This window comes from Monodelphis domestica, chromosome 2 (assembly GCF_027887165.1).
Source record: "Monodelphis domestica isolate mMonDom1 chromosome 2, mMonDom1.pri, whole genome shotgun sequence".
NCBI classification, from domain to species: domain Eukaryota; kingdom Metazoa; phylum Chordata; class Mammalia; order Didelphimorphia; family Didelphidae; genus Monodelphis; species Monodelphis domestica.
Genome location: NC_077228.1, coordinates 46,822,161 through 46,966,339, shown reverse-complemented (window position 1 = coordinate 46,966,339; position 144,179 = coordinate 46,822,161). Strand labels below are relative to the sequence as shown.

The following is a 144,179-nucleotide window of genomic DNA, read 5'->3' as shown; positions in this document are numbered from 1 at the left end:
GTGCTGTGCTCTCTCCCAAATTCTTTTTTTCTCTTAAATTAGCTACATTGGTTTTCTACATTGTCTCTGACTAATCAGGCAGTGGAGCTTGCCTGTCCTTTATTAGATAACCTAGACAAGACTAAAAAATGAGAATAGGGTATAATGGAAAAAGTACTTAAAGCTGTACATAAATTTTAGAATTAACACAAGTGAAAAATAAATTTGTTCTTTCAACAAGCATTTATTAAGGACCCACTAGCAAATGACAGCTTGGCACCTCTCTGAGCCTCAAAATTGCAGTAGAGAAATCAAATTTAATTGGCAAAGGAAAATTTTTCACTGGGAGTATCCTACAACAATGAAATAAAAGGTTTGGTCTCCCCCAAAATCACAGTAATGAGTAGATAGATGCCTACGTCACATGCAGGTCCATATTATTATGACATATTATATGTGACATATAGTATAGTTAAATAAAATAGACCTTATATACATTATGTTATTTGTATGTCATCTTCAGAAAGCATTATGTGATTTTCAACTAGCAATTACCACCTCTTTGGAAGTATGCTGTCAATCAGTCAACAAATATTAAGGGCTTGCTATTTGCCGGGCACCTTGCTAAGCAATGGAGATTCAAATACAAACAGAAAGAAAGGTAGTCTCTGTCTTCAGGCTGCTTATATTTTGCTAGAGGAAGAAAATGCTTAAAAGGAAGCTGAAAAAGGGAGAGGGGGAAGGCATCCATAGAGGGACAAAATCTAGGACAAAGCTAGGAGAGGAATGAAGGATGGCTTATCCAAGAACCATTCATCAAAATGGAGGATCAAGAACTTCACTGACAAGTTGGAGTGCCCAGGGGGCATATGCAAATTGTCTGTGATCCCCAGATTACCAGAGAGAGTTGAGGGAGAAAGTGCTTACCACTGGACAGAGGGGTGGGGGATGAAAAAAAATGTCCTAAGGTGCTGGGAAGAGGGGAAATTGAGCAAGTGCTGGCTCTGCATAGGTGCCACATCTTTGCCAGTCCTATTCTAGGAGGAACTCACTAGTAGAAGAAAGAGTTTTGGAGAGAAGAGGCTGGAAAAGGCTCTAGAATGAGATTCCATTGGGAATAGAGAAAGCTTATGGAGAGTGGCAAAGTCTAGACTCTAGAGAGTCAAAAGCAGAGTTGGGAGAGCCCCATTTTAAGGATGAGGCTCACTGAGTTTAAGAGGGATGAATTGTTGCCTCATTTCAGGGAGTAGATGTGACCTTTCAACCTTTCTTTGTTTTTCTTGCTTTCCTTCCATTCTCCAAGCCCATGAGGTGTCTCCAGTAATGTCCAGTGGCCTTCTTTTACATGTGCCATTCTCTCCAGGTAAGTATTTCAAGAGTCCAGCACTTTGGGCAAATTGACTCAGATGTCAAATTTCCTGAACACATCTAGGTTAAACACTACCCTCCCCTCTCTATGGAGTGTACCCAAGCATCATTCTTGGTTCTAGCCCAAAATAGGAAACTTTGCATAATTGGAAATCTTATTACCATAAAACTACAATTCCCAGAAGCCACTGACTTCCTGTCATTATGTGCTGACATAGACAGGAGAATAAATAAGGTGGTCTTCCCTGGCTAGGGCTCATTTCTTCCTGGGTCACAACTTTGGTGGAGCAGGCTGTTTGAAGAGGTAGAGATAAGCCATGGGTACGTGGTTTTATTTTGTTACCTTTTTATTCCTTTGCTTCTAGCAATTATTAATAAATATTATACAATATAATATTTGAAGTTATTGTGATTATTTTGAATTTTTACAAGTTGGTGGGGCAAGAGGGGATGCTTGGCTTCTAGATATAAATGAAAAATGTTTTAAATGACTGCTGAACCTGAAAAGCCAATGCTTTGTTATGGATTCAAAAGCAAATGATGGACTACATCCCTGCCCTCCCCACCCCAACCATCCAGTTTCCTTTCTAGCTTTAAATTGGAAGGAATTTTTCAAACTATATATCTGAAGTGCTGAGTAGGAGAAGGAACAGTTACCCTCTGTCCTACCCATCCTCTAAGTGACCACAAACACCTCACACTCTTTTGTATTTGTTTTTTCTTCATTTTAGGCAAGCCAATTTTTTGTTTGGAGAAGTCTAGGTCTTGGCAACCTGATGAGTTCTGAAAGATCTAAGGATCCTGGGAGGTGTTTAAGGTAGTGGCTGTGGCATCCCCAGGGCAAAAGATGTTGATTGCAAGGGAAGAATCTGTTTCTGAGAGATTGACCACCAATAAGAAGATTGACTCAAGCTTGAATTGTGTTATAAACAGACTATTGCTAGAAGTGATCACATAGTACTAAGTCTAGGAAAAATGTAAGATTTCGGTTTAGTAGCTTTTCAAAATGTTTTATGTGCTAAAGGAGCTTGAATATTATCTTTCTGAATGATTAAGTTACTGAACCTCATTAATCACAAATTTTCTCTTTCTGATCTCTGCCTTCTTACTTTCCTGGCATCCATTTCATATAAATGTCTACCTTCTGCAAGAAGTAGTCCTGATCTTCCTATATCCTAATGCCGTTGCTCTGAGATTATTGTCAATTTATCCTGTATACATTGCTTAAACATAATTGTGTTTTTCCTTCATTACAAAGTAGGTCTTTAATAAATGTTTCTTTTCTTTCTTCTATTATGAATCTTCTATGTATTGCAATTTTTGAATAAACAACCTGACTTCTACTTGCTTCTTTTGGGGGGACCTTAGATTCAAGCCATAAACAACTACCCTCCCATCTACCATAGTAGAAAACTTAAAAAGCTAAATAATATTGAGAATGATGAGCTTAAAGCCATAATTAGGGGTCATATTTCCCCAGAACTGAATCTAGTCCACAAACCAAAATGACCAGATACATGACAGAGAGTGGAATAAAACATATGGGTCCAGATTAGTGGTCTTCCACAATGCTAGAAATTCAATGCAATCCTAGGTCAGCAGAAGCTTCTTTGTACCAGATCCAGAGTTGAATCTTGACCCAGATATTCAAAATCATCATGAAGGGCTTTCATAAGCATGGCCCTATAAGCTTTGAGTAGCTCTAACACCTTCCTTTCTTGTACTTCATGTAGGATCAGTCACAATCCAATGGTGCACCATGATATATTTCCAATTTTTTCCAAGTATCCTTCCCTAATAGTAGAGGGCCATTTAGGAGAACTAACTTGATTTCCTAACTTATAGCCAATAACAACTCTAGAGAGATCATAAAACACTAATACTTTAATTGAGTGTATTATTTCCTACTTATCCAATTCATTCCCAAAATTACCTTAAACTTATTTAGTATTTATTATGTATACTTATTATATAACATAAACATTATTATGTTATATATAGATGCTTATTATATTACAAAATATAATCATAAATACAACATATAATATTTTTTAAATGCTATATACATATATATATGTTGTTTCTCTGATTAGAACAAAAGCCTTTTGAAGGTAGGGACCATTTTACTTTTGTCTTCATATTCCCAATAAGGATATATATATATATTCAATCTAGGTAGGGAACATAGGTTCAAAGCTACAAAACCTATTTCCACTGAAAGCATGCTCTCTGGAGAAAGCCCTAAACCCCTCGCCATGCTTTCTGGTGTTCATGGCTGTGTTCCTTGTATGTCATATACCACTTTTTTTAAAAAACATTATTTTATTTGGTAATTTCCAAACATTATTCATTGGAAACAAAAATCATTTTCTTTTCCTCCCTCACCCCCCCCCCCCACTTCTCCCATAGCTGGTGCATGGTTCCACTGGGTATCACATGTGTTCTTGACTCAAACCCATTTCCATGTTGTTGGTATTTGCATTAGAGTGTTCATTTAGAGTCTCTCCTCAGTCATATCCCCTCCACCCCTGTAGTCAAGCAGTTGCTTTTCTTCGGTGTTTTTACTCTCACAGTTTATCCTCTGCTTGTGGATAGTGTTTTTTTAGATCCCTGCAGATTGTTCAGGGACATTGCATTGTCCCTAATGGAGAAGTCCATTACATTTGATTGTACCACAATGTATCAGTCTCTGTGTATAATGATTTTCTGGTTCTGCTCCTTTCGCTCTGCATCACTTCCTGGAGGTCGTTCCAGTCCCCATGGAATTCCTCCACTTTATTATTCCTTTGAGCACAATAGTATTCCACCACCAACATATACCACAATTTGTTCAGCCATTCCCCAATGGAAGGGCATCCCCTCGTTTTCCAATTTTTGGCCACCACAAAGAGCGCAGCTATGAATATTCTTGTACAAGTCTTTTTCCTTATTATCTCTTTGGGGTACAAACCCAGCAGTGCTATGGCTGGATCAAAGGGCAGACAGTCTTTTATCGCCCTTTGGGCATAGTTCCAAATTGCCCTCCAGAATGGTTAGATCAATTCACAATTCCACCAGCAATGTATTAATGGCCCTACTTTGCCACATCCCCTCCAGCATTCATTAAATTCCTTCAATGTCATGTTAGCCAATCTGCTAGGTGTGAGGTAATACCTCAGGGTTGTTTTGATTTGCATCTCTCTGATTATAAGAGATGTAGAACACTTTCTCATGTGCCTATTAATAGTTTTGATTTCTTTATCTGAAAACTGCCTATTCATGTCCCTTGCCCATTTATCACTTGGAGAATGGCTTGATTTTTTGTACAATTGGTTTAGTTCTTTATAAATTTGAGTAATTAGACCTTTGTCAGAGGTTTTTGTTATAAAGATTGTTTCCCAATTTGTTGCTTCCCTTCTGATTTTGGTTACATTTGGTTTTGTTTGTATAAAAACTTTTTAATTTGATGTTATCAAATTATTTATTTTGCATTTTGTGACTTTTTCTAAGTCTTACTTTCTTTTAAAATCTTTCCCTTCCCAAAGGTCCGACATGTATACTATTCTGTGTTCACCTAATTTTCGTATAGTTTCCTTCTTTATGTTCAAGTCATTCACCCATTTTGAATTTATCTTGGTGTAGGGTGTGAGGTGTTGATTAAACCTAATCTTTCCCACACTGTCCTCCAATTTTCCCAGCAGTTTTTGTCATATACCACTTTTACTCCTCCATATTGACAACATCTTTAGACACTGGTCAGGGTCACAATGTTTCTCTGGATAGTAGCATCTGATTTGGTTCCTTTGAGATTAGGGGGAAATGGATTTTTGTTAATCCATACTTCCACCTTGAGCTCCATTACATAGTCTTGAAACTGATCAGGAACAATCCATTCCAAGGACAGGTATTTAAATTGGTAGATAGGCTAATGGTCATCAAAATCTAAATATAATGGAGGGTGGAAGTGTTGCTAAAATTCTTCCAGACCTCATCTCCATTTCCTGATGCCAGGCCACTGGACTTTAGCTTATAGAAAACCAATGACAGATTCTCCTCTCAAGGACACCCATCTCAACCCAGTTGTATTAGACCACCACTCATCTCCTTGACCTTGGGACCCAAGACTCCTTGGCCTCAAAAACTGGAAGAGAAGAAACTTACTTTTTCATAACGTCAGTCTGACCTGGTTTGGCCTCTGCTTAGTTCTCAAAGACTCACATCTTCTTGCATTTTGCTTTGGATATGGAACTAATTTTTATTGTTTCTAATTCCTCTCTGGTTCACACTTCTCCCTCCACTGCCAAAACCACTTGATGTCACTGGTAAGAGCTACTCCAACTGCTCCAGCGAGCAAACTGTCTTGGTAGTGATAACATTTCCTTTGTCCAATTGGTTCTGCTTGATACACTTCATCCTTCCCTAGCCACCTCATTTTTGTTTTTATTAAGCTTTGTCTCTTCAACCAAAGCACAAAAACTGAAGACCTCTGTCTTCTTGAGGGGGGGGGCGCTTAAGAACTTGCATTAATGCTCTCCATGCCTACAGAACCACCTAAATGGCAATCTATAAAGATGAGAGTATGCAGTTCTTGGGCCAAATATTCACAAGATGTACATGTCAAAGGCATATCTCTTGAGGTTCCCTATATTCCCCCATCAGATGCTTGCTAATTCCATATCATATCTGATCATGTAGCTTGTTCAGGCAGTCTGATGAGAAAGAGGAGCTATGAACTTGGTTTTAAAAAATAATCAGATAACTGTATCTCAATATTATTAGCTTCCTTTATAGTCCTAGGTGTAGTATTTTGAGCATTTAAAAATATTAGACTTTGCCAGATTTCTAAAGGGTCCAGGACACAAAATTAGGCTAGGAGATAAGTGGCTCAGTGGATTGAGAACCAGGCATAGAGACAGGAGGTCCTGGGTTCAAATTTGGCCTCAGATACTTCCTAGCTGTGTGACCCTTGGTAAGTCACTTAATCTCCTTGCCTAGCCCTTGTCACTCTCTACCCACACAGGATTGATTCTAAGATGGAAAGTAAGGACTATTTTAAAAAGTTAGGATTCTCTAATGTAAGCAGATGTCTCCACACACACACACACACACGTACTCTAAAAATAGTTATCTTTTATACATTCTACATCCCCTCTGGCGTCATTGCTTAATCAACAGGATGATCCAGAGTTCCTCTATTGGCATTAGGTTGTGAACCAAAGGAGAGGTTGTCTCACTATTTCATAATCTCCTTATCTCATCCACAATTCAACCTTTCTTCTCTGTGACAGACCTCTGCTTATTTAGAAAGTCCTAGCTGGAGGAAGATTGATTAAGAACAATTTTCTAGTTATCTCTTCAGTATAAGAGAACATCCAAGAGTGCCAGACAGTTACATTTTCTTGTTTCCTGCATACTTTCCCCTAGAACCTCATATCCCCTTTAAAAGTTCACTGTTGATTGGCGGGAAGGGGAAATGACTTTGGAGTGTGTCAAAAGCATCCTTGATGACATTGTCCTCATACAGTCCTCAGTGAAGGGTTATAACCACTGCTAAGTACCAACCCTCTAATAAATGGACAGTCATCATGGCCACTTATCCCTATCAAGCAATTACATGATGTTCCTTCCAGCACTTAATATATGCTCAGCTAAGTTTCTACTTAGTTAGGAAAGCTTTATGTATGGCTCCAGGCTGATTCTGAGGGCTAGTCTTGCTAAGGACAAAGAAGTTCATAGCCTGCAGATTGCTCATGAACACTATGGCCACAACAACACATGAAATGGATGAAAATGCAAACTGTCTTGACTCTTATTCAGCCCCTTTTCATTTACACAGTGATAATTGTGAGATGACAAGAACAGGATATGCTAAAATCTTAATTTTAGTTGTCTGTGAATATTTCATTCCCTCTTTCTCAACTGTAAGCTCTACAGTAGGCGCTTAATAAATGCTTGCAAAATTCAATTGATCAGACATCAAATTTTCATCTTGTTAGTGCTTTTGCTGAGAGAAGAATATATTATGGCTCAAATGTGGACTCTAAAATAGATTTATATCTTCTGAGGATTCCTATTACAGTGAGATTTTTTCCTTCTTATTTCTATAACACTCAAAACAGAATGATTAAGTTTATAACCATTAGCAACAGTGTGGTTTAATCATACGTGCTCTCTAGCTTTAGAGGGTTGATGTTGAGTTCAGGTAGAACTTTATTCTTCTCTGCATCTCATTGCAGACTTGCTTTGAGCTATATATCATGCGTATAGCCTTCCATCAATCCCATAGTGGTCTTTATAGTATAAGAAAGCAAGGAGGGGAAAGGTATTTAATGGTAGACTTCAAAATTCATATTTTATATTACATTTAAAATAAAAATTTATATTACATTTAACCCATTTTCTCTTATTATTTCTGTTTGCTAATGGGTTATACCTTTGAATGATGTGCACAAGTTTTCTCAGACTAAAAGCAATCTTCAACTGAAACCTTCTTCTGATACTTTATCATAATACAGAGGTGCAGCCCCTGGGTTCTTGAAGCCCAGGAGAGTAGAGCACAAATTCTGAGAGATTCTACTTTGCTAGGAAAGCTTTGAGTGTGGCTCCAGGCTGCCTCTGAGGATTAGTCTTGCTAAGGATGGAGAGGTGCATACCCTTCGGAGTGCCCATGAACTCTATAGTCATGACGACCCATGAAACTGATAAAAATACAAAACTGCCCTGACTCTTATAGAGCCCTTTTTCACTTCTACAGTGATGATGGTAAAATGATAGGAAAGGAATATGCCCCAAATCACAGTTCTTAGACCTCCAAACATTAATTTAACTGTTGGTAGAAGCAGCAACACATGGAAAATAGAGGACTAGTCTTGGAACCAAGGAAAACCTGGGTTCAAATCCAATTTGAATACCACATGACCAGGAGCAAATCACTTAACTGCTATGTATCCCAGATGTCTCTGTAGGACCTAATAAGCAATAGACAAGTTAGGATATGTGTCAGTGGAGAGAACTGCTACACTAGAAGTTCCAAGTATTGAAATCATGGATCCTTCATGTGTTCATATAATCTAAATATTAGATCCATCTCATAAGCCCCTTCTCTGTCCTTCCCCAATCTCCAATCCATGACCCCTCCTTTTCCTTCCTTTACAATATAGACCTTATGATTGATTAGTTCAACCATATATACTAATACCTATTCTTGAATCCCTAACCCCCTTGACCAATTGCAAATCACAAATGCAAATCAAACCTAGGATATCTCCACCTCATACCTGCATTGCCATTCATTTTCTTGTGAACATTGTAAAAAAAGTGGGGAGTCATATTGTCTGGGCTCACTATATTTATGTATGTTTATTATCTCCATATTCTCACTTCTCTGCAATCTGACTTCTGACCCCATCATTTAACTGACACTGTTTTCTCTGAAGAGAGATTTCCTAATTGATTATTCCAATGCCTTTACTCAGTCTTCATTCTATGTGAGCTCTCTGTAGCTTTTGGCATTGTCAATCACCTCATCCTCCTAGATATTCTTTTCTCCCTTGGATTCCCTGACACTGCTCTCCTGGTTCTCCTGCATTTCTGACTGCACTTTCTCAGTGTCTTTTGCTGGTACATCATCTCTCTGATTGTGTAAGCACACCCCCCTCCCTCAACCTTCTGTACTGGTGATTCTTCTTTATTTGCATTCACTTTCTTGGTGATCCAATTTCTTCCTTTGGGACCAATTGTCATCTCTTTGCAGACAATTGCCATATTTGTATACATCACCCTAAACTGTTTTCTCTCATAAACTCCTGGCCTTGCATTCAATCAATCAATCAACAAGGATTTATTAAGTGCCTAATTGCCTGCTGGATATCTCCATCTGGATATCTCATAGACAGAACAAATGTAATGTGTCAAAAATGAAACCCATTATATATCTTCCCCAAACCCATCCCTGCTCCAAACTTTCCTATTCCTACTGACGGTACTACCATCCTTCCAGTCACTCTAGTGTGTAAAATTGGAGTCATTCTGAACCCTTCCCTCTTTTTACTTCCCCATACCTAATCAGTTGCCAGGTCTTAGAGAGTCACCAAGGGTACTGTTAATCCTACCCACAGAACATCTGTCACATCTGTTCCCTTTTCTCCACCCACACAGCCTCAATCTTCTGGCAAGACCTCTCCACCTCTCTTTTGGACAGTTGTAATAGCCTCTAATTGGTCTCCCTGAATTTGGCCTCTTCTTTTTCCAATCTCCTTCCAGTAGGCTTTCAAACTGATTTCCCTAAAATATAGATCTGGGCTCATCATTCTCCTAAAAAATCATTAACGTTAACATATTACTTCTAGAGGAAAATACAGACTTCTCCCTATAATGCAAAACCTTTTCAACCTGGCTCATATCTACTTTTCTAGTCTTTTTTCATATTACTCCCTTTCATGTACTCTCCATTCAATTCAAACTGGACTACTAGCTATCCTATCTAAAGTTATGTCCTGCTTCCCTTCCTTCCTTTGTACAGGTAGTCTCTCACTCATGGAATGCACTTCTTTTTCCCTTCTCTCCCTCTTGAAATTACTTTTTTTTATTACTTTGTTTTTTATGGCATTTACATATTTTATTCCTTTCTCTACCACCACCTGTCCTCCCCATCTTTCAACCCCACTTGAGAATGTAAGCTGTTTTAGAACTCAGATTATTGCATCTTTTCTTTATATCCCAAGCAACTAGGTTAATATCAAGCACACAGTAGGTACTTAGTACATGTTCATTTTAATTGAATTGTTAAATGACTCCCACTACTGGAAGAATACAATTCATAAAAGCATTATTATGTTCCTTAAAGAATTTATCAACTCCACATTAATATTCTCACTACATACAAACCTGAAAGACTTAAGTAACTTGTGGATCAATGGAAAAATGCCTCAAGTTCCAGGTATGGTAACTAAAGGATTTGGTGGTTTCATTGTATGTTCAAGGGAAACAAGAAATACTGGTCCATATGACTCGATCATCTCACAATGCAATACTTGTGATGAGTAAAGGAAGCACCATAAAGAGAATTGTACCTAATATAACAAAATTTTGCTCAGAAGGCAGAGAATACAGATATTTGAGTAAAAAGCAAGGAGATAGAGATCTTAATAAGAAGCAAATTTGAATGCACAGATATCAATGATAAATGAAATTGTGTTAAAAATATGACTACGGAAAGAGGTTGTTTTTTATTTTATTTTTTGATTCAATGCTGACTTCATGAGTATAGGAAAATCCCAACATGGGAACTACCTATATCAATTCAGATTGGCAACCTCTACAATTTATAGGTTTAGAGGGTTGTTGATGGCACAGAGAGTTTAACAGCCTTGCCTTTGGTCAAATGAACCCAAACTGAACCCAATTTTTCTTGACTTCAGGATTAGCTTTCAATCTGTTGTGTCATGATGGCTTTCCACATGAGAAGGGAATATATCATTTCATAGGAATTGAATAAAATTGAGCAAACTGAGTAAAATAGTGTTGTACATTAAGAATATACATTCCTACAAGATAATCTAGGAACTACAGGATACTAAACACGGTAGATGGCACATAGGTGAATATTAACAAAAATAAAAGTGGTGTTATTGAGGTAGTATTCTATGGAACACCTGGAGAGAATGAAGAAAATGAATAGGATTTGAGGAAACAGATCACGAACCTGGCATGGAGGCACGATATTGTAGTGATGGGAATTCTTCAATTATGCTGACATCTGCTGCAGCTCTCTCTGCTAAAACTAATGCAGCTAATAAATTCTTGGCTTGCTTTAATGATAATTTCATTTTATAAAAAGGTGTTGAAAGTGACAAGGGGAAGTGCTAATTTGGACCTGATTCTGCCCAACAAGGAAAAACTGGTTGCTGAAGTATAAAGAATGGGAACTTTGGGGACAAATAAGCACTCAATCATAGAACTCTTGATAGAGAAGAGAAAAGCTAGGCATAGGCTGACACACACTCTGAAAAGAATCATGATAACTAGAATTTATATCTTACTAAGGTTTGCAAAGTTTTTCTTGTATACTATCTCATTTGTTCCTAACAATAGTTTTCAGATGGAGAAATGAAAAGTCAGAGAGGTTAAGTAGTTTGTCCATAATCATATAACTAGTAAATGCTTCTTCTGATGCTGATTCTATTATTCTATTCACTGCACCTTACTGCCTCTCACAAGAGATTTGGTGATAGATTTATAAAAGCCCAGAGAAAAAGGGGGTAGAATTCCAGAGTCTATTGTTTTATAGAAGTCTGCCCAAAAAGGATGGGAAGTTCTCAAGGAAGAAATCTTTTAGAGGCAAACAGAAGCAATTCCATTAAGGAAGAAAAGGGGAAGTTACCTAAAGAGTCTTATTGAAAACTCAGCACCAACTAGATTTTTTTTCCAAAAAACAAACATAGATGTTGGAAGTAAGAGCTGATAATAAAACTTAAATATAAAAGAAGGACAGAGTCCTATAATGAGTGTTAAGGAGAGCTAAACCTCAGAGTGACCTGAGGCTGGCAGTGTACGTTAAGAGCAACAAAAAGAGCTTTTTAAAAAACTATGTTTTGAAAAAGAGAAGGATCAAAGAAGGGATAGTAATGCTCTTTTGGTAGGATGGGGTCAAGGATAATACATAATGGAAAAAAGAGAGAATTCTTCAACTCTCATTTTGCTTCTATGATCTCAGCTAAGGAGAATGAAATTTAGTCTGAGAAAAACAAACAAAATGATTAAAAGGAAGAGGAAAACCAAGATAAGTGAGGAAATGATAGGAAAGCACCATTGAATTCAAAGAACCAGGTTTGGGGGAACTATACCCTGAAATACAAAAGGTAGTGGGCAAATTACTGATCTGTAGCTTACAGAGAATGAGAGATGGAATTGAACTAGAAAATAACAAATGTCTCCTTTTAAAAAAAGAAGAAAGAAAGGAGAATGATTCAACTATAATCCAGTGAATTTGACTTTGGTTCCTGGCAAATTCTAGAATATATTTTGAAATGATTAATTTATGTGTAAACATGTAGAAAGAAAAGAAATGATCAGTTTTGTGAAAAAAAAATAGGTCATTCAGGCTAACTACACATCTTTCTTTTTTTTTTTCAAAGTTATTATGGCTAGTGGGAAGATCCAGGAGATGCTATACATAAAATTCTTCTAGATTAAACAAGATATTTTACAAGATCTTGAATGTCATCTTTACAAACTAGATAGAGGGGTAGTCACTCAATGATAGCACCATTCAATGGTTTGGGAACTTGTGGAATTGACATAAATGGATCCATTTCAGCCTTGGAGAGGGGTCTCCGGTAGAACTGACTTCCTAGAAATCTGAATAGTTCTTCTTTCTCTATGTATTGTTTCTCATTTCTGTCAATTACTTGGATGAAGTCATAGGTGATACTTTTATCAAGTTTATAGATGGTACAAAGCTGGAGGAATGATGGAACAAGTTTGTATATGAAAATATTTCAACAGGCTCGTGTAACAGAACTCAACAAGATAAATTTTCAATCAGTCTATATTTAAGCTCCCACTATGTGCCAGGCACTGTATTAAATGCTAGGGATAAGAAAATGGGCAAAAACAGTCTCTTCCATTAAGGAACTTCCAGTCTAGTAGAGAAGACAACATGACAACAAATTTAGACAATGCGAATCAAAAATAGGATAAATAAGAAATAATTAACATAGGGAAGCCACTGGAATTAAGAGGGATTAGAGGAAGCTTCCCAAGTTTAATAGAAATATTATAGAATTCTATTCTTAGGTTCAAAATATTAACTTTACACAGACAAAAAGATGCTACTTAAGATATTTAATAGCTGGACATAGAAACTTAAAAGAAAAACCTAGTGATTTTAGGAGGCAGGCAAGAAGAGGTAAAGTTACCAAGATAAGATGGTAATAGTATGACTGCCCCTTTCCCATGTTAGACCACATCTCAAATATTTGTTCAGTTTTGGACAGCATATTTTTGAAAGACATTTATAAACTACAGGGTACACAGCAGAGACCAAGCAGGATGGAGATCGTGGCATTTGAGGGTCAGTAAAAGAAGACAGGACTTAAGCAGGACTTAGGACTTAGAATATATTGAATGTCTTCAAGTCTGTGAAATATTATAGAGAAGCTGATTGAGGCTTATTTTAAATAAAATGACCCTAATAATTGGATTTATTCCCAAATAGAAAGGGCTGCTCCTAGGAAGTATACTTGTTGATTTGTGAAAGTGGTGAGTTGCCTGTCTAGAAATTCACATGACCAATTGTTGGGCATATTGTAGAAGTGACCCTAATTCAGGTACCCATTGACTTAATAGTCACAGAGCCCCTACCAGTTCTAAGATCCAAGAATCTATGAAGGTCCCTTGATAGATAAGCACTACAGGGAAAATTGTGTTAAGCGATCTCTTCAATATCGATCTTAAGCAAATCATAAATTAGGGAGAAATAAGTTTGCCAAAGATGTTTTTACACTATAGCCAAATGGAAGAGGTGTTCATTACAAGTGGTAAAGTTCACCAGATGTTCCCTTTTTTTTTAGCATGACATTGTACTTACTGCATCAAACATGGCAACACAATAGGGTCTCCTCAGAGTGAGCAAGACACTCAATTCATACAAGACTATCTGTCTAGGTGAAAAATCCATATTACCCAGAATAAGACATATAGTAAGTGAAGGAGGCCATTGAGTTAGTCCACCAGTAATAAAAGTAATGCTAATCCTAACACTAATACTAATAGCTAACATTTCTGTAGGGCTTTTAGGCTTGCAAAGCACGTTACATACATTCATCTAATTTGATCAGTCCATATATCTTGGACAGACATTGCAGATGGACAATGAATTGGGCAGAAAATTGAATAGATGTAGAATGAGCTAGATCACATTCGGGAAATTACACAGTGCTTTCAATTATTCTAAGTTGCTCCCTGCTGCCAAAGTACATCTTTTTAACATCAATATTCTCCTGGTGATGCTATATGGCTGCAAATCATGGATCTTAGAAGAATTAAAATTGCAGGTGATCCAAAGGGCAATGGAAAGACATATGGTAGGGGTGAGTAAGCAGGCTGTTGCATATTACCATTGATGACTTGCAAATAAGGAGTGAGCTAAAAGACATCTCCAAGGGTATATATGACTTAAAAAGGAGGTGGACTAACCATATAGCAAGAGTAAAAGTAACAGGTGGATGGCACAAATGTAACAGGCATGAACTAACTAATAAAAATTTTAAGACTTAGACAAGTCCTCCATTTTGTTAGGTAAAGAGCATAGGAAAATTTGTGGAAGGAAACAGAGAAGAACTTTGCAGAACAAGAAAACATAGGTGGACTGCTGAAAGAGGGTACCCACGCTGATAAGACCTGGACACATTTCAAAAGTGGATAGCAAACAAAATTTTAATAAGTGGTAATTCATTAAGTAATCAAAGAAGACTTCTCGACTTCTGTTGCATAATTATCATCTAATATCCTACATTCTATTTGTGGGCTTATCCCAGATTTCTTCCAGGGACCCTCCCCTTTTCTCCCTTTATATTCTCTGTTAACACCCACTAATCATGAATATCCCCAAAAACTTTGTCCTAGATTGTCTTCTCTTCTCCCTATTTCATGTGATGATTCCATCTACTTTTATGGGCTCAATTTTCATCTCTATACAGATGATTCTCAGAACTATTTATCTGGTCCTACCTATTCTTCTATTCAACTGCCTAATGGACATTTCATAGTGAATGTTCCATATATACCTTAAACTTAACATGCCCCAAACTGAACTCATTATCATTTCCTCTGGACTGCTTCAATAGCTTTCTGGTTGGTTTCCATGTCTCATGCTTCTCTCCACTCCAGTCTAATCTCCACTTAGCTATCACATCACTGCCCCCTTTGACAAACTCAAAAGACTTCCTATTATCTCCAGTATCAAATATAAAATCCTTTCTCTGGCTTTTAAGTCCCTTCATATCATGGCCCCTTTCCCCATTTTTTCAACCTTCTTTTATTTTATTCCCCTTCACATACTCTAGTATCCAGTGCCTTTGGCCTCCTTGATATTCCTCTCAATCTCCTGACTCCATATATTTTTATTGATTATCTCCTATGTCTGAAAAATCTCTCCTTCTTTGTCTCTACCTCCTTCCTTCTCCCAATTCTTTTAAGTCTCAGTAAAATTCCATATTTGCCAAGATGTTTTCTTAATCCTTCTGAATCTTAGTGCCTTTCCTCTGATGTTATCTCTAATCTATCCTGTATATATTATTCGTGCATTATTATTTGCATTGTTTGTTCATTGTTATTGCCTCATTGGATTGGGAACTTCTTGGGAATAAAGATTGGTTCTGCTTTTCTTTATACCCCATTACTTAGAAACAGGAACTGGCACATAGTAGGATCTTAACATTTGACTTGACACTCTCTGAACTTATCAGCTCCCAAAGATTCCATTTTTGTCTCTCTAGAGATGGCCATAAAAATTAAAGTTTTTTCTCTTACCTGAGCTCTTTTCTCACATCTCCAATATTGCCTGCTGACATTTCCATTTGGATATCCCATAAGCATTACAACTTCAACATGTCCAAAATAGAACTGTGTCTTTCCCTTAAACCCAAACCTCTTCCTCACTTCCTTCTTAATACTGAGGGCACCACTACCTTCTTGTCCTCTGGTTTATCAATCTCAACTCTTCACTCTTACTCATCCCTCATATCTAATGAAGTGCTAAGTCACACTGATTCCACCTCCCCAGCCTCTGTCATTTTTACCCTTTTTATTTTACTCACATTACCACTGCTCCAGGACATATCCTTGTCATTTCTTTCCTAGATTATTATAATACCCTCCTAATTGGTCTCTCCATTTGGTCTTTCTCCATGAAAGTTTTTTATCTTTCACCTAGCTTCCAAATTGATTCTCCCAAAGTGCAGGTCTGATTATGTCATTCCTCTCTTCAAGGAGTTTCAGTTGCTCCCTATTAACTCCAGGACCAAATGCGAATTTCTCTGTTTGACAGACAAAGCCCTACAAAATCTGGTCCTGTCCTACATTTTTGAGATGCTTATGCTACCCATCTTCATACATTCTATGCTTTAGATGAACTGACTTAGTTATATTTCCCGCATACAGCATTCTATAGCCTACCTTTGGATTTTGCACAGTCAGAACACTCTGTCTGGAATATTCTCCCTCCTCATCACTGTCTTTTGAAACTTCTCCCTTCAAGGATTATCTTGAGTTCCTACCTCCTTCAAGAGTCCTTTCCTGATTCCCTTAGTTATTAGTGCCTTTCCCAATCACTGTATATTTATTTTAGTCTATCCTGAATTGTCATCTGTGAACACAATGTCTCACCATAGTAGGACATTATTAGGGACTATCTCAGTGCCTGGCACACATTAAACACAGAAGATGCTTAATAAATTCTTGTTTATTCATTGATTGATATTGGATTGATTAGTCTGATGCTGAATGGCATGACCAGATGATTCTTTAATATGAACTCTAAGAATACCTGCCTAATGAAACTGCCTAGTGGCATAAAGGTCAACCAACCTGTCTTAATTCTACCAGCACTGGTAAGAATCATCTCTTCCTTAAGTATCCCACCATTTCTGTATCCCCTTAATGATAGTTCAGTGCAACTCAGCGACAAGTGGCTTGGCACTGTCACTTGCCAAAGTGCCGACTCAGCTCTCAGTTCTATGCTTCAGCCCTACCCTTGGCATGATGCTGTCTGATTCTATAATAACAGTGCCAACACTTGGGGCCAGAGCTTCCATTACCATTTTGAGCTAGAAAGCCTGTGTCAGCATTGTTAATTGGAAGAATCCATCAGAGACCCAAGGAAAAGGTGACCTGTGCCACGTGTAATTGCACCACCATTCTGGGGGTGGAATGTGACATTTATCTGGGGTGTTTAAGGAGAAAGAAGTCTTTCTTACTGGAAATGCAGGCTACAACTCCATTGCCTTTGGGCAGAATGGGTTTATCAAAAAGGAAAAATGGATTCAAATAAGTTTTGAATACATGGAGAAAGGCACAGCTGCAGCTAAGTATGTATCCTGGGGAGTCTTCCTCTGCACCCGTGTTTCTATCTGCTCCAATTGTGCACTGACCCACTGAGAAAGCAGCAGGGGTAGAGGAGGAAACAACTGTGTTGTGTCTGTTCCTCCTCCCCACCTCCTAAGCATTTGGTATACCAAGTGAAATCTATCCCCGGAGTATTGATTGGCAATTCAATACATATTGATTTACCCAGTGTTTGCAATGCTCCCAACACTGTCCTAGTAACCAGGGGAATTTATTACATTTAGAAAAGCCATGGTCTCAGCCTCGTGGAGTTTCCAGTCTAATAGAGAAGTCAGATACAAACACAAATAATTATAATTCACAAGACAACACTAGAGAGTAGTTGAACAAAATGCTCTTTGAAGTCAGAAGGGGAAGATTATTACAGATGGAAGAGATCATTCATGGGCAAGGTGACATTTGTGTAGCACTTTAAGTGATGGATAGCGTTTCACCAAGTAGTGAGGAGGACATTCTAGGAGAAGGGAACATTGTTAGCAAGGCATGGAGACAGGAATTTGTAAGATGTGCTTGAGACATAAAAAATAATCCAGTTTGGATGGAGGATGGAGCAGGTATGGGCAAGTATTATGAGAAAGAAAAAGTTGTACTTGGGAGAAAAAAGAGAACCACTAATGATTTTTGAGCAGAAAAGTGACATGATCAGATTCAGGCCTGAGGAAAGTTATTCTAGCCTATTAGAAAGTTCTTGAAATAATTCAGGTAGGTGTCAGAGTGTATGTGTGTGTACTAGTATGGTAGCAGTGGCAACAGAAAAGGAGAGGCCATTCAAGAACTAGTGAAGAGATATGGCAGAGAGGACTTTGTAAATTATTGACTCTGAAAGGCAAGAGTCAAAGATAACAGATTGGTTGAGTGGTAATACCACAAAAAAGAAACAATGAAACAAAAATGATGAGCAAATTTAGGGCAAATGACAATAAACCCAGTTTTAGACATACTGAGTCTGAAGTATCAATGGGACATTAAGATGGATATATCTTACTATTGTGCTCAAAGAAATAATTAACTGGAGGGATTCCATGTGAACCAGAACAACCTCCAGGAATTGAGGCAGAGCGAAAGGAGCAGAACCAGGAGAACATTATACACAGACTGATACACAAAACAGAATGGACTTCTCTACTAGCAGCAGTACAATAATCCAGGACAATTCTGAGGAACTTATGGGAAAGGACGCTATCCACATCCAGAGAAAGAACTGTGGGAGTAGAAACACAGAAGAAAAACAACTGCTTGATCACATGAGTTGATAAAGATATGATTAGGGATGTAGACTCTAAACAAGCACCCTAGTGCAAATATCAATAACATGGAAATAGGTCTTGATCAATGACATGTAAAACTCAGGGGAATTGTGCACCAGCTACCAGAGGTGAGGTAGGTGGAGGGGAGGGAAAGAACATGAATCATGTAACCATGGAAAAATATTCTAAATTAATTAATTAAAATTTAAAAAAAGATGGGGATATCCTATATGCCCTTGAATATATGAGTCTAGAGCTAAGAAGAAAGGCATGTTTGGGCTGGCAAGATCAATTTGGGAGCCATTTCTGTTGAGGTGATAGTTGGAATAGTGGAACTGAAAGTTACTGCCAGTGGAAAAAATATGAAAAGAGAAAATAAAGTTCATGACAAAAGTTGATGAATGAAGGAAACAGAGGAGAATTGAGAAAGATAGAAGGAAAAACCAAGATAGTACAAAATCTCTGACAGTCAAAAGAGCAGTTACCCATTGTTGAATATCACCAACCATGTTAAAAGATGAACTTTCCAAGAAGACCATTAGCATTAAAACCCATGGCATTGTGAAATCTTGAACAAATACACAAAGTCATAGCAAAAGATGTTTGAATAGTTCTTTAAAGTCTGAAAAGTACTTTATATATATTATATTATCTCAACCTTGTGAGTCAGGTAGTACAGGAATTCCCATTTTATAGCCACTTTCAGTAACCTCCTATATTTTCTAGGACAAAATATTAACTTTTTAGCTTGACATTTAAGATCTTTCTACTTCTGCCTCCAGTCTATCCCTTTTGAATTTATTTTACATTGCTTCCCTTCTTGCAATATATTACCCACCTAGACCTGCAGGACATTCTCTGACCTTGACCTCTGACCTCTGACCTATCCAAGCATTCCTTCATGTCAAGAGGGAATGCTCTGTTATCTGTCTTTTAGAGTCATACCTGCCTTTCAGACTCAGCTTTGATTCTTCTTCCTCTAAGAAATCTTTTCTCACCCTCCTCAATGAAAGTTCTCTCTCCCTCATCAAATATGATCACCATATTTTTTTTCTCATCTCTCCTCTGGTGCCTTTGTTCTTCATTCTATATTATATGCTCATATAAAGGCAGATAGGTGGTAGAGTGGATAGAGAGTTGGACCTGGAGTCAGAAAGACTTGAATTCAAACCCAGGCTCATATACTAGCTAATTGACCTTGGGCAAGTCACTTAACCTCAATCTACCTCAGTTCCCTCAACTGTAAAATGATTATAATAATAATAATACCTATCTCTAAAATCTCTTGATATAAGAATCAGCATTCATAAATTTGTTGTGAGACAATACTTGTAAAATCTTTAGCACTATCTGGCAAATATTAGGTTCTCAGTAAATGTTTGTTCCTTTCCCCTTTCCCTCCCCCAGATTATATGTTATAATGAGTACCTGGAAAAAAATTATCTTTCCATTTCCATCACCTGCTGGAGTACCTTACACATAATGGGTATGTGATAAATTTTTGTTGATTGGTTAATTGAATTGAATCAAAAGTAGCCATATTGGCTCCAGAACCAAGACAGTCATGTGGGTCTACTCCAAACAAGACTAAGACTTTTGAATTATCTCCTAAATTAATTTATCATCCCATGGGTTCATTCTTTTTCATTATTATTATATGTTACTATGATTTGTTCTTTGATGCATTATTTAGGATTTTATGATTAATTTTCCATTTAGGTTTTTGTTTGTAGTCTCTGAACCAATTATTTATTTTTATTAGGCTTTGGTCCATAACAGATATATTTACTATTTCTGCCTATGTTTGTTTGTAATATTTTTGTGCCCTAATACATGATTGAATTTTGTAAAAGCTCCATCTCATTGCCAATAAATATCTTTATTCTTTTGTAATCCCATTTAGAAGACTCTACAAGTCTTTTCATTCTAATTTCTATAGCAATTTGTTTAGCTCTGTATTTTCCTTTTTGTTTCTCTATGTTAGACTTATCCTAAACTTAGAGAGAGACGTTAAAGTCTGTCATTATTGTGTTGCTGTGTATTCTTATACTTCAGTTCATGTTTCTTTTATGAATTTGGGTGTTAAGGCAAATATTCAATGCATACAAACATGCATTGTATGGGTTTGTTGTCTATATTTCCTTTCACACAATGTAGCTTCCTTGATTATGCCTTTTTTCAATTTAATTGATCTTTCTTTTTAAAGTTATTTTTTGTTACATTTTAAGTTCTGGACTATCTCCCTCCCTCCCTACCCCACACTAGACAAGGACACAATTTGACAAATATGTACTATATATTATATACATATATATGTATACATATACTCACATATGTATTTGCATGTGTAAAGTCATACAATACATTTTATTTGTCCGTTCTTTCTCTGGAGGTGGACATTCTCAATTATTCTTCAAAAAATATTTCTATTACTATACAAAATATTCTCTCCATTCTGCTCATTTTACTGTTCATTATGTCATGTATTTATACCTTAAACATTTCTGAATACTTATTCTTTGTCAAATCACATGGTTTTAACTCTTGTTTTTCTGGATCCCCCTGATACATAGCAGTTTCCCCATCTCAGTTTTACTCTATGTATATCTTCTCATGTGTTTCTTGAAAACAACAGATTTTAGAGTTTTGTATTCTTATTTGATCTATCATTCTATTTCATTTTGTTGAAGTGTTTAGTCCATTCACATTTAAAGTTATAAGAGTTATATTTTCTTCTACCTGTTTTTAATATTATTTCTTTAAGTTATTGATTTTTTGTCTTCTATTATAAACACAGTACTATCTATGTCTCTTCAATTACTTTAACAATTTCCTTTTTAAATTGTCCTTAATCCTTTTGACTCTCATCCCCTCAACCCTAATCACCTCTCCCATTTGTTACTATTCTCTATTTAGAGTTTTTCTTATGTTTAGTTTTCTTTTCTTTTTTAATCTTCTTGTAATTTCTTCTTCTCTTTTCACTCTCAGTCAAGTAGATTCCACCTCCTCTCCTCCTACTTAACTAATCCTGTCCATTATTTCTTTTCATTACATTTTTCATGTTCCTTTCTAAAGGGAATTTCTCTCCTTTATTTCACACTGCTTTTTCCAAAGCAGATCTTTTGAACAGATCCATGGATTCCATCTTACTTTAAAATAGAAATTGAAGCTAAAATGAAACAAGATTGCTCACATCCTAGAAAGCTGTCTTGAGCCACTGGTCCAGATTTTGGATCTCATTTGTTGGAATCTTTTCAGCTCATGAGAATAGGAATGAATGAGATGGGAAATCAATATGTATAATTCCATACATTTATGTTGCTTTAAGATTTTTAAAAAGCACTTCACTCCCCATAGCTATGTGTGATAGTTGTAAATGTTAGTGTCTCTGTTTTATAGTTGAAGGAACAATGTTCAAAGAGGTTAAACAATGACTCATCCAAAGCAAGGACTGAACCCAGTGATTCTAACTCCAGGACAAGTGTACCATACAACACTTCCACCATACATTTTAGGATTAATGAGGAATCTTATTCCTCAAGGGATTAGATGAAAGCTAGGAGTAATGGAAAAGTCAAATAGTGGCTTGTTGATAGCTAGAAAACTGGAATTTAGAGTAACTGGAGAAAATAGAAAATAAAAATTTACCTTTTTGAAAATGTATATTAATTTGAAATTAAAGCATCAATAAACATGAATTTTTTGATATATGAAGAATAAAAAGGGGATTATGAATGAAACTTAATCATTGTATATAAATTTAAAAGTATATATTACATATATAGTTTCATTATATCTAAATATATTACATCTGATATAATATAGCAAGTATATATTATATTTAACATAGTAGTAACAAAATTTACTCGTTTGGTTTTGTTCCCTTTTGAACTTTCCTGAGATTCCTTCTATGCATTTTTAAATGTTATCTTAATACTCCTTTCTTTGTTTCTTTTATTTTTGAAGCATATCATTAACTTCTTATGTTTCCCCTTCAAAAAAATGAAAAGAAACTTTTCTTCTTTTAAAAAAGTATGTAAACATCAAATTAAAAAGTTTTTATACAAACAAAACTAATGCATCCAAAATTAGAAGGGAAGCAACAAATTGGGAAACAATCTTCATAACAAAAACCTCTGACAAAGGTCTAATTACTCAAATTTATAAAGAACTAAACCAATTGTACAAAAATTCAAGCCATTCTCCAAGTGATAAATGGGCAAGGGACATGAATAGGCAATTTTCAGTTAAAGAAATCAAAACTGTTAATAAGCACATGAAAAAGTGTTCTAAATCTCTTATAATCAGAAAAATGCAAATCAAAACAACTCTGAGGTATCACCTCACACCTATCAGATTGGCTAACATGACAGCAAAGGAAAGTAATGAATGCTGGAGGGGATGTGGCAAAGTGGGGACATGAATGCACTGCTGGTGGAGTTGTGAATTGATCCAACCATTCTGGAGGGCAATTTGGAACTATGCCCAAAGGGCAATAAAAGACTGTCTGCCCTTTGATCCAGTCATAGCACTGCTGGGTTTGTACCCCCAAGAGATAATAAGGAAAAAGACTTACACAAGAATATTCATCGCTGCACTCTTTGTGGTGGCAAAAAATTGGAAAATGAGGGGATGCCCTTCAATTGGGGAATGGCTGAACAAATTGTGGTATATGTTGGTGGTGGAATACTATTGTGCTAAAAGGAATAATAAAGTGGAGGAATTCCATGGGAACTGGAACAACCTCCAGGAATTAATGCAGAGTGAGAGGAGCAGAACCAGGAGAACATTATACACAGAGACTGATACACTGTGGTACAATCAAATGTAATGGACTTCTCCATTAGTGGCAATGCAGTGATCCTGAACAACTTGGAGGGATCTAAGAGAAAGAACACTATCCACATTCAGAGGAAAAACTGTGGGAGTAGAAACACAGAAGAAAAACAACTGCTTGAATACATGGGTCGAGGGGATATGGTTGGGGATGTAGGCTCTAAATGAACATCCTAATGCAAACACCAACAACATGGAAATAGGTTCTGATCAAGGCCACAAGTAATACCCAGTGGAATTGTGCATCAGCTTCAGGAAGAGGGGGTGGAGGGGAGGGAGGGAAATAATGTGATTATTGTAACCAAGGAATAATGTTCTAAATTGACTAAATAAATTAATTCAAATTTTAAAAAAATAATAAATAAGTTAAATTAAAAAGTATGTAAGACAAAATAACCCACTGGTGGTAATGTGAAAACACTTCTAAATATTATTCTGCACCTCCAGTCCATCTTCTCTCTACCAAGAGGTGGGAAGCATTATTCATCATCAGTCTTCCTAAATAATGACTTATCATTATATTGATCAGAGTTCTGAAATCTTTCAAAGTTATTTTTCTTTATATTTTTATTGACTTTTTGTAAATTATTCTATTGGTTCTATTCACTTGCCTATGCATCAAAGCAATACCAAGATTCTACAAATCCATCATAAATGTTGTTTCTTAGAGTGTGATAGCATTCTCTTCCACTCATGTAGAATAACTTGTTCAGTCACTCCCCAACTGATCAGTACTTATTTTGTTTCTAGTTCTTTGTTGCAACAAAAAATACATATTGAAATATTTTGTTATATATTACTTCTTTCACTTTGTTTTTGACCTCTATTTAGAATACATTGCTAGTAGTGATATTGCCAGATCAAAGAGTGCACAGTTTAGTGATTTTTTAGATAAAATTCCAAGGTGTTTTGCAGAATGGTTAAACCTATTCACAATTCCGCCAAAAATTCATTAGTGTGCTTGCCATCCTATAGCCCCTTCATCAATTGCCACTTTTTTTTTATCATCTTTGCTATTTTGATAGGTACTCGGTAGAATCTTCTTTTAATTTACATTTCTCTTATTAGTGATTTAGAGTGTATTTTAAAAATATTGTTGCTTAAAACTTAAATTGTTTCTTTTGAAATCAGCCTATTCATACCTTTATGCCATTCCTCTGCTGAGGAAATGACTCCTATTCTTCTATATTAAAACACATATTTATACTTAAATCTACTAGCCATGGTGAACAGCAGGAAAAAGTTAGGTCAGCAATTCTATACAAGGAAATTTTCTTCTCCCCAACCTCCCTTATATTTTAAAATTCTCAGGGAATAGAATGAGGCAATTGCAAGGCCATTAGTTTAAGAAGCAATCAAGTAATCCTAGTTAGAAATATCGAGAACAAGACAATCATTTGAACGTTTCTGATTCATCCAAAAGAGATAGAAGGACCTGGCAGGATATCAGGAAGTCCATTGGATATGAGAATAACTGCCAAGCTGAGTGAGAACAGAAATGGGAACCAATTCAAGGGAGTTAGATGAATTGTTTTTGATCATGTATTAACTTATGAATAATAAAATGAATAACTCACTTTTACATAGCACTTTATGGTTTCTAATGTGCATTCCTCACTACTCTATGAAGTTTATAATATAATCACACACACACCCTTTTATAGATGAGGAAAGTAAGGACCACAGAAGTTCAGTGACTTGTCCATTGTCATTCAACTAGCAACTTAGTCATGCAACTCTTCTGACTCCAGACCCAAGGCTCTTTATTTTGTTGCTTCTTTGCTTAATTGTACCCTCTAGCTAACTCCTTCATAAATCCATTTCTCCTACTATATCTGTTCAAGTGGGACCACTAAATTTCAATATCCATAAAAAATTTTAAAGCAGATATCCTTTTAAGAAATGCCTGTCTGCAACAGAGAGAGATTAAAGCTTATGGCAGCTCCATTAATCAAATGGCAAATTACACAGTTTAAATATTCATTTCATAAAAGAAAATTGTTACTAAGTGGGAAAATATTACATGAAAATAGATCAAGCTGTTCAGAGAGGTGTTGTTTTCTGACCAGGATCCTGATGTGAACATAAGGCATAATCTGCTCATAATATGTATAGTACAACTTTTTAATAGAGACCAGTTCTTTTCAAAGACAAATTTTGTGAGAATCTCTGCACTAAAAGGTCATTCAGCATCTGAACAGGAATCTACCTTCTAAAATACATGACATGAAGCCACCCAATTTTTGTTGTGATGGGGAACCCACTACCATCTGAGACAATCTATTCCACTTACAGCTAGTAGAACTCTTTGGGAAGTTTTTCCTTACAAGAAGACAAAAATCTGTCACCCTGCAATTTCTACCCATTGTTTCCAGCTCTGCCTTCTGGAGCTAAGCAGAATAAATCTAATATCTTTTGAGGGATATATAGGTATCACAGTGAATAGAACACCAGGCCCAACATCAGGATGTCCTGGATTCTAAACTCTAAAGTGGATGAGGTATCATCCACTGCCTACCTACACAACTCTGGGCAAGTCACTTAACCCCATTTGCTTAGCTTTTGCCCTTCTGTCTTAGAGTTGTTACAAAGGCAGAAAGGGTTAAAAAAAATGTTCTAAAAGAGATTCTTATTTAGGTATGGTGTAATCTATGTGAACTAAGAGGTATCTTCCAGTTCTTCAATTCTCTGATTCTTTAAAGGGGTATGATGGTTCCTTAAGCTGATCAAGGACCAAGCAATAAAAGTGATTTTCCTCTTCCCTTGTTGGAGGTAACTTCCTTAGGCAATTCACTTAACCTATCTGCTTTTCTCATACATCAAAAGAGAATAATATTAATTGATCATAAGATTGCTATGAAGATCAAGTGAGAAAGTACAGGAATGAACTTGGAAGTCTTAAAAGCACTCTGTACCCAACTCCTTGGAAAGAAGTGGAACAGGATGAGGTCACATATTTTGCCTGCTTTGGTGTACCGGTATTTGTACATGCTTCCTAATACCCTGGCTATAATATGCATCATTTAACAACTCAATTAAATTTAGGAGATATTTATTAATTACCTACTATGTGCAAGGTACTTTCCTAGGCACTAGGGAAATACAGTGAAAAATAAAAGTCCTTTTACTCTAGAGTTTACACTCTAAAGTAGTATGGGTTTATTCAAGGAAAGAGAGAACATTAACAAATAGGGAGACCAGCAAAAGCTTTATATAAGAAGTACTACATAACCTAATCCTTAATGGAAATAGAAGTCATTTTGTTATTATGACCAATTTAGTTTTTACCAAAAGCCTGAGGACAGCATTAAGCATAGATTATGAAAAGTATTACTGTGATAAAAGAAAAACTTTGAAGACTCTCCTCCTCCAAAATGTTCTTTTACACACATTCATCCTCATTATTAATATTCCACCTCAGAAATTCTGCTCTGATGAGGCCTCATCAAGGAGTGGAGAGGACATTGGGTTCTTGAGGGCAATGCCAGGACAAGAAAAGTTCTGGCAGGTTCTTCCAAACTAGAAACATTTCCAGTTCTGTTCCAATGACAAACTGTTTCTTCTGTTTGAGGACCAACCTTGGCTAAGTACAGGGAAGCTCATCACCAGCACTTTGGTCAGTAGATGATTAATTCTTGGCCATGGAAATCCATGAAATGACAATATTTCAAAATGGTGCTTTTAATTTTGTAATCATGGTGATGGGATGATGGGAAAGGGGACAAGAAGTGACAAGAATTACACCATTTTTAGGATGTCTACAAATATTGGCTGGTGGTATTCTTCCCATGAAGTCCTTGTACAATGACCCAATGAGTTGAAATTTAACAAGAGAAACAGAACCACAATCATATTTATATTCTTATAATAAATGAAATCAGAAATATGTACCTTAAGTGAAAGTATGACTCATAGATCCTCTTTGACAAGGTGAATAGACCAATAATAATTTCATTAGTATTGTACAGTTTTTATATGAACTAAGGATCATGTATTCTGTGCACTCAGTTCATTGCATGACTGTTCAGGGGTGGGGGTGGGAGCGGAATCTGCCAAAGTCTGCCTGTTTCCCATATTTGCATTAATAATATCCTTGGAAAGGATTTTTATAGAGATTAAAAAATAAATATGCATTCATAGATGATGCTATCTTCTAAGTCACTTTGTATTGTGACAATGACATCTGTGATCTTTTCCATTCTTTTGGAATCTTATCCTTTTAAGAGATATCTTAAATTATTCCCTCAGTACCTTTAAAATTATTATCTCCAGCACAGATTTCTTCTGTTTGTATTTGGATAAGTTCATTCATTTTTCTTGACTTTATCTTCTTAAGTGAAATTTTTGCATTGTTATATCACATACTGAAGTATTAAAAATTCAAATATCATGGTTCCTTGTCATTAATGATGAGAATACATCACTATAGAAATACTAATAAATCTTTTTCATCTCATATCTATTTGTTGTCTTCCTTGAAGTTTTATTGATATTTTATATAAGCCGCATTAGTTAGGGGGTTAATGCCAAGTTTTCTACAGGCTCATTTTCTACCCTACTAATTTTTTTATCTGTTGTGAAGTGATACTACTAGATCTCTTTTGTAATCCTTCATAATAGGTTTTAAGTGAGAATTACTAATTCTAATTCTAATTACTAATTCTAAACTACTGTTGTCTGTGGCAGCCCCATATTTTTCCATTCAACAAGACCAAATATTTGTTGGCTCTGCTGGCTTTGGGGCTCTTTTGGTCCCATAATTATGAGAACTGTTTTATAATCATTATAGTTCTCCAGGAAATGGTACTATTGATAGTCAATGTCTTATATTTTATCTATTTCCCATTTTTCTAAGACAGCAACTTGTTTAAATAGGTCAGATTGGAATTGTTTTTATTGAATGCCATTTACTCATCCTTATCTTTGCCTTGAAACTTGATATTGATTTTAAATTTTATTGAAACAAAACAATTATCTAACTACATATAGATGGCTGCTTTTGAAATTGGTAATGGATCATTTCTGTTAAAATATGGTGGTTTAATTTTTCCAGATGTCTGGTATTGGCTGTACACAGATTTTCCATGAAATCTTTAAAGAAAATTTCATGAAATGCAGGCTTCAGCTTCTGTGTTATCTCCAAGGATCTGTCTTCTTTCAGATATAATCCATATTTTCCAACAGTGTTTTTGCCATCCTAGTCTTTGCCCACTTTTGCATTGAGGTAATAAACTGAATCAACAAAATCTTTTGTAGTTATGAGTTTCAAGAAATATGTTTATTTCATTTGAAGATTATCAAGTTCCCTAAACTTTCTCTAATTCGTCATTCTCTGCATCAAATTTTGACACACAAACTTTAAATATCTTTTTGGTAGTTCCTTTGTTTATCATAAGCACAATAATTATGACTCAATTTGTTTCAATTAAGCACAAGTCAATTCAATAGACAATTATTAATTCATGTATCTACTATACATATGGAAGAGAAAGTTTGAGGAGGTCAGATGTTCCATTCAATTGTCTTTTAGCTGTTTTTTTTTTTAATCTGGAGCATAGAAATGTATAGAAGAACAACCTGCTCCTTCAATCAGTCATAGCACACTTCTCAATGACATTCCCAAATATCAAGGTTACAATTCTACCATAGACTCTACAAATCCTTTATTTAGCTAATTCTATCAAGGTCTATATTACAATCTAATTCAACTAAACAATTATTTATTAAATTCCTACTATATTCAAGACTGTCTTAGATACCAGTGAAAAATGAACAAAATGAAACCTTGACATTAAGGAGTGTCATTTTACTTGGGAGTAGGGCTGGAGTAGAAGACAGCATGTACACAAGCAAATAGAATATAATTTATAGGTCTTAACCAATAGCTAACATTTTATTGTTTAATTATACTATTATGTATTGTAAAGTGTTACATGAAGTGGGAAAATAGCAAAGGGAAAAACTCGGTTATTATGGAAATGTCTTGTAACTAATATATTGTGCATATATATACATATTTTAATATAATACACACATTTTAATAAGAATTGTTTAGATTCAGTTCTAAGTTTTTCTTGATAGGGATAATTCCAACTACTGAGTTCTGAAAATTCATTAGTTGTTATCTGGATTAGAGTGTTATCTCCTTGGATATTCCCTTCTATACATGGAAACTAAAGTTATTGTGGCTAAGTAATCTATAAAGAGACAAGGAAGAGACCATGCCAGGAGTTGATTATGAATATAATATAAAAACATTATTATTAATTACAAATGCTTTATGAGTTAAAGTTTTCCACTTGAGTCTGTGGGTCAATTTCCATCAGAGTTTGAAGAACCTGAATTCATATTAAAACAGGTTTGAGAAACTTTTCTTCCTTTTCCTATCATTTGACACTGTGTTTCAGAAAGGGAACATTTTTGTGTTGGCTAAAATCCAAAGGGAAGATTTGATTTTCACTTGTGTATCTCACATAAAAGCTCTTGCTAAATCCCTTGTCATTTAAGTGCCACTGTCCCCTAAATCAGACACATAAAATGTGTGGTTTGTTAAATTCAATGCCATGTTTTTCTTGTGACTCAAGAAAATATATAATACCCACATTTACGAATATGGTTGCTTTCCTGTTAAATCAATAAACTGGGATTGGGACAAAAAGCTTTCATAGAATCATAGATCTCAAGGCTTCATCCCATCTGTACCCAAGAAGTGAAAGGGAAAATCTCACAAAATGAATGAAAATGACAACTATTTGATCTCCTTTAATAGGAACAGTTAGTATCCAATGTCTTATTGTATTTGAAGAGCAGAATACAATATTATAGCAGAATTAGTCAACAAGACTTATGTTTGTTTTTTCATGAAGAAAAGTTTGCTAAATGGTGTCATAAAGGTATATGCTCTTCACTGATCTCCCAGGGAGGTGCCTCTACTTTGGCTTTACTTTTCTCCCTTCATACTTTGGGTTTCTAGAGGGGACAACCTATTTTGCACCAGACCAATACTATCTGAATAACTCAGTTAAGAAGAGAGCTAGGTTTACTCCCTGCTTAATGATCTCAATACATCACAGCTCTTTCAGTTTTAGGGCTATATGCTTGCCCCTTATGCTTGTCAGAATGCTGAATTTAAGAATCTTTGATGTTCCTTGAGAAAGCTAGGTTCAGAAACTTTCTCTACTTTACCACTGCTTCAGGTTGCTCACATTTCTGGTCCAAGCAATCTCACCACTGCCTCTCCACATCTGAGGGCAGGAATTCTTGCTACTTCAACATCACTCTAGTTGCTTCCATCTCCCAGGCCCTGTCCCTGCCTCTTCATGGCTTCCATCTATGTCATTTCATATCTATTTGTTGTTCTCATCTTTGAGTGCTCTTGAAACAAGCCTCTCAATATTTTAGGAATCCATAACTATGTTGCTAGGGGAAATATGGCTTCGTTGGATATCAGACCAAGTTTTCTACAAGTTTCTTGTTATTTATGCTGCTTTTCTCTTTGCAATGCAATGTTCTTTGTAGAATTACATCATCCTTCTCTATGGAATTTTACAAATAAATTTGCACTCTAAAAGGGTATTGTCTTAAGTTTGCTCTGGCTCTATATTTCAGAATTTTATCAATTATTTAGTGGCTGTAGTCTATTAGCCCCTTTTATTGTGACAATTTTTTTAAAATGGTGATAGTCAATATCTTTACTATTTTCTAGTTCCCATTTTTGTTATTTAAATTATTGTTGTTCAGCCATTTTTATCATAGAGGAGGCTTTTGTTCTAGTAAGAGTCAAACTTGATTGGGTCTTAAGGTTATTTTTTATTCTATGATCTTTGAAGAAAGACCTTTGAAGATGATGGTTTCAGTTCCATTAAGTAATAGATGTTGATCTAGCACCTGCTATATTCAATGCTTCATACTAAATGACTGACATACGTAACTTAGTACATGGCACAGTTCCTGCATCTAAGGAGTCTCTAAGACAGTGGGAAATGATGACTTATGAGAAATGAGTTAGCAAAGGAGTGCCACCGCTGAGTGTCATAGGAAATTAATGGAGAGAAAAATTATTGGTATTAAAATGATTATGTTAATCTTCACAGAAAAATTAGGACTTGAGCTTGACAGGCATGAGTGAGATCTGAATAGTCTTACAAGTAAAGAGAGTGCTTCCAAATAGATATGAAGCAAAAACTCTGAGACCTTAGACTCCACATCATATCTCAAGAAGAGTCTATATCAGTTCCTAACATTAACCAAGGAGTTTCTTCCTCACCTTACAGATCATTTCCTGAAAACTCTAGGATCCATCATCAGGTATACTGCCAACATTCCCAATTGGATTAAATTTTTTAAAGCAATGTTACCATGAATAGAAAAGCTAATTCACCTATTTCTCTAAGTGAAATGAATCTAAAACTAATAAGTTATTTAAAGTTGAAATGGACCTGAGGCCATCTAGCCTAATATATCTTTTTATAGTAAAGGAACTGATGTCTAGGGAGGTAAGTGACTTACCCAAGACTGCAAAGATATTACATGGAAAAGATGGTGTTTGAACTCATTCTTGAGGGAATATCCTTTCCACTATACCATAAGATGTATGAAACTCTTGTCCTGATTTCTGGATGTCACAGTCATTATGTATGTAGGTACAAAGTTGAGGAGAGACTCTCTCTTCCATCAGCTCAAAAACAAGTTCAAATCAGGACAGGTTATTAATTCCCCAACCTCGAAAAGGCTCTTCTAACCAATTATTTGATTCCTGTCAGTGAGATTGCTTTTGGCTTTGAATCTTTCCCCTCCTATAGTCAATATGTCCCCATCTCACATTATTTCTACCTTCAAAATATCTCTAAGATTCACCCTATCGGGTCCATTCTTGTTTCCAACAACAGTCCAGATCCTTAAGACTTTATGCCTAGAAAATTGCAAAAGTCTACTAGCTACTTTCTCTGTCTCGCCTCTATCCCTTCTCTGCATACCAATGACAGTTTTCATCAGATCACAGTACTTTCTTATTTTCCACTGCACATATTTCTGCTTGGTTTTCTAGGCCCTCTGAAAATGGGCCTCACTGTATTTATCCATCCTTACTACTCATTACTCTCCAATACAAAACTTCACTGTCCCCTGAACATTTTTAACGAACTCTATCACTATATATGCAGACTAGCACTTGAGAAGAAACTCAGTCTTCCCAGTAACCACTTGAATCAATTCTCCCGCAGACAAATTTGCAAATCAGTGTAAGACCTAATTTATTTTCTGACAGTCTGTAAAACAGACACAAATAGCATTTAACGGGTAAGTCTCCATGTTAACAATCTGAGTACATCTTGTATTTTTATTATCCCCTATCTTGAATTCAGAAGATTAAAATCGTGCCCAAGTTCTACATTACCCTTGTTAGCTCTTTGGAAAATAAGAATTCATGAAGACCATAGTACACAAAAAAGTATCTTGTCTCATGTATAAGAAAAAATGCATATATCATATACATATTACATGCAGATTTTTTTTTCCTTGGAGAAGGACTATGCTATAAAGAAATGGCTTTGGGGGGAAATGTAATGCCTCAAACTATAAAAGTTTGTTTTCCTGTAAAGTAAATTAATTGTATAGCCAGCATTGTATTACTCATGATAATAAAATGGAACTTTTGGATTGAATAACTTCTTTTTGTTATAGATCCTTTAAACACAACTTCTTTGTCAATAATTACTTTGGTTTTCTTTGGGTCATTTTAAACTACTACATAACCTTGGTGACTTAGATTAATTGAATGCAATACATTCTAAATTATTCAAGTGCTGAATCACAGAATATTTTTAAAAGAAACTCAGTCATTCAAGAAAAATGTATTGTGTACCTACTATGTGTCAGCAATTATAATATAAACTAAGGGGACTATGAAGGTGATTTAATATATGTTCCCTTTCCTCAAAAAGTTTATAGTCTTGTCAAAGAAATAAGGTAACACAAACAATTTGTAATATGAGATAAGTGCAATAAGAAAGGCACAAATAGGCATTTTCAGGCAAGAATACTAACTTCCAGATGGAAAGTTTTCAACAATTTAATACATTTTAAACACTAAGGTAACCAAGTCACTTGGGGATATACAAAGGACAGCATTCCTCACAAGTGGAACAACAACTTGGAACAAGAACACATACCTTGCCAAGGAAACACAATGGTAAGGAGGAAATTATTTTTCTTGGATCATTCCTGGGCATCCTAAGAACACACGCAGAGATACATATGTATACATACATATATGTGCATATATGTGGATACATGTATATGTATACACACACAAGATAGTCTCTCTTAAGAATTCCAGTGGCATAATTCTCAGGGCAAAAAAGGAAACATACACATAAAGTCTGTGCTCTATTGATAAGGTTTGGGGCTCACAGTGACTGGATTCAATATGGAGGTCCCTTAATATTTATTTTGCTTGCACATGTAACTATCCATTGCTTTGCTAGGGGAAAGAAGAATTTGGCTCATTTTGCCCCTACTCAGAGTTTACCCTGAAAATATCAGGATTTGGCTTCTGTTCAAGAAAAATCATCAATTCCCATGCAAGCACTTGGGCTAACAGGTCATTTAATATAGGACAAGTTTTGTTTCATTCAATGTCAATAACACCAACAGTAATAACAACCACAACAAAGAATTTATGCCCAAACTTATTAACAAGTGATACAAACCCCCTAAAAACTGTCCTCCAGATTTAGAGTTCTGTATTGCATGGGTCACTAACTTTGCCCTCCCTCTCTCCACCCAAACAAGGGTAAAGAAATTAGGACTTCTAGTCAAGTAGCCTTCCATTCTTTTAGGTTTCATATTCCCTCAGGATATAGATAATCCACATGACTCACAGTCCTAGTGAAAGGAGAAGCCCAGGTTATTCTTCCACACCGTGATCCCTTGCTAGGCCAATTCTGCTTTGCATCTCTAACTGGCAATGGCTCCTGCTTTCCTTCTGTCACCTCATTGTATTGATTCCTTGATGTACATGGGTTCCCAGAAGAAATGGATGGTTCCTTCAAGAGATAAGTAGTTTATCTGAAGAGCTGTATATTTGAATCTGATTTCCTTAGCTTCCTGATTGTGTATTTCTGACTTATTATTGATTTCTGCCTCCATTTCCTTATAGAACAGGGATTTGTCAAGGCCCTGAAGGTGGCAATGAGGATAAGCGTAAGGATGAGAAGGCTGTGCTCAAACAGTGGAATTTCAAAGTTATATACTTTGGAGGTATTACAATTGCATCAGATTGTGAGTTCTAAAGTCTAACCATATCAGTAGCACAATGTACAGAACTTTAGATGTAGAGATAGGAGTCCTGGGTTCAAATATTGGCCAACACATCTTAACTGCAAGTCCTCTTTGTGAACTCATTTAACTTGCTTATGCCTCAGTTTTCTTAAATAAAAGGGTATTACAATACCTCTATTCCCTATCTCATAGTATTATTATGATTATCAAGTGAGAATAAGGGTGAAAGACAAATCTTAAAGCACTATAAAAATGTCAGTAAGGATTACATTATTCTTATTATTACATTGCTTAAATCACAGTTGTTATGAAGTGGTTTATAGACCTTTACATGTTATGTAAAAGTAAGCTATTATTATCATATGGTCTAAATGGGGAAGAGTATCATAGGATCAAAGATATGTAGATAAAATTTAAAGGTCCTTGAAAGATGAGACAGAAGAATGACTGTATTTGCCTTTCCTTCCTCCTTGCCCTATAAGGCAGGAGGAGAGGAAGGAGAAGTCTCTAACTGAGAAGATTGCAAGGAATTTGCTATCCTACTAGGAGAGACAAGACAGGTTCCTGTTCAAACAAGAAAGTGGGGAAAATTTTGAAAATTTAGAAGTTGAAGGGGTATTTGCAAAGACTAGAATAGATATCTTAGAGCACAATGAAATAGTTTAGAGAAGATAGAACAAGGTTGAAAGAGCCTAGGGATGGGTTTGGCTGATTAGAATACAGTTGAGCTTAGGAGAAGTTAGAATAACCATAACAAAACAAATTTTCTTTAAAAAGTTGATATAGCTCAATATATCTCTAAGAAATCAGTTTCTTTGAAACCATATGGACCATACTGGTCAAACTGTAGCCAGTTGGTAACCCTGATCTTTTACCCAACGTACTTCTGGGCTTACATTCTGCCTATCTGGTTTTCCTGTCATACATAATTACAGAGACATTGCTAGCAGAGCTTTATGTATCTGATTTCCTGCTTTTTTCCTACCATATCTGCCCCATAGGTCATCTTAGCAAGGGGACTATCAGAGGATAAAGTGGTAAAGCTATATTGGAATAAAATCTTAAGAGACTTGGATGTTAGAGTAAGGTGCTTGGAATTAATTTGGTAAGCAAAGAGGATCTATAGAAGATTTTTAAGCATAAGTCAAATGGTCAAATATGTATTTAAGAAAAATTGATTGGTGACTACTAGTAGAATAAATCAGAACTAAAGAGAACCTGGAGGCAGAGGAACACTTAGCATGCTACTATAATAGTCTAGATCAGGGGTTATAAAGACCCAAACTAGAGGGTTACCAATGGAAATGGAAAGGAAGGGAAATCAATTTTGTTATTGTCAAGTAGATGATTAGGATGGTGAAGGTCTGGGTGCAAAGCTCTTACACTTGGGATTTACTTTTACACACATGCCAATATGATTTTGAACATGTTGGTCTCCCATTTCAGCAACCTCCTCGACTCCCATGGGCCTTTACTATATCTCAAACACAACTACAAAGATCATTCCTAAATTTTACCATTATCTGTGCATATGTTACTATAACTCCATAATCTAAAAATATAAAATTCCTTTATTTGACCATAATGTTCTGTCTTCCACCTCTCCACAGACTTATAAGGCACAGGCCTTACTTCATCCCCTCTAAGACCTCTTGTTGTTCAATTGCATCATCCATTTCCATTCTATCACTCTTGCTCTGGTCTCTTTCCCATATCAATCCAATAGCTAACTCCCTGGGTCTCTTTCCTTATGCTCTGCCCAACGTTTATCCTAGGTTACCTTAGTAATCGATCTTAGCATAGCCCCTTTGTGTTGTTGGACACTGTCAGAAAAAGTTACACAACTTTGTTATTTAAGTAAGTCCCTTATCATTGGGCAATAATCCTTTTATTTTTCCATAATTGACTATCACATTCCATGTAGCAGTTGTTCCATACCTTTTCTTCTTTCCTCAGGACTTTACTTTCAGCTCATCTTTGCCTTCCTTTTTGCTGAGAAAGCATAACCCATCATGAACTTCCTCTTCTCCCCAATTCTATACCTCAAAATTGCTTAGCATATTTCTCTCCCTTGTTCCAGTATCTAACAAAGATCTAGCCATTCTCCCTGGTAATGCCAATTCCTCTACTTAGGCCCTCAATTATATTTGCTCTCAAATCTTCCAACTTCAATTTTACCACCTCTACCCCCTTAGTCTTCCATCCTCTCTAACTGCCACTCTTGCCTGCTGCCTACAAAATGTGTCCTGGTATTCTCATAGTTAAAGATGTTCCTTCACTTGATCTTGCTAGTTTCCCAAGCTATCATCTTATATCTAATCTTCTACTACCAAAGTCCTAGAATAAGCTATCAACACTTCTTGCCTCCACTTTTCTTCTACTCATTTCTAAAACTTTTCCTGTCCAATTGCCATCACTCCATTGAAACTGCTTTCATCAAGACTTTCAAGAATCTCTTTGTTACTAAATCTAATGACTTTATCTCAGTCTTCATCCTAGTTGGCCACTTCTTGAAATTTAAAGCTGTGTTTTCTACCTGATTTCTGGGGGGTTTTTTGGGGGGGATACTTCTTTAATTCTCCTCCTATCAATCTGATTATTCCTTTTCTTTCTTTTGATAGATCACCATTAATCTCCCACTCCCTAATTATAAGTGTCTATTAAGGCTTTGTACTTTTTCTATATATATATATACTCTCTTAGTTGATCATATCAATTCCTCATGGGTACAATGTCCCTTTTTATACAAATGATCATGACACGTATTTGGCTCTAGTCTCCTTAAGCACCAGTTCCCCATCACATACTGCCCCTTGAACACCTCCAATTAGATGACCCATAAGCATCTTAAACTCAATATCCAAAGTAGAATACGTTTTCTACCCCACCCTAAATCCACCATTCCTTCAGATGACTCTTCTATTTAGGATACTATCAACCTTTTAGCCTCTCAGGTAAGCAATTTTAGAGATCTTCTATTAGTCCTTCTCTTTCACCATATAGTACATCATATCAGCTGCCAAATCTTGTAAAGACTAGATTTACAATGTATCTTGGATCCATCCACTTCTCACCTCTCACATGACTACCACTCTAGTTCAGATCTCATTAACTCTTGACTGTACTATTTTAATAGTATATTGATTAGACTCAGTTTCTATCTTCTCCTTAGCCCAATTCATCTTTTTAATAATAGCCAAAAAACCTGGTAAAAGCAAATGTCTATCCATGCTAGTACCTGCTCAAGTTCTTATTGTACCAAGGACAAAATAAAAACCCAGAATGACAATACAAGTCTTTTATAATCTAGGTTCAGATTTCCTTTCCAAGCTTATTTGCTATGATTCACCTTTCCATACACTTTATACCAGACTTTTGCCTAAATTTGGCATTCTGTCTTGTACCTCCATACATTTGTAAAGTCTCTGCCCTATGGCTGGCATGAACTTCCTGATAATGTCTCCTCCTACTATTGCTAGGTTCTTTCAAGGCTTAGCTCAGGTTACAATTCCTATAGGAAGCCATTTTTGCTTTCACTAGGTGTTAGAATACAATCCATCCTCAAATAAGTTGAGTCTACTCTGTAGAATCTAAGTCCCTTCAGAGGAAGGATTGAATTTTATTTTGTCTTTTTATAATCATGATCTAGTATAAGGTACATCCATTCTTGTGGGATTGGATTGGCCAGGATCATCTGGAGAAATGGAATGTTTAGGAGAAGACTTTTGGAGGCTAAGAGTCATATTTGTGTTTTTGAAGTATCTGCAGAGGGAATGGGAATTAAGCTTGCTATTCTAGGAGCTAAATGGCCAAAGTAGGTACTATGGGTAACAGTTGAAAAGATCAGACATAAACTTCATACATAGAAAAAACTTCATAATTAGAGATGCTCCAAGGTAGAATGAGTTGCTTCAGGAAGTAATGAGTTCTTCATTACTGGAGACCTTCAAGTAGAGGCTGGATGAATACTTGCCAGAGACGTTGTAAGAGTGGTGGCTGATCAAGTCTGAGTGGACCAGATGGTCTCAGAGGTCCCTTTCAACTCTGACATTCTGCAAAATACATTAATTCAATTTAGAATGAGAAAAATATTGCCTAGCAATTGTCTTTAGACTGCTAGATATAATAATTAACAATTATTTGTAATTTACATGAAAATTAATCTTGCATTAATAGGTATTCTCTAAAATATTTGAGTGTATACTTCTATTTGTTAAAATTGAGTATGGAGCTAAGATAGTTATCTATTTCAAACATTTCCACTTTAGTTCCATTTATTCCATGAACTTACACTATGAAGACCTCTCAATAAAGGCAATCCATAGTCCAATACCCACAAAAACTGCTGCAAATTCAAATGAATTTAATTTTGCTTTATGTTCACATAAACCAAATTCTGAGGTTGCCTATATAAAGTGTTCATGCTGAAGAAGCTTGAAAAATAAGGTCATATTGTTAAAAGTGAAATTTATTTAAAGCTTCCTACTTTAAGATGTTAATTTTGATGCATATCTTCAGAGGAATCTAAATCTAACTGTTTTCAAATAAAGTACTTCATATTACTCTTCCCAGTATCATAGAGTTGGTAGAAATTCTCCAGTGGCTTCTTCTCCAGTTTAGAATGCATCATTAAAACTAGTTGTAGGGGAGAAAGAGATTTCAAATCCTGCTTCCCATCTCCTACCTCTCTGCAGAATGATAGAAAAGCTAGTAGTTATTTAAAATCTTTGCAGGTCCCTGCAGAGTTGAGTGTCTCTGCAGCAAATGGAAAATTATTCCATCCACATAGAACTGGTCAGGGAGACTACTTTAAAAAAAAAAGAAAGAAAGAAAGAAACCCAAACATCTTTTCGGTATAGACTTAGATCTTACCTAAATCTTTCATGACATATCAAAGACCCCTTCAGAGTCAGTAGTCTTTTGAAAACTATAATAACAGTATCCAAATCTGAACATCTTTTTAAAAGCTTTGTTTTATCTTGTTCAATATGCTTATTTATGAATCACATAGAAATCTGTTGATAATTCATTAAAAGAATAAATGTTCTACAGGTAATGGTAAAACACTATTCTTATCACAATGACAAATGTATCTTGACTTCCCTTTGGAATGAATGCTGTGAACATCATGTATCAGATCTTAGCAACACTTACTATGACCATTGAAGTAATATATAGGGTCCAACCTGCTCTGATTACATGCACAATTGTTTTATGGATTTATACTCATCATTGAACAAGTTCCACTTTATTATATCCTGTGCCTCAGTTTCCTCATCTGTAAAATGAGGATCATAAGAATTGGACTACCAGATACAGGATTACTTTAGGAAAAGCATTAGAACATAACTTTAATTCAACAAGCATTTCTTAAGTGCTTACTCTTTGTCAGGAACCATGCTGGCACTTAGACTACAAAGCAAACAGAAAATAGTGCCTATTTTTTATGAGAGTACCCTCTACTTCTTGAGAGCTGAGATTGTTTCTTGTTTTGTCTTTGTCTGGAGTCTAGAACAGTGCCATATACAGTGTAGGTGTTTAATAAATACTTTTTGGATGATTGAATGTAAACCTTTAAGAGTTACATAAATATGGATTATTTTCTGCATGTTCCCTGATTGTAGTACTTAACCAAAATACCCTAGTTGCAGTACATATAGTCAAAATTATGGGGTTTCCAAGTGTGCTGATAATGGGACACTTACATGCTAACAAGCAACATCTTAGCGACAGGGGTTACTGGAGAAGTTCAGTAATTACCATACTCAATTTCCCCCTTTTTTATGTTGTTAGATAATGGTGCTAACATCTTTAAGATCTTGAGATATTTTCTCAATATCTTGCTTTTAAATCAACAAAAATATGTGTTCAACCTACTGTGCTCTTAGTTTAGCCTGGGAAAAGATAGAAAAGAAATTAGAGGAGTGGGTCCTGGTCTCTGAGGTTAGTATCTTATTTTTTAAAGTCAGGTTTTGGAATTCACATTTCCAAACACTAGAACTCAAAGACAGAAGCAAAAATCTTAAAATGCTCTCATATTACAAATATTAACTTATAAGAAGGAAGCTCTTTGCAAATGCAAAATTTTATAAGATAAACAGTAAAAATATATCAAAATAGTGTGATGAAAAGGTGCTCTAGATTTAGTAAAGAATCTGATTTTTAATTCTGGTTGTATTTTCTGGCTCTGTTAGCTTAGGCAAATCACTTAACCTGGGTAGGCTTCATTTTCCTCATTTGAAAAAGCTAAGGTCCCTTCCAGCTCCAAGTCATATGAGCCTATTTTTTATTTTGAGATCATCACAAAAAGTTGCTAAATACAGTACCAAAGTTAATCAGTAGAGTATATCTGGACTGTTGTAGTTTTGTAAAAATATTTGCAATGGGTTGATCAAGGGAGTTCCAAAACCCAACTTCTTGGCTCATCAAGTTAACCTAGGAACTCCCCAGATCACCTCTCTGTATCTAGTGAAGCTACATGTAAAATTATAACTTCATTTTTATATAGCATTAGCTCAAAGTGGCTTACATGCATTACCTTATCAACTTTGGGGGAGTTGGTCCTGTAGGTAGAAACTGAGGTTTATTCGCCCATGGCCACAGGTGGCTTCTGTGTCCTTGACTAGGCAGTAAGCCATCAAACGGATTCAATATCAAATGTATTAAATTCTTATTAAGTGCCCTTTAAGTTCGAGGTTCGGCGGCATACCGCGCTGTGCTGTACAAAATCAAAAACAAAGGTGGAAAAGGGGATCAAAAGAAAGGTAATTTGCAAAGGAGGATCGCACTTGTCTTAAGCCTTGGAGAAGTCAAAGATTCTGAGAAACAGATTAAAAAAAAAATACATCTCCTATTCTGGGGTCCGCTGCCGAAAATATATGCGACGGTGCGCCCGAAGCGGGAGATGGAATTGGGAAAACCGCGGGAATCGTACAGGTTTCAGCCGCGCTGTTTGTGACCAGAGTTGTGCAAGATAAGGCGAGAAAGGTTTATAGCATACGATCGCACAGAGCAAAGAGCGCTCCATTCGGAGTCTGCATCCGGGCTCTGCTCCTTACTATCCCTGCGATCCCTTTTCTCACAGAATCAGGCTGTTGAAAGAACCGGTTGAACAAGTTGATTCACTAAGGTCCTTTCCAGATCTAAGTCTTGCGATCCCTCTTTCTACTCTTTGCTTCTATTCTAAGAGTACGGAAACCTGTGATACCGGAGTGTGTAAAACGTCTGGGAAAGGGTAGAATTATTAAAACCTTTGAAAGTGCATGTTTACTGCGTGATAGATACTTTATTTTAGGATTTCAAGCACTCAGGTCCTCCCGCAGATAGCACAGATAGAGACCCATCCGTCGGCTTCCAGCTACCTGTTTCCATTTCTATCAGCCGCTTCCTGGCGGGCATCGACTGCCGCCGGCCACTTCGCTTGCCGACCGATTCCCCGCTCTTAGCATCTTAATCATTTGGCACTGCGAACCCCTTTCGGCTCTCTTTCTCTAGTGAAAGCATCTCTGGATAGTTTATCCTTCTCTTGGTACCACTCTGTTGCCGGCATTTGCGCTATCCATCTATCTACCCTTTGCTTTTTTTTTTTTGCTCTATGACCGATCCTTTTCTTTCGCCCTTATCATATATTTTGGACACTATCTTCCCGCAATGCGCAAATCAATGCGGCAAGGCATAGGACTTGCAAGTCATCCCTGGCAAACGGCTTCTCCAGCCTCCTTACCGCCCATCTTCAGGGTGACCCCGCGCTCCCGATTCTTTCCAGATCCGCGGCCCCATTGCCAACGGCTCACAGCTACATAGTAGCAGGAGGAAAATATTGGGGTTAAAAAATAAAAGATGTAGAGAAATGGATTTGGGGTTCAGGGAGATTTATTCCTTTTTTTCTTTTTTATATTTGTGTCGGAGTTGCTTGGGACTAGGAAACACACTGCGCAATTTCCCTGGAAAACTTGTTTGGCGCATGCCCGCTTAGGCCGGGAAAGAGAGCAAGAGAGCCTGGGAAACATGAATTAAATACGGGAATGGGGTCTCTATCAGGGGTCTGTAGGGATAGATTGAACTGATAAACAGAGGCGCCCCCCGCTCCCTGCCGTCACAGGTTGCTGGGACAGCAGTGACGGGCTAACCAGGGCCGGCGGACCCATAACTTACGGGCTCGTTTACGCACAGTAAAGCACCCGCTCACAGCCTAATAACCCAACATTGGTGCGCTCCAGGTGAAATAAGCAGAGGTCACCATTCCCAAACCATTGCCCCCTTGCCCCACACTCGGAGGCACCTGCTTTTTTCTCTTTATGGGCTGCCTAGGTTCAGGCTACGGCGGCTGAGGTTCGAGCTCGGCTCGCTTGGCCGGCGTATCAAAGGTAACTTGGCTTGAAAAAACCCAGTTAGCCGCCGCTGTTGCCAGTTCTGGATGCTGCAGTAGATGCGACTGCCCCCTTGTGGACTAGGTGCGCAGCGGGACAGCTGCAGGAGTCTGGAAGTCGCCAGCGCACCAGTTCTGCAGAGAGACCAGGAAGCCCAGTGCGTGGCGGGCTACCCATGCTACCTATGCTACCCCTAAAACTGGAATGCCTTCACTAATGAGAACTAAGCAGTGCTTACACCATACACACACATACCACTCCACCACTGTGCCACTCTTTAGGGGTGCCCACCTGGACCCCAACTGTCCCACCCTAGAGATACCCCAGGAAAGCAGAATCTGGGCCTTCTCCACACTTAGTCATTGACCCCCCACCCGAAGATCCAGCTTGAGGACCCCTATTCTGCATTCTCCAGCTTTTCTCCCAGTCCCCTCATCAGTTAGCGAGTCCCAGGACCTATTGGCGTCACTTCCGGATTTCTATGTTATTGGGGAAGGGGTCTGCTTGGGGAAAGGGTCTGCTCTGTTTCTGGATGGGCCAGGCAGGCTACATGAGGCAAGCTGGCAGGGAACATGCAGACGGGTGAGGGAGGGGGGCTTGCTCCTCCGAGAGGGGAGGGGGAGCAGGGGGTGGAGCCTGATGGGGAGGGGGGCCGGGGGTGGGTGGGGTTGGGGGCGTGTCTGCCCGCCAGCAAGAGTGTCTATCCCGCGCCCGCCAGTGCCTGTGCCACTGCTGTTGTGACCACCGTCGCCAGCAGTCTCGAGGAGTTCCCAGGAGCGGAACCCCTCAGAGTCGCGAGTGAGCCGAGAGCTGTCCTCAGCAGCTCTCTGCCCGCACGCTTGCCGCAGGCACCCCAGTCACTGGAGCAAGTCAGGCGGCTTGCCGCCTCACCCAGAGCCGACGACGTCCAAGCGTCCTGAAGACCTTCCCCTTCCCTCCCCTCCTTCCCCTGAAGATCCCGATCTCCCTGACTCCCCAACCATGGGAAACGCCGGAGCAGCAGCCAGGCGATGCACCGAAGGTGAGAGTGGTGAGTCTTCCCAGGTGGGGCGGGCGGACTTAGCCTTATTCCCTAGTACGCCAACACGTCCGCCCGCCCTTTGGTCCCTGGGGGTCTCCTCTAAGTCCCATTAGTCTCCCCTAAGTCCTTTAAGACCCAGCCTTCTCTAAGTCCCTTAAGTCCTGTCCGTCTCTCCTAAGTCCTTTAAGTCCCGTCCATTAGTTTTGCCTTAGTCCCGTCTGGTTTAGTCTTTTTCGACGTTCTACCCATCCGCTCCTCTGCCCAGTACTTAAAAGATTCACTGGACAAAACGAAGGATGGTGACAGAAGCAGATTTGAGGTGTCCCTCAAAGTCTATACAAGGATGGGGTATGGCTCCCTAAGATGCCCCCCACAAATTCCAATCCAAAGCCGGGTCTACTGGCCACAGGCAACTGGGGCAGCTATCTCTTTAGCTCCCCTTATTTTGTTGTTGTTTTTTTCCCGCCCTCCCAGACTCTTACCAACTGCCTTTATGGTCCAGTCCAGTTTCTGGGTCTCCAGTCCCAGTTCTCACCGGCTGTCCACCAGATAGTAGTTACTCTGTCTGCTCTTGAGCCTTTTCCCGTCTGAGGGACAGGCTGGGGGCTTCGCCCCGACAGACGGAAAAGGGTTAAGTCAAAGCAGGAGAGGGGAAATGAGAGGGGAGGAAAGCCCACTGAGTTCTGCCAGTGTTCCTCTCCCCCCTGCCCAGACTAATTCCCTCCTGGAGGAGAGGCTCTGAGGCAAACAGGGTGGGTGGGGTCCTATTAATGAGTGTGCTAGCGAATGTGTGAGTGTGTGCGTGAGTGCGTGTGCGAAGCGAGGGAATGAAACCTCCACGCATGCACGCGGATCCTGCCCGGTAAGTACCAAAGCCACGTTTCTTTCACCTTCTTTTCCCTCCTTCACGATGTGTTAAGCGCTAAGCGCCCGGCTACAGCCGCGCGCGCACTTGTGCCAATCCCTTGAGCGAGCGCCACTCTTGGCGCACGCGCCCCCTCCTCCTTTTGGGGGACTTAAGGAGGGCAAGAAGCACACATTATCCACCTAGCTCTCCTTAACCCTTGGCACTAGACGGCCCCCCCTCATCGCCCCATGAGGCGCAGTTGTAAAAAACTACCCCTTACCCCCTTTGGTGGTGTGTCCTAAGGGCAAACAGACGGGGAGCGCTGTCTGAGGTAAATCCTCTAGAACGCCTGTGCTTTCACGAGGCTGCAGACACATTTGGGGAGGGGGGCTGTTTTGGCTAAGTGGGCTTATTTGAGGGGAGCAAAAAGGGCGGCTCTAGCATTTCTAGACCCCCCCAATAAAACTGTCGCAATAACTTGTATTAGAAATGAAAAGATGACACTCGAGTTGGGCGGGAGTAAAATGGTCCGTCGTCACATATGTATAACGCTGTTGATTCTTCCCTTTGGGGGGAAAAAGTATGGCAACAACCATAAGCAATGTAAAATATGACAATTCATGCCCCACCCGAACTCCTCTGCCCCCCCCAACTCTGCCGCAGCCCCCCTCCCTCTTCTTTCCCCCCTCTCCCTCTTCCCCCTCCTTCCACTTCTCCTCTTTCCCCTTCTTTTTCTTCCCCCCTCCCCCTCCCTCCTCTCTCCCTCTTCCCCCTCCCTCCTCTCTCCCTCTTCCCCTCCCTTCTCTCTCCCTCTTCCCCCTCCCTCCTCTCTTCCTCCTCTCCCCCTCCTTCTTCTCTCCCTACTCCCCCCTCCCTCCTCTTTTCCTCTTCCCCCTCCCTCTTCCTCCTCTCCCCCTCCTTCTTCTCTCCCTACTCCCCCTCCCTCCTCTTTTCCTCTTCCCCCTCCCTCTTCCTTCTCACCCCTCCCTCCTCTCTCCCTCTTCCCCCTCCCTCCTCTCTCCCTCTTCCCCCTCCCTCCTCTCTCCCTCTTCCCCCTCCCTCCTCTCTTCTCTTCCCTCTCTCTCCTCCCCCCTCCCTTCTCTCTTCCCCCTCCCATTCCCACTCCACCTCCCCCTTGCCATATATTATCAGCCTAATATTAGAGCATGGCTATATTCTTATATATACAATGTTACACTAATTGTTGTATAGTTTGCTGAAGTTTGGAGATATTTAGTAACTGGTCAAATAAAAAGTACATACTGGGTGTTTTTCTTACTAATTCCAGAGAACATTTATAATAAAGTGAATTGAATGTATACAATATGTCAAGCATGAAAAGGTACTATCTCTACATAAGTAAATTGGGTTTTGTTTATTAGCCAATTAACGAATATTTTTTTCTTTAGCCAGGTTTCTGTGTCAAAATTTAAAAATAAGGCTAATCTTTTCTTATCAGCATGAAGAAAAACAAATTCTTCTAGAGCCTATATCTACAAATCATTAAAGAATTTAAAATATAAAAATAATTTTAAAAATCATTAAAGGATAATTTTAAAATCTGGGGGAAATCACTTAAATTTTTTTTTCTTTATAATTTAATTTGAAAGATGATTTAACTTTAGAGTGGCACACAAGTATGGTTTCATTGTTTACTTGTCAATTGCCAATATAAAATTATTTCATTAATAATTATTTTAAAACTCCTTCAAAGGTCATGAAAAATAATCATATTTTAATTTATATGAATACAGAAGCAGAGATCTTATGAAAAAACATGAAAATTTTATAGAAACTTAGAAACCAGCTATAGAGAAAAATATTCTAGTGTCAAATGAGTTGTTTTCCTTGTTAATTTAATTTAAATGTATAATTAAAATGATCAAAAACAAGTGTTGGTGCATTATTCCTATTCCAAAAGAATGTACTTGTGAATTGAATCATGCAAGTGTTTTCCTTTTAGCAATGGATGGAGACGGATACCTTGAGAATGATCCTTATGGTAAGATGGGTTTTATGATGATCTGCATATTTAATTACTGGGCTACTAAAGTAGTCCTCTCCTTACCAGTGTTAATGTAAGGTTCTTATGTATGGAAAAATTCTCAATACATTTAAAAAAAAAAAACTGAAAAAAATTTCCAGCATTTTAATTAATTATTCCTATACAATCTTTACATAATGAGTTTCTTTTTAAAGGCTCAGTGTTCATTAATAGCCTAGTTTGCATGAGTCTATTAGCAGATATTTTCAGTACATTGTACATGCAAACAGAGATACTGAGTAATCTTGAACAAATGATGAGAAATAATAGAAAATAACAAATGATATAATTTAAGGACAACTACTTAATATGTTGTGTCCTTGATCTATGTGCATAATTAAAGCTGGAAGAGTGTTATTCAAAAACATTGTTAATGTTCTCTTGGAGTGAATGAGGTAATTGACCCATTGGCAAATCATAAGAATAAATTTAAAAAAACCATTACCATAACACTGGAGAGGTTATTGCTTTGGGTACTTATAAGAAATTTATTTAGTTAGCCTAGCTGTGAATCACCTAAATATATGATATGTATTTTCTTTAAATATTTTTTCAATACTTGAGTGCATTCAATGATCTCATCAATTTGACCACTCCCTTCAAGGGGGCAGATTACCAAACCTAGACACCTTTCATTAATACAGAGCACAATCCACACATTCTGTCCAGTGGAGCATATCACAAGTTGTCCACTCCTTATTCTACATGCCTCTTATCCATGACTTCGTATATTGGCATAATTTTAATATCTTATGTAGCATTTTATAGCTCTCCATTATTATTTAAATAAATACAGATACAATAGAATCAACTAATTAATAAGCCTTTATTAAATATCTCTCATGTGAAAGGCAGAAGACTAGAATGTCGGTGTACAAACACAAGAAAGTCAATATAAGGCTATTATAAAAACTCTGGTATTCATAAAATCATAGATGAATTTAGAATTAAAAGGAACCTTAAAGGTCATCCAGTTCAGTTGTCTCATTCTGGCAATTAAGGTTAAGGGATCTACCTAAGGTTAATAAATAGCAAAACCAGGATTTGAAACTATGTCTTTTGACTCCAAATCCAGGCTTTATCCCTTATTCTAACTGAACTGGTTTATATAATTTTTGTTAATGGAAGCAGGCAACATCTTCCCCAATTAATTTAGTTCTTAGTTGTTGTTGTTTTTAAAGGGAAAAGAAGGAACTCTGAAGTATGGTTAGCTGATTAGCTAGACATAGAATCCTGGCAAGATTCTAGAACATTCTATTAAAGGAGTGGTTAGTGAATATCCAGAAAAGGAAATGGTGATCACCTGACTTGGGTGGGTAGAGAAGCCTTTTCCCCTCACTGAAACTCTACCCTCCCTCACCTAATTGTTAGATACCCTATGGAAAAAGGAAATGAGGTTATTCTGGCATGACCTTTTTAAAATCAAGCTATAAGCCATGTTAGTTTTTTGCAATCATGGCTTCCTTTCTTAGGCATCCTTTAACCATCCTTTTAATAATACAGTCTGGAATTTTTGCAAGAATTTAATTCAAACCTTGATTATCCTTCTCCAATTCATGTCTTCTATTCTCCGTAACCTTTCATAGGTTACTGACAGTGATTCATCTACTAAACCCACCTGCTCTTTTAAGAGCCTAAAATTAAGTTTGAAAGGGTTTGGTGATTTAAATCCATCAAAAGCCTTTCTGTTGGCATTTACTGTCTCTCTACTTATTTTGTATATAGTTATATATTCATAAGTATAAATTACTCTTTAAGCAAATTATTTATGCCAACATAGAGAAGGAGCAAGGTTCCTCCTTGAAGTGTTTAAGCTGATTGATACTAGATGGAGAAAAAGAAAAAGAATGATCAGGGCAGTAAGTGGCAAAGACTTTGAGTAACCCTGGTTTCAGAATTATAATAGTCGCTTATATTTATATAGCACTTCAAAGTTTATAGCATTTCAGGATTTAAATTTCTTTATGTGTTATCTTATTTGATACACACAACAGTCCTTTGAAGTGAATCCTTTGTAATCTGTTCTAATAGAACCAAAGGTAGACAAGATTTCCTTAGGGTTAGGTATAACAGAGAGGAAGACAATGCCAGACACATGGGGAAAGTTAGGCCCACCAAATTCTCCCTCTACCCTTATTCTTGCAAGAAGAGATCTCACCTGGATCGCTTACCCTTCCTCTTTATAATATAAACAATTCTACTAATCTAAATCAATTCTACTAATACATAATCATTGGCCAATCTCAAATATCAAATATCAGCCTAGATTAACAATGAATTTCACTCTCCCACTTTTTAGGGGTCTGTGAATTAAATTTTTTTTTGATAATTATACTTAAATAGAAATAGTTTCTGTTCTATTGCTATTTAGTCATTTTAAATATTTTGAAAAAGGGTCCAAAAGCTTCAATAGACTGGTGCCAAAGGGGTCCATGATTCAGAAAAGAATAAGCACTCTTGGCCTAAACATTCTAGCTCTTTCTGCTTTTATACAGCATTTGAAAAATCTTAAAGATTTAAACTGCACTGAGATTTTTGGGACACCCTCTATACTGACTGTAACTTTTAAAAGTAGGAGAGAAGTTAGCTCCTTCTTTAAGAATATTAGAATCAGCTGCTTTCTTTCTGACCCATAAATCAGCTGCCTTACCTAACTGATTAATGTCAGTTATTTTCTTCCAAGTTGTTTGTTATAATTTCATTTTTATATGAAAATTTAATTATTTTTCTTTTCAATTTAAATTATACACATATATAGACACACAAATATATGTGTTCTTCCTCTGCCAGTGAAGCATAAGCTTTAGCAGGTACTGCTATGATGGAAAAGTTTTTATGTGATCCAGTTAATAAAGTGAATCTCTTGTTCAAGGAATAGCTTAATTAATTACCAAGAGACTTAGCACTACCATACTGGCCTTTAGAAGATAAAATTTTTGATCATTTTAAAGGAAAAAAAATATTAATGTCCCTTAGTCCTGTGTGGCCTTTCTCTGATTCCCAAGAGATAATGGAGATAAAGTAGAAGATGAAAGCAGGGGTTCCTCACCTTATTTATACCTCTTGAGCAGTCTGGTAAAATCTATGGACTCCTCAGAATCATATTTCAAAATAAATAAATAAAACAAAATATACTGAAATGTAGTCATTAAATTGTTTTTAAGTTCAGAGGTCCCAAGTTAACCCCTGCCTTAGTAGATAGTATTCCTGAGTTGCTTTTACAAAAATAAAATCGATAACCTTAAATTAGCTCTAATTAAGTTTAGGTTTATAAAGTCATCAATTTATTAATTAGTATGGTTTCCTTTAAAAATTAATAAGAAAAGCAGGTCTTTTGTGACTTACTCCAATCATCGGTATTCCCCAAAACTATATGGATAAACTATTTTACATCAGATAATCCAAAATTTCTGGTTTTTAAAGCAAATACATTTTAGATGATAGTAAACAAAATAAATATTTCTAATTTACAAGTTTAATGACCATAAGTAAGTCATCCCATTATCACCTTTTTAAAGACAGATGCTCCTAAAAAATGTATTGTCATAAAATCAAACACTTTTAATTTTGCTCTATCTAAATGTTTCTGGTGCCACTGGTAAAGCTACTGGTAAATGCACTTGAACTATGTTATTTCTACTAGTGGTGATATGGCATGCTGAGTATTATCCTGGTAACTTGTGAATTTATAAAATGTATGACTTGGATTAGCAATATGCATGGATAATTATGAAACAGATTTTCCTCTATGTGAGGTACTTGGTTGGTGAGAAAGACCTTGCCTTCATAAGAATTTGAACTTTGTTGAGCTAGAGGTTTATATATTTTTATATTAACATTAAAACTATGGGGTACTTAAAACAAATTGCAAATGGAGGGCTAGATAAGGGCAATTAGATCAATTTTCTATCCTCTAGAATAGCTTCTCTCTTAGGATTACTAAAAAGAATAAGGCCCAGCCTAAGAAAATGGAGGTTGAGAGATCAGTATAAAAGGGAGGGGTAGATGATCCATCCATAAATAAATTGCCCAGAGACTCTACTCATGAGTCTTGGTGTAAGTTTGAGGGTGCTAGATGTTAATAAAAATATTCCACCTAATTAATGGTAAAGTGGAATATTTCAATTGATTTAGAGTTAGAGCTCTAGAATTTAGATCTCACCTGTACCAGTTTGTACCCATTTAATCTATAACAAATCATTTAACTTCTCTAAATTAATTTCCTCATCTTTAAAGTGAGAGGGTTGACCTAGATGATTCTGAGGTGTCTATGAAGAAGGTTCCATTGAATTCTAAATTTATATGATTAAATCAAGTAAAGAAAGTCAACCAGAAAGATATAACTGAGGCCATGAGCTTTAGTTAATTTTTTCTTGTGCAACCACTGATATATAAGGTAAGCATTGACCCAGTATATCACATTGAGGAGGGGGATCAATATGTAATTGTAGTTTGTGATCCCTGCCCTTTCAGGAATTTTATTTAGTTGTTGTTTTGGTATTCACCCTAGAGGAGTGGAGTACCAGGTGGGCGAGTCAATGATGATACAGTCATTCAGATTTCCAGGACCCATATCTGAAAAGCGATTGTTCTGAGACTCTGTCATAGACTCCAAGGGTGTTTTCAAAAGCATGAATTTTTAATAGTTTTTTTAAAAAATATATCAACCAACTTAATTTATGCTGGATCTATCTATAGCTGTGAGTTTCCTGAGCAATCTTACCTTGTGTTTCAATTACGGGTACCTAGGTGGTACAGTAGATAAAATGCCATGCCTAAAGTTAGGAAGTCCTGATTTCAAATATAGCCTTAGACATTTTAGTGTCAGGATACTGAGTCCCAGAGAAGTTAAGTATCTTCCAAAGCCACATAAGTGAAAAGGAGCAGGTTCATAGGGTCAGGTTTTGATTTCTGATTCTAAAACTACTGAGGACTCTTCAATTCCCTGTTTCACCTGTTTTGCCAAACTTTCTGGGGTATCTTAGTTTTTCAGATGATTCTTTAAAAAAAAAAAAGCTATATAGCCAATCCTAAATTCAAGCCCTGATAACTTCTCACCTGTACTATTAGAATATTTTCCTAATTTGTCTACTTGTCTTCCATCTCTTGGCAAACCTGCACCCAGCTGCCAAATTGACATTCCTAAAACACAGGTCTGTTACCACCCTACTTGAAAATCTTCCATGGCTCCTAAAATACAAACTCCTCAGCCTAGTATTTAAAGCCCTACATAAGGTAGTTCCCACCTACCTACATTTCTAGGCTTATTTCCTATCACTCCCCTTCATGCACTCTCCATTCCAGTTAAACTGGCCTGCTAGCTATTCCTCAAACTCTTTGGATCTGGTCATGCTTGCACTTCTGATTGCATTATCACCTGACCTACATCTCTTTCATCTCAACACCCTAATTTAGGCCCTCATCACCTCTCCTAGGAAGTATCCTAGCAGCCTCTTAATTGGTCTCTCTGCCTCCAATATCTCCCTTCTTATGTCCATTCTTCACACAGATGACAGAATATTACGGAATGCTCAAATAAAGCTATTTTAAAGTGTGTAGATTAGTGAAAAGGTTTCCACTAAGATATTCTGGAACCTATAAGCCTTTTTACTAAGTGGTATTATGTTGTTGACTCAGTTAGCTTGCAGTCAACTATGATCCCCACCCCTTGTTTTTTTCTTGGCATATTCATGTTTGTTTAATCTTTCACAGTTTTTTTAGTCTTTGAATACCTATTTTATTAGTTTATAAATAGATCCATTTCTTCAAATTATCAAAGGAATTTAAAATTTTATATCTCTTTAAGAATATTAGCAAGCTTGCTTAATTTGATATAAAACATTAATGAGAATATTTTCAATCTTTTTTTGTGGACCATTGATTGCATGAAAGCAGTAAGAGAACTCCAGCCTCATCTCTTAATGTTGAAATGTAAAGCCACATTTCATTATGGAGTCATAATATAGTCGACTTATACACAGACAGAACTTCTTCCCCTAGAAATGTATAGTAAATTGTGAACATTTATATAATTCATTTAGATTTTTCCAAGTGTTTTCTGTATGACAACCTTGCAAAGTAGATGGTGCAAGTATTGTTAACCCCCTTTTGTACATGACAAATTGAGGTATAGAGAGATTGAGGGAGTAATTAGAGAATGTCAGTCAGGATTGTAGCCATGGCTGAGTGACTCCAAATTCAATATTCTTTTCACTGAAACAAACCCCTTCATTCTCTTTTTTCTAGTTTTCACATATTGTGACATCCTGATATCCTAGCTACACTACCAAATTTTCATATCCTTGAAATATGGAAGGAAAGATTGGGAAAAAAGTAATGATGGTTGATAATTTAGATCTAAATGTTTAGAGGCTGGGTTCCTCTTGTCTGAAACAGGGCTTCTGAACCTCTTTGTTAGTGATGTCTTTGGCAGTCTATCAAAGACTTTAGACCATTTAAATTTTTTTCTTAAAAATAAATTCTTAATGGAAAGAAACGCTAATTTTAGCTAGACATTAGTGAAAATAAGGATGTGATTTTTTTCCCCAACCAAAATTCCAACAGATTTTAGGTTAAGTGCCCATGTTTACAGAATCATGTTGTATATTTTATATTTTTGTGCATTTCAAAGAGTTTATAATTGTGATAAACCCCAAATTGCCATTTATCAAAGCTTTTTGAAGCTTGTATTCACTTTTACCAAATAATGAAAATTCAATTCAACAAGCTTTCAGCATATTTGATAGCCCATTATTTCTATAAATTATTAATATGCTGAAAATTAGAAACTATGGACCTAAATGTTTTTATTGGCATTAGTAGAAATATTAATGAGTAATTTAAAAAGAATAGGAGCAATGTAAAAGCAGCCTCAAATCCTTAGATTTTTTGAGAACAGTTTTAGAATTCATGCTTTTCTAATTCTTTCTAGCATGATTATCACCATATAGATAAAAAATTGTCAAATTAAAACTGCATAAAGAGCAGAATGACATATTTTGCTACATCATCAGTTTTCAGTTATTCAAGTTTATTGATGGAAATTATAGTACAGACTATTTAAAATAAACACATTTGTTTTGGAATGCCCTTTTAAAAAGAAATTTTAGATGAAAAATTATCCTCCATTTAAGTTGGACTAACTCTGTTTAACTTGGTAGATATTAAAATTAGATTATATTTCCAGAGCATCAGCTAGATGAGGGGTAGGAGATAGTAAACTGAGTAATATTCCAGATCATAGTGGCTAAGTGAATTCAAAATATAAATTTTCTACAAAGTAGGTCACTGACACATAGATCATTGGTAATTAAGTTCATTATTGGTTTCTATAAGCTATTTTTTTCTTCTTAAATACTTCCATGTTTTAATTCCTGAGATGTGAGTAAGTGCTATATTTTTCTAAGGAGTTTGCCAAAGTTAGTGAGTTTTTTTCCAAAAGAACTCTTAAAATAGTGATTTAGAAATTATGAATACATTTGATTAAAATGTAAAATAAAATGTTTCTGGAATTCAATATCAAATATTTTCATCTTAATTTTGCTAATGGAAGAACAGAGGATTGTAATTTCCTCCTCTTTACTTCAATTTTTAAAATATTGATATTCATTTGAGGTTCCTACCTAAATAAACTCCTTGGTATCTAGATTTATACTTCAACAGGATGTTCCAAAAGTCTTAGTGCTTTTCTAAGCTATAAAAGCATATTTTTTAAAATTTAGGTCATTTGAGATATCAAAGCTATTTAGAACCATAGCTTTTGAGATGGAAAAAGACCTTAGAGGCCACTAAGGCTAGTGTCCACATTTTACATAGTATATATGGATCAAAAATGGTGGAAACATTTTTGGTTTTTCCCCAGTCTCTCTCTCTCTCTCCCTCTCTCCTCTTCCCTTCCCCATTCTCCTTTTACAATGGGGGAGCTATTTGGAAATTTGCTGAAAGCACTATCAAATTCTGATTCAGGAACTAAGCTTTTTGTTCTGTAAATGTATTTTACTGATTGACATTCCCCACTTTGTCAACATCCCAATTATCTTACTATTCATCATGAAATCCTTGTTAAAAATTCAAAATTTTATTCATATAGAAATAAAATTTTAAAAAGTTTCATTTGGGGAAAGGTGTTTTAAATCATAAGATATATAGTTATGGTAGGGTTGATTCTAAGTCAAGTTCTCGATCTTTTTTTAATCATAGATTCTCTTTCTCAGTGTGGTAAAGTTTATGAACCTTGTCTTAACAATGGTTTTCAGTAAAAATAAGTTGATTTTTTCCCCATGTAAGTTCACAGTCCCCCTGAAATCTAATTAATGGATCTCAGGTAAAGGAATTCAGTCCTAGAGGACTAGAGGACTAAAATTCAAAACAATCTTATATTAAAATGTGTTAGTCTCCCTGAAGCTCTAGCATTCTAGCAACTTCTTGTCTCTCTAAAACTTAACCTAAGATACACATGCTATACTGATTCATTTACATAGAACAGTTTATTTCCCAATTACAATATTGTTGAAAAAATAAGTACATTGGCTTATTTCTTGTCAAGCTTTAGATGTCCAAAGGCAAATTATCAATAGTAGGAGATTATTTAATTGGAGTGAAAATGTGTTGACTGGTCTCCTTTTTTGGCTTTCTGCTTTTTTTCTGTACTCACCTGATACTTTATTGGTATGAAGTATTTATTGGTGTTGAAGGCAATGTTCTGTTTTGAAGTGGGAAGTTGAAAAGAGGATAAAAGAAGGAATATGACAAGGCAAAAAGAGCCATAGAAAGGCATAAAAGTGTAAGATAGAGTAAAGTATATACACTGACTGACCTCATCCCTATCTTCAATGGAGCATTGAAAGCCTTCAAGAAAGAAGTCGTTTTCAGAGCCACAGTTTTAAGGTGACTGTTAGGAGGAAATGAATAAATAAATATACAGCAAAATCCTGTTTTTATAGAATGAGTTGGGACCAAGGTCATTCTGTATAAACATATATTTCTGGGAAAATGGAAGTTGAGAATGTATCCTGAGAATTTTATTGGGGAAAAAGTATATGCCAAGAGACTCTGTGATGCAGTGGAAAGAGCACTGAATTTGGAGTCTGGAAACTTGGGTTCCAGTTTTAGTTTTGCCATAAGATGATTCAGTTACCTGACTTCTCTAGGTCCTATTTTCTTAATCTGTAAATGACTAGACTAAATGATTGTAGGTAAATGAATGTGTTGGACTTCAAGGCTCCAAGTCTAAAAATCTATGATTCTTCAAATGTGAACAAGTCTTGAATAATGGGAGGTAAAATATAATAAGGTTGATTTCCATGTGTAATTGAATTGGGATTTACAAAAAAAAAAAAAAACAACTCAAAAAGGGAATTTCTTCCTAGTGTTTGTCCTCTCCTTAGATTAAATTGTATTTGCTTACCTCTTTGTATGAGTTATATGTTTCCCCTGTAGCCTCCATCCCCAATTTGACCAAAGGTAATAGAGGAATAAGGGAATCTAGATTTTTCTCTGTAGATCTGTAAATGCATGAATCAGTCACTTTGATGGATGACTATATGGATGTATTGGTCATCCTCTTCCCTTGCCCCTAAGTTGCTGATATATTTATTATTTGATCCCCTCCTTCTTTGAAGACAAGGAACTCAGCATTCTAAAATCTCCATTTATTGGGGGAAAATGAATGATAGCAGTTATATTAAACTCTGTTGGAGGTGCTCTTTACAAGAGATATATCCAATGTAAACAAAACACTGTCCTTTTGGATAAGAAGAATGAGATTAATTTACACAATAGCTTTACCATTAGGTGATATGAGTAGAAAGTTGAGCATAGTTGCTTTTAATCAGGTCACACAGCATGTTTCAGAATAATTAGTCCTTCATCATCAATTTTTTATCATTCTGTGCTGTTTTGACCATGAGATAAATTAGAACATTGTATTTATTTTCTGTTAGAATTAATTGACAGTTGGAGACTGCAAATTTTATTCCTAATTGGTATTATAAATTGACTTTTGAAAATTTGCTTAATTCAGTTGTTGATCAAAATTATAAATTTAGATTATTGTCCTATCCAGAACTTATTTCAAATGGCTCACTTGTTTTGGATACATGTTATAAAAGCATTTCCTTTCTCTCTATGACAAATCAGTCATAAGAATAAATAATCAGGCATTCCTTTGAAAGGATTTAGTCCCACAAACATTTTTGTGATACAGTCATTGATAGACTTCACTTTTTATTATTAGGATCATAGGATAATTAGATTTAGAACTGAAAGGGACATTAGAAGTCATCTAGTTCATAATTCTCTCTTCTTTTAGATGAAGAGTTACTCAAGGTCATAATGATAATAAGTGTCTAAACTATTGTTTGATTGGTTAGAGCAAAGGTTAAAATAAATTTAAAATTGGAAGTAAACATAAAAATTAGATTACAGTAACTCTAGCCACTTCTATTTAAATAATCTATAGACTCAAAAAAATAAGAAATGGATGAAAATAAAGCCATTAACTACATCACCATTTTTGGAAAAAGTAAACTATGCCTGGCAATTGCTACAATGAGGAGGCCAGAAGAGAAAATAAACTCTTTTTAGTTAATAAGTACTTGATTTCTTTGCCAATGAACAAGCATATTAGCCAAGGACAATATATGAACAAACTCATTTGCAAGATGTATAGGAAGAGAATAATAGTAAACAGTCTCATTTTACAAACCTGTGAAAAGTTGCTCAAGGGAAAACAAGAGTTCAGAGAACTTGGTATCAAACTCAATTAAGACAGTCTAATCTGAGGCCATTTTGCAGATGAAACCACAAAGATAACAAGTAGATGTGAAAGAGAACATAATGGCCTTTTAACTAATTAATGAGATTAGAAAACCCTTTGAATGTTAGCAACTCAGTGCCAAATATACTGTGGCAGGAAATAATGAAGTCACATAAAAAGGGAGAGTCAAAAAAAAAAAAGCTCAGATCCTCTCCTGAGTCCCCAATCTGGCTGTTTCACAATATTGACATTATTACATTGATCCTCTTAAATATCCCCATGAGTCCAACAAAACCAGTGGCGCTATCTCTGTATTACAAGTTAAACACCTTAAACTTTGAGTGGTTAAATAATTTGTCTCAGGACATTTTACCTTTTTTGTCTTTGTATCTTCAGTACTAACACAGTCTGTCCCCTTACAGTTGAGGTACTTAAAAAACCTTTGTTACTTGATTGAATTAATTACCTACCAGATTGCATAAAGCCTAAACTATAACAAAGTCCCAGTTAATCAAGACTTTTAGCTCATGTATGTATTAATATTTAGTTCTAATAACAGGGTGTCTATCAGTATAACTTATTCAGGGTTCATTAATATGAATAAATCATTTTATCTGGAAATATTACAAACCATTAAGCCTCAATTAATGCAAGCTTTGCTTTAAATATAAAATGGACAAAAAGTAGTGTGATAAAATAGATGTATTTATAAATGAAACATTTTGGGTTTTGGTGGTAGCAGTGCTAGCAAAAATCAGCATAGTTATTTGACTATCTTAAGAGTAGCATGGATTGAGATAGCTCCAGTCTGCAGCTGTCTCAGAGTTTAGCTAATTCTAAAGGTGTCTAGTTCTCTCTAGGGATCAATGGGTTCCAAACTTGCTCTAGAGAAGTTTCCAAGGTTTCAGACCAATCAAGATCTTTGGATATCAGCTTAATGAAGCTTGGAGTCTTAGATTAGGCAGAGACTAAATGAATGAGTTAAAAATAGGCTCATTATATATCTGTACATTTTGGAAACTCTATGATTTCCTAAATTTCATCAGTATCTACAGTTTATTAGTATCCCATTAAAATGCAAATTTTATATTCTCTCCTTTTATATGAAATAGATTAGTGTAACAAAATCTGGCAATAATTTTCCTCATAGATAATATTCTTTAATAAGGTACTATTTTTAAAAAGAATGCCATTTTAGTTTATACTTCAATTCAATAAGCATTATGTAGTACAAAGCACTTATTAATCCCTAGATTTAGAGCAGGAGTGAACTTTAAAAGGCCATTGAGTCCAATCCTTATATCTTCAATTGAAGAAACTGAGAAGCAAACAAATTAAGTGACTTGCCCAAGGTCACACAGCTAGTAAGTATCTGAAGTAGGATGTGAATCTACATCATCCTGACTCCAGTTCCTATGTCTTATATACTATGCCATGATGTTTCCAATGGTTGACTAATAAGTAAAATTGAAACTAAATTTGATGTTGATGAACTCAGTTGACAAACATCAACCTTTTCAAGGATTGATTTATTTACAAAACAAATCAAAGTTGTGTTACAACTGTAGTTGTTCCCTTCAAGCAGTAGATGCCAGTAGAGTTCTTCTGAATTAAAATAGGACTGAGACCAGCAGGACCATAGTAACAACTTCCTCTTAAAATTGCTATTTTTAGAAAATATGATATAGGATTCTTATATCCCTATACCATATTTTCGATATAAATTCATAACAAACCTTTGTGATTTCATTGAAATTATGTAAAAGTTTTTTCAGTTTATTTTTTTACAACTACTTAGCCATTGAATCTTCTCTACTTGATATTATAGGTTATGTTTATTTGGAGAACATAGTCATATTTTTATCAATTAAATCAGAGTTCAACTCTGGAATTTAGGAGATTGCTAACTTTTAACTCAGGTATCCTTGAACTTTAGGCTCTGGAAAATGTGTCAATTGAAAAAACCTTAGAGTAGTAATTTCTTCCTATATTTGTTAACATAATAATAATTTAACCAATGGTGGTGAAAAATGATAAGCAGTAAGGGAAATTTATTTGAAAAACATTAAGTATCTACTTTGTGCAGCACATTGTCAAGAAAAGATAAGAAAATAAATAATCATAGCCTGTCCTCAGGGAACTTAAAGTTTAATTAAAGGATACAAATAGGTTTTAGAAATCAAGAGAAATATTAAATCATGCAGTATAAATAGATGGTGTGGGAGTTTAGAGAAGATAGGAATCTATGAGAGTTAGAAAAATTGAAAAAGATTTCTTGAAAGAAATGGGGCAAGGGAGAGAAAGGGAGGCAGAGAGACAGAAGGTCCTTAGGACTGGAAATGGGCAAATGGCCCATAACTTGTCAAAAAGAGGGTAGGGTGAAGAGGTGAATTTTTCAAACTCTAGGCTGGAAAGCTTGACTTTGGGTCCTCACAAAATTCTAGAGCACATTATTAAAGGGCTTATGTGTGAGCATGCAGAAAAGGAAGTAGTTGTGAATATCAGGCATCAGGGCTCATCAAGAACAAGTTATAGCAGACTAATCCCATCCCTTTTCTGACAGTGTCACCAAAATGGTAGATCAGGACTATGCTTCAAGCATAGTTTTCTTATATTTCACTGGTAATTAATGGAAGGAAGTCACAAGGGGCATCCTCCAGCAGACCATGTCCACAGAGCCATATTTTATTGACTGAATATTTTATCAGATTTTTCCAGATGGCACAAAACTAGAAGGACTAGCTAATGTTTAGGAATGAAGATTTAGGTTTCCAATTTTTGAATGGCTAAAGCAATGTTCTCAGTCTAATCAAATGAAATTGAATCAAGATCCATACTAAGGTGAAAAAATTTAATTCTAATGTACAAAATGGGGAAAACATAGCCAGAGTGTTTTTTTTTTTAATCACCACCTTTAGTGAGATGAAAAGAGAATTTTGCTAAGAAAAGCTCAGAAATATGCTGTTTGATAGTGACAGGAAACAGAACAGCAGTAGTGGTTTGAATACTCTGCAAACAGGAAGTTTGACACTTGCATAGCTCGTAGTTTCGATGTTAGAAGTTATTGAGCTCCTTCTGGATATCGTCTCTGGTATAGAAAAGTCTTATGTAGATGAATGGCAGCTCGGAAGGAGCTGCCTTGTAACCAGTGTACAGGGACTACCACTACTCTTCAAAAACTTGAAGGTTTTGCTAGCCGATTGTTTCATAGACAGCCTAAAGGTGCAGCTCATGATGTGAAAACTACTCTGGAAAATGAGAGCCTTCATTTCTCTGAGTACACTGCTTTATGGGACAGATCAAGTAAGTCTTCCTCTGATAGCTTTCCGCTTGCTGATAACTAACAAAAGCCCAGGGAAGATGACAGAGTTTAATTTAAGAAGCAAAATGTTGTTGGAATCTTTTTCTGACTCATATCTTCTTATTCCTTCAGAGAAGGACATTTTGTGGGCTTAAGTTGAAGCTACTCCCATATTACTCCATAGCTCTGCAGTTTTGTTTTTCTTGATCAGCATTAGATAAGTTTTAGGGTTGTCTTTTGGCAGCCTGGTGGTGTCTATTGATTCTGTAGATTCAAAGGAAAATTAGTAGATTCAAAAATCAATTCCCTTTAGGTCCTTGGAGGTGCTAAGCCTCAAATTTTGTGGAAAATGTGTTTTTAGTTGAAGAATGTTTTCATTTGGATTGCAGTTTCTGAGCGTCATTTTAGCATTATAAGCAGGATTCTACAAAGTTAAAAGGTTCATATTATTGCTTTTATTGAGCTTGCTTCCAAAATTATGCATTTAGTTGTCATTCATAACTTTAATTTTTATATAATCTATAATTTCTGCCAATGAAAGAGTAGAATTTATAATAAAATGGTAACTATTTTGATGCATACATCAGTTATTCTCTAGCTTATTTAATTAGTAGGAGGAAGTTGATTCTTATTCAGTGTTATAGATAAGGGAGTCTTTAAATGAACTCTTTAAATGTGACCCATACATCTGGCACCATTTCAGAAGTTTCTTAAGAGTCATTTTAACTGATACCCTTTTTAGATGGAGAAGTAGCTTATGTATTATCTCACCTGGACATGTGGAGTACTTTATATTGACTCCTTTAGAAATCAGAGGAAAAGGAAGCTATTGTAGACCCTACAATTGAAATGACATAATGATGTATTGGTCTGATTCGTTTCACAAAACTAACTCAAAATGCTATCACTACATTTAAAAACACATTCTATTTGTTCTGTTTTGACCTTTAAAATTTAATTTAAAAAATCACATTGTGTCTGGTCTTTGCTCCATAAGTCTTATAATGAATCACTGTCTCAGGAGAGTACAGTTATGACCAGACCTGGGTAATTGCCATTCTTGAAGCATCAGGTTCTTAAAATAATTACTTGGTTTACATATATTTAATCTGACAGAACTTTTTTGGAAAATCAATAAGGACAATGTAAAAAATGTAAAGAACAAAAATAGTATATAATGAATTGCTAAAATGAGTTATATAGGTTTAGAAATATTTACTTTTGGTAGGTAAGGAAATGAAATCACAAAGAAGGTTAGTGACCTGTTCAAGATCATGCAGGCAGTAAATGATAGAACTGATATTTTAATCAAGTTTATTTTACTTCAAATCCATTGTTCTTTTCATTAATGTCCAAAGTAATTTATATAATTTGTCAGTACCTCTGACATCTTATAGCCCCTGATTTTTGCCATCTTAGTGATGATCTGCAGATTTCACATGATTGACAAGCCAGGACAAAATCAGTTTTGAAGGGCAAGAAGTTTAGCAGCACTTGTAATACTGAATTTAATAAGAGTTTAAAAATGTTAGTGTGCTTCCTTTTCAAGTGTAGGTATATTTAATGTAACATTTTATGTCACTTTCAAAGTATAGCAAGCTCTAGTAGTTTATTTTAGCAGTACTGTACAATGCAGCTCCCTTTCATCCTGGTCCATGAAAAATAAAAGCTATTGCCAGGCTGGGTAATAAGATTCATTGCAATAGTCACTGGCAAAAGCACAGCATTTTAGTATCTGTGAGATTGGCTGCTAGCAATAAGAACTGAGTGTAATTGAAGGATATTTAGAACAAGTTATTTTGTTGTTTGGCCTTTGCCAGATTCAGGATGGATTCAAGAAATAAACACTGTGCTTGAGGAAAACAGTAATTCATGAATAAACTTTTATATCTTTGAGAGTTGTAAGAAGTGTTACTGCTAGATGAATTCTGGAAATGACATATGAGGGTACATTTTAAATCATCTAACACGAGAAACATAGAGGAGAATCCTATGTGATTGGATTGATTAAAGCTTTAGAACAACTACTCATTGGTTAGAAGTGAACCGATAATTCTGGTCTAATGTTGCCATGGTAACAGCTCATGCTAAGTATAATTGAGAATCTCTTAAAAATACTGGTTTTGAATGTTTTTTCTCTGTCATTTTAGACTGATATAGTAGTGGTATCCTCAAGAGGAAAAGGGTGGTTAGATGAGAGCATAACAGACAAATGCTCATCTTAGGTACTATCCAGTGTTAGCTAGGGCACGATGGGTTGGTTAATTGGACTTAATTTCCAGAAGATTTCTTAAGGAAAAAAAGCTCTTCCCCCCATTCCTATATATGGTGTATTCCATTTCCAGTGAATGTACTGACAAAATCAGTGCTTCCATCTCTAGAGACTAGCATAACTCACAGTACTATAAGATGGTTATTTTGGAAAGGCTGGTCTTTCAGTATGAGTGGTGAATATATGATATCTTTCATTTTTCAGTTATTTATAAAAACATATTTAGACATAAAGAAAAAAAGCCTTTCCTTTCTAGGGGAAGACTAAAGCCAGTACTACATTAAATTTAAAAAAATGTGTTGAGACTTTTGTGTTCATCCACTTAGAGCAGCTAAATAAAAGTCTCATAAAAACTGGGAAATATGAATAGCTCCTCTATCAGGAGCCAATGCTAATATGTAAGTTCCTTGCTTTTCTTTCATTGGGATTTTAATGTACCATTTTAAGACTTTCATATAAAAAGTCTTGTAAATCAATGAATTAAAGTCAGGTAATTAGAAGATATGGTTTATTTTCTTGCACCTGGATCCTAAAAATAATCAGGTTATTTTCAATTGGATAATTTGTGTCCTAATATTTAAGATTCTCACTTGCAATGATATAAAAAATACTAGTCAGCCTTGAGATAATGTATATGCATACTTTATTGAGATATTTTAAAACAGGGTAACATAATAAAAAGAATGATGTATTTGGAGGCAGGGAGCATAACTTCAAATGTCGGCCCTGCTACTTCTCCCTGTATCATATTGGGAAAATCACTTCTGCTCTCTGGGCCTCCCTTTGCTCATCTTTAAAATGAAGAGTTGGTAATAAGTGATTGCTAAGATCCCTTCTAGCTCTAAATGTGATCCTATAAATACTCTAACTTGAAATTCAGATAAAATTGTTTCCCTGACTTTTGTTTTAAAAATTTCAGAGAAATCTTTAGAGAGAAATAATAACCCATTAATTTTAATGGGATAATTAATTTCCTTTATGGTCTTCCACCCTGAGCCTTTTAAAAAAAATTTTTGGCATAGTCTATTCCATAATAGAATAGGACATTAAACTGCACATTTAAAATGAAACCTGTAACTTTAGGATAGTTGGCCACATGAAAAAGACATGCCATGGTGCCATGAATAGATTCAGACTTGAAGTCAGGATGATCTGAGTTCAAAGCTTACACTTATTGGCTTTATGACCCTGAGCAAGTATTTTCTCTCTCATTGCCCCAGGCAAATCTCTAAAATTTAATATAATTTAAATTTTGAGACCTTATTGGTTCACTATAATGAATATATTTTCTAGCTAGATCTTGGAAGTGATAGTCACATAGATGGCATATAGAGACTGTTTTAATGATTGGCATTCTAGGGATAATTTTTGAAAAAGAGTTACTCCTTTCCCCTTCTATGGTTTCTCTCTGAACCACATTCAAGAAACTCTGTATATAATCTACATTTATCTTCTCAGTTCTATTTATCTATCTTTTCCATGTGAACAAAAAAAGGATAGTTTGAGAGATAGAGAAAGAGAACTATCAAAATTTGATAACTGACTGGATGTGGAAGGTGAAAGGGAAAAAAGGAACCTATGGAACTAAGATAGAAATAGTGGAAATACTGTCACTCTCCTTTTCAAAAATTTCTGCTCAATACTGTCTTGCATGCATTGAACAACCATTAAATTGCATTGTGCCTTCACTAAGATAAATGAGGGAGATGAAAGTCACTTTTGAAGAAAAAATTAAGACAAAAGGCATCTATTCGAGATTAGGTGTTAATCTGTCTCACCATTTGTATACTAAAAATATGCATTTATTGAAGAAAAGAATGATTCACACAGGCTGATTAAAAATTATAATACCCATTTGCCTTGTGGCCAGGCTTTATATTCCCAACTACCTATATTGCCCTGCATGTTTGTCAGCTTTCTTTTACCTTGAAAGATGCTTTCCAATCAGTTACTTTTAAACACCTAAAAGCAAACTACCACTGTTAATTACTTTTTGGTGTGACCCAGCAAAACAAAAAAGAAAACACTTTCAATGAATTTATTAAATTGGAATACCTAAAAATAGGTGCAAATAAAAAACTTGTTACACATATAAATAATAAACAATTTGATCTCAAATTGATGTGTCTTTCTGCACTTTATAAAAGTGCTGGTTATAAATTCAAATATTAGAAGTGAAAAGAAAAGTGTTTTCTCTGACAGTAGGCCTCTCTATTGTATTGTGCTATTGTAGTCCTGTATGCCTGCTGTTGCTTTCTTTGATGCTCTACCCTCAATATTTTTACTTGCAAACAGACTTTTGTGAAAGGTGATTTAAAACAGCAGAATAGCATCCACAGCTATAATCAGGATGGTTATTAATGAAATTACTCTATGTTTACTTGTGATCATTATTTTGTCTGGGATTGGCTTGAAAATTTTGACATCACCTTCAGTTCTGTTTGCAAAGATAATATTGTTGATTTGCCATTAGATTTGGAATTACCAAAGTGATTTGCATAGAATAATATTCTGGAATGATTTTAATATTTTATTATGGACCCAATAGCAATGCTTGCTTCATATTTAGGAGTTAATCATTGTCTTGTATAACATTTTCTGCGTTGTGCACTTTTAACAAAGTAATTTTGATAGCTATAGCTAATTCAAACAATCACGATGCAGATTTAACCCTAAAAAATGTATTGTATATATTTTCAGTGAGAGATTTCCTGTCCAGGGCCAAGGAAGATTTCTTGAGGAAATGGGAAAATCCCACCCAGGTAAATTATCTTTAATGTGACCTTAAAATCTTAAAGAAAGTAAAGTCTTGGTGATATCCTGAAATGAAAAAAACAATTTAAAATTTAAACAATTTAAAATTTTTGTTAATACAGCAATGACTTAGGATATGCTTAAGTGCTTAAAGTGAAAAGATACTGAATTAAAGTTTTCAATATGGATCTTGAGACATAGAACAAATATAGGTGCTGTTCTTTACAAATCTTGATGGAAATCTAATTTTACCAGGTTTTTGCTAAGCTATGCACATATTTGTATAAATAATTGATAATTACTATTCTTGAATACCAATAATAAGTACTATTATCTAGAAATGTAAATGCTGTATAATTTTAAAATATAATCATTATTAGTATCTGCCATCATACCAGTTGAATTAAGATATAAAATATTAGAAATTTAAAGTTGAAATATAAATGAAAGCAAATTTTACCAAAAGAACCATCAAGTTAGTGGTGTGATTTTTCTTTTCAGTTAAGAGAAGGAATTACAGAAAGAAACCAGCTAACTGCTCAGTCAAGGCTTCACATCACTCCTAACTCTCAAATTCTGTTATTCTGTGAGGATGTTCTGGTGGGCTTACTGTAATTCTCGGGTGTTGTTTTCAAATTTAAAGGTTCAAAAACTCAGTTTGTCAGTTCACCCGAGGGTAATCAACCTCTAGAGCATCAATTCAAGTTAACCTTATTAACAAAAGGTTGATTTATAAACCTAAATGCCAATTTATAAATTTACAATGGGGGATAGGCTTCTTACCGGCAAATTTGGACCGGTTGCCTAGAGAGGCCCACTCCTCTCTTGGTCGCCAAGTTCCCCCGTGGGTGCCATGGAAAGAGTGCTAGATTAAGGCTTGGGGGCACCTGGATTCATATTTTGTCTTCACCTTTTACTACTTGTGTGACTTTGGACAAGTTAATTTACTTCTCTGGGCCTCAGTTTCCTCATCTATAAAATGAAGAGATTGACATAAATTATCTCTGAGGTCCCTTGCAGCTCCAATTCTATGATTTTATGATGAGCCTAAGAAACAAATTACACAATCAGAAATTTGCCTGTTAAGTAGAGAATTATAGTGAATGGAATGAGATTTTATTAAGGGACATTTCCTATAAACTAAGGTATCTTAATGATCTGAGCTTCTCTACTCCAGAAAAATTTCTTTTAAAAAATAGCTCAGAATTAGAGTTTTGTCTTTTCCCCTGGATAAAGCTCCAGACACTGAAAAATTTACACTATCCAATTCTCTTCTTTTAAATGTCCTTCTCAAGCAAATTAAGAGTTTGTCCCTATAATACATTGTCATGATAAGATGTCAGTTTCAAAATTGTAGTTTATTCTTAGTTATATTTTCATTGGATGCCTTGGCTTTTAGAAAGATGCCCTAAAATATTTGGGATTTAGAAAACCACTAATCTTATCAGCAATACTTTGAAAAAACATTTTCTTTGGATTTGTAACTTCTGAAGATCATTAATAATATATATTTTGTGTTAAATCTTGACAATATCCCTTTTGGGGTGGGAGATCATTTTCCTAACTTTGTCCCCAAGTTAAGGTAGATGAATAACAATAAGTAGCCAGGAATTTCCCTCTAAGTTATATGATATAGATTGAACTGGGCAATTAGAGCAGCTGAGAGGAGAGACAGGAACCCTGTCTTTGTTGCCATTATACAATGACTGAGTAGAACTATGATGGAGACAGAAATGAGGGACAGACTTAGTGCTGCAATTCTGCTACTGCCAGCAGAATTTGGTTGTGATCTAGTAAAAAGAAACCAGTTGGCTCTCCCTTCTAACCTGTACCACTATCATATAAGAAAGAGTTCTGCTGGGATAGATGGTTTTTTCAGACATCCACAATAGCTGACCAGGCACTAGGGGAATGCACAACCCCAATACCCTGTAATTCAGTTTTCCCATATTAAACATAAAGAATGCTTTCATAAACTCATAGCATTCTAGAGCTGTGGTTGTGGTTAGATCTAATATAGCATCTTGTTTTAAAGATGAAGAAACTGATTCCAAGTCTGTGCTCTTTTATGCACCCTATTCTTTTCTGGAATCCTGTCAAACCTTACACTTTGATGCTTTGGTGGATGCTTGACCCCATCAATTTGAGCACTCCCTCCAGGGGTGCATATAAGAAATGTCCACAACTTCTCATCCTGTGCAATCCTTGTCTATTTCCTTCCATAAATCCTCCATAGAGGAGTGGAATGGGCTGCCTCAAGAGGTGGTGGGGGCTACTTTCTTGGAGTTCTGCAAGCAGAGGCTGGACGAGCACTTTTCGGGTATGTCAGAGTGGGGATTCCTTTCATGTATGGGTTGGACTAGATGGCCACCGAGGTCCCTTCCAACCCTTCAATTCCGTGATTCAATGATTCTGTGAGTCTACACAATGCCCTGAGTTCTTTCTTTGGTTATTTTAATATTCCATGGATACCAGTATAAGCCTTGGGTTTTGGAGCTATTATACCCCATTCATGAACAATTCTCCATGCATACATGTCTCTGATGATGTTTTTTTGGCTTTCTCATTTGAGCAAACATTAGTAATATGCTGCAGCCTACTTGCCCTTACCATGTGTCTTTCCATTACCCCTTCAGGTCATGTGCAATTTTTGGTTTTTTGTTTGTTTTCCTTTTCTAAGATCACAATCTTGTAGCCATATAGTATGACAGGATAAAGTTATTAAAGAGATGAACCTTTGTGTCAGGGAGCAGTTTAAGATCATTGAAGGTGTTATTCAGTTTCCCAATGGTGATCCAGCCTGCTCTCCTGCTATGTAATTCTGGGTCCAACTCATTGTCCATCTGAGTTCCTATCCAAGATCAAAGAATTGCAGAGCTGGAAGGGACCTCAGAGATCCTCAAGTGGAGCCCATGTATGAATAAGAAACCCCTCTACAGCATTCTGGATAGTGGTCATTCAACCTTTGTTTAAAGACCTCCCACGGCAGCCTGTCTCACTTTTGTATATTTCTACTTGCTAGAGTTTTTTTTCTTATCATAAGTCTTAATTTTGCTCTTCGCGATTTCCACCCACATTTCCCTTAGTTTTCTCCTCGCGGGCCAACCAGAAAAAGTCTTAGCTCCTCTTCTGCGTGACACCCCATCATTTGTAAATTCCACGTGCCTTGAATTTGTTAGGCACTTATGTGTTTGTTGAATTGATTTGTTAATCAACTCCACACTTTTACATATAGAACACTGCTGAACTATCTGACTTTGAGAGAAAGAAAACCCTTGGAACTGGATCATTTGGACGAGTTATGCTTGTGAAACACAAGGCTACTGAGCAGTATTATGCCATGAAAATCCTTGATAAGCAGAAGGTTGGTGCATTCTGTCATGAGTTATCCGTAGTGTAAACTTGGGTTTTGAAAGCTAAGATTCTAAATGTATCTTCATATATAATTTAGTGTTGATTTCAAATTTCTTGACATTATTTAAATGAAAATTGTTGATGGTTTGAATATTTGTGAAAACAATTATTTTAATGATTCCATTTAAATATGCTTTTGTTTTCCTTTTTTAACACAAATTTTGAATTTAGCATGGGTTGTCCAACATTAATATCACCACCACATTAAACCTCATTGAGACTTGTAGAACATAGCACATCTAAAATGCTTAAAAAATTATTTGTATGATGAAATTGATCAAATACCCACACACCTCATGTGCCTAACTAATAGGAAAACCCCAGAAATAGAGTCCATGTTTCTTCCAAGTTAAAGAGAAGCAACTGAGGAAGAAGAAAATCTTTGCTCTTATCTATAAAATGTAATGCCTAAAAAAAAAATTTAGGGAAAGAGGTGTGAAATGAGGGCTCCTTGTCTTAAGAGCATTGTGCCTCAATGGAACCCTCCTGCCCCAACAACCCAAAGTTACTGGTCTATCTAGGCAATCAAGGCCTATTACTTTGGAAGTTGAGATCATTCTAAGAGTATAATCATTTAGTCATCACTTTAAACATTTCATGAACATCGACTTTGTGGTGCCAAGGCATCCCAGAAATGACTGACATCATTTTAGGTAAGACCTTGAGATGAGTATTTTGGTTCTTAGAGCTCAACAAACCATGTCAGAGAGGTATTGCTGCATATTTTGGTATTGCTTCCCCCACCCCAGTTTGATCAGAATGTTGCTTATGCCATTTCCTGCTTAACAGTACTGGTTTAAAAATTGCAAAGTTCTTTTATTACATGAAAGCTTTCAAACTGGTTGTATGTATGGTTTTCTCTACCAAAACAGCCATTTAAAAAAATGTTTGGATAAATGTATCAGTGATGTTAAAATATATAGCTTAGAAGTCAATCATATATATATGTTTACATATATGTTTATATATATATATATATAAATATAAATACTTCAGTTTGCATATAGTTCTGTGATTACATCTTTGTGGGTACTCTGATGGTCCAGTTTGGAAACCATCCATGCCTTCTCATTCTGTCTAATTTGTCTATTTCCTTCCAAATTCCTAGACAGAGGGTCTGCTTCATGTTACTTGGTTGCTAATGAATCTGATAAGGTTTGCTTTTGCTATCTCTTTGATCTTTTATGATACTATTAAGTATTTTTTCCTAATTGGTGCTTTCTCCACTTTTAGATATCTTGAGACTCAATTACTTAAAATCCACAAAATTGTCCACCCCCAGAATACATCTGTTTTAGGTGTTTTCTGAAGTTGTTTGACCTCCCTATTATGTAAATCATGTTCTAGAGGTTAAACTTTCATAAGAAATAGTGAAAATTTCCATCCTAGCTCCAACATTGAGTAATTTACAACTTGATGAACTTGGCCAGGTTGGAGTGATTTTAGTTGTATGATACATTGTCCCATTTTTATTCTTTCTTCAGTTTGATATTGTCCTGATATTTGTGACAAGTCAGTTGTCATACTGTACTTCTGACATCTGATTCAGAAATGACCCTTATATCAGCAACTATTTTTTCTTATATGTTATTATATAGTTAATGTTATTATCTAGGACTTCCCAACTCTCTTCATGAAGAATTACATAGGCATGAGACTTCTAAACACTCTTCAAATCCTTAGCATTTTTTATTTCTTGATTTAAATTGTATTTTAATATAATTTTACCTCTTTCCCATATATCCAGTTTTACTCCTCAATGACTATCCTAGATCATTTTGATGTAGATCATTACCAAAAGGTTGACCACCTAATTATATATAATTATGGTTCATGAGATCATACAATAAGGCATGAAGAGATTGTAGTCTATATTAATAGAGTAAATACCTTCAAAGGAGGAATCACAGATCTTTTTGAAATATACTCTGTTTAAGAAGGCAGGGAAATATATAAAACATTTGAAAAAAATTCCCATTTAAAATGGCCAAAGTCTTTAAATATTTGGGGACATAAAGTAAAGGTAACATTTGAATAGTATGGAAAATTCAATTATGTATTGACTCTCTTTTTTCAATGATGTTCTATAAATGAATAGGTATTGTCTTATTGTTCTCTGGCAAAAACTAGAATAGAATAATAGGATGTTAGACCTAAAAGATACTTTATAGCTCATCTTTAAGTCCAACTGTATTATATTTACAAATAAGAATTTGAAGCTAAGAGATGCTAATTGGTCTTTCAATAGCAAAGCTAGGACTAAATCTAGGTCTCCAAAATTCTTTTTCATTTTATTATACTATAACTATTCAAGGAGCTCTTATGGGTGGGAATATTCTCACCACTCATGAAGAACCTCTTCTCCAGAAACCTAGAAGACTTAAGACAGTGTTTGAGTTACTACTTTTTTTTTCTGAATGGGTTGGGGGAAGGGGTCCAGGCTCATGATTTTATAAGTATGGGGAACTTCTGAAGTGGAAACCCCCTCCAAAGATGCAGATTGGCAATTCACCTACAGACTATACTCAAAGAAAGTTGCTTGGGACACTGAGAGGTAAGTGACTTGCCCATGATTATCTAGCTAGTATATGTCAGAAAGAGAATTTGAACTCTGGTGCTTCACAATAGTTCAAACGAATCACCTGAAGTCAAGAACTTTGATACGGAGACATGGTGTTAACTGTTGCAAAAATTTATAAAAAGAGTATCAATCTGCTCATAATTGTATGATTGGTTGGTGAAATTTGATGAATTTTTATCTAGATCCATTTGTTAGTGTCATAGAATCTCAGAGTTGAAAGGGAACTCATCAACCTTAGTTCTGCCTTCAACATTCCCTAAAAGTGGACTTGGAGCCTGCATTTAAAGACCTCAATGGCAGGAAAGTCACTGCCTAATAAGGGAGGCCATTCCACTTTTTGAAAGCTATAATTTTTAGGAAGTTTTTCTTCATACAGAATCAAAATCTTGTTCCCTGTAAATTGAACCCCTTGTAGTCCTTCTTCTGCCCTCCAGGGCTCATTAAGACAGATCAAATCTCTTGTACATATGACTACACTTCAAGTGTCTGAACAAAGCATCACATTTCTTCTCTTAGACTTCTCTTCCATAGACTTCCATCTCTATTGAATACTCATGAAAAGAAGCAAAGTTCTTTCAGATCCTTAGTTTTATTCATTTTTTTTATCTTGATGACCACTGAGGTCCCTTCCAACCCTCAAATTCTATGAGTTGATGAGTCTCCAAAATGATACTTGAAACCAGAAGAAGGAACCTTAAAGTTAAAATGACTAAACTGATGTTTTAAGAAAAGATGTTAGTTGTGGATCCTGAGAGGGCACTCTCTTTCAGCTCAGCTGATGAGGAATATAATTTATACCATTCTCAAGACCCTCATTTAGAAAATATTCTGTATCATATTGTATAGATTTAGTACAGAACAATACTAAAATAGTAATTTATTGTAATAAAAGATTCAAGAATGATGCAGCTATGATTTCCTTTAGTCCTAATTGTTAATCTAGATGTAGATTTATGTCTTGTCTGGCAAAATTCCAAATTGACTGAGATGACTATTTTGTGATATTACTACCTTTCCCTTTTGGAAATATTTATAGTAGTTCATTAGCAAAGATCATTCAAAACATTTGAACTGATTTCTTTTGAAATGTCACTGGATTTGGTTTTTTTTTAAAATGTTAGTTTGCATTAGGCAAATAACTGAAAATTGGGGGATCATAGAATCATTTTCCTAACTATTCTACTAGATTACTGAATAGGTATGCATTACTTTATATAGTAGATTGTTTTTTCTAAAAAATTATATAAATAGAATTATGTTTTCAATAAAGCTGGGAGCTTAATACATAAAGGATTGATTCCCCTGGTGAATCTTTTTTGTAAAACAGCTAGCAAGCTCCCTTTAAATTGATCCGTTTTAAAAATCTAGCCCTTCATATATTTGACTTTGTTGTCTTAGGAGAGGGGGTAATCTTAGATTGCCTCAGGAGGGAAAGAATATAACAAATGCCAGCCTGTTTGTGTCCAAAGGACAAAGCTGGGTGTTTGTTTTTGAATTCGATCTGTGATTTCATCCAGGCAGGGAACTCTTGGTTAGGCAATTCCAATGCAGATCAGTATTCTGAAACTTAGAGTTGCCTGGAGGCCTCTAGAAGTAAGTGACTTCCCTTAGGTCAGTCAGTCAGTCAAAATTAGAAATATAATCCAAGTCTTCCTGATTCTAAGATGAGGGTCCTCTATCTACTAGGCTGAAGCTATGGGTTGAATTTAAGTATTATTTTAAATTTGTAGACTTTTACACTGAAGGATCTTCCTTAAATATTCAGCTTAGATATATCTGTCTTTGTGGTCCAAGACAGAAAGTATATTTTATAAAAAGATGCTTAAATGAAAGAATTACTTTTTGAATACTCCTCTCTTTAGTTCAACAAACTATTCCCCTTAGATACTTAGAGTAAACAGCATTTCTGTAGTTTTCTTAGCCAAACAATCAGGGTGGGACTTTGCTTTAGCTGTATTTGGCAGAATTCCAGTAATCATCTGGAAAAAAAAAAAAAGAATCTGAGTGACTTCAAGTCCAGTAGCCCAGGAGAAAGTAAAGCTCTAGTACCACAGTCTTATGAATTTTGTCTAGATTGACCTTACTCATGGACAGTCTGCAGTGTGCAGGCCATTGTCAAATGTGATACCTCTTCCTAGTGAGGAGTTGAACCTGGCTTTTGAAAGATAATGCCAGCAAAATCACAAACTCTGCCAGATTGACTTATTAATCAGGAACTATTCTTAGCTAATATCCAGCCCCAGTCCCTTTCTGACTGGATATGTAGCCTAGGGGCAAGTGATAAGTTCTCAATATTCTGTAGGCAACTCTAAACAGGCAGAGAAATTTCCTCCCTGGGAGTTCCTTATTGTGATAAAATCACAGGTCTAGACCCCCAGAGTAGTTCTGTCCAGCTCCTCTGATGTCCGTTGGTAAAGATTGTGAATGAAAGTGATTTGCTGTGCCTCTTGTTTGGATTCACTGTGTGAGGTACCTTTGCATTCTGGTTTGGTTTTTGCTTCCTGGGCAGAAAGAGAAGACTCTGGTAGAGAATACTTGCACTAGTCAAGGCAAAAGTCCTCCACAAACACAGCAGGAAAAAGTAAGTTAGTTCATTCAAATTTTATTTAAGAATTAAGCTAGAGTATGTTCTTATGAATGTGCCATTTGAGAAGCTTGGAACCCTTACCTTTATATATTTGCTTAATAAATTTATATTTAACCTGAACTTTCCTGGCCAAGAAATGATGTCATTCAAAGTAGAATTCTAAAACACTAATAAGTTTTCTGTGTGTGTGTGTGTGTGTGTGTGTGTGCATGCCTATGTGTTTTTTGAGAGGGAGGGGGGAAAGAGGGAGGGAAAGAGGGAGGAAGGGAAGCAGACAGAAAGAGGTTTTTCTGAAGTAGACCATGCCCAAGCATATGTGCTGTTTGACTCTACAGTTTCCATATATCAAATCATACTGAACTAAATTATGCCTTTATAATTTAAGAAATTCCCCAGCATGTGCCCAATAAATTGCCTATGGTTGTTTTGAAGATAATTTCTTTTCCTTATTTGGGGGAGGTTTTTTGTTATTGGGTTGTATTTTTTTAATTGTTTGCTTGCTTTTGTTTTGGGGGTTTTTGTTTGTTGTTTTTGTTTTTATTTCAGGGACTAGGGTCTGGTGCTGTGCAAAGGGAGCTGGATTTGGAGGCAGAGGACTTGAGTTCATACCCCAGCTCTGCCACATAATGCCTATGTAACTATGGGCAAGTTACTTAAGTCACATTGGGTCTAAGTTTCCTCATCTGTACCGTAAAGAGATTGGACTAGATGATCTCTAAGGTCCCTTCCAGCTCTAAATCTGTGATCCTATATCCTAATTCTTAAGGGGGACTCTAGAATCAATGAATGAATGGAAAAGCATTTATTAAGTACTTACTATATCCTAAGTATTGCACTAAATGCTGAGAATACAAATGGACAAAGCAAGATAGTCTTTCCAGGAGTTCAGGTTCTAAATGGGGGGGAGAGCAAATAGAAGATGGGTCAGCTGCAGAGGATAACAAAATTCAGGGTTTGGAAGGGAAAATTAGTGGGTCAAATAACAGAGACCTTAGTCTGAAGGGCAGAGAATCTGGCCAGATGGTAAGATCCAGACAACCTTAGATTTTAGTTGTTGCAGTTGATAAAGACACAAAGTTAGAGGTAATTTTTTGTTTGTTTGCTTATTTTGCTGTCATAATGTAAACTGATTAAATTCTGGTCTGATTTATCACAAAATATATTCTCTGTAAAGGATTGTTCCATAAAATAAGATTCACAGAGCAGGTGGTCATTTTCACAAAAGGGAAAATGTATAATTTTATAATTTTTATAATTATGTATATATATATATATAATTCTAATCACCCTAAGTACATGTTTGAGAATCATAAATATTAAAATTAAAATGTACTAACCAATTCGATTTCATTACTTGGAGATGTTTAGCATGGAGAAGAAGATTGGAGGGAAGGGACGGTAGAGTACAATCTGTTTTCAGATATTTAAAGAAATGTCATGTGGAAAAGAGATTAAATTTCTTTTGGTTGGCCAGAGACCAGAACTAGAATAAATGGTAGGAAGATTCAGAGAGTTAGAACTAGGCTTGATATAAGGGAAAACTTTCAAAGATTAATTACCTCAAAATGGGAATGGGTTTCTTCACTAATTTTCTTTTCTAATGCAGACTATAGGGGATTGGTGGAGAGGGATAGATGGTTAGAAAATGTAGATTCAGCTAAAGTGCAGGAGTCTATACATGATCAGTGACTGCTTATCATTGCTGCCAAATTGGCTTATCTCTACAGGAGGATACGTAGAGCTAAAAGACCAGATAGTCTTTCAGAGCTTGATTCAAATATGCCAACCTATGTCTTTGCTCTATCAAATCAGGGCTCACTCCATGGACTCTAACCTTGAATGCTAACTGCAGGGCTATCAATCTCTGAGACATTCACTCCATTTTTTCTTTGTTGTTGCAATAACTACCCTTATGTGGCCACTTCTTTAAACTCCTCCATGCAAAATTATCTCCTCAATTTCCTCATCTTTGAAATGAAGGGGTTGGAATAGAATCTAGTTACTGAACAGTTTCTAAGGACTTTGCCAGATATAATACCTTATAGCATTTTTCTGGCTCTCTTTTGCTCTTATCACATTCCAGGATATATTGTACTTATCTGTACATAGATATTACCTTTCTTGGTGATTGTAAGCTACTTGGAGGCAAGGGCTGTTGTCATTTTCATCTTTGTATTCTGAGGACTTGGTTTGGTGCCTTGCTAATAGCAGGTGCCTAGTAACTGTTTATTGAATTGATGGAGTCTTCATCTATTTACCCCACTGTTAAAATTGCCAGTGTGGTCAGTGAGTAAGGCATATAATTGTGGCCTGTCTAAGTCTCCCTCTCCTCCCCAAATCCCATGTACTCTGGTTGTGTTTGGTATCTTCTCAGAGTATGGGGTTAAGGATGGTAGAGGGAGTCAATACCTCCAGGAGGGCAAGTCTATGATGACACAACCATTCAGATGTCCAGGATCCATATCTGATACGTGGAGTGTTCTGAGATTCTGCCCATTCTCCCTGGAATGTGTTTGAAAGCCACAAACGTAATATTAAAAAATACATCAAACCATTGATTCAACAAACATGTTCAGCCCTGTTGTAGAAAGAGCACTGTGTAAGACCCTGGTGTGCAAAGTTAATAGATAAGACTGTGTCCATGCCTTCTTTAGTCTTGCTATCTTGTTAAGATGTAACTCATGAACTTAGATAATTATAACTCAAAATATGACTTGATAAGTGCATTAGAGATGTACAAAAACAAGTGCTATGCTCATAACACAGGGCATCTAGGAAGACTTAAGATTTTTTTTTCCCTAGTACTCTAGGAGATTAGGGTTAGAAGAAATGTTAAAGATCATCTAGTCCAAATCTGAATCTAGAGCTTAGTTTAGGAAATGTATAATAAATATATTAAAATTTGAATTTTATTGATAGAACAAATAAAACATACCATTTTACATGGCAAATTCAAAGATTTATTCTAAGTGAAATAGTTTGTTCTGTTCCTATTATATGTAACATTAGCTATCGGTGCTTTGAAAGATTTTTCTTTTTTTACCATTTCTCTCCCTTTAGAAACAAATCACTTAAATTTTAAAATGCTTTACACTCAAGGTCAGTATTAAGTAGCTCTTTTTACAGAATTCAGAGAGAGGTCACATAGCAAGTCAGTGACAGACTTGTGATTCCTTGTTATTCCTCTTTGGTTTCCAAATTAATTATGCCCTTGACTGAATTGTACCATCATCCTTTGCTAAGGAAACATATATATATACATATATTTTTTTTTTTAATGTCTCAAGAAAAGCACTCTATTCCTACCACATCTTCCTATAATAACTAGAGGGCTGAATATAATTGTTCAACAGATTTTTTAAAATATTATTGACATAGGAACAGTAAACAATTCAAAATAGTTATTAATCAAGGCTTACCAAAGAACTAAAAATTAGAGGAACTCAACAAGTTGCTGGTTCAACGATAACCCTATTTGTGGCTCTTTGAGGAAATATTAGATCAACTTAAAATTTTTCATTTTTTTATTTTTTAATTTTTTAAAACTTTAAAAAACCATTTTCTTTATAGCTAACCTCAATCCTCTTGAAGATAAATTTTGGTTCTTCTGGATCAATAATATTACAAAGATTTCTTTGTAATCTAACCATTCATACTACTAAATACTATTGTTAAATTACTGCTTCAGCTTTCTCTTTCTGAGCCCATACAATTCCAATTCCTTTCATATATTTCCACATAGATTGGATGGATAATCTTTTCCCATACTCTAATTGCCTGAAACCTTTGCTACAGCCTCTACCAAAGTGGAGCCCAGAAATGAGTACAATTTGGAAATTGTTTTTTATCTGTGTATTTCAGATGTCTAAAAACTCCCCAAGCTAATGTTTGAGAAATATTTTTAAGGACCAGACCTTTTCAAAGTCATGTAACAGCTAATTTTTCTGCTGTTTCTATGTCCTGACTCTAAAAAAAAGGTGTTGTTTTTTTTTAATTTAAAGTCAAATTCAGGGCTCTTTAAATCACGTATCAGGATGAAACCTAACCATGTCTGGCTCCCTTTATTTTTTTGTTAAGGGTAATTATGATAGGAAGAATAAGATGATATATTAAAAGGAATGGGAAGTGTATTCCATTTAAAATTCCAATTATTTTCTTTCATTTTCATTATAATGGAAATTTTCTTTATGATTTCTACACACTATGTATTTTATACATACCAGTTCTTTTTCTTCTCTAACAACACTAATACATTTCTAATTTATGTTGAGTTGGATTTTTTTTCTATCCCCCCCCCCCTCGACTCCTTGGTTGACTTTGACCAGTGTGGAGAACCAATTTCCAACTAATTTTGCATGCATGTGGAAATGCCAACTTTCTGTTTTACTTTCATTTAGTGAGCCTGTGTGCCAGTTGATTCTATTTAACAGACATTTATTAAATCCCTGCTGTATGCAGGACATTATGATAAAGACTAAAGAAATAACATTTTAAGAAAATAAAATAGCCCTTGCCTTCATGTAATTACAGTCTAGCAAGGAGCTAACTTTTTAAAAAATAAACATAACACACAACATTACATGATAAGCACATTATAGGAAGATAAAATAAAGTGCTGTGTGAGATCCAAGGGAGAAGGCTCTTGCTGATGAGATAAGGAAAGCATTCATGGAAAAAGATGACATTTTGGTTGGGTCCTGAAAGATTAGTAGGAATTTAATAGACAGAGAAGAGAGGAATCCAGGGCAAATTAAGCCTAAAAACAGAATGTATTAAAAAAAAACTCATCACAGGGTACAGAAAGTAATCTAATTTAGCTGGAATAGAGAATGTCGAGAAGAGAATAAGAGAAAGGTAGGAAAATAGAATGTAGTTAGATTGTGGAAGAGCTAGAATGCTAAACGAAGGAGTTTAAACTTTTCTCACTAAACACTAGGTACTCCCTGATGGTATCTGAACAGATAGTGTGGCACAACAAAATCTATGTATGATGATTATTCTATCTATGATGTAAAGGACAGATGTAAGGTCAGGAAAGGAGGCAAGAAGACCTGTTAGAATGGAATTGAGAGGTCTTGTTAACTGGATGTGAGAGAGAGCCAAGAGGTAGTCAAAGATCAATAGTACCAAGATTTTGGATATTGGAATCAAGGAAAATGGTGGTGTTAGTGACAGAATACAAATAAGTGAAGTTGACTTGGGACATGTTTAGTTAAGTGCTCAAAAAAGACATTGGGATAAAGATTATAGTTTTAAGAATTATCTTTTTAAGAGGAGGTAGTTAAAGCCATGGGGGGAAATGAGTAAATGTCAGGGGAGAGAAAGAAGGGTCAAAGACAAGATCTCAGAGAATAAATTAAGGATCAACAAACAGGTTAGAAGGATGGAGAGCTAGCAAAGGAGTCTAGATGGAAAATGTAGAGAGGTTAGAGGAGGACCATAAGAACGGGTAAGAAGAGTGTCTAATAGAAGGAAGTGTTAGTGCTGCAAAGTAGAACTAGGGGAGGGAAAAGGGGCCACTGGAAATGTGGAAATTCAGTACTGCAGTGAGAATGCAAGCCAAATTGCAAAGGGCTAAGAAAAGAGTGGAATTATGAAGGAGAAAATGTATCAACATAGAAAGGTTTTAAATCATTAAGCAATGATGGAGAGAAGACAGAAGAGTAGCTGGAAGCAATAGAATGCTCAATGGAAGGCTTGCTTAGGATCTGGGAGACCTTATATGTTTGTTGGCTACTAAAAGAAAGAGATTGGAGATGCATAAGAGGCAAAGGATGACCTCAAGAGCAAGGTCTTTGAGAGACTAGAGGGAATAGGATTAAGAGCATAGGTAAGATTAGCTCAGAATGCTATTAAGGATACTACTGCTTCTGTGGCACTGGGAAGGAAGAATGAGTAGGTGATGAGTCTGACTAATTTTAGGCACTGAGGAAGAGTTAAGGTATTCCTTTTGGGAACTATATAAATGCAAGATGCCATTAAAAGAGCAATTTGCAAATCTCTAATTGATGCCAGATATGGAAGTAGTGGTGGAGGGAATTTCTAATGACTCCTGCCTAAGCCACTCCCCTTACTAGATCTTTCCATATCCAGCACCACTAAGAGCTGAACCTCCCACCCACTGCCAGTTGCACACTGGCAGATTGCCACTGAGCATAGAATGGAGCTTGAGAGTGAACACAAGATTTGCCAAGTCATGTAGGAAAGAATCACAAACCTTGCTAAAGTCAAAATAAATTACTTCCTTCCTCACTGTACCAAGTCCATCAGGAGGAAGTTTAATTAATTCAATAAGACCTAGTCTTCATAAAGACATGACATTTTTAGACAATACTTTCTTTTATTCTGTATGGACAAATTGATCTTCCTCCCCCCCCCCCCCATTATTCTATTACTCTTCATGATATATACTCAATTGATAAATTGTTTAATTTCCACCTCACCATTTTTCATTTATTTAAAAATAGAAACCATTTCAATTTTCAAATCACAACTGATCCTTTTTTTAATCTCCTGTGATCATTTGCTGTCTAATAATTTTAATGTAATTGGTGTTCTTGCTATGATGATAAAATTCTCAAGACTTCCATTAACCCAAGTTTAGCACTATGTGAAAAATCTTCCATTTAAAAACAATTCTACTTCTGCTAATCTGCACATTTGTTCTGAAAATGTTTACATTACACTTCCCCCAAAGGTTGTTAAGCTGAAGCAGATTGAGCATACCTTGAACGAGAAGAGGATCCTGCAGGCTGTGAATTTCCCTTTCCTGGTCAAGCTGGAATATGCTTTCAAGGTAAATTTTGCTTAAGGGAAAAATAAAAAACTTCAACGAAAAGAGAATACGAAGTAACAAAGGTTGTATATAGTTAAAATGTCTTGGGTTTATAATGTTTTATACCATTTGAAAACTTTCCAGGTTCTTTCTAGATAAATTGGGTAAATTGATATCTATACTTATTTGTCAAATGCCATTATGAAATCAAATATTTTAATCGATCAAAAGCCATGATGATGTCTAGCAAAACATAGGTCTTAGATTCATACAGGTGCACATAGCCACCCACCTTTTTCTATTTCCATTTCATTCCTTCTGTTACATTTTACAAAGTAATCTAACCTCTAGCCTTTTAATTTTTAAGAGTTAACTTAATCCTTGGCTCTCTGTTCATATGACTCTGGGAACCAGAGAGATATTTTTTCTAGTATACATTGGCATATTTTTCTTGCATTGTTACTCTGGTAGTTCCATTATCTAGAATGAAGCATGGTAGCATCACAGCAAAATTACAAGATAATCTAAAACAATGTCTCTCTGTTATTTTGCCTTTTAAACAAAATAATTCTTTTTTAATCTCTGAAAAGCAATTGGAGGGGAAAAAATGATCTCTTTCTCTTGACCTGTATCATTAGTAAAAAACAAATTTCTTTAGTATCTGTTTTCAGGGAAACATAACCATTTTGACTGAGTTTTCTTGGTTTTTAGCATACATACATGCAAGAATGTAATCATATTTGGAGTCTACATAGGATATTCTCAAGTCGAGTTAGTCCCATGGATGTTGGGAGCTGAGAAAAACCAGGATGGATTTATGACAGTTCCCAGAAGAAAGTGGCTGAGTGCCCTAATGTTGGGAGCCTGGAGGACTTTGGTGCAGCACTCTATTCCCACATTATTAACCTGTCAAGTAGATTGTAAAAGTGTTCTTTCCTAATGGAAAACAGTATTACCTAAAAATATTTTTCAAGAAACAACTTGGGTTTTGTGTTTTCTTTTATGTTAGTTAAATTCTTTTTGCTTACACACAGGATAATTCCAACCTGTACATGGTTATGGAATACGTGCCTGGTGGTGAGATGTTTTCCCACCTGAGGAAGATTGGCAGATTCAGGTAATCTAGATCTTCCTCTCTCATACAGACCCCTAGACTTTAAAAACTAGCATCTATTCTTGACTGGTTTTAGCTTCCAGGTTCTAGAGACCCTCAATACCTTAAATAAATGTAAATTGTATTAAGTTAGTAGTTATTTGAAGAATGCTGTAGGAGCTTATGTAACAAGACAATGTAATAAATATATGCATTTATTAATTCATATAAAGTAATATAAAAATGGGCATTTTCTGGTAGTGCTAGCAGTAAGTGACCATAGTTTTGAAGAGATCTTAGAGAAGGCAAATTGGCTGAAGAATATGACCCTCACAAAAGGAAATCAAAAAAGACCAATTGAGTATTCTTTTGATGAATTTAGAAAAGGGGTTTTAGCAACTCATGGCACATACATTGAAGGCATCATCTAAGAAGGTTTTTGAGTGGCAATTTAGGAGCAGCAAGATAATCACAACCATCAACTTTTCAGCCTAAATGAAACTCTATTATTCAGAAATTTTTATGTAGATTAACTTCACTTATTGAATTGTATCATTTTAATATGTGTATAGATTTATGGAATCCATCATATTTTTATTCCTTACAGCGAGCCCCATGCCCGCTTCTATGCCTCCCAGATTGTGCTGACTTTCGAATACCTTCATGCTCTTGACCTGGTCTACCGTGACCTGAAACCCGAAAACCTTCTGATTGACAAATATGGATACATCCTGGTAGGAATTAATCAAATTAATATAAAAAGTATTTATTCAATTTAGGAAGCATTTATTAGAATCAACTTAACCAATACCCCCAAATAATACAAAGATAATTCTTCTTTCCCTCCATTTTTAATAGGTCACTGACTTTGGATTTGCCAAAAGGGTGAAGGGCCGAACCTGGACCCTTTGTGGAACTCCCGAATACCTGGCCCCTGAGATCATCCTCAGCAAGGTACATTTTATTAGGAAATCTTTTACTATCAGCAACCTAATGCATATACCATGCTGAATTTCTTCAAAACCTGTGTAATTTTAAAATCAGTTGACAAAAAGTGTTTACTGTAATTTTTCTAGTTCTAACTTACTAATTTAAATCAACAATTTCTGCATTAACTACTAAAAATTGCCTGATTAGGGCCTCCCATTGCTTTCCACAACTTTAGTTAATTGCTACCCTCGTTGTTAAGGAGATAGTATAAATAAATCCCTGGTTATGAAACCAGATGAATAATCCAGTGCTTATTATTTTTAGTAATGGGGAAATCAGTGGAATGAGGTTCTCTGAATGTAGATGTATTGACAAAAGGTGCATATTAGTTGCCAGTTTGTCCCATCTGTTTAAGTCAGCAGGTAAGCTGCAGATATAGACATGCAATCATGCATGAAACTTTATGTTAAGCTATCAGTCAGCATAGTAAGAACCCCACAATTACAATATACTTGCAGACAGATGGGAAAGATTCTAATACTCTCAGCACCTCATTGCAACATCAGCATCCAAAAATGATCGTTTTCACTTTCATTTCATTTTCCTCAATTCAAGGGAGCTTAGACTGTAGGGAGGAGGTGAAGGGATTTGAAGAGATTTGTTCAATTAAATCATACTTGATGACAGAACAAAAGAACTAGAGATAGTTTACCTCACTGCTTCCTAACATAGGCAGGTATTTCTATTATACAAAATGACTATTGAGAAAGCCTCATTGTACAGGATTATTCATCTTGGAGCATTCCCCAGGCCAACCAAATAATGATATGACAGTGTAGTTCATATTTAGAATGAGTAAATAGCCTTATTATACAAATTGTTTCATTGTGTTATCGTCTTTAATGGAATTCTACTTATCTTAAAATAATCCATTATCAAAGTGACTAAGAGCTATGTAATAAGCTTTAGTATAAATGTATGTTGTCTTGATATTGTATTTTGAATACTTAAGTTGTGTTCATTAGTGCTTTAAAAACAAATATAAATTATTTTCTTATAAATTTTGCATATTGATATAAATTTAATTATACATCTTTAGCACTTTAATGAACTTAATGTATGAATTGAAGCCAATAGAGTATAAATGATGTCAAAGTGACATAATTACTTTAAGGATCTGTGATTTAGTTGGTGGAGGTATTACCTCCACCAAGGCAGATCACAAGCCTTGTATGACTCAGTAGATGGTCTTCGAGAGTTGCTGTGGCCAAAACATTCATCACGGAATCCAATATGGTGATGACTCTTTCCCAACGTAACAAGAATAATTCTTAGACAAGAGAGACCAGATCCAAATTTCCAAAGTTTTGTGGGCTTGGTAGGATCTATTAGAGCTTGCGTCCCCCTGGCATAGCCTTTTGCGAACCCAGGGTCCTCTCCATGCCACAGTGTGGCAACGGAGTAGGATTTTAGTGGAGTATCAAAGTCCATTGCACTTAAATAAGTGCATGACTTTCATAGTAAGGTGATCAGGCATCCCATTAAAGGTCTGTTTTCCAAAAGTCCAGACAGTGATTAAGTGACCTTGGCACACTAACCCTTCTAAGTTCTAGTAACTTAGAAGGCAATTCCACAAATTTCCCTGATGTCCCAGAGCTACCGTTTTATTTAAAACATTTGAAGCTCCTGGTTATAATGTAGAAACCCTGCCTTATTAGCTTGTGGGAGCTCAGAATCTTAGTGGCTTACATTTGGATTGTGCTTTCTAGATACAAAGCACTTTTTTGCACTGATAGAATTACAGAGTTAGACCTCTGAGGTCCTGTAGTTCAAATGCTACCCAAAGCATAAATTCTATCTGCGACATCCCCAACAAGTGGTCATCCAGCCTCTGCTTGAAGACCTCCACTGACTGAGAACTCATTACCTACAGAAACGGCTGGTTCCATTTTTGGATAGCTCTAATTGTTAGGACGTTTTTCCTTATATTAAGTCACAATCTGCCTCTCTGTAACTTCCATCCCTTGGTTCTAGTTCTGTCCTCCAGATCCAAGACGGAGAGGTCAGACCTATAATGGTGGAGACTTGAGATTTTACAATAAAGTAATCATGCACCCTTTAAATCTTCTCTTCTCCAAGCTAAAATCCTCAGTTCCTTCAACCAATCCTCATTTGGCATGCTTTGGAGTTCCTTTACCATCCTGAATGCCCTCTCTGGACCCATTCCAGCTTGTCAATGCCATTCTTAAAATGCAGCACCTAGAACTGGACACGATAATCCAGATGGGCTCTGACTAAAGCAGAATACAGAGAGGGGCAGAGTATAGTGTACCTCCCTTACTCTGGATGCCATTACTGTAGCCTGAGATTGCTTAAGCTTTTTCGGTTTCCTCATCGCACAATTGACTCACATGGAGTTAGCAGTCCACTAGAACCTCAATTTTTTATGGTATTTTTAGTTGACCATCTGGGATATACTGAATCCACCTAGCTACACATTTATCCTCAAGGAAATTATAAACTATCTTGCCATCTGCCTTACCCAAGTTCAGATATACAGATATCTGAATATCTGCTATACCCAAATCCAGATTTGGCTAAGACAAATGGCAAAGTATCTACTAGTTTCTACTAGTCTAGCAACCCTGTCTGAAATAAAATGAAATTAGTTTAGTAGATAACATATTCTTTCCAAACCAATGATAGTTTATAGTGGTTATCTCATTTCTTTCTGAGGATATACAAATTGTCCTTTGTTCTCATTTTCAAAAAGAGGAAAAAGATGACTCCTTCAAGCTCTAGGACAGTGAACTTGACTTTAATTACTAATGATAATCTAGAACAATGTTGGGCTGCTGCAGGTCTCATGACATACTTCCTACTTGCCAAAATTGATTTTTAATCATGAGTCAGCAGCCTCACATTTGAACATTCTTTCAGTGCCTTCCAATACAGTTTGTCTGGGCCATGTCATTTGAACTCCAGGAGAGCAACTTTAGCAATATGCTCCCTTCCCATCTTCTCCCTTTTCTTGCATCTCAATTCCTTGTTAACTCAATAGCAGTCTGACCTTGGTCAAAAAAAGGAGCAAAATAGTCACTGAATAGTTTTGCCTTCCTTTTGTTATTTGTTATCCTCCCAAGCAAAAGCCCTTATATTTTCTTTGATCTTCCTCTTGTCTCCAACAAAATTCAAAGGCCATTTTCTTTAGCATTATTTGCAAGCCTTAGTTCAAGTCAGGCTCTAAGCCCTCTGCTACTATTCTCCTAAGATAATACCATTCTTTCTTTTATGGTTCTACTATTAGATGTCCTTCTTCCATATCTTGGACTTGTCCTTTACAATCTAAGTTCAGCAATGCCTTCCTTACTGAAGCACATTGTCCTCATTAGGCATTCCTCCCTTTTCTTTCTTATGGTAATTATAGTAATCATTCATTTTTTCAAAGAAGCAATCATTTATTATTGGGCATTAGGATTTCATTCCTGAAAGCCTCCCAATGCTCTTGAGCTGAATTCCCTTTTAGCATCTCAGGCCAAAGAATCTTTGCCATTCTCTCTCAGAATTATTCAAAAGTTATTCTAAGACTTGGATTTGGCAGAGACTGGGTGAGACATTCCCTGATGCCATCTAAAATGGCCTTGTTTCTTCCTACCAAGGTTTCTGTCATCATTTCCACTTCACAGACCATTTCCTTCTTTTTAGGTAGAATCAGATACACATTGTCTTTCTCTTTTCTCTTCCTTTGTCTTTCTTCTGTCTGCAAAATTATCATTAAGGAAAGCCAGGAATTGATCAACTCTTAACAGAGAAAGATTACCTGTAGATTTTCCTTCAAGGTTTGGCTTAGGCACCACCCAACTGTGAAATCTTCTCTTCAATTGTACTTAGGCAATGAATGGCAGGAGGAAATCAACATATATAGATAGAGATAGATAAAAGGAAATTTGAAAAGGAGGAGAACCATAGCAACTGGTGGGGATGAATTGGAAGAGGGATCAGGGAAGGCTCCTTTTTTTTTTCCTGGTATTCTTTTTATGCATTCTGTCCTTGACCAAAGACCATCATTCCTGTATCTTAAACCCTAGTTCAGGAAAAAGAAATCTTTTCACCCAAACACCATCTTCTTAGCCATCTATTTCACTTTCCAAATACTTTTGAAGTCTTTACTGGCAATTGGTAGTTATTATAGAAAAAACATCTGGGTTCCTAAGTCTAACATTTTCCTCTTTAAGTCCTCATATCCTGGGAAATCTTCCCAGGGTCTTTCTAATGATATTTGTTCCGCATGAGTTACCAGAAGGGTAACAGCCCTTGGGATTAACCAATTTTGAGGAAATCCCTTGAAACATCTTGAATACACATCCTAAGAATAACAACAATAATAACATTTATAAAGGTCTAAAAAATACTCATATACATTATCTCATTTGCTTCTCATAACAACCTTATGAGGTAGATAGGGCAAATATTATGATCTCCATTTTACAGATGAGGAAACTGAGTCTCAGTGAGGTTAAGTGACTTATTCATAGTCATATAAGCTAGTAAATGGTGGAGCTGGGACTCAAATTCAAGTCTTTTGACTCCAAATCCAGTGGAGTTTTTTCCACTATACCATGCTGCCTTTTAAGAGGTCATTTGGTCCATCTCCCTGCCTGAAGGGTAGACAGCATATTTTTGAGATTGGCTGTTTATTTTTTTATTAATATTCCTTGGTAAATATTTTTACAAGCTTTTTTACAAGCCTGTTCCAGTGTTTACCAGTCATTAGTTTCCAAATTTCTCTCCTTTATTTAACCTGAATTCGTTCTGCTATAGTTTAAACCCATTTCCTCTTCTTCCCTCAATAGCTGCTTAGTAATTGCTTTGATACTCTTTCATGTGCTTGAAGATCATTGTACAATCATTAACCTCCCCTCAGGCCCCATTTAATTTTAGGAAATGAAACAGTAATTGACCTTTAATACTGATTTATCTCAGGGATACAACAAGGCCGTGGACTGGTGGGCCCTGGGAGTGCTGATCTACGAGATGACCGCTGGTTATCCTCCCTTCTTTGCCGACCAGCCCATCCAGATCTACGAGAAGATCATCTCTGGAAAGGTGAGTAGAGCTTGTTATTCATTTCCTCCCCACTCACCCCCATTTCCTATTGATAAATTCCTAAGGCAAAATAATGATTAAAAAAAAGGAATTCAAGTCAATAAAATAATTTAGCAAATTCCCTGATCCAGTTGATCGATTGACTAATCTTGTTCTGCCGCTGATTCAGTCGGGCTCTACTAGTCACTTCATTACTATGCAATAATATGATGATGTGAGAGTCATTAAGGAAAATGGGTGCCTTTTTATTGAAATACTGCATTTTACAGACCACTCTGTATTTTAGGGATAGATTGAAGGTCATCAATGTATATCTTCATTTATACAACCTTTAAGAAAGAAATGTCCTGAGGGGGAAAAATGTAGAGAAAAGATATGGAAAATGTATTTTAACATGGGGGTATCTCCGTGTAGGTCCGCTTCCCCTCCCACTTCAGCTCCGAGCTCAAGGACCTTCTGAGGAACCTGCTCCAGGTCGACCTGACCAAGCGCTACGGGAACCTGAAGAACGGTGTTGGCGACATCAAGCACCACCGCTGGTTCTCTGCCATTGACTGGATTGCTATTTTTCAGCGCAAAGTAAGCCTGGTTCTTTCTCTCTTCTCAATTTAAATAGTTGAAAATGAACAACTGATATTCTAATTCTAGATGATGGAACACCAAAACTTACTAAATGGATTTCACATAGTGATTTTTAGAATTATTCATCAATTTCATCACCAATAAAGCAGGGCTGATAATGATTCTTTTATTACTTATTAGGGTTACTTGTTTTATGGAAAATTATTTGTAAACATCAAGTGACCTTAAAAATTCATCATTATAGATAGGACAAATAATTATTTTGTGTATCACTTAAGGCACATGGGCAAAATTAGTTCTCTCTCTAAGGAGGGAAAAGGACATGTTCTCCATTTTGACTATAGTTTTGAAGTGGTTTTCCTGACACTGGGTCTTACTCTTAATCATTCTCTTCTCATCCCCAAATTGTCTTTTTTCAAGCACAGCTCTCTGTCTGTCATGTGTCTAACATAGTTTTTGCCCTCTAAGATTTTGGCATTTCCAAATGGATAGCATTAATGTGGGCATGTAGCTACATTTATATAGAGACATTATGGAAACTAATAAATTCACTCAGTCAAAAATGAGAGAATCCCCAGTCCCTGTTCATCACATGGAAGAGCTGAAATCTCTCCTTACCCATCCCCCTTTATTTGGAAGAAGGGTTCTTGTATTCTTTGAATTTAAAAAAACACTGTATACAGAATCTGAAACTAGTAAGAGGATCTGATAGTCTCTTTTATAGATATAAAGTACTAAATGCAAAAAGGAACTGTTATGATATTTTGATACTCCCAGATAATAAGGAGAGGTGAGACAACTATCTTTGTACTTCAATTAAGACTTTTTTGCTGAACAAATTCTTAGTTAAAAATTCCTATCACTAGAACAATAGAATGTAAACACAAACAAAGATGAGTGTACTGCTAATAAACAGAATGAAACAGAAAACCGAACCCTAAATCTAACAATAGTTTATAAAAAGAAACTTAATTTTTTTTCTATACCAGTTGACAGTACAATGGTTGTGATAATCAGTAATGTATTAATTACTACGAGACAGGATACAATTAACACATCACTGTACTCTTTGTATTAAATGGAGGCATTTATGAAAAGATTTCTCTGGGCTGAATCATAATTATCTACTCTTTTGCCCATTGAAATTTTTTTATGCTTTTAATTGCCCATAACTTTAAATGCCCATTGAAAAAATAATTTGTATGCAGAAGATTTTCATTTCAAATATACCTACAATGTTTTCCCCTATGGAGTTTTATTTTTTACACCCTAAAAAACAGATTTTTTTTTTCATATTTTTGAGATATTCAAGAGTTAGCAGTGCCATTTAGCCTTGCTTTGGGGGGGGGGCTGGATTTAAGATAAGAGGTGGCTTTGTGCTAGTAATGTCACTTTTCTTTTGGTCTGATTTTAGGTGGAGGCTCCCTTTGTTCCCCGCTACCGGGGTGCTGGCGATACCAGCAACTTCGACGATTACGAGGAAGAGGACATCCGTGTTTCTCTTACTGAGAAGTGTGCAAAGGAATTTGCTGATTTTTAGAGTGGGTCTAGCAGGACTCACACCTTTGCACCATGTTAAGAGAAAAGGCGAAGCTGAATATGAATATCATCATTATATATCTAAATTGATACTATCTAGTTCCTTCATTTTCCACACAGCTAAGTAATGTCATCATCATGCGTGCAATTCTAAAAGCCCAGATTTCTTAGGTATAGGGCCGGCCACAGGTATTATTTTTTCTTTGCCCTTTTTTTGTTTGTCCTTATCCCTGGTCTCTATAATTGGATTACCTCCCCTTTCCAAATTATGATGTCACGCCTTCCCCCTCTCCCCCCATTTTGATCAGATTGATATTTAGCTAGTGGTATCTTGAAGGAAGAGAGAAAGAAGTATTTCTTCTTCTCCAAACCAGCCAGTCCCTTTTATCTCTTTTCCCATGCCTATGGTTTCTAATTCAAACTATCCAAAATGATTGGAGATTTCTAAAGAAAAAATTTCCCAATGCTGTGTAAGTTCATGCAAAATTAAAAAAAATTTAAAAATTACAAAAAAAATTAAAAATAAATAAAATTTAAAAAAAAAAAACCTTCTTCCTTTGCCCCTCTTTTGTTTGTCCTTATCCCTGGTCTCTATAATTGGATTACCTCCCCTTTCCAAATTATGACATCATGCCCTCCCCTCCCCTCCCCCCCCTTTACTTTATTTTGATCAGATTGATATTTAGCTAGTGGTATTATGAAGGAAGAGAGAGAGAAATATTTCTTCTTCCCCAAACCAGCCAGTCCCTTTTATCCCTATCCCCATGCCTATGGTTTCTAATTCAAACTACCCAAAATGATTGGAGATTTCTAAAGACAAAATATCCCAATGCTGTGTAAGTTCATGCAAAATTAAAAAAAAAAATTAAAAATAAAAAAAAATTTAAAAATAAATAAAAATTAAAAAAAAAAACAACCTTTTTCCTTTGCCCCTCTTTTGTTTGTCCTTATCCCTAGTTTCTGTAATTGGATTACCTCCCCTTTCCAAATTATGTCACACCCTCCCTTCCCCCCCTTTACTTTATTTTGATCAGATTGATATTTAGCTAGTGGTATTTTGAAGGAAGAGAGAGAGAAATATTTCTTCTTCCCCAAACCAGCCAGTCCCTTTTATCCCTATCCCCATGCCTATGGTTTCTAATTCAAACTACCCAAAATGATTGGAGATTTCTAAAGAAAAAATATCCCAATGCTGTGTAAGTTCATGCAAAATTAAAAAAAATTTTTTTAAAATAAAAAAAAAATTTAAAAATAAATAAAAATTTAAAAAAAAAACTTTTTCCTTTGCCCCTCTTTTGTTTGTCCTTATCCTTGGTTTCTGTAATTGGATTTCCTCCCCTTTCCAAATTATGACATCACGCCCTCCCCTCCCCCCCCTTTACTTTATTTTGATCAGACTGATATTCAGCTTGTGGTATTTTGAAGGAAGAGAGAGAGAAATATTTCTTTGGCCCCAAACCAGCCAGTCCCTTTTATCCTTATCCCCATGCCTATAGTTTCTAATTCAAACTACCCAAAATGATTAGAGATTTCTAAAGACAAAATTTCCCAATGATGTGTAAGTTCATGCAAAATTTTAAAAATTTAAAAATTTAAAAAATTTAAAAATTAAAAAAAAAACTTTTTCCTTTGCCCCTCTTTTGTTTGTCCTTATCCCTGGTTTCTGTAATTGGATTTCCTCCCCTTTCCAAATTATGACGTCACGCCCTTCCCCCCCCCCCCCCCTTTACTTTATTTTGATCAGACTGATATTCAGCTTGTGGTATTTTGAAAGAAGAGAGAGAGAAATATTTCTTTGGCCCCAAACCAGCCAGTCCCTTTTATCCCTATCCCCATGCCTATAGTTTCTAATTCAAACTACCCAAAATGATTAGAGATTTCTAAAGACAAAATTTCCCAATGATGTGTAAGTTCATGCAAAATTTTAAAAATTAAAAAATTTAAAAAAATTTAAAAATTAAAAAAAAAACTTTTTCCTTTGCCCCTCTTTTGTTTGTCCTTATCCCTGGTTTCTGTAATTGGATTTCCTCCCCTTTCCAAATTATGATGTCACGCCCTCCCCCCCCCCCCCCCTTTATTTTGATCAGACTGATATTCAGCTTGTGGTATTTTGAAGGAAGAGAGAGAGAAATATTTCTTCTTCCCCAAACCAGCCAGTCCCTTTTATCCCTATCCCCATGCCTATGGTTTCTAATTCAAACTACCCAAAATGATTAGAGATTTCTAAAGACAAAATTTCCCAATGATGTGTAAATTCATGCAAAATTTAAAAAATTTTAAAAATTAAAAAAAAAAAAACTTTTTCCTTTGCCCCTCTTTTGTTTGTCCTTATCCCTGGTCTCTATAATTGGATTACCTCCCCTTTCCAAATTATGACATCACGCCCTCCCCTGCCCTCCCCCCCCTTTACTTTATTTTGATCAGACTGATATTCAGCTTGTGGTATTTTGAAAGAAGAGAGAGAGAAATATTTCTTTGGCCCCAAACCAGCCAGTCCCTTTTATCCCTATCCCCATGCCTATAGTTTCTAATTCAAACTACCCAAAATGATTAGAGATTTCTAAAGACAAAATTTCCCAATGATGTGTAAGTTCATGCAAAATTTTAAAAATTTAAAAATTTAAAAAATTTAAAAATTAAAAAAAAAACTTTTTCCTTTGCCCCTCTTTTGTTTGTCCTTATCCCTGGTTTCTGTAATTGGATTACCTCCCCTTTCCAAATTATGACATCATGCCCTCCCCTCCCCCCCCCCCTTTACTTTATTTTGATCAGACTGATATTTAGCTTGTGGTATTTTGAAGGAAGAGAGAGAGAAATATTTCTTCTTCCCCAAACCAGCCAGTCCCTTTTATCCCTATCCCCATGCCTATGGTTTCTAATTCAAACTACCCAAAATGATTAGAGATTTCTAAAGACAAAATTTCCCAATGCTTTATAAGTTCATGCAAAATTAACCTAAAATAGAACAAAACAAAATTAATAAGACAAAACTAATTAAATACATTAAATTAAATTTGGCAGTAAATTTGGCTAAAAGTCAGGGGTGGCCGGACCCTGTGCCTGGGTTTTCTGTGATCAGTACAATTCTTTCATCTCCGCCTTCTGTTGTAATATTTGCGTGTGCGTTGTTCTGTAAATCATGAGTAGCCTGTGCAATGGGAAGCATGTGATCTCATGCAGCAGGAAAAATTCTAAATGGTCTGGACTGTAAACCAGTTTCACTCACATAGGTAACAGCATCGCCGTCTGTACTCAATAAAATTAATGGTTTCAGTATTGTAAACAGCGCATGAGTATTTAAGTGATTATTGTCGAGGGTCATAAAAATCCCTCACTTTAAACCTTTTCGCTTTTAAAAAAGGAAAATTTGCTTCATTTTAAAAAAGGGCAACTGTGTGGTGAGAAATGCTTGGCCCTTATTAGGCAAAAAAAAAAAATTAATTAATTAAATGGCTTCGCTATTGCAATTTATATTATGGATGCACTGCTAGCTGATTGCGGCTATTTTTTTTGGTTTTGTTTTTAGTGGTTTTGACTTAGAGAGTTATTGCCATGTTTTTGTTCTGGTATAATATTAGTAAGCTGAAGATGGAGTACTGCATCAATCATCATTTTCAAATTTAATTGCTTATAACAAGGAAAGGAGAAACAAAAGTCTACAAAAACTGCCACAATTAGGTTTAAATGTAAGGGTGCGCTCTTTTATTTTCAACAAAATCCTCTCTTAAGTTATCAATTTTTTGTTTCCGGTTAGCCAGAAGTTACGATCACGGTAACTGCAGCATAATTAAGTTTTTGGGCGTAGTGATGTTTTGTACATTCTCACCAAATGACTTATTTATAAGATCTTGCTGCCATATGCTGGCTTTGGGCACTCTTACTATTTTTTTTCAAAATTTTCCAAAAATTACACAGCTCGGCACCTTTTTTTTTTTTTTCAAATCATCCATCCGGTACTTTTTACACTTCTGGATCTCTCAGTGACCTATCTTCACACAGCACACCTTCACAGTTTAAAAAACTGGGGCATATTGCAGATCAATATCACAACTCAAACTTTTACAGGATGATCGTTTTTATCAAAAAACAGATCTATACAGATATACAACAGACTCATCTGTTCCACGGTTTCATAGGTCACTGAAACGACTTCCTTTTAATCTGCTTACTACTCCTTTCTGACAAAAAAAAGACGTTTATACTCATTTTACAATTATATTTAAAATGTACTCTTTCTCCAACTTTCAGTATAACACCAGATTCTTGATTGTCTTAGTAGCAGCAATGTTGCTAAGATACTGACACTGATTTTCAGTAATGGTCTACTTACATTTTACCCATGTGCAAGAAAAGTCTAAGATAATTTGCCGTATCAGAATTTGAGTAATGAAGATTTGTCATCCCATCAACAAATTTGAAAATTATTTGTAAGAAAAGGTTTAAATCTTTTGTATTTCATTTAGTTCCAGAACATGCTTTGTTGTACGCTAGCTGTATGCGATAAAACATATAGTAACTTTGATGTTGTTAAAGTTTTAAATAAATGCTATCTATATATCACAATTCGTCTCTGTTGTGCTTTTATTTGACTGATTTTCTTTGCAGCATAAAGATGCTCTGGCATTTAAAAGGAAAAGTGTCTGGCAAGATTTTGAGGGCTTGGGGAGCCAAATGGTTGGACAGAGTAATTTAAATCTACATATATTTTTAAAGTGGGAATTGAGCCCCAGTTAGATATAAGTTTAAGGGCCATTCATTCCATTTTATTCTACCATTTAAATTATATCAGCAAACTCTTGTGGGTATATATGTGTGTGTGTGTGTGTGTGTGTGTATAAGGAGTGACTACTTACTTAGTCATTGCACTGAACAAGAAAATGTGAATTTGGTTCCGTATGCAATTTCCCTTACTTTGGTAGGTACACTAAGAGTATAAAACCACCCCCATTTCAAGCCCCTAATTTTGGCCAAGAGAATTGGCATGAATCTGAATAAAAACAATTTTCACAAATTATTATTGGTATTAGATGAAAATTTCACAGTTGAAAAGATAGTACTTTTAAACATTATGAAATGAAACGAAGTCAGAGACCTGAAATGAACACATAGAAGTTTTGTAGCCCTAGATCTCACTTTTCTAGATTTCCATTTCCTCAGCTATAAAATGAGAAAGGGGGTCTAGATGTTCTCCACAGTTCCCTTTAACTCAAAAAATTCTAAAATGATGGTCATGATTTAGATTCTTTCAGATTTGAAATCAGATTCTTTGAAAGAATATCTGAATTAATTGATGCTCTTGAACTTAAATCTCTCTTCCTTCTAATAATAGGCTTTGTATGTCATTAGGTATACTGCCTTTTCCATCATGGAAATTACTGGGAGAAAATATTCTGAATTAATATTTAAAAATTGAATTAATTGAATTAAATATTGAAATAATTAAAAATAAGTCTGAATTTTATGAACAACCACAGATACTTCTACTAATATATCAATATTTCTGACTCTTTATGCTCCCCACTCATACTTTACCCTTAAGAAATCTCTAAAAAACAGCTTTGGGTCTAAGTTACTACAGATGTACATGAAAGAGTACCATGGAATCCATACTCAAGGTAACAGGGCCTTTTTTCTACCCTATATTAAAAAATACAAAAGATTCATGAACAGTAATAGAGAGGACATAAAGTAGTCCATAAACAATGAATACAATTCTCCTCTTTAAATTCCTGAAGCTTGGAGTCACCCTGTTCTTTGGACTCCTCTTGGCAGGGGCTCCTAGATAAACAATCCCTGCCTCTCATCAGTTGCAAATTGAATAGCCTATTTTAATAGCTCAATGCAAATACCAGATTTTTTTACCATTCTTCTTTATAAAGGATTGAGCTATCTATCATCCCCTTAATTTCTCTATACAACAGAAACGCATGCCACATGCATAGTCCCTTTTCTCTAAGCAAAGGATAACCATGGGTTTGCACTACTTTGATAATTCCTCCTTTTCTTAATCAAAAGCCCAGATTACCTACAAGACAAGTCCCAAGGTGAGCTCTGCTCAGAAAATCCTTCACAGATTTTGGGGTTATTAAACTAGAAAATCACCCTCCTGTGTTGAGGACATATTCTAGGATTCTTGAATTTGCAACTGCTTGAGAGGCAACCCTTGGGAAATCTCGGCACTAAGCCTCTGAATGGCTGCCACTTGGTTGAAAGACAATGTTTCCATGGTTCAGGTCAGAAGCTCTTTTGATAAAAGGTTGATGATGGCTAAGAAATCCTTCTCCTCACTAGAAAAATAAAATCTGTGGTCACATCATTCTGGAAAATCTCTCTAGAGAGGCTCCAAGTTCTATAAAGCTAGATTCTAAGACAACTGACCTTTGGCATGCTAGACTACCAATTCTCAGAAATTCCCAACACTACATCATGGTGTTGTTTGTCTATGAATAGAACATTGTGGAGAGATGTGTCAGTTCCTTTAAAGGCTATAGCCAGGACTTGCCATGGTCAAGGAATACTGCTTTGTGCCTTTGCATAGTTCCTCAATGATCACCACACACCGCCCTTCCCCAGACTTGAGAGGATTTCAATTTGTTCAACCCTCTCCTTGCAGTGGTTTCTCAGGACAGCATAGCAAGCAAGTTATTTGGGATAGGATGGGCTCTGGTGTTCTCCTTATCCCAATATCCAAGACCACCATGTAGTGTTTTCATAACCATGGGTTGGTACTCCCTGAGAAGCAAAACTACATTCTTCTATTTTGAATAGTCTCACTCACATAGAGGATGGCACTCCATTGAACAGAACCCATCTCCTTCCATTCTTTCAAAACCATAGCATCCTTGTTGGGACTTAAACTTGAAGTCCCCTTTTTCTTAGCCCTGTTTTCATCTTTATCATGTAGTTGGCATCCCAATTTCAATCATCCAAAAACAACTTCAATGATGAATACTGGTTGCATGTCAAGCAATTTACTTCCATTGATGGCACAATTCAGTGGAATTCTTGGGCTCTTACCCATATTTTAATGTTTTATTCACCATAACTTTGGAGAAATGTGGCCTATAGGACAGAGCTTTTGAATCCAAATTCGTTATCTCTGGCTAGTAGTACTAGTCATCATTGATCAGGGCTATGACCCAACTCTAGCAGGCAGAACTGAGCTTAGCACTGTTTAGAAGCCATCAGTGAGTTGTCTGTCCATATTAGAATTAGAGATCTATAGACCACCTTAGAATTTATCACAAACATTCCACTTCAAAGCCAGAAAATCCAGTTTAGAAATGGGAAACCAAGTCTCATTATCAGTATCAAAACTGGGTGCTGGTAGCCATTGCTTTCCTGGTATAAATTCATATTAATGCCCTCTGAGTCTGGCATCAGCATAAAACACAGAGGACTGCTTGGGTCTATATAAACCCACAGTTATATGCACCAGACCATTGACCGAATCCTTAACTTCTTCACAGCACTCCCTGCCAGTAATCTCAAATAATGCCCAAGTTTCAGGTCAGATTGTCCCTTTTTGACCATCCACTTCAAGTTCTTCTGGGCCACCTTCCCATGGGTGTCATAACTGAATAGCTTACTTCTTTACAACTTCCCAATAGCTACCCAAAACTATAACCATCTTTAGGTCTTGAAAATTCTTTGGACATAACCAAATGGTATGTATGGCTATCTTTTCCAATTCACTTACTATGGAGAAACCAACTGGCTTGCACACAACCATGCTATTTGTTAATTAATAGCTTCAGCCTAGAGCTTCTTAGCCAGTCTAATACTTTCCATGACCTTTTCTAATACTTTTCCAGTGTCTTTCCAAATGCTTGGGGATCATCTTGTTATAAGTAAAAGTTAATTTGGAGGCTTGTTACTAGATTTATAAGCAATTATTAGAAAAAGAGAAAGACAGAAAAAGGGGTTAATAGCCTTTCTAACTTTAGATGAAAATGCAGTCTTTTAGATGAAAAGGGGGTTTATGGTCTGTGGATCTATGTGATGATGACACTGACCATTGGTTCCTTTGGGTAGTTTCTAAAATTCTTCATCTAAAAGTGACTTCATAGAAGGCAATTTTCCAAGATCACTTTCAAGGGGGATAGTCTGTGAATTGAATGATTTACATTGGGTTCTTAATCATATCACACATCTCTTTTATGCAGGTCTCACTCTGGGTTACCTTCTCAGATAATCCTCCTCAGAGGTAATGTTGGAGAATCACTAAAGTCATATCTCTCTGGGTCCATCTGTGAGGTTGAAGGGTGCATTTAGTGGGGTACAGAAGCCAGCTCAAAATGACTACCAAGAGTCAGTTGTTAAATTTTCATTGTGAGCATTTACACTTCAGAAATCAGACAATACTAAAAAGTAGGACTTGATTTACTCTTTTGTTGATTGTCTAGACTTAGCAAAGTGATAGAGAAAATTGTAATCATGTAGGTTACACTTAAAAAGGTGTGTCCTCCATATATTTTCCACCCACTACTCTACAAGACCTATTGTTAAACATTTACCAGCACCATTCTGGGTCCATAATTCTTTGATGATAACCACTTGCACCTACCTTCTCCCTTCCTCATAAGTACCATGTATTGCCAGGAGATGTAGGTATTTTGAATTCCTGATTGCTCTTTGCAAAACTCTGCTAGTGCTTTGAACAGACCAGAATTAGTTCTAATCAGTGCTGACACCTCAAAGATATTCTCTGAATCTGTACACTCCAGAGTTTTGTTGCTCACCTTCCACTTGATGACACTCAACTTCCCTAGATAATATAAAGTTCACACTGATATAGTCAAACTATTGGTATTCTTCTCTCTCAATCTTTTGGAGAATTAGCACCTGCATAGGCTAAGGCATAAGTTGAAAGAATCTTTCATAAAATGCCTAAAGTATAATTGTCATTTGGGATCTTCTTTCGGGTTCAACTGAACATTCTACATTACTTCATGAAGACCTGTGAGTCTAAATGGAAAGAAGTGAAGGAAGATTGATGGGGGAGAGATTGGGTTTTATAGAATCTGGGACAGTGAGCCCTTGACTCTATCTCCAACTTTTGATGCCAATCTATTGAACATCAGCTTCATAAAATCATAGGCTTAGATATGGAAGGAATCTTAAGGATTCAATCCTTTCATTTTCTAGATGAGCAAAGTATGACACATATTAAGTTAAATAACTTGCTAAGGATTGTGCAGTCAATAAACACCTGAGGTTGGATTTGAACTCAGGTGTTCCTGATTCCAAGTCTAGTGCTCTATTTGCTATTCTGTGTTTCTGCTATGCCTCTCAATTTGGTATTCTTCTCATGAGTTAATGAAGCATGCAAGTGTTTATCTAATCCACAGCAAAATAGCAGAGTATATTGTAGCTTCTTTGGTTGTGGTCCTTTTGATGCTATATTGAAAATGGACTGCTTTAATTGCTGGTATTATACACCTTTGCCCCTTTAGAAAGAGTGACTCTATCCACTATACCATATTCCATCAGTCTTGTTTGTGAATCTTAAAATTGCTCAGACTCTACTTCAGAAGATTTGATTAAGTTATTCCCCATTTTCTACAATGGAGGTAGTCAGGAATGTATTGAGGACTTTAAAATTTCTCCACCCTGCTCAGACAGTGCTTTAGGGGAAGATAAAGTTGTAAAATACCTGATTGAACAATGAAAAGTCCCCAACTCATACTTATAGTGAAGCAAAAACCCTAAACTAGGTGGTCTATTTTAGATCTAATACAAAAAGGTGATAAGTACCTATAAAGGTTAAATTAATCACTAAAAGGTCAAGCAACTTACAAAGGGCAAGCTTAGCAAAGAGATGTAAAATACTCAGAAGATATAATCTAATCAGAGAAGGTGATAACAAAAGAAGATGTGAACTAAGAATAGACAGTCCTGGGGAAAAGCTACTACTGTGATTGGTAGATGTGAAATTTTAGGGGAGGTGACATTAAGAGAAAATTCTCTTTAAAAGGAGGTCAGGAGTTCAGAGATGTCACTTGGAACTTAGTTGGAGTTTGGAGTTAGTTGGAGGAGCTGGGTCTCTGAACTCAGTTCAGGAGTTGAGGATTTCAGTGAAGGACTGGAGTTATGCTTTAGGACAATCTTGTGGTGAGTGATAAAAGACTTGACTAGTCTCTCTTAAGGCTCAGACCTAGGTCACTTGGCCTAGGCCCTTCCTACTATTTTCTCTTTCTCTCTCTCTCTCCCTTCCCTTAAATTCCTTCATTTGTATTAATTAAAATCTCCATAAAACCCAGCTGACTTGGGTATTTTCATATTTGGAAATTTTTTCATGGAGACCACTTATTTTTTATTTAAATCAAGATACTAAAAACTATCTTTACAGTTTGGCTGAAAACCTTTACAGTTTTGGCAATTTACAGTCTTGAAACCCACATTTTTCGTGGTTACATGTCCCAGACTTCTGCAATGGAATCTAGTTGATTCCAAAGAATCTTTTATTTAGTCTTCATGATTCATTCCTGAGAAAATGTCTTAAAGTTAATCAGGATCAGTTGTTCTCATTGCTTATCTTTCTGTCTATTATCTTTGTTGCAAATATTTTTCCCAAGCACATGAACTCTTACTACCTGAGAAACTATCCTTGCTTTTCCTCCAGAGATAGGTGTCCCAATATGGTTTTCTCCCATACCAATACTTTGCCCATTTGGACCATTATGACATTCTGACATCATACATTACTTCTCTGAAACCAGTCTTTCCAAATATAACACAAAGTCAGAGACCTTCTTTCTACCATGTTCAAGTATACTGAGAAATTGATTAGAGGATTCATAAACATTTTAATATATATTTAAATAAACATTCATTTTCTCTTTCTCCTATAACATTGCACTTGAAAAAGAAAAAGAAAAAAGTGCTTATGTTCACAGTCAACTAAGCAACAAAGTAAATAGAGCACTGACCTTAGAATTGGGAGGACCTAAGTTTGAATCAGACATACCTGAGCTGGGTGACATTGAAGCAAATTACTAAACTTCTATGTATCTTAGTTTCTTCATCTGTAAAAATGGAATAACAATAACTTCTGTTTCCTAGGACTGTTATGAGGATCAAATGAGTTAAAATATGCAAAGTGCTTTGCAAATATTAAAAAGTTATAAAAAAGAATCCATCATTATTATTAATCAAACAAAATAAATCCTCATATTGATCATGTCCAAATATGTTTCTCCACATCGTTTCTCATCATTTACTTCCATGGCATACTCTGATTAATCTTCAAAGCCCTCATTTGATGGATGAGGAGAATGGCCTCTTGAAAAGGACCCTATCACTTCCCACATTAGTTACTTGAGTTAAAAATGTGTAGTCTAACAATTTTTACTCCACTCCTAAGTAAGGTTACCACTGGACTGGACTGAAATGTTGCCTTTTTCCCTACTAGCATGCTTCTCAATTCATCTTTAGGCACTCCTCTCACCAGTAAGATCTCAGATTTTCTCACTCACTTCTTGTCATCAATGGAACAAAAACACAAAATCTCAATAGTTTTTAAAACAATGTGGTATGACAATTATAATGATATAATTGGTGTGATTGGTAAAAATTCCAGGGGGAGGGAAAAAAAAGAAACTTTTTTGACTATCATTTGGAAAGAAACATTCTTTAAAAATTTTGATGGCTTTTTACATTACCAGAGCAAATAGGTTAGATTATATTGAAAACTAGAAGAGTTCAGTTTGCAAATAAAGAAATAGCATCTCTAAGAGATTAAGCAACTTGCTGAAACTCACATAGAGGATATAACTTCTCATTCTCTAACTCAAACTATAGCACTTTCAATTAGTATTGTGGATGGAACCCAATAAAATATGGTGACCCTATAGTACAATCAGTTTGCTAGATACTATTTATATTCATCATCCATTTAAAACCAAAGTTAACAAACCCATGATTTTCTCTGAATCTCTCCACTGTGCTTAACCAGTCAGAATTGATAATATATTTTAGTACTGCAAAAGAATAATCACTTAAAGTAATATACAAGGTAAATAAGAATGTCCAAAATTCAATAGACTTTCAGTCACCTGTTATCCCAAACCATCTCCTCATTCATCTCCTGTCAAAGGATAGAGTAATTCCATTGATCACAAAAGGAAAAGTGGTTAGATTGGAGGAGAGGAGCAATAATAAGAAAGATACTGGGAGAGGAAGGACTTGATCTGAGAAAATTGAGCTTCTGGGTCTTTAGAAGTAATTTGCTCCAGAGATGGGATCTCTAACATCCTATACAGATGTTGCTAATGACAATGCTAGAACAGAGCTTTGTGTAGATGATTATCTACTATAGATGCTTCTCTAATGATGCTGAGCCATGGTGGGTAGCAGAAACAAATGAGATCTTTTCCTCCTAAGAGGTCATCTTGCAAAATGGGTGATGAAGTATCTGCTGTTGGTTTTATTTCTTGATTGTTGCTTTGCATTCTAATTTAATTAAATTTCTATTTATCTTATATTGATATCATGTGTTTAAGTCTGTCTGGCTAGAGGAAGATTCAGAAGCAAATAGAGCTTCGTGAGTAAGACTTTGCACTGAGTGTACCCAATCAAGATCTAGAAACCTGAAAGAAGTATTTGGGTGCAAAGCCCATTTGGCTCATTTTTTTTTTGAAATTTTCCCATTTCACTTTCTAAACATCCTCTTCATGCCAGTGGGAAGCTAACTCTACAATATTTGTTTGCCTTTGAAACTACTGAGCTATGGGTTCCCAGGGTGAAAGTTTGGCATTGGTCTCCTTTCAAATGTTTGGTACTTAGCAAAAATTGATCCAAAGTTTCAAATAACAAAACAGTTCTCCATGTCTGTGGGATGAAGGGAGTGAGTGGAGAAACTTCAAGCCAGCTGCTACCTTGTTCTTGGTCCTTGCAGAGATAATTGTGGAAATTTAAATTGCCTGTTAAATATCATTACAAAGTACATGGATCATTTAAACTCTTATCCTTTGGCTGTGACTTCATTTTCTAAATATCTTTCTATAAAAATCTACTTATTGTTTGGGAATTCTGGAACAATGAAAGTGTAAGAAAGGTCCCAAGATCAGCTGCCTCTTTACCACCTCTTTTGAAGGCAGAGAGATAACACAGTAAATAACCTAATGCTGGATCTGGAGTCAGGGAGCGCAGTTCAAATCTGATGTCAAATCTTTATTAGTTGTATAAGCCAGGGAAAGTCACTTCACTTCTGTCTTCCTTATCTCCAATGATATAATTTACCTCCCAGGTTTGTTGTGAAGATTGATGAAATAATAGTTACAAAGTGCTTCACAAACCTTAAAGCACCAAGTAAATGATATATTGTTGCCCTATTGTTTAGACTTTAAAAAAAGATTGTACTTGTTTACCTTTATATGCTCTTGTTAGTTTTGATGTTTGCAAATCAAATAAGTGCTCGCCTCTGTGTTTGCTTTTTGTAGGAATTCTTCAAATGTTTCATTTTTAGTTGAAAGTTTATTTGTTCCCATTGATGAGAGATTCAAGTTTTTAGTATATGTTATCTTGGGTTGCTACTTGAGATCTATTGCTTTTTGGAACACACAATTCCATTTTGAAAGAAACTCCTCAGCTGTTGACTTCACTTGGATTTGTACTCCAGGCATTCTCTCTGATCACCCAAACATCACAACAGTCAACTTTCCTGGGTGCCTTTCAAGCACTCTCTTAGGCTATCCAAATTCCTTAGCAGCTGACTTAAATGGTGGCCCTTCAAGCCTTTTCTCTGACTATCCAGACTCCTCAGCAGTTGTTATTTGGTTTTATATAAAACCAAATTGCACTACACCTGAGTACCAGCCTATTCTTCAGGAACATACTGTTGCCTGATAATCTGGGATATCTGTACCTCCAGGATGAATCCCATTATTTAGCTACTCTTTGAAGTTTGACTCTTTCTTCCTTCTGCCTTTTCAGTCATCTCTACTTATGTGCCTATGATGAGGCTCTTTCTGACTTTCTCTCTGGTCTCCTTTAAGACTCAACTTATATATCACCATCTCCAGAAGACCCTTACTAACCTCTCCTCCCAACCCCCTATTCCCAACTACTAGTGCTATCACCTCTAAATTAACTTCCACTCATTCTGCATTTATCTTGTATGATCTTACTTAAATATGTTATTTCCTCCATTAGAAGGCAAGCTCCTTGAAGGAGAATAAGGTTTTTCCCCTATATTCTCAGTACTTAGCAGGATGCTTGCCATATAAGTAATAAATGTTTGCTTTATTCATTGATTGATTGATTGATTGATTGAAACCAGGCATAGGGTATATATATATATATACACACACATATATATATATGTATATATATATATATATATATATATTACACTGAACGCAGAAGGGATTTGTATTTTCATAAAATCCAAGACTTAAGTTTTGTTCGAGAAAGATTCAGAGAAGCTTGCTAATTCCTGAATCTGCAGAATGAACTGTTTGCAGAAAGATACCCAAACCCTTACACTACAGGAAGATCTAGAATGAACCTTGGGGTGCAGTTGATTGAACTGAAGGTTGATTGAACATTTATTTTGAATGTACACTCTTATGCCAAAGGGGACTGCCCCCTAATTGGTTTTTGTCATTACGCCCAGCAAAACATTGGTTTTCCTGTCTCTCTCTCCTCTATTTCCCCCTTATCTACCACTATTATAGTTTTTCCTTTTAGAGGGTAAAATTTCATATACACCTGTAGTTAGAAATTTTTGGGGTGCAGGATGCTTATGTTTAGTGATCAATTGGGGAGACTAGTCCCCCAATCATCATCAGGGGGGATTGTGATTTTTAAATATCCTCCATTGAAGAGTAAGGAGAGTGACGTGACGTTGAACAGAAGGACTAAATGACCAAAAGTCTGAGGGATAAAGGTGATTGGGAGGATGCTGGTATTTTTTATAAAGCAAGGAAGTTCAGAAAAGGGGAACATTTGTGGGGAGAGATTATCTCTTTTATTTTGGACATTTGAAGTTCAAGATGCTTATAAGACACCCAGTTTGAAATCTGCAATAGACTAGGCATGATGACACATGCCTATAAATTCCTACTATTCAGAATCCTGAATTTAGAGGATATCTTGAGCTCAGGAATTCTGAGCTTCAGCAGTCTAAGCTAACCAACAGTTTGCACTAAATCAAGCAACAATTGGCTGGAGGAGGGGTGAGCTAATCCTGGCTGGAAAGAAAGCAGGTCAACACTCTTGTGCTAGTAAGAGCAGTTCTGGGCTTTTGAGACTGTGAGACATGGAGATCCAGACATAAAAAAGAAAAGAAAAATGGAAGAGAAGGGAAAGGGAGGGGAGGAAAGGAGAGGGGGGCAAATAAATATATAATAAGCAGTTGGAGATGTATTATGGGAGCTCAACTTTGGAAAACATCTGCACAGATATGATAGTACAACAGAGGCTGCTATCACCAAATTAAAGAATGTAGAGAGAAGGACAGAGCCTTGGGGTATGAGATGAACTGAGTATCCAGCCAGATAAAGAGAGAATCAGAAGAGAATACTGTCAAGAAAACTCAGAGAGAAGAGATATTTTTTAAGGAAAAAAAAAAGGATTGTCAACAGTAGCAAATTCTTCAAGAAAGTCAAGACCGAGGACAGAGAAAATGCAATTAAAAGATCACTGGTAACTGAGGAGAAAAATTCTCTTGAGTGATGACAATGGAAACTAGACTGTAGAGGGCTAAGAAACAAGCTTTTCTTAGCAGGGATCACACTTCTTGGGGTGATTACCTCTATCTGAGGGAACTGAGTATTTAGGACTCTTACTGATGTGTAGCTAAATGAATAACAGAGGGAGGACATAAATCCAAAGGAGATATGTTACTGCAAGAATTGCAAGTAATAGGGAGGAAAGCCAGCAACAGATCTAATATTCTCCAAATCTAGGTTATAGATGTAATGGAGGAGATGAAAGGAAGGAGGGAAAGGAGACTGAAGGGATTGACTTCCTCTTCTGATGCTTATGGGGAGAGGTAAGCCAAGTACTGTCTCCTTGGAGAGGATGTGACTCCAAAGGGACATTGTTTGAGAAATGGAGGACAGGGGACTGGAGAGGGATTTGATTCAATGAGGTGGCACTGTGCCCCCTGAGGTCAGAACTGTGTGAGACAAGATGACCCTTTGTAATTTCCACCTCCCAAGGGGGCATCAACTGCCAGCCCCCAAGGGTTTAGATATGACCAACTGCCAAGGAAAGAGTGATAGCTTCCTTGGTCAGAGATACTGAGTCAGGAGTTGGAATCAACCCCTTCTTTGTGAAAACCTAATCCCCTTGCTTGATCCCTAAGACAAACTCAAACCCAAAATCTAAATATTTCCAAATGGTTTACTGAGTTATTTGGGGCAGATGATGGCAAAAGTATGAGGGGGAAAGGAAGGTGGGTGAAGGGGAGCCCGAAAGGTTGCCCCCCTTGCAGATTGGCTTTCTAAGTCTGGACTTAGAGGCCCTGGCCTCTCCTTTTGCCAACTGCTTCTTGATCTTTTTCTTAAAGTTAACTAAATTCTAAGGTGCAGTTCAAGAACAGACAAGGGAGAGAGAGAGAGATCCCAAGAGAAGGATCTGGTTGGCTCTGGCCAGAAAGACTCCAAACTAAATCCTTCTTGGGAAGTGATGTAGCTGTTGTTGAAGAGTATCAGTGGAGGTATTTTGGGGTCCCAGAAGGAAGACAAGTCTCACCTGGATGGGCTCTTGGCTCCACTACCAGAAAAACCATCTTCCCTCTTCACTTCCCAGGCTGGAAGTAACTCCTGTCAGTTGGCTTCAGAGTTCCAGGCATCTCTCAGAACTGACAGCATTCTCCTGCCCTTCCCTCTGCTGCTTCTCCTACTGATCTGTCAGTCAGACTGGCTTCTCTCTTCCTTGCCTTACACAGAGCACTCTTCACTGTACCCTACTATCATCTTCACAAATTCTTGCAAATGAAGTTCTTCAGAAGGAAAAAAAAAAGATGAAATGGGGCATGGAGGTGTCAGGAGAGATGGGGTATAGTAGGCTGGGAATTGACCTAGAGTTAGGCTGGAAAGAATAAGAAACTTTTTCCCCCAGGTGGATGATCTAGGGCTGGTCCTTTAGCAGGAGGCTTTCTAGAGGGGAGAGAGCTCTCCAAAGAACATGTAGGGCCTTACCCCACTCTGAGTGCCTCAGACTTGCTTGAAAAATATACAATTCAATCCACAACCTTATTTGGAAGTTACTGGGCTTGACAATAAGGAAAGGCAAGGTGAACTGTATTATTTACATATCATTGTGAATTTGTTTTTAGTAAAAGAGTCACTAAATAGTATGTTGAGGCTTTGGGTATCCCATTGAGTTAAAACAGATTTAAATTTCAAGTGGGGATAAGGGAGCAAGTTAGAGATCTTTAATTATAGTAGCATGTGGGTTAGTTAGAAATAAGAAGCAAAAGTAAAATGTATATCCTCATAAACCCCAACAATATGAAAGGCACAAGTGAGCAAAGTCCATACATGGGTGATTAGGTCAAATATCCTTAGATCTTACTGTGCCTTAGATTCTTTTTATAGTCTGGTAAGAAGCCCTTCTCAGAATAGTGTTCTTAAAAGCATGAAATAAAATAAATAAGATTACAAGGAAAAGCAATAATCTCAAAAAGTAGCTGTCAGTTATAAAAATAAAAAAAAAACAAGTGCAAACAAACAAACAAACAAACAAAAAACACAAGTTCATAGACCCCAAGCTAAGAATTCCTACCTAAAGTATCTTAGAGGGAAAAATGAATAAAGGGTAAAATGAAAATCACATTTTTTACAGAGCTGTTAAAATTTAATGTCATGAAATTAAGAGAATGATTGATACAGAAGAACAGAGTTAATTTGATATCATACTGTCCTCTGAAATAAGAAAAGGAAATGGGAAAGAAGGAGAAAGAAAAACAAAATTAAACTCAAAGGGAATTTAGTTTTAAGCAGGGCAAATTTATGGAAAGAACCCAGGACCAAATTGCTGCAGTGATTTCTCAACTTTATTTAGTCAAGCCAGAAAACAAAAATTTATTAAGTGCCTATTATGTGTCAGGCACTGTGCAAAGTCCTGTGGATACCAAGAAAGGCAAAAGACAGTACCTGCCTCAAAAAGCTCACAGTCTAGTGGCGGGGACAACATGTAAGCAACTTTGTGTGTGTATATATATATATATAATATATATGCATATATATTACATATTATATATTATATATTATATATTATATATAATATAATCCATGAGCATATGGATACATGCATGCCATAAATTGTGGTCATCTCAAAGGAAAAGCACTAAAATTAAAGATGGTTGGGAAAGCCTTCTTGTAGAAAGTAAGATTAGCTTGGACTTGAAAGGAAGTCAGAGGAGCCGGAGCCAGAGTAACTAGAAGGAAAAAAGCACCTTTCACAGAAGGGAAGCTAGGAAGAATGGATGACTTCAGAGAGTTAAGTTTTGGATATTTTGAGTTTAAGATATATATAGGACATCCAGTTTGAGATGTCAAATGGATTGTTAGAAATGCAAGACTGAAGAACCCAAATGGTATAGGGTCTAAGTTTTTAAATTAAATGTTGATTTTGATATTCCTCTCTCAGAGTTAAAGAAATCCAACAGAAATATTTTTAAAACAAGATAAATATAGAGCTGATCATATTTTGGAAAAAATAAATTTGAATAGCCTTCATAATTTTTATAGTAATATTAAATAATAAAATAGAAAGTACTCATTTCTACTTTGTTTAATGGATTATGTTTAATGGTTAATGTTTAATATTCACTGGAAGCATCAAATTTTGTTTAATTAAATTGAATTTAAATGCCCAAATAAAGTCAAAGGTTTTGCATAATTCAGTTGTGAATTGTGGTTTTGTGTTCACTGAATAAATGTGTTCATAGACTTTGGAGTACTAACTCAAATTCTAAGCTACTCACAATTTTAAAAAGTCTTTTGACTAAAGTAGAATTAACATCAATTTCCATTGGAGAAGAGAAAGCCTGTGGGAAACTAAGAATGTTTTAGGTGTATGAAGATACTAATATTACTGCTTTCAAAATGACTTTCCTTCTAATTCATTTTTTACCCCCAGGTTAAAGCGGACTGTCATTCTCTATCTAATTTATCTTATGCCAAAAGAATAATAGATCTCTCACTGAAATGCATATATTTTACAATGGAATTTGATCTAATTACAATAGATACATTATCTAGCAAATGAAGCATTTGCAGTTTTAGTATGGCCTTTAGGCACTTTTATCTAATGTGTAATAAGAAAAACTCTAATCCTGGAATCAAAAGGCCTGAGTTCAAGTCTTGGCTCCAGAATTTATTACCTATGTAACCCATAAGCAAGTCATTCACCCTCACAGAACCTCACTGCCCTCATCTGCAAAATGAGAGTCATAATAATTATACTATTTTATTCACACTATTGTTGGGAGGAAAATGTTAAGTAAACCCTGTGAGTTATTATTGGCATATAACTGAGCTCCCGAGTATTACAGGAAACCTGTAAGTGAATATTTTAAGGCAAACATATGTCTATATATGCCCCAGTTAACTTTATTAATGAAAGACACACAGGTATAGTGGAAAAAATCAGCTGGTCTGAGAGTCATAAAGCTATGGATTCAAGTATTGCCTTTGATATCACTCACTGTATGACCATATGGGCAAGATGCTAAAACTCTGGGTGCCCACGATATTTTGTAAGACTATGACATTATAGACTATTTCCCATTCTAAATCTATGGAGAAAGTTTCTATATATGTGAAGTCACAAGACTGACTCCATACTTACAATATGCATCAGCATTTCTGTTAAAGTAATTTATATAATAATAATCACATCTAAATATTTCTTGATTTTCATACTATATAGAGCTTTATTATCTCAACAACTCTGAGGTAAGTACTACAATGATCATATTTTACAGATGAAAAGGTTGAAATTGAGAAAAGTTAAGTGAATAATGCACGGTTATGTGGCCTGCTTTTAACATTTCAAAACTTTCCATGGAGGAGCATAAATGTTATGATTTTCAGATGACACAAAATTGGGAAGGAAAGTTAAAACACTGGAGGAAAAAAGTAAGATATGATTAAGTAGGGATAAATGCAAAGTCAAACTCTTGGGCTCCCCAAATCATTTTTGTAAGTTTAATATAGGAATGGAAGGTATGTGAAGATCAAGACACCCTTTTCCTTACTGTTCTAACAGTGTTACCATATTAGGAAGGATGTCAACCATGTTTAACATCAGTCATTCCTGAACTCTCCCATTCTTTCTCATTGTTGCCTGCAACATTGGCATTGACCAAGTACTCTTTCTCCCTTTTCCAGTTTCCTTTTTATGTACTGTCTTCCTCTCTGGTGGTAGGGACTGACTTGCTCACTTATATTTCAATCTCTAGAATTTAGTGCAATGTGGGGCACACAATTAGCAACCATCTAGCATTGATTAAGCACTCGCTGTGTGCCAGAAACTGTGCCAAGAACTGGAGATACAAAAAACCAAAAAAAAAACAAAAACACTCTGATCTTTAGAAGTTCATAGTTTAAAGGGAGAGACCGCATGAAAACAACTGTATACAAACATGATCCATACAGAATAAATTGGAGCGAGTCTCAGTCTCAGAGAGAAGGTACTAATATTAAGGAGGAGTGAAAGACTTCTAGTAGAAGGTAGGACTTCAGCTGACAGTTGAAGCAAGGCAGAAAATGTGGGGAGCAGAGAGTCCAGATATGAGGGACAAGTGAAGATGCAAGATCAAGAGATGGAGTATCTTGTGTGAGGAAAAGACAGAAGGCCAATGTCACTAGGTCATAGTGGATGTGAGGAGGAGTAGGATATAAGAAGATTAGAAAGGTAGGAAAGGGGCAGAAAGGACTTTAAGGTCAAATGGAGGATTTTATGTTTTATCTTCTAGGTCAGTGATGGTGAACCTTTTAGATATAATGTCCAAACTGCACCTTCATGCTATATATGAAGCCCCTGCCTTACCCCAGACATGGAAGGGAGGAAGCACTCTCATTGGGCTGCTGGGCAGAGGGGTGGGTGATGTGAAAGAAATGCCCTTATGTGTAGTGGAGAGGGAGAGGGGAGTAGCCCCCTCTAGCCTGCATGCCATAGGTTTGCCAACACTAGGTCATAGGGAGCCATTGGAGTTTATCCAATATGGAGATGAACTATCTCTGTCCTTTAGAAAGACCCATTTGACAGCTGAGTAGAAGGTGAGCTGGAGAGAAAAAAGATGAAGTAGGCAGACCAACCAGGAAATTGTTGCAATATTCTAGATGTGAGGTGATAAAGACTTGCTCCAGGGTGGTGGTAGTGTCAGTGGAGAGAAGGGGGCATGTACAAGAGATATTATGAAGGTTAGAAACTACAAAACTTGACAACCAGTTGGATATAGGGTGGACTGAGAGTAGGGAGCTGAAAATGACAGTTATCAGCTTCAGTGACTGGATGGTAAATTTTTTTCAAAATAAGAGGTTAATAACTCTCTCTGTCTCTTTGTCTCTATCTTTGTCTCTTTCTGGGAAGACTCAAGAGCAATGTGATAGCTTTGTTCAAGTACCTGAAGGGCTATGTAATGAAAATGGATTAGAATTATTCTGGGTGGCTTTAGGGGGCAGAACCACTAGCAATGAATGGAAGTTACAGAGAGGCAAATTTAGACATTGTGTCAGGAAAAACCTCCTAACTGTTGGAGCTATCTTAAGTGTATTGGGCTTCCTTGGAGGAGAGGGAGAAATTAATTATAAGCTTATTATAACTATTACTATGTTTATATAACAACTTTATAATAATTATAATTATTCTTTAAGAATTTGCAAGCAGAGGCTAGTGTAGTGGGTAATATAGTGAGGATTTATTTTAGGGTATGAGTTGGACCAAGGAGCTGATGAGATCCTTTCCAACTCAATTCTATGATCAGAATTCAAAACTTGACTTTGCTACCTATGATATCTCAGGCAAATGACATTTTTCTGAGCTGCTGATTTTATTGGCTGACTCAGTCATTCAGTTGTGACTGACTCTCTGTGGCATTGTGGACCATACTGTCCATGGGATTTTTTAGTAAAGATATTGAAGTGTTTGCCATTTCATTCTCCAGTGGATTAGGTTAAACAAAGGTTAAGTGACTTGCCCAAGGACACACAGCTAGTAAGTGTCTGATGTTAGATTTGAACTCGGGTCTTCCTAAATCCAGGTCCAACACTCATCCAGCTGCCTATTCATTACTTCAATTTTAAAAAGGAATTGGACTAGCTAATGTCTGAGATCCCTTCCAATTCGTATTCCCTACACATTTATTCCTTACAAAGTTTATGAGGACTTAAGATTTGGTATTGGACTCTTGAGTATACTTTATTTGAGAGAATGAGAACCCCAAAGATTGATTCATCTTGATGACCAAAGGAACAAAATTTCATTCATGAATGATATTGTTCTCTCCACAGCAAAAGAAGAGCCTTAAAGAACCAGATATGAGGAGAATTTCCCCTGACACCAGAGTCAACACTTTTCACTACATTGGTATAGTTTCTATTGAAAAGACACATTTTTTTCTAGCCTTTTAGCAGCTTGAAGTTGATCCAAATAGAAGCATTTTGTCAAATGTTCCCTAGTAACAACTTTTAAAACGTGTTTTGTTCTTATTCTTTACCGACCCTCTGAAGGCTTATGTTAGACTAACATTGTTCTGTATGACAGCTTATACTGCCATTCTCTAAACAGAATCCAGACCAACTTTGCTTTTCCTACATGGCAGAAAGCTATTGTGAAAATGATTTTTTTCCCTTTAGTTTTGTACCTACCGGTCTCATTTTGATGAAATTATCTGCTAATTAATACAAGCAAAACAATATATTAAGAGGAGTCAGAGAGCCCAATGATAAGTTCCTGTTCTCATCAATCAATAAACTTTTATTAAGTGACTAAAAAGATAGTCTCTGCCCTCAAGAAACTCCCAGTCTAATGTAGAATACAGCAATAAAAAGAAATTGAAAAAGAGGAAGAAAGAAACAGTGGCTAGTGCAAGGCTAGGATAAAGTCCTGATGGATGGGAAATATGATGAGATGGCTGCCCTAGCCACTCTCCTTAACTGGGGGGTCTGGGAATAGCTCTGTTATGTCCACCTTCCCCCCTCTCCAATCAGAGATGGGAGGGTCCTAGTGACAAGAGGTACTGGAGAGGTGTTCAGACATTTTTCTGTCTCTGTGTTTGTGTGTATATACATACACAAACTCATATATATATATATATACATATATATATATATGTATATATATATATATAAATGTGATAAGTGCTTAATCCCAGGTCTACCATGAGGGTACCATTGTGTGACTCAAAGGGAATGTGATTTACATATTCAAACTAACTTCTGATTGATATTTCACTATTGAGAAAAGCAGAACCTCAAGTTTGATACCCAACACTTAATTCATTTGACATTGAGCCCAAGTTCTAAACACACACACACCCCACTTAGCCCAAAAAAACATTTAACCAAGTCAGTAGCAAAGTCCCCTCTCATCCCATCCAGAAATCAGAGAAAGTATATATACTAGACAATACAGAGTGAAAGAGTTCTCCCATTGGGTGCTAGGTAATGAGAGAGAGAGAGAGAGAGAGAGAGAGAGAGAGAGAGAGAGAGAGAGAGACAGAGACAGAGACAGAGACAGAGACAGAGACAGAGACAGAGACAGAGACAGAGAGGCAGAGACAGAGAGACAGAGAGAGACAGAGACAGAGAGAAAGAGACAAAGACAGAGAGAGACAGAGAGAGATAGAGAGAGACAGAGAGAGAGAGACAGAGAGAGAGAGAGTCAGTTCCAGGTCTTACATAGGAACATGATGAAGCCTTCAAACTCATTTCATATTGACTTTTTTCTCAGTCTTTCCCTCCAGAAACCTGAAGTGGGGTTGTAATGATCAATCATTGCTCTCAAAGCTGGAAGCAAGAAGTGTCTGAAGTCCAAAGAGATTCAGTGACTTCAAGAAAACTGTAAAACTTGAAGAAGGCTGAAGAGAGTTGGAAGTGACTTAAAGCTTGAAGTGAACTAAAGAGCTACCTTCCCTCCTGCTCTTACCAACTTTATCTTCTTACACACACATACACACACACACATCTGTGTGTATGTAACCACAATATACATATATACAAAATAATTATATGTTTATATACAGATATAATTGCATAAATCATTATATATATACATAGATAGGTGATCAATAGAGACAGATCTTGTTTGTACACACAAAGTTGTTTTCATGATTTGTTACCAAGACACTTACTAGTCATGGGACTCTGAACAAGTGTGCCTCAGTTTTCTTAACTGCAATATCAGGATAATAACAGCACTTTCCTCCCAGAATTGTGATGATCAAGTGGTATGCTATTTCTAAATATTAGCACATATTGCTAATGTGTGGCACATAATAGGTGCATAATTGGTTCCTTCCTTCCTTCTTTCCTTCCTTCTTTCCTTCCACATTAGACTGTGAGTTCCTTGAAAGAGTAGATACTGTCAGATGCCTTTCTTTGGATCCCCAGGACTTAGCACAGTATCTTGTACCTAAAAGGTATTTAATGAATGTTTTTTGACTGACTGACTGGATGGATTTGAAGGACCTTTCCAGCTATAAATCTACAATCCTTTGCTCTAAAGGTCCTTTCCAGTTTTTAATTCATCATCATATATAGTAAATCCCCCCACACTAGAAGTATTCAGGCAGAGTGGCTTCTGAACAATGTTAATAATGGTGTAGAGATTGATTCTAACATTTAGCAGAAAGCAAATTGATTCTAGCATTTAGCAGCTAGAAGACTTCCTCAAAATCTTCCTCAACTTTAAGATACTAGGATGTTACAAAGTAGCCTCCAAGTAATTTAGCAGCCACACAACTCAGTTTTGTAGAGTAAATAATTTCCATTTCTCCTACCCATAAGAATGAGTAATGTTCATATATTAATCACACCAGGGAGTGGAAAGAACATATTTTTTCTACAATTCTACCCAGAAAAAGTCCAATCCTAAACCCCTTTACAACTGTAACCTCTTCATAGACTTAAGTCTGGTTAATTCCTTCAAAATGCCATTGAGGTGTAGAGAATTAGAAGATAAATTTCTTACTCCTGCATGAAAAATCTACAAAAAAGTCTTGATCCAAAGTTGTCTAAATTCCTTTCTAAATCTGACATTTTTAAAAAAACCTTTGCCCCAATCTCTACCTTTAAATCCTCTGTCCTCTCCACCACATACTCAACTCACAGTGGTTCCCAGAATAAGAAGATAGACTACATAATTTCCAAGGTCCCTTTTAACTCCAAAGCTCTGTGATTCTAAGCTTTCTTGTCTGTCATTCTGGAATGACAAGATGGGGAGGAGGAATTAGCCCTTACTTTTTCCTTATGCCTCTCTAAAAAAGACAGGTGTCATTTGGACAGTGGCTATGCTATACCTTGAAGCAAAACAAAAAATCTCACAAATTCCAGTCTTTGGGGAATTTCTAAATCAGTCTTAGTCCCAAGGCTAAGAAGGATTCCAACTAAACATGGATGTTGAATAGTAGGGGGACAATGTATGTTCTAGAGATATATGTATTACATTAGATTATATCAAGGCAAAATACTTCAAGCACCAAGATTACCACCTCTCCCTCCCCCACTCCTAAAAAGAATTAAACTGAAAGGGTGATTATATAAAAAAGAAATTGACTATAAAATAAAAATTTTAGATGTGCAGCATTTAACATTCTACATGAATCAAAAAGATAATAGCTGAATAATTCCCCCACCCCCACATTCACACATGTCAAGTTGAGGTTTTAAGAGACTGTTACTGTTAGTACTTTACTGCCATGGCTGCATGCCAGACCTAGCTGACATGCTACTGCTGCAGTTTGAATTGTTTCAGTCTCACTCTCATTTGCACTCCTTGAGCAAGTGGTCTTTTTTGCCTGAAGAATGAGAGAATAAAGTCAGGAAAGGAGAGAGAGAGAGAGAGAGAGAGAGAGAGAGAGAGAGAGAGAGAGAGAGAGAGAGAGAGAGAGAGAGAGAGAGAGAGAGAGAGAGAGAGAGAGAGAGAGAGAGAGAGAGAGAGGAAGAGCAGAAAGCAAAGGGGAATAGAGTAAAGGAAGGGGTGGAAAATAAGAATGATGACAGGGAGTAAATTAGGCTCTCAAGTCATTGTTCTTTCTTCATCCTGGCATGTTGCTTTACAAGCTTAACTTATACAACCACTGGCAGAGTGGAGTGGGATAGCATGAGGGGTAAGATGCAGAAAGGATATGGTCTGAAAGAAATAGGCTAGCTCTAGTAGAGATGAGGTCAGTACCATGGCCAGCGGTTATGAAAAAGCTGGCTGATTCCCTAGAGCTAGGCTATATTTTTCCTCAGTTTTAGACAGCTTTTGGGAAGGGGAAGGGGAGAGGATCTGGAACTGTGACCTCATTAGAGGTAAAGGATACTTTCATCCCAACTCCCCTCCCAAGGAAACTCCATTTACCAATCAGATAGATAAATATCCTGTCATTTATGACCTCAGAAAATGCCATGGATGCTAAGAATGAAATGACTGTCCAGGGTCTTAGAGCCAATATGTATAAGAGGTAGGACTGGAATGAAGGTCTTATGATTCTGATGCTGGCTCTATCCATTAGTGTCATTAGTAATGATATTTGGGGCAGAATAAAGATGGCTATAGATGATGGTAAAATTAATTAACCTGACCAGGTTTTATGTGTTAAGGTGATTGAGATTGCTAGCACAGAAAAAGGAAAGCAATGGTTAGACAACAGGAGATATGGACAAGAGAAAACTACTTTGGGTTTCCAAAGGGGAAATTTTCCTCACTTGGGCATGTCCTTGTGTCTTTTTCCCCAGCTAATTATCAGGAAGACAACTTGGAGGTTGTGCACTCTGGCATGCTAAGAGAAGAACTTTGAAATATGGCTTGTTCTGGGACTTTACACCACTGCCCTAATGGTATATTTTGAAAACTCAGATGTAACAGTATAAAATGAAGAATTCATTCTACTCTGAAAATCCAGGCTCTTCATAATGCCACTTTATGGTTTATACATAGCTTTACCCACAATAATCTAGTTTGTATTTAAAGTCCTTTACTTGCCCAAACTGTGCCCAACTGTGCCTTTGAATTAACTTTAATCTGTGCCTAACTTGAACTCACTCATTAGCTCCACCTTGTTCAGCTCAAATGCCACCATTTTACAATTAAGAAAGTTTTAGCCTAGAATTTGTAAACTTTAAAAATATATTTTAGTAACTGTATATCAGTATGATTTATTTCATTCATTATCCTATGTATCCTATTTTATACATTTAAATTTTTTTTCTGAGAAGGGATTTGTTGGTTTCACCAAACTGTAAAAGGGGTTCATAACTTATAAAAGATTAAATAATTCTGATCTATGGAGACCCATTCTTGACAACTCCAACTGCTAAGGCCTTCCTCCAAATTACTTAATATTTACTTTATGTATACACATATATGCATGTTGTCTCATCTGGCTGGATTATCAACTCCTTGAGGGCAGGGACTCCTCTCTCCTCAGAACCTGCCACAGTGCTTAGAACATGGATAGTGCTTAATATTTGTTGATTGATTGATTGAGTAGCTAAAGTTCCTCACTGTGTTTCTTCTAGTTCCCATATCAATATAATAGAGCAAATATTCTGTTTTGAAGAAATATTTCCTCCATTTCCTCCATATTGGTACAAGTCTAGCGTTTTCTTTCATTTATAATGTCATTAAATATTTGTTTGAAAAATATTAAATGCCCACTGTTTGAGGAACACTGTGCTAAATGCTGAAGAAAATGCAAAATTTATGTGCATTGTAGTCTCTACTCTCATCAAGCAAACATTCAAGTAATAATGATAATTCACATTTATATACTATATTAAATCTTTGAAAAATTCTTTCTTCACAACACTGCCAAGGGAACTGGGCAAATATCATTCAAATAATTTGAAAGAAAAGGAAAGTAAGTTTCAGAAAAGTTAAATAACTTGGCTGTAGTCACCCAACTAATAAGTAAAGGAGCAAGGATTAGTAAATAGGGTTTTTAAAAATTCTAATAGGAACATGACTATTCTTTATATGGCAGTCTGGGAAATGTGATACTGAAAAAATAAATAATAGATGATGATTAAGATGAGGATATCAAAGATTGGTGCATGTATATAATTGTGTGTTTTAATATTTATGTATTTGTGAACAACCCCCCAAAAGGTTTAATTTAAAATGTTTTAGTATAAATGAAGCAATAAATATATAAAGCTTTTTAAGGTTTTCTGAGGGGAAAAATGTTCTGCAGCCAATTCTTAATCTTTCATGTTAATGGATAAAACTTGTTGTATGATAGATCTGCAATTTTGCCAGTATGGGTAGAGCCTCCAATCATACAAATCAAAACATAGCCACACTTCCCATCCTACATTACTCTTGTCCATAACTTCTCATGAATCATGAAAAGGGAGTCCACCCATCATGCTGGGAACTTTCAGCTAGACCCTTTGATATGTGGATAGCACTGGAACATGTAATCTATCTGTCAGTTAACTCTTGCTGTCTCTACATGGTCTACTTTCTTTTATAATTATATATATATATATATATATATAATATAACACAATTCATTGATGATATTCCAATTAATTGTGAGCTCCTTGAGAGTAGGGATTGATGAGATGGGGGGTGGGGGAGATTTTACTTTCCTTGTATCCCCAGCACTTAGCAGAGTGACTAACACAAACTAGGTACTTAATAAATGACTGTAGACTTGACCTAATAGACTTTTTGTTGTTCCTGGTGCATAAATATTCATCGGTGATATTTACAATGTCCTAATTCTTCCAGTGCACTGTCTCATTGTCTTTTGAATGCCTCCAAACTTTAATTCTTTAAAAAATTTTCATATTCTATGATTTGCTGTCAAAAATAAATAATTGAAAGACCATTCTTGTTAAAAAGATGGACTTTCTTTTTGGAGAACCTTGGAGTTGCTAAAATCACTGTCATCTAATAAAGTAAATCCAGTTCTGCCTCTTCCTTCTGTTCAATTCTTGGACCATAGTCCATCTTTAGTGTCTATCTAAGATATAGATACTGATGGATCAACTCCAATTGTTAACCATACCATGTCATCATCTGGACAATAATTATTCTTCAGCTTTTTGTTTTTCCATTGTTGATGGTTGTGCCAAAACTCCTTTGAATCACTATGTGATTTGGGGGGCTCTGCTATATTCTGAGATTTGATGGAATAAGCATAATGCCATCCATAAACAAGAACATCTGAAAGACCTTTACTATCTATAGGGAACTACTCTTCCTTTTGACTATGTGAAACTAGGAACAATGTGGAAAACACTGGCTCTGGATTCAGAAGATATGAGTTCAAATATGCCTCTGATGTTGAACACTTCTGAAATCCTGTACAAGTAACTTAACCTCTTTTTAATTGAGTTTCCTCTATAAGCCAAAAAAGATTGGATTAAACTATCTCATATGTCACTTCCATCTCTTGATCTATGATTTTCTAGTCTACCATACAGTGGCAAACACCTTTGGTAAAGATTTATCTCCTCTTATTCCTTGCTCAGAATTAATAATCAAAAGGTTCAATAAATCAATAAGCTTTTATTAAAGGCCTACTATCAAATAGTACATTTGTAAACCATTTAGCAAAGGGCTTGGCACATAGAAGGCTTTATATAAATACACAATCCCTTTGTTGCTCTGTTAGACATCAAACTAGGCACTGGGGAATATAACAAAAGCAATAAGCTTTCCCTGAAGGACCATGAGTTTTATACATAAAGATAGCAAATGTGTATATGAATATATACAAAATATATATGCATTAAGTAAATGTAAAGCAGTTTTAGAGGAGCACAAGAAGCAAGGAGGTTTAGGAAAGACTTCATGGAAAAAATGAAATTTGAAGTGAGTTCTGATGGGAATTAGAGATTCTAATAGGCATTGAGGATGAGGAAGATTATTCTATATATTGAAGAAAGTCAGTGCAAAGGAATGAATTATAGGGTATACAAAGGCAAGCAATATAGAATATGACTAGAAATGTAAAATAGGCAAAGTGATCTCTGTAGTTTTAATTTCCAAAGAATGCATAGGTATGTTTTAATATATTCATAGGGTCCACCTTTTTATTTTCTTATTTTATTTTTAAAATTTATTTAGTTAATTAATTGAGAATATTTTCCCATGGTTACATGATTCATGTTCTTCCTTTCCCTCCTCCCTCTGGCCACTTGAAGCTAACGAGCAATTCTACTAGGTTTTACATGTGTCATTGTTTAAAACCTATTTCTATATTATTAATATTTTCAATATAATGATCATTTAAAGTCAACATCCCCAATCATATCCCCATTGAACCATATGATCAACCATATGTTTTACTTCTGTGTTTCTGCTCCCACAGTTCTTTCTTTGGATGTGGATAATTTTTTTTTCTCATAATTCCCTCAGAATTGTCCTGTGTACAATATTCTGGTTCTGTTCCTTTGGCTCTGCATCAATTCCTGGAGGTCTTTCCAGTTCACATGGAATTGCTCCAGTTCATTATTCCTTTCAGTACAGTAGTATTCCATCACCATCAGATACCACAATTTATTCAGCTATTCCCCAATCAATGGAAACCCCCTCATTTTCCAGTTTTGTGCCACTACAAAGAGTGCAGCTATAAATATTTTTGTGCACATATTTTTCCTTATTATCTCTTTGGGGTATAAACCCAGCAGTGGTATAGTTGGATCAAAGGGCAGGAAGTCATTTAAATTGCTTTGGGCATAATTCCAAATTGCCTTCCAGAATGGTTAGATCAATTCACAATTCTACCAGCAATGCAGTAGTGTCCACAATTTGCCACATCCTCATCAACATTTATTACTTTCCTTTGCTGTCATATTAGCCAATCTGCTATGCATGAGGTGGTATCTCAGAGTTGTTTTGATTTGCATATCTCTAATTATGAAAGATTTAGAATACTTTTTCATATGCTCATTGATAGTTTTGATTTCTTTATCTGAAAACTGCTTATTCACATCCCTTGCCAATTTATCTATTGGGGAATGGCTTGAGTTTTTGTACAATTGATTTAGTTCCTTATGTATTTGAGAAATTAGACTTTTGCCAGAGGTTTTTGTTATAAAGATTTTTTCCCAATTTGTTGCTTCCCTTCTAATTTTGGTTACACTGGTTTTGTTTGTACAAATTTTTTTAAATTTAATGTAATCAAAATTATTCATTTTGCATTTTGTGATATTCTCTATTTCTTGCTTGGTCTTAAATTCTTTTCTTTACCATAGATTTGACAGGTATACTATTCTATGTTCACCTAATTTACTTATAGTTTCCTTCTTTATATTTAGATCACTTACCCATTCTGATTTTATCTTGGTATAAATGGTCTTATTCTGTCTAATCAGATATACAATGGGTATATCTGGCTTGGTATAGCATTGAGATATTAATCTAGACCTAATCTCTCATCCACTGCATTCTGGGCCATTACCAGCCATTCTGATTTTTTGTCTTGCCATTTTACTCCAATAACTCTGGAAAAGAAAGTGAAGCTGATGATTTTGTGCAACTCTGACTCTAAATTCAATTCATGCACAAGTGTAGCCATCACCCCATGATGTCATCGTATTATTTTCATTTTACAGTTGAGACCATTGAGGCAGACAGTGGTTAAGCAACTTGCCAAGTTGGGTCACAGATCTAGAAAGTATATGAGGCTTGGTCTTTCTAATTCTAGATCCTGCTCTGTATCCACCATACCACCTAACTGCCTCAGATACCTTGAGTTGAGACCTGTTCACTATATGATCTCTGAATATATCAGGTCTATCAAACATTTCTTCCCATTTCTGTTCTCCTTGGTGCCATTTCTATTTCTCTTGGAATATATATCAGTGTCTGTAATGTTAAATTATCAATGTGGTAGCTAAATGGTATGATAGAGAAGAGAGTTTATGCAAATTTGTACAGACCTTTTCCACTTTTCATTGGTTCTATTTTTCTTCCAACTTCATTCTTAAATTCTCTTGGGAGGGGTTTCATTAATTAAGTCATTAAAAAACATTTGTTAAACACCTGCAATGTATGAGGCACTGCATTAGGGACTAGAGATATGAAACAAAAAATAAAATAATCCCTACTATTTAGACACGTACATTTTACCAGAAGAAAACCTAGATAAGTACCAAAATAAGTAAAGAAAAAAATTGAAAGAAAATACAAAAAAATTTTTTGGATCGTGGGTAAGGACATACAATTCCAACCAAGGTATGGTTGAGCTTAGTCATAAAGGCAACTAGAGCTTTAAAGAGGCAGAGGATAAGAGGGAATATATATTCTAGGATATCCTGAGCAAATGTGTAAAAAGTGGAAATGGAATATCATATACAAGAATAAAGAAGTAGGCACGTTTGCCTGGAATATGGATTAAATAATGAGAACTCATGTGAAATCACTGTAGAAACATAGACTGGTACTAATTATGGAAGGCTTTAAAGGCCAAAGGGATTCATAGATTATTCTAGAGATGATAGAGGGATACTTTGATAGAGGGATCAATTCTTTTTACTTTTTTTCTTCTCTATTTTTCTTTTTGTGTTCACATAAACTCCCATGGAATCATTTATTTTCTCTATGCAGTTGAATTCTGGATCTATATATTAGGCTGAAGTCTCTTGAGCTCTAATCCTGTATTACAGGATTTAGAGTATATAATTGGAATCTCAGCTCCAACATATACAAACCCATTCCTCTTTTAATTTTCACATTTCTGAGAAGAGCAGTAATACCCTTCTAGTCACTTAGGTGTCTGCAACCTTAGAATTACCAAAGACTATATTCGTGTCTGCTCTTTTATCCATTCCCCATTTGTTCAGCCTTCGTAGCTTGTTTAAATAGGTCAGGTTGGAGTTGCCTCAATTGGATATTATGCTTTCTAATTTCTATTCTTTATAATTTTTTCTAATTTTAAGGAAAGGTTGTTCTCTTCTTTCTTTCAAGCTGCTGATCAGACTATACGCAAGTTCCTAGTTCTAAAATTATTCCCACATTAGGGAATAGTCATTTTCTCTCTGTTAATCAAGCTTGTTATTTTATGGTATTATTTAGTGCTTGTTATGGCCTTGTCTTAACCCTGTATAAAAATTGCTTAGAAAGGGAAAGGGCTTCAGACAGAGACTTTTTGGAAGGTTTTTACAGTAGTCCAAGTGAGAGGTGGGTAAACCTTGTTAGGAGATGGTTCTATAGGCAGAGAGAAGGATATAGGTATAAGAGATGTTGTAGAGGTAGAATTGGAAGGACTTGGCAACTAATTGGATTAGGAGTTTAAGGGAGATGAAACAATCAAAGATGATCCCAGATTATAAAGCTGAATACATGGGAGGATGGAAAAATATATAAATAATCATAATAATAATAAATTAAAGAGTATTTTATTAAAATAAAAGAATGTGAGACACAAGAAAGTATTGAGAAGAAAGTTTAAGATGAGAAAAGGAAGATAAAGGATTCTATTTTGACTACACTGAGTTTGAAATGTTCATAGAATAAAGAGTTGGCAATATCTAGTAGGCAGATAAAGATTAGGAACTAGAGCAGAGAAGATAGCTATGGATTAGATATATAGTGTTGTAATTAAAATTAAATCTTAGAGACATATTAAATTTACAATTATTTATTTGTAAAAGAGAGAAGAAAGATATTACCAGGTCTTTCTAATTATCATAGGTTTCTGGGCACTCTGCTTTTTCAGGTCTTGGATTTCTAACTGGCCCTGGCATATGGTTGGTCCAGACAAATGAAGGCCAGAAAGAGCAAACTTGAATTCATCTCAGGAGCCAAGTAAAAAGACCATCAATTCTGGCTTGCCCCAGCTCTTACATGGCCAGTGATGCTACACCTATCTGGTTTTCTGATTGGTCAGTTTGGGTCATGTGTTCTGATGTCCAGCCCCTAATCATGCCACACCACTCTCTGTGCTGTGTCAGGGGCTTCATTCCCTTCATTCCCATTCAGGAAGTCAGGGCTTCAATTTATGTGTGGTTTCCCATGCACACAGAGTGGTGTTCTATGTGCCAGCTAATGGGTTATATTTTTATGTTAATTTCACACAATAGATATTGATGTTAACTGCATAGAAATGATTACTGAATCCATTAGAGATATTACTGCTACTGCTAATTATCACAATTTTATTATTGTTGTATTTAGAAAGTTTGGAGAGCCAAGGACAAAACCTTGGGAATAACATACTCATGTTTAGCGGAGTTGGGGGAGAGATGATGATCTATCAAAGAGAAGGAGTGGCTGGATGGTTGGAAAGAGAACTAGAAGATGATCATGTCATGGAAGGCAAATAGAGAACTCAAGAGGAGGATGTGGTCAAAAGTGGCACATGGTCCGAGGAACAAGAAGGCTGGCAAAATGCCAATAGACAGTAATTAAGAGATCACTGGTGACTTTTTCAAAGAATAAATTCCATAGAATAATGAAGCAAGAAGCCAGATCACAAAGGATTGAAAAAGCGAGTGGGTGGTGAGGCAGTGGAGGCAGTGAGCACAAAAACTCTTTCTAGGAAGTTTGCAGTGAAAAGAATGAGAGCTATCAGATGATAGCTCAAGGGGATGGCAAAGTCAAGAAAGGTTTTTGAGAATAAGAAAGGCTTAAACATGTTTGTAGACAGATAGGAAGGTGCCAGTCCCAACTGTTGCTGGTATAATTCTCACCCTTGCCCTCCAATCCCAGGAAAGTTTCCCTAATTATTGTATGCTAGCTTTTTTTCTTCTTCAATCAGCACATAACACTTTTTACCCTTCAATAACACTCTCCTTTTCAGTGAGGAGGGTGTCAAGAAAAAAAGTAAAGAGATAAAGTCCAAATTGATCAATTTTGTTATTAGATAGTATCTCTGTTCTACCAAGGAAACTTTTGACTAAATTTTAGATTCCATTTTTATCTGTGTTTTTATAATGTAATTCACAAAACTTTAATTTAATGCCTCATCCTGGAATGGAAATGGTTTTAAGATTCTCCAAGGTTATGGCCTTAGCATAATGCAAGTTCTGGCCTGACAACATTCTACCATACTGGAAAGACTTCAAAAACAGTTTCAACAAAGGGAACTCAGGTAAAGAAATCCCTTAGTCCAAAGCAGACTGACACCTTCTTTATAACTTATAGTCTCAGGTTGTTTTCCAGATCACCAAGAGGTTAAATAACTCAACTGAATCATGTACACAGTAGGGATTAGAAGCAGAAATTGAACCCATGTCTTCTTGACTTGAAGGCCAATTCACTAACCAGTATGTCATTAGGACAAAGGAGAACATCAATGAAGATGTAGGACTGTTGTTTGGGACAGATAGGATAATGACCTCAACAAGAGAGAGAAGACAAAACAATCTAAGTCTTTGTTTTTTTCTCTGCCAAGGAGATTGATCATTGGCCTTGAAAAGAAAGAATAAAAATGACTAATTGGAATGATACATTGGTGATTAGATGATAGTAAGAGGCCACCAAACTGCTCTTAATGAGTTCATGTTACCTATCTCAGATGAAGTCCATGCTTAGGCTCTGAAAGATATTGTAGATCTAACTGTTGAGTCACCATCAATAATCTTTGAAAGATTGTGGAGAATCATCAAGATACAGCAGGGTTAGAGGAATGCAAATGCCTGGATTTTCAAGAGTAAAAATAAAAACTGGAAGAGAGTAGACTATGAAAAACTGTGAGCTCCTTGAGAGCAGAGGCTGTCCTTCACCTTTTTGTGTATCTTCAGTTTTGAGTAGTGTCTGACACACAGTGAGTGCTTAAAGAATGCTATTAATTAATTATAGGTCAATGTGTTTGATTTTGATTTCTAGTGTAACATGACTCTTTGCTCCCAGCCATAGTGGGTGCTAAAGATCTTGAGGGGCAAATATTTTGAATGGGATTTGTAGCTTTGGTTTAGTCTCCTAGCCAAGAATTATCCTATAATAATAAATTAGTCATCATATAAAAGAGATGTTAATCATATATTCCATTAGATTCCCAAGTTTAGCCTCTCTCTACTCAAAGACCACCTCAGGACTGAAATCTATCTTTCATTCTTTCATCAATTAGTACAGAAGAGAGAGCCAATCCATAAGTTCACTTCCCAGTTGCTCCCAGATCTGAGTAAAGAGAAATTTTCAAATTATGCATTCAAAGAATATAATAATAGATTATTGATTAATGCACTTCAAGTGTTAAAGGAAACCCCTTGAGAATCTTTTCTGAAGATGGTTTGAGCAAGTCAGGCAAGATTAGGCTGGGTATGATCATAAATACCATGCTATGATTTCAGAAGGAGCTCTCCAGTGGAGCATCTCAGTCCCCAGGGATTTATACAGGTATCCCTTCCACTTTGTGCAGTTTAAAGGCGATCTGGAAAACCTGCATAAAAGTTTTTGACTTTCTGTACCAGAAGAGAAATCTAAATTTCCCCTCTTTTCTTTTATGGGGTAGTTATAGTACGATGCATATATTTTGTGCATTTCTAGTTCCTAAATATTTTCTGGGTCATCTGCTGGCCTTTGTGGCTTCCATAAAAACTTCCCAAAAATCCTATTTAATTTCTTATGCTGATATATTGAAGCCATGATGGGAAAAGTAACAACGTTGAAAGGATGCCTGTATTTGGTTCTATGCTCATAAACACTTTTATCAAAGACTCAAAGGCACAGATCAAAGGCACAGATGGACATAGTTTGTTGGGATGGCTATTACACTTAAAGACAGGGTTAATATCTCAAAAGACCTTGACAGACTAGAACACTGGGTTAAATCTAACAAGATGGAATTTAATAGGGATAAATCTGATACTTGAGTTTAAAAAAAAATCAATTTCACAAGAACACAATGGGGTAAGGTGTGGCTAGTCAGTGGTTTGTCTAGAAAAGATCTAGAGATTTTAATGGATTCAATATGAACCAACAGAATGCAATAGAAAAAAAGCTAATTCCATCTTAGGTTACATTGCAAAACTAGGAGTGTGATAGGTCCGAGGTACTCTGCCCTGGTCAGGCCACTTTTAAAAGGTTGTCTTCAGCTGGAAGGTAAGATATTTTAGGAAGGGAAAGGTTAGCTGAAAGCATCGAAAAAGGAAACCAAGATGATAAAGAACCTCAAGCGCATGCCTTTTAAGGATCCTTTGAAGGAACCCAAGTTTTTAGCCTGGAGGGACAGGCTAACTATCTATTTGGAAGGGCTGTCACATGGAAGAAGGGTTACACTTGCTTTGCTTGATACCAGTGAGCAGAACTAGGAACAAAGAGTTGAGGTAGGGAGATGATAGTTTCTACACAGGTCAATGTAATGTCATGGCCAGTTCTAGGTATTCCATTTTAGAAGTAACATTAACAAACTGGAAAGTATTCAGGGGAGGACAACCAGGATGCAAGAGTTGAGTTCATTCATATTAAGGTTCGTTGAAGGAAAGTATGTTCTGGCACTTTCTAGGAAATCTCCATATATGCTCAAGTCAAGGTTTTCACAAAAGCAGTTACCAGGGTGCTCTGCTCTTGTACAAGTATTTGTACAAATACACACCTAGTAGAAAATAGCTTTTATTTCACTTTATGAAAATAAAGGAGAGAAGATGTGAAGAACTCAAAAGACATAAAGTAGTAACAACATCAATAAATTCTCTTCGGAAAGGAATTGAATGAAGCACCAGGGCCAATAGGCTCTCATTCTGACAAATCCTCTCTTTATAATCCTTCCCAGAACCATAATGTCATTCTGTGGTTTAGGCTCCTGCCAGAAGACAAATACACAAATACACAAATACAAATTGGCACTGCTGGACAGGCAACATCCTTTCCAAAGGAATGGCACTGTCCAAATAACTCACAATAATAATATATTTATGTCTGTTGGGGACAAAATATAGGTCATTAGCATCCCTTTGCTCAAAGTTCTAGTCCCTCACTCCTTCAGTTGCAGGGACCATATGAGTGACCCTCTTTTCTCCAAGAGATATGCTGCTTGAGAACTCCCCTTTCCTCTAGAAGGACAGATCTCAGAATTCTTGAGTTTAAAGTTGCTTTCAAGACAATACCCCAAACTGAAATAATACAAGAAATTTCCCTTCTTATCTAGAAAGCTAGCTGCACTTGAATTCTCATTGCCATCATCCTCAACTCTATGCCTTGTATGCCTTGTAAGTCCTAATCTAATTCTTCTTGCCCCTTCCATTATGCCCTGTGGAATTCCCATTCCATTACTAAAATACTTTCCTTTGTTTGGGACCTCTTCCTGTTAGGCTTTATTTTATTGGGGGAGGGGGGTACTCCAAAAGACCTAGATTATCTTTGATGACACTTTTAATTCAGTTATCCCTTTCTAGTCCTGGATGCATCTTTTCTCATGTGTTTCATGCCACTATTCCTAGAAGTAGAATCAGGATACTACTCATTTAGACCTACCATTGAAATACTCTGCAGGTTAATGGCATTCTTCCTTTTTCAGAGCCTGAAGTATTCAATGTATCACATCACTTGGAGAATACTGATATTAAAAATACAGATTTTTGTGGAAGGGATTATCCTGAGATTATTGAAAGTGCCATGCACAGTCTCAGATGTGATCTAAATTAATCTCTTTCTGCTATTCAATGCCAGATCAGGTCCATTGTTAAAATTAGATAACATTATGTAACTTTCTCAACTCCATTCATCAGCGTGTCAGTGGGAGTGGTGGAGGCAGATGGTGAGAGTAATCCAAGGCTGGAGTCTGACTAAGTGAGAGGCAATAGGACAAGGGGATAAGGTATTTGAGAAGAGATACCAGTTTGGAGTTGAATTGGGTAAGTATAGGGTTGATACTGGCAAGAAAGGAAAGTGAAATCTAATCAACTGTAATGGCCTAAGAAAGTACTGAGAGGTAGTGAGGTTGGAAGGAATGAAGAAAATGAATAGCTTTAGGTAGGATAGAAAGAGATGCCAGACTTTTGTTGTTGTTGTTGTAGGTGTTTGTTTGTAGGTACATATGGCTGTATTTGAACTTGGGTCTTTCTGACACCAGGTCCAGACTCCATCCCTTTAGCTACCTTCATCTCTTCTCATTCTCATCCTAGAGCAAAATGCTATCCAAATTCTGTCCCCTTGCTCTTCCCCCTGACTTTTAGAATTCTTCCCTTCCAGGTGAAGGAAAACTGTGATCTAGTATGAACTACAATTCTCTAATTTCAGAGGAGTCAGATCTTCCTCTCTATCTCCCCAGGACCGTGCCTGCTACACATAAATCAGCCTTTTTGCAATTTCCAAGCATTGCTCCTAGTTCTGACCACTGAGGCCAAACATAACAAGTCTAATAATTTTCCACATGTTATCTCTTCTAAGACTTCAAAACAGGTACCATTCTTTCCCTGTCTTCTCTTCTTGGGGCTAACCATGTCTGGTTCCTTCAGCTGATCTTAGCAAGACATGGTCACTTGTATTTCCAACATCCTGGTCACTCTCTTACAATTTGTCAATGTTCTTAAAGTGGACTTTCTCTGAACTACTCACAATATTCCCCCTGTGGCACTTTTAAGGAAAAAGCATTTCATACCCTCTATATAAATCTCATCTGGCACCTTCAGCTAAGCTGGTGATACTTGAGAACCAAAACAAACTTATTGGTTTCTCAAATGACTTTTCCAATCTGAGTTCTTTATAAATATTTAAATGTTAACTACACCCACACAGCCAGCCAGCACTTCATTAAAGTTACAAGATGTTTGGTTTGGTTCTTTTACCCTCCAAAAATATTAAGTTGCTTTGATACTCTCTGGGCCCTGGTTACCTCATCTCACTTCCTGGCTGTTCCCTATCCATGTTGCCTATGCTCTAGCCATCCTTCTCATCAATCACCCCCCAGAGCTTAGATTCTGTCCCCTGGTACCCTGGTCTCTGATAGAGACCTTTATCTTGTCCCAAACCAGACATCCCCACCACTTCCTGACCATTTCTCAAACATGCCACTAGCCTTGTACCAACATCCCTCTTCTCACCACCATTTTTGTGTTGTTGTTGTCTTCTCCCATTGGATTATTAGATCCTTGAGGAAGAGACTGTCAGGCTTGTTTGTGTTTGTATCCCCAGCATTTAGAGTGACTGATAAGGAATAAGTGCTTAATAAATCATTTTTCATTCTTATGTTCATTCTTTTGCCTTACAATGATTAGGTAACCTCTAAGATGACTTTCTGCTCTAAAATTCCAGTTCTTTGGATAAAAGGTCTGGTGTTATGGGTACCTGAGGCAAGGCAGAAGAGAGGGTTTGGAGTTATTAAGTGTCCCATTCAAATCCTGCTTCTGATGCTTATTGGCTGTGGAGCTCTGAACAAGCAGTAATTTCACTTTGGGGTATTTAGGACTTAAATTACAAAACAAAGACAAGCTTCCTCAGTGGATGGAGTTACTAAAAGAATTTAAAGATCCTTCACATGTTCAAGAAAATGGGTAATGGAAGGGTAGATTGGTTTTCAAATAAGAATATTATACTTGTTAATAACAACTTTTAATTTAGGGACAATTAGTCTAAATGACTGGTGTGACTCATGAGAGACAAGGAACTATTAATGCTATGATGGGAAGCTTAGAACTTTGGAAGATCTCTGTATGTTGTAATGGAGAGAATTGTCCCTAGAGTGAGAGAATCTCAATTCAAATTCACCCTGTGGCAGGACTTAGCAGGGTTATCTTGAGCAATGATAATAATCATAATATGGTGTTTTTAGTGTATACCAAGTGCTTTACAAACATTACATTTGATCCCTACAATAATCCTGGGAGGGAGCTATTATTATCATTATCCCCAATTTAAATACAAGAAAACTGGGGTAGACTGAAGTTAAGTGACTTGCCCAGGGTCATGTAGCTAGTGCCTGAGGCAGGATTTGAAATCAGATCTTCCAGACTCCAGATTCAGCTTTCTCCCTTTTAAAGGGGATCTTATTCCCTCCCCCTTCTGGAGGGCCAACTGGTTGATCCACATTTTTCAAATACCACAGTTGTGCCTGTTTCGGTCTGTGAACATCCTGGTCCTGTATGTGATTAAAAGAAATAGGGCAGGAAATCATGGGGGACTTGTGGCATGGACCCTGGGAGAGAGCAAAGAAGTGAGGGGAGAGAAAGGTTAATGGAGAATAGGGAACATGTGGTCTGAGAACTTAGAAAAAGAATGAGATTTAATTCTGTGCTGATCTACCTTTTCTTGTTAATAAACTTTATGAAAAATAATAACTGGTAGATATATTAAATTTTAATTATAACATACCTCCAATGACACCTAGATGGGTCTCAATTACTTTATTTTCAAAATGAAAGGGTTGGGCTAGACATGTATGAGGCCTCTTTCAGCTCTAAATCAATGATTCTACTAAAAGTATATGAGAACCTTCCTCACCTGAGTCCTCTTACCAGTCCTATAGTGTGAAGATTGGATTTGGCTCTCTCCTGATTGTAACAATGAAGGTGCTTAGCTATTCCTTGATTGTGAAGATTGAATTGTAATCCCCTATTTGTTGATTTAATCCCCAGAAATGTAAGCACAGTACTTGAAGTTGAGTGGGAAGATCTGCCCATGTTAGATCTGATCACCAAGGGTGTAAATATCCCACTTATTCATGAAATAGGACATTTGTGCAACAGTGGGTAATGAATTAGAATTGACTAACTGCCTTCTGGGCAGTCCTAGAGCAGAGCTTCAGCTGTGATTGGTAGACATGGAATTAGGGGAAGTGACAAAAGAAAAAAGGTCTTTAAAAGAAAGACAAGAGCCTGAAGGAGGTTGGTCTTCTGGTGGTTGTTGAGGTTGGTCTTTTGGGAGTTTGAAAGAGACACACTTGGAGTAGAACCTGCTGGAGTTGAGGCTGATAAAAGAATCTGCTGATTGAACTGACAAAGTGGTGAGGATAAAGGCTGACTTCCTTCCTTGCCCTTTCTGGAGGTGTGAGCCACCCGGAAAGGCCGATCTTCTTGAGACTCCTTTCTCTTGACTGGGACCAGAATTTCTACCTTGATCAGAGGAAGCTGGAGCTCTCCTTCTCTCTCTCTCTCTCTCTTCCTCTCTCTCTCTCTCTCTCTCTCTCTCTCTCTCTCTCTCTCTCTCTCTCTCTCTCTCTCTCTCTCTCTCTCTCTCTCTCTCTCTCTCTCTCTCTCTCTCTCTCTCTCTCTCTCTCTCTCTCTCTCTCTCCTTCTTAATATCTTCCCTCTATTGTAAAAATAAATGACCATAAATTCCACTTTACTTTAGTAATTCATTTTTGGGATTTAGAAATCAAATCCCTGGTGACCAATTAAATATTTGTTCAACCATAAATTTAATAATAGTTGAAGAGAAGCCTGTGTACATTAGTTATACATAGTTCTATACATGTAAGGAGAAGACAGGCTAAGTGATCCCTGGATATAGCCATAGACCTTAAAGATCTTCTAGTGCAATTGCTTTGTTTTGAGGAAACTGAAGCCAAGAGAGGTTCAGTGACTTCTTAAGGACACACAGGTAAGAAATTGTAGAAACCAAAATCTGAAACAAGGTCCCCTAACTTAAATTCCAGCATGCTTTGTACTCTACTGTCTCTCATTTGCTAACACACTTTTCCACCTAGCACAGAGAGCAGATTTTGTGAGGAGCCTTGAGACTTCTTTTCATTTCCTCCACCTATATGTTGTGGCTTCATAGCAATGCTGGGTTTTTCTCTTTGTCTCTGTCTCTATCTCTATCTCTCTGTGCAAACTGAGTCAACAGATGTTTTGCAAAGCAATTTAATCTCCTCTGGGTGATATATGCTACATCTAAATGAGAGAACATTAATGCCTTTTGGTTTGTTGCTCTGCATTTTATTATATATGTTTTCTGCTGCTGATTGTAGAAAATGGGAAGTCTTCCCTTGAATATAAATAGAATATATATAGATCAGCCTATCTGTCACTTGCTGTGCTCACTGCAACCTTCTACAGAAAGTGTAGTATAGAATACAGAAGTGAGCTTCTCTTGCACGAGTAGAAAACAAGATACTTTACAAAGCAGCTCCAACATCAATGGTTCCTAGAATTTCCTTTGAATTGTGGACCATTATGGTCATTGTGTTTTCATAACCCTAATGGCATCTGAATCTGTCCTAGAAGTGAGAAGCTCAGTCTTCATCTGAAATTCTATACAGAGAAAAGAAATGTAACTAAATAAGGGTCTTTCCCTATAAAAATCCTATTTTTTCTATCAATGTAGCATATTGGATTTTGTATAATCATACCTCTCTATTCTCAGAAGAAATAAAATCATAAAGGTCTTCAGTCTTCTACGCCAATGGTACCAAAAAATGAACATATATCCCCTATATATGCAGATTTCCTTATTTGAGTTTATAATACATATACTATCAATATGACCTCTCTGGGCCTTGATTTTTCATCTATGAAATAGGGTTGAACTGGATGATCTCTAAGACTATTATCATATCCAGAGATAACTTAACCTTTTTTACTATTTATATATCTAAAAATGTTGGGGTCCTCAACTAGAGGACCTGCAAAAGGATCTGGGAAGTCTCTAATGTGTTCCTGGTAGATCAGAGTATCATACTGTTCATTTCAAAATGATTGTATGCATAACAAGACTCATAAAAAGGAATTTTAAAAGGAAGAGGTAAAAATGAAATTATAGTGGAAACTATAGTCAATAAGGAGTCACTAGGGTTTATTGAGTAGGGGAATGACATGGTAAGATCTGCAATTTAGGGAAAATCAACTCATAAGCTATGTGGAAAATTAGATGGAGCAGAGGTCAGAAGACTAATTAAGTCAGCATAAAGACTTGTGAGTACAGAAGTGGAAGAAGTTGCGGAGGAAGAAACAGTAAGATTTGGCAACTGGTTGGACCAGAGGAGTGAGAGAGAATGAGCTTGATGATGACTCTAAGGCAGTGCACTTGGATACCTAGAACAAGGTTGATGCTCTTGATATTAATAGCCAAGTTCAGAAGAGGGGTGAATAGGACTGGGGGGAGGCTAATATAATTAGATCTGAAATACAGATTAAAACCTCCTCACTTGTAGTCAGTCTATGAAAATCACCCTGTCACATTCAAAACAAAAAAGAGGGAAGGGGACAGAGCTCTAACTGTTTAATCACTGCCCCAAAGAATACCACCTATGGTCTAGGGGCCACTCGTCTCAGCCATAAGACTAGGACTAGTAGAGATCATCAGGAGCACTCTATAGTGTGAACTTTAGATCACCCCACCCTACTTAGTCTAACAAAATCAGGAATGTCTATACCCATACATAAGGATTAAGTATTTTAGAGGATGGCCTATGACAGACATATGCTAGCAAATGACAAATCAGAAACAACTGACAGACCCCTGGGCTGTCCTAAGTCAAGCCTAAGTTATCATTGGTATATGTGAGATGCAGGAAAGTGATGTAAAACCATCTATATAGTTCGCGTCACTTCCTCTCTCCAGCCTCTTGGACAGTGGAGAGGTGGCTGGTGGTAGCTGGCTGAGCATGTCGGCATCTTGGCATGGCAGCTGCTATTGTCCTGTTTTTAGTGGTGAGTTTTCCTTGATACCATACTGGAGGAAGCCTAGTAACCTAGTTCGGTGAGGCATCTTCTCTGAGATCTCTCAGAGTTTTAGGCTGATTCTTTCTCTTTTACCTTCCAAACACTATCCACTTAGAAGCCTCTAATCTTCTTCAGAAACCTTGTGGCGGAGGATTTTGAACTCCCCCTGGCATAGGCCAGGCGGGAGAAATCCTATACCCTCTCCCTCTCTCTTCTCCTTGATTTCTTGCCTATATTTTGATTAAACCACCATATATTTCCAAACTGACTTGGATATTTTTATTTGGGATATCCCCTGGTGACAAAAAATTAAATTTATATTAGGTAATGACCCTAAATTATCCTTACAATAGGATGAAATCTCAAGGCCAGAAAGAAACAAACAAAAAAAAATCTGTTCATCCCATCTGGTTTGTCTTCTGACTTCAATAGATCTTTGATTTCCTTCATATGGAAATTCCCTCCACCAACTCAAGAATTCTATACCTTCTTTATGTTGTGGTTTCCTTAAATCCTTAATTCAGTGTAATTCATTTTCAGCACTTACTAATCACCTACTATATGTCAGGCATTATCATAATGCTAGATGTTAGGACAACAATGTGAAACAGACCCTGCTCTCTAGAAGCTTATATTCTACCTTGGTGGAGGGAAGAGAGTAGAGATTGAGAGGAAATAATCAACCTGTCCACCAATAATGACATTTTAAAATATGCAGAATAATTTAGAGTCAGATCTAATAATTGAGAGAGTCTATCCAAATTGAGAGAATCTATCCAAAAGCCTAGAGATGGTCCACTGGTGGCATCCTCTCTATAGTTCATTAATATCAGTGTAATATACACAGACTGTCTATCTGTTATCCTTTGCAGTGGTAAGTATGGGTAAGTAGACCTGAACCTCCAGCATTTTAAAGTTAAAGAAATGGCTGCCTAGCCTGTTTAAGTCACTTGCCCAAGTTCATATAGGGAGTAAGCATCACAAGAAGGATTGGAACCCAAGTCTTTTGACTCCAAAGCCAATGTTCTTTCTATTATATCCAGCTTCTTCCCATGTCCTCAGCAACCTCTTTCAGACCACTTTTCCCAGGGCAATGTGCTACAACCTAAAATTTATAATCACCTCTTCAGAACAAAGGGAAGAAAACCCCATCAATTGTAATGAATGTGGGAAAGGCTTAAGGCAGAGCTCAAAGATTATTAGGCTTCAGAGAATGCACACTAGAGAGAGACCATGAAGGCAATGAGTTGCAGACACCAGACCTGAGAACTCCTAATGAAGTCTGTTCTGCTCCCTTTCAGCTCTATTTGGCAGAGCATGCTGGGAAGCTCCTGAAAACAGTTAACATCTCTTGATCTTACTCTCACAGAGGGGCTAAACAATAATCAACCTCCACTTCCTCTGGTTCTTCCCCACACTTACCAGTGCCCTAATCATAATTCCCTATTGGCCAGGCATATGAGCTGCTAGAAGCATTATGGTCATGGTGCCTAGTGGGCTGTTTTCAATTTGAGAAGACTGCCCTTGCACAGGAAAGATGGATTTTCTTTCTATCCATAGGCTAATTCCCCAGACTTGTTTAATTAAATAACTAGTCACAACACTGGGCTAAAATTTCTTGTAAATTCTTACATATTTAACATTTGCATTGATAATCATAGGTCTCAGAGGATGTGGATGAAGCTGCATGTGTAACATGTCTTGTTTCATTTCCAGTTTCTTAAAAATATCTGTGCCAAGTGCTAGGCGTCATAGGCTTGGGAATATGTCCATATTTTATATGTGCATAAACTTTAGACTCATTGTTGCTGTGGATCAAAGAGGTCGAATTCTTCTTTTTTTGTTTTATTCAATTTACATTTCATTTAGTCAGTTAATCAGTCAACAAGCACTTATTTGCTTACTCTGTTAGTCAATGTGCAAAACTACGGGAACACAAAGAAAAGAAAAACAACATTCTTGGCCTCAAGTTGCTCACATTTTAATGGGACCGACTGTAATAGCTATGTGCAAAAAATATGTCATTGATATCATCAATATGATAAATATTAGAATAGAATAAATAAAAATATAACAAAAAGAAACAGAGAAATGTGGTAAGTGGGAAATAATTTCAGAGGAAAGATACCAGTAGTTGGTGTGAAGGAAGAAATGTGAGACCAGGAAAGAACTCTCGAAAAATGTAGAATTTGAGCTGAACCTTGATGGACACCAGGGAAGCAGGAAGCTGGAGGTAAGGAGGAAGAGCATTCCAGGTATGAGGGATAGCCAATAAAAAAGCACAGAGTTGGAAGATGGTGTGTTACATTCAATGGACAGAAAGAAAGCCATTGTACCTGGATCAGAGTATGTGGAGGGAAGTAATTGATTATTTCAAATTATACTTAAAATGGGACATGGCCAACTTTCCTGAATTGGACAATGAGTAGGGATAACATGTAAAGGTTTGATTTCCTACAAGTTTTATAGAGTTGTGTCCTATACACACTCAAGAAACCAAAGAAGTCCTCCTTGGAGAGATTATAAAAGGGATTCCTTTGCTTCATTTGTTAGACTAGATGGCCCCTGAGGTCCCTTACAGTTCTTAGATTCCACGTTCTACAATGCTGTGGTTCTATGATCTTTGTGAAGTTTCCTAATAGCACTTTGAGGTAGAAAGGTCAAGGAGAGTTATTCCCATTTTATAGATGAGAAAACTGGAACTCAGAGACAGGACTTGGCCAACATCATATGGTTAATCAATTAGATTTTGACTCAAATCTAGATCTTTTGAATACAAGTCCAGAGCTCTTTCTGCCCGCTCTGATGTGAATTTTTTAGTCATAGAAGATTTCAGAAGCTGTCGGTCCTTTCTCCAAAGAATCACAGAGTTGAAAGGGAACTTAGCAGTCATCTAACTATCTGACCAGGAATTATTTCTACAATATAACCAACAAATACTCCTTTAGCTTCTGTTTAAAAGACTCCATTGAGTGGGACCCACAATTTCAAAAGGTAGCCCCTTCCATTTCTCCATAGCTCTGATTATTTTTTTGTTTTTCCTTAAATCCAGCTTGAATTGGACATTTTCTATCCTATATCCTTTAATCCTTGTTTGACATTCTGGGGGCAAAGAGCACAAGCCTTCTTTCACATAAACAATACTTCAAATACTTTAGGAATAATAAATATCCTCCTTAAATCTTTTCTCTGAGCTAAACATCCCTAGTTCCCTCAGCTGCTCTTCATATGCCTAAAATATCTTGTTAGTTACTTTAAGTGGGATGGAGTGATTGACTGATTGACGGACTTCATCTTTACATAGGCATTCACCAGCCATCTCTTAAATAATGTATTCTGTTTTTGTTGTTGTTGTTGTTGTTTTTAGGAATTAAAGTCTAGTTCTCTGGTCTATGGTTTGCAGTCTATTATCTTTCCTTTTCAGAAAATAAGAATTTTCCCATTTCTATTCAGGGACTTCTCTGGATATTATGTTTCCATAATATTTTAGATATCAATGATAGTGACTCAACAATTACATCTCCCAGTTGTTTCAGTATCCAAGAATATAGCTCATCTGTACCTAGTGACTTTGATTCCTCCAGGGCACCTAGGTGCTCTCTTATTATCTTCTTATTAAGAATCTTATTCAATTGAATCTGATTCAATTCAGAGTAATTCAGTTCAGTTCAATTCAACAATTATATACGAACCACCTGCTATCTGCTAACTGTACACTTTGCTTAGAATCCAGTGATGCCCCCTTTATTGTGGGGAAATGTATCAGGACCCAGAGGCTATAAGCAGATGGGAAAGTTCCAAAGTTATCCAAACTTTGGGTTGATTTGTTGAAAAATATGGCACCCAGGAACACATAGATGTCATTTCCTCCACCAATAGAATGTTCACAACCCAGATCTGGGTACTATTTAATTGGAATGACAAAACCTAATTCCAGAGAAGAGATGAGAAAACAAATGTGGCCCTCTTCCTCCTCTGAAGAGGTAGGGTAGATTATGGGTTGTAAACCTTAAAATTTCTTAGACTTATAAATGTTGGAAATTTCACACATTTATAAGTCTAAGAAATTTTAAGGTTTACAGGGTCCAGAATTCAGTTGGTATGTTGATTAATTTCACTGAACTGCTTCTTTTTCTTGCTTTTTCCTTTCTTTTCTTTTCTTTCTTTCTTTCTTTTTTTTTGGTTCTTTGTTATAAGCAAGACTCTGGAGGGTGAGGGTACAGGGGGGAAAGTATCTAATCAGAAATGAAGGTCACATATAAACAAAAAGGATCAACAAAATTATAAATTGAATTGATTTTTTTTAAAGAGTGTAAGTTTAAGGGAAGGACCCATTTTTTTTTTGTCCTTATGTTCCCACATAAAGAGGTAGCTGAGGTATGGTGGATACTTGGCCTTGAATTCAGAAAAGCCAGGTTTAAATCCCACCTCTGACCCAGGCTGGCTGTGTGATCCTGGGCAAGTCATTCAGTGCTTGAGAACAGAGGCTAGCAAACTATAATCTAAGGACCAAATCCAACATCCTTAGCTATTCTCCCCTCACCCCCATCTCAATAAGAAGAATGGTTTTTACATTTTTAAGTGCACTAAAACTATATTTTAAAATGGAAAAACCATTCTTAGCTTCCTTACAAAAGCAGTTCCCTTAAACTCACAGGAACAGTGAATATATCATATATTCATGATTCAGTGAATAATTTATCATATTGAATATGTGATATCAGTGAATTCACAGGAAGATCCTTGCCCCACCCTAGAAACTAGCTAGAGGGTCTAATATATCTTCTCACTTGCCAAAATGAATTTAATTTCACCCACCTAAGGGAATAGGTTCCTTTCAATTCTATTCGAGTGTAAGCTCTTTGAGGACAGGGACTGTCTTTTGCCTCTTTTTGTATCCCCAATAGCTGAACACAGTGCCTGGCACATAGAAACTGTTTAATAAATCTTTGTTGACTGGCAACAAACCATTATTCAGCACCTACTGTTTCCCAAGGGGTGCTGAGGACAGCAAAATTTCTTTTTTTTTGATCTTTTACACTGCAAAATCAGGCAAACCATTCTGACCTGCCCAGGATTTTTCCCACACTTAGAGAGATCCTAAAGTAATTAGAGATTTATTTAAAATGGTGGAGATATAAAGTCAGTCCCAGAGATAAGAGAATTTATGAGGTAGTCCAGGAATGGTCACGAACTGGGTATGCAGCAGTCAAGAAGACTCCAGAATAAGAATTGAAGGTACGTCCTACCTGGTAGAAAGGAATAAAATTGTATGGAGTCTGATGATCAAAATGAACTTTCTCAGTTCTCCTTTTCTTCTCATGTGGAAGTGAGATTGGTTTGCTAAAAGAAAACCTGCCGTCTCTTGACAACCATTCATTCTCTCTGTCTTCTAGTTTCAGTCAGCCTCAATCACTTGGAAACAGCATATAAGTAAAAAATTTGGTCATTCTTTTCAGTAACTCAGTCTGTTGCAACCCACCATATTCAGTTTCAAGGTGAAAAAAAAAATCTATTCTTAGTCCTGTTATTTTTCTTCCCCCTAGAAACTCCATCCAATTAGTCTTCACCAAAGCCTTCCAAAGTGGTGATAGTTACCCACTCTGGAGGAGAAGACCTGAATTCTTTGTGTTGAACCTGTGAGGATGCTGACATCCAGATGTCAAATCTTCATTTGTGTCCTGGAGATACTAAGGAGCCTTCTGGGGAGCTGTCAGTTACTTGGAATTTCCTCAAGCTTCTCCTCAAAACAGCAGTGAAACAAGTTGGCTTAGGTGGATTTCAAACGCCTTATACCTAGAAATGGCTGATACCTATTCCCAAACTAATCTGTTTAATTTTGAAAAACCCACCTTTTTAGGAAGTCAAGATTCCCCTCACAGTGTAATCCTGTCACCCACTCTTCTCCCTCCCCATAGAAAATGCCAATACAGTGAAACTTTCCTTCTTTGCTTCTAAAGCCAGAAAAGCCATCTGGCTAAAGAAAAAGAGGTGAAGGATTCTTGAGACAAGAGAAATGAGCAATTGGTGTTTTTCTTTGCAGTGGCCGAAAACAGTTCTTCACATTTTACAAAAGAGAGCACAAACAGGAAATAAATCCTGGAGGGATGATGTGGGGAGGGAAGGGAGGGATGCTCCCAAAGTGTGACCAATGCATCAAGGTCTCCATATGGTTTACTGAAATGGAAAGAGTTTATTTGGCCCTTTCAACATTCTCCTGGATTTCTGACCTTGCTCCTGGCTTATAAATATGCTGCCTTTTCGGGCTGGAATATCATTGGGCATCTGCTTCCAACCCAGAATGCCATAGTGGATTATAAACTGTGCTTTGCTTAAACCTTCAATTATAGTGTCTTAGAATTGTGACAAGGCTCTCATTCAGACAGGATAAATGATTAAATCATCTTAGGGAAAGAGGAGAGTTCTTGGAGATGGAAAGACCTGGGTTAGTAGCCTACCTCTTATACTTACTATCATGATAGTGACTATGGGCAAGTCACTTAAACTCTCTGAGACTCAGTTTCCTCATTTGTCAAATGAAGATAATAATGCCTATAGTACTTTGTGCTTTGGGGTAGCTAGGTGGCACTGTGGATAGAGCACTGGTCTGGGACAAGACTCATCTTGGTGAGTTCAAATATGGCCTTAGACACTTATTAACTGGATGACCCTCAGCAAATCATTTAACCCTATTTGCCTCAGTTATTATCTATAAAATGAACTGGAGAAGGCAATGGCAAATCATCATTATCTGTGCCAAGAAAAACCCAAAATGAGGTAAAGAAGGGTCAAACGTGACTGAAATGACTCAACCACAACTCATTAAGATTGTTCAGACTCCAGTGGGATAGTGCTGGTAAAAACGCTTTGGATATTTAAAAAGGCTGTGGTACTTCCGCCATATGACTCATTATCGACCAACAAGCATTTATTAAGCTCCTTCTGTGTGGAAGGAACTGAGGATATGAAGATACAAAGGTGATTATCCCTGTCCTCAAGGAACTAGGTCCTTCCCCCAGAAGATTCCTGTTTGGGGATGAGAGCTTAAGAGCCTCTGCTTAGAGGAAAGCCATTCTTTCTAACCAACCTGAATTTCCTCCATTATAGATTAACCTGCTGAATTTTGTATCTGAACTCAAGTAGTAAATTCATTGCCCCTCAAGTCTGTCTTCCAGAGAATAATAAACTGTATTGTTTCCCTCATAGATCAAATGACCATCTTTTAATTCTGTGTCTTTCTTTCCATTTGATTTTCTCTAAGCTAAAGAATCTCTAGCTGGAGGGTTCTTTAGTGATCAAGTAGTCCAACCCTCACCTATATACAGCAACTCTAGGATGCCTTAAATTTTACCAAGTACTTTCTAAAATTATCTCATTTGGTCCTCCCAAAAGCCCAAGGAGTTCAGTACAATTATTCCTTTCCATTTTACATTTGAGGAAACTGAGGCAGACAGAAATTAAGTGACTTGCCCAAGATCATGTGGCCAATAAGTATTTGAGACTCCAAGTCCAACACACTATCCAATGCACCACTCAGCTGCCTGTGTTGCAAAGGAGAAAGCAGAGAAATTATTTTCCCAAAGTCCTCCAAACTGGTTGTTGGCAGAAGGACTACTACATCCTGGCTTCTGACTCCTGGTCTAATTTTCTTTCCATTAGACCAACACTGTTTCTCTAGTTGAAGACTCTTCTTCAATCAGGGAAGCCAAGACTAGAAATCTAATGAGAGCCACACCACACTAAGTAGAATGTCCATAAGGATCTTCTAGTCTTCTTTCTAGACTCTTCTGCATACTGGGAGGTTCAACAGTCTCTTTCGAAGGCTAATGTTTAGAAAGGGACTGATAACTGCCTTCTAGAATAATCATAGGATTATAGATCTAGATTGTAGGCTGAGAGTTTGAAGAATTAGAGCTTAGTGTTGGAGGCCATTAAGCCCAACCCCTGCCCTGTCTGCAGATGAGGAAACTGAGATACAGAGGTTAAATGACTTGCCCAGGAGCACACAACTAGTAAATATTTGAGGCAGAGATTGAACCAAGCTCTTCCTGGTTCTAGGACCAAGATTCTATCTACTAAGCAACACTGCCTGTCATTAAAAATTTTTCCTATAAGTAGTCATTTAATCATGTGGCTTTACTATGTTGAATTTAAATAGTAGAACCCCATTGAGAAACAGACTATTGTAGTATATAGAAAGCTAGCATCAGAGTCAGGAAGATCTGAACCCAAGATTCCTAGCTTAACATGGGCTGATTGTGTGACCATGGACAAGTCATTTAACCTATTAATGCCTCAGTCAATTCTTTTGTCTGTTCAATCTTAAGTTGCAGAAGAATTTTCTGTAATTTTCTGTTAATGAAACCGCGGGTCTGGTCCAGGCCAAAAAAAAAAAAAAAAAGAACTGCATTACTAATTTGTATGCAGAAGCATTCCATACCTGGAGCCTTTTATTCTTAGTTGTAATTATTATTTTAATAATTTTCAGAAATGTGATTTCATTGGTGTACCTACTCCCTCCACTAATGCAGATTACAAATCTTCTAGGCTTTAGTACAAAGTTTTCAGGACTTATTTTTGGCAAAGAGACTTACCTCCAAACTCAGTTGGGCTGGTCCTCATGAAATGGGTCCCAGACTCCATCTGAAGTCTTTCGGGTTTGAGGAGACTTGACATAATATGGTGCTGGAGAAGAACTTCAATGGAAGATTTCTACTAGAACAGATGCTTA

General features: G+C 36.4%; 1 protein-coding gene across 4 annotated transcripts; it reads left to right on the top strand.

Annotated features, from left to right (window-relative positions):
- The first annotated feature begins 43,886 nt into the window (after positions 1-43,886).
- PRKACB (protein kinase cAMP-activated catalytic subunit beta) lies at positions 43,887-95,348 on the top strand. Of its 4 annotated transcripts, XM_056815421.1 has the most exons (12): positions 43,894-44,204; positions 47,015-47,053; positions 66,125-66,186; positions 69,414-69,542; positions 74,683-74,754; positions 81,458-81,556; positions 82,570-82,652; positions 83,236-83,362; positions 83,487-83,582; positions 88,542-88,664; positions 89,079-89,243; positions 90,661-95,348. In XM_056815421.1, exons 1-12 carry the CDS (start codon positions 44,165-44,167, stop codon positions 90,784-90,786), a joined length of 1,161 nt encoding a protein of 386 aa, XP_056671399.1. In that variant the 5' UTR covers positions 43,894-44,164; the 3' UTR covers positions 90,787-95,348. The 4 variants fall into 4 exon arrangements, with proteins under 4 accessions (XP_056671400.1, XP_056671399.1, XP_007480678.1 ...); XM_056815422.1 differs by lacking the exon at positions 74,683-74,754 and having other exon boundaries at positions 43,887-44,204; XM_007480616.3 differs by lacking the exons at positions 43,894-44,204; positions 47,015-47,053 and adding an exon at positions 60,897-61,154.
- The last annotated feature ends 48,831 nt before the right edge of the window (positions 95,349-144,179 follow it).

Bases quoted from the DNA above. Each gene is read 5' to 3' on its own strand.
- PRKACB (XM_007480616.3), top strand. From the start codon at position 60,968: ATGGCAGCTCGGAAGGAGCTGCCTTGTAACCAGTGTACAGGGACTACC. The intron at 82,653-83,235 runs GTAATCTAGATC...TATTCCTTACAG, and splicing joins AGGAAGATTGGCAGATTCAG to CGAGCCCCATGCCCGCTTCT. The intron at 88,665-89,078 runs GTGAGTAGAGCT...ATCTCCGTGTAG, and splicing joins AGAAGATCATCTCTGGAAAG to GTCCGCTTCCCCTCCCACTT.